The sequence below is a fragment of the Eulemur rufifrons genome, chromosome 5 (assembly GCF_041146395.1).
Source record: "Eulemur rufifrons isolate Redbay chromosome 5, OSU_ERuf_1, whole genome shotgun sequence".
NCBI classification, from domain to species: domain Eukaryota; kingdom Metazoa; phylum Chordata; class Mammalia; order Primates; family Lemuridae; genus Eulemur; species Eulemur rufifrons.
In genome coordinates, this window is record NC_090987.1 from 14,357,941 (window position 1) to 14,502,119 (window position 144,179).

Below are 144,179 nucleotides of genomic sequence, written 5' to 3' on the forward strand. Positions count from 1 at the left end.
GTTTATTTAACATTAATTGCAGAATTTACAGCACTACCATTTAATGATAGGAATAAAAATAGAAAGAATCCAGTGTAAGCAATGTTGCAGACAAAACATCAGGGTGGGAAATGAGCAAAATTGAAAATGCAATTAACATTCAAAGAAATATTCCAAAGGACTGGGAGCTCATCAAGGGGTGAGCATCCCCTCAATAATGACGTGTGATCCTCATCCCCACCGGGATTTCAGGGCAGCCACTGACACATATACCCTGTTGACCATCCCTGGAAAATCTTTCAGCACAGTCTGACTCAACATGTCTGAGACGGGGCAAAATTTGGATTAGAATATGCTTTGGAAAGATAGCTCAGGGTGAAAAGACAATAAGAACATACATTAGTGTGTGGGGTTTCTTTTTCAAAACAGAAAGGAGTGCAAATTTTAGGGGTGTGTTTTCCTGATTTTTAAACATAAGAGATGATGTCAAAGGGATTGACTAGAAAGAACAGTTTAAAGTTTTCCCCTATCATTTTCTTGGAGATAATATCTGTAAAAGCAAGGAAATAGAACAAGAGGTGAGCATGTGACTCTCTGATCTCTTGTCCTCTTGGAATCTGGAAAGAATCCTATGAAAGGTAGTTGGGTCTCTACTAAAGAGCTGGGTTTCTGGAACAGCTACCTAGAAGGTAGGTGGCAGAGCATGGTTTTTGACAGGGAGGCTCACCCTCTATAGCCATTTCCCCATGATATAATGGGTCTCTTTTCCATTTTAAAACTTTAAACAGTGCTGGGGCAAATTCTTCTCTCTTTACCTCGTTGTAGTCACCTTTAAATGCCATGAAGCAACCAACAGATGAGAAGAAAGGATCCAAACCCCACAGGCCAGCATGTGAAATCAAAAGGTATTTTTCATACCAAAATAAATACGTCTGGGGCCAGGGACTAAAGTGAGAGAAGAACCAGGGCTGATTTGGATCCTGAGAACAAAAGAGAATGGAAGAAAATACACTGGAGCTTGTTTTCATTCACTTTGATAGGAAGATGTTAATAGCTTCTCTTGTAAGAATTCATTGAGAATTCTGTGCCAATAAATTATTGGCAGTACCTGTGCCAATAAATTATTATTTGGGTGGAAATATTTGAATATGAAGGATGAAAAAAATTGACCAGGCTCTTTCTCTCCGGTCTAGGAAAACACCTTTGAGAAAAGTAAAGGATGAAGAAGAGAACTAATAGAAATGTTGGTCAATCCCTAATTACATTTGCCTATGAAATTCTTCAGCATCCTAGACCTGGAGAGAAAAGATTGAACTGCTCTAGGATTGAAGTTAAAAAATAAGGTTTGATGATTGAAAATATGGATTAAAATAGAAACCAACACCAAGATCATGCCTTTGTCATCTCAGATCTGCCTCCAAACTTCAGTGGTTTGTTATCAATTTGTCAGTGTGAAGTTTGTGTTCTTGTTTCAGAAATTTCAGTATGCCAGGTGTTTTATAACCTTTAATGGTAAGAAGTTTGTAGGCACCATTTGGGCTTCTGTGACACAAAACAACATATAAAGAAAGGAAATAATATTCTATTTTTGTTGAAGTATCTGTTAATGATATGACTACCCATCCAATAGCTAGATAGTCTTTGGATACTTAACCTTTCTTTCCAGGTGGCAGGTTCCCTGTCATAATCTGAAAAAAACTTTCCTGGACAGTAAGCTGACTCTTAAGCTAAATGTCAAATTGATCTAAAGCAAGGGATATGGGGGAAAATCCCCAAGTTCTACAACTCTTTGCATAGGACTTGCAAGTGGCCATTGATGGCCATGTTCTTGGTTGGTTCAACAGCTGTGGGTCCAGGCTGTCTCCAAAGAAAAATCACCAGCATGTGCACGGCCCTGACATGGGAGCAAGGCACAGAGGCACAGTGGGGTCTCCTTTTCCTCTTGTATTTTTCCAGATCAAAGAATTGGGAATAGTTAAAATATAACTTAGAAACAAAACAATAGAAAACCCCATTCTATACCTTCCTTTTTTTTTCCTTCTAAATAATCATCTCCCAAAGTTATAGATGAGATAGCTCCACAGGATGCAGTGCACAGGTAGGAAGGGAGCGTCTGATGTGGAAGAGCCCCACTAGATTGCAGGGACCTGGGCCCTTTGGGAGTCAGGATGGAAGAAGGTGCCTTCATTGATGTCCCAGGTAAAGCCAACCAGATGGGCCACTACAGCCTTGGCCAGGTGGAGCCTGACTTGGGGAAAGGTGAGTGTCTGGTGGGTCACACAAGATTTGAAATTGCTTGTTTTCTTTTTCTTATCTTTCCCGTATGAATTGGGGTCTGCCTTCATGCTGGCATGTGCTCAAGGCCAAGGGATCTCAGAGAAGTGTTGGGGTCCAGAGAGAGTTTTGTCCCAGTTCTCTTTAAAGCTGACAGATATGGAGATCTCTTCCTAGTGCTGAAACCTACCTTCTAGTCCATGACCTGCTATTTCCCAGGTGAGGCCCACGTTCTCCCATGAGGACAGGAGAGAAAACCAGGCCAACCTAAGATAATTCCATAGTTCTGTGTCTCCAAGGAAAAGGACATCCACTGGCACAAAGCATTGAGTAAAAACCCTTTAATAACAAAATAACATTCACGATGTAGCTACTTCAATTGTCTGGAAAACTCAGCTTACACTTGATTCAACATATCACTTTCCACAATGTTAAAAAAAAAAAAAAAAGGACATAAAATGGCATAACAAAATATACCTCGAATTTCATAAGACAAGTCTTCTTGGCAAATCCTAGAGAACCAGACTCATGGTTGCCTGTGATAAAAAGGGCTGGGCACGCTCACGTCTCAAACACCCCTCTGTTTTCTTTGGATCAAAAATGCATTCGAACTTTGTAGATACTACAATATCTGCATCAAGAGAAACAGTTTGTGGGTTTGTAAGTGGGAGGAGAACTTTGCTGAAACAAATATCCATTTTACTGTGGAAGAACATATAAAGCTTTCTGGAAGATTAAACACTATTACAATAATCAACTGCCTTACAAAAGCCAATTTAAAACTTTTTGTATCCATTCCCATGTTTGGCAGATTAATAAGGGGAAAAATAAAAAGACTACATTACAGAGCTTTCAGGATCATAATCTACTTGATAAGGCCAAATAAAAATGTTTCTTTATATTATTAATGAGAGGACATTCCCAATATATTCTCACTGACAGATAATATGAATGCTCTACTATCAGTGATTTCCAATATTTTGCATAGCAGACGGCTGCTTTTCTATCATTATTTCCTAAGCTGCACTCTCCTATGCAAAATAAAGTGTGCTTGGCAGTTGATCTGGCTTTGTGTCAAGCATATTGGTTTGGGAAATAGGTATGGAACTTGACAATGGGTCTCAGAACCCAAATATAAGAAAGAACAAGTTTGCCCAATCCACTGCCACTGAAAAATACTTTTTGAGATACAGAGAGCTCAGATAATTGGGGGATTTAAAGAAGATGGTTTTCCTAAACTCGTTTCAAAACTCCTTCTTATACTCCCCTTTAAAAAGTAGACGTAACATAGTGGGGCAGATAAAAAGTAAGTTAGAGTCACCTCTGACTCTAGGGAGGACAAACCATACTATAGCTGCACGGGTGAGGTTTGGGGGAATGGCCACACATTTTTGCCCAAATCACCAGAACAGTTGGTGGGGATGTCCATGAGAGTGGACAAAAAAGTCAGAGAAGAATTATTGATATTGATGCCATTTGAGTTTCTACTGGGAACTGACCTAATAACAAAAATACTAGAAGAAACCACACATAGTCAAAAATAGCCATTCCCAAGCAGAGACCCAAGAGGGCAAGAGCTGGATGAATTACCATCTCCATATACATGGCCAGTTAGGTCTAAGGTCATGAACATAACTCCTTTTAGTGGAAATTAAAAATGCAGTGGTGAATTGTGTTTCAATACTTCTTTTCAAACCCCTCTAGGATATAGTGATATATCTGGGTTATGAGGGTCCCAATTTGTGGAATGCAGGTTGGCTAACTCAAACTTAGAATGGCCTTTCTCATTATAAAATTTGAACCCAATTCAATCTGACTCATTTTGAGATCCCAACAGATGTAAAGGTATTTTTGAGGTGAGACATCTCCCAATAAAACCAATATTACCACTGTCTGAGGCTGAACTGTGTACATTTTCACAGTTTAATGTATACACAACTGTTCCACAACTGCTAACAAACAATAGGCGCCCATGCATAAATAAAGTCCATTGAACCAAAGGGGAAGATCTAGTTCAAAATGAAAAATGTTGCTATTAAGACCACAATGCATCACACTGCTAAATTTTTAGCCTCATGCATAAAATTATAGCACTGATTGGCAGTTGCTAATTATAATACTACACTGTTAACACAGAACAATTAATTGTTCAGACCAAGTAGCACAAATGTAGAAAATAATTATTTTTTTTTCAACAGAGCAAATGAACACAGATTGTTTCTTCAGCAAAATATGAAACTGTAAACTTTGGGCTCATTCTGCAACTTTCCCCAATCCAGAATAAATCAAATCCAAAGGGGAAAAAAAAGAACATACATTTTTTTTTAAGCGCACCTTTTCGTCTATTACAAAAGCACAACCTAAAACGTATAAAGCTTTTTTTTCTTTTTTCTTTTTTTAAATCACAGTTACCAAAAGAAACAGTGAATAATTTATTACATACGCTATAATAACATTACTCTAAACACTATTATCTATGAGGTATATCTGAGAAAATTCGGTAAGGAATTGCGCGGTCTGCATTGCCAACATGCCCAGGTTCATAGTAAAGCTTTGGAACCGTGAAGAACTAGAAAAAAGGGAAGAACGGGGGAGGCAGAGGAGGAGATATAGAGAAAGAACCTTTGGTATTAGTACAAATCTTGTTCTTTGCAGGGTTGCATTGCAAAGCACCACAGTACAATAAGCCCACCCATTGAGAGTATGGAGGCCCAGTTGAAGCTGAGGTATTCACAGGAAGGATTAAAAAAAGCAGAGAGGTCCAGACTGGCTAAATCGTTGCTTTGGTTCAAGCAAGGCACTCGTCCCGTGGTTATGTCACACTTTGCAAGTGAAGCATGAGGCTGGGGGGGGGGGTTGCTGAGGAGGGGTCTGCCAACAGGGGATGTTTTCTGTGTTCAGGCTGCCATCGCTCTTTCTAGATCCTCTCTCGTAGGGGTGTGGTGGCAGGAAAGCTGGGGAAGGTGACGTTTGCTTATGGGGAGCACTCTGCTGCTCAGTGAATTAGGTCATCTTTGCGGTGTCTCCCAGGGATTCTGAGAATTCCATTTCCAATAGGAATTTGGGAAGAAAACCAAAGCAATTTGCTGTTTGGAAGAAAGGCCTTCCAGGTTTGCCTTATATAGGGAGAAGATGGGGCTCTGAGCTTGTTAGGACAGGAGAGAACGTTCACCATAGGTTAGGATGGTGCTTGGAAACTTCAGAAAGAGTATAACTGAGTGTTTCCTGCAGTGTGTTAGTCTGTCTTCTATATTCCTCTACTCGCTATGCTGTGTTGCTGCACGGCCCTGATGAATTGATTGGTCTTTTCCTTTCTTAGCTTCTTTGTCTAAATGGACCCTTAAAAAGCTCAAAGACAACACATTACATGAAATGCAAAATACTAGTGCTCAATCCAGAGCTATGTGGACTAGTGGTGGACCTTTTTATGTGTCTAAAACCCATGTGGTCAAATGCTGAGAAAGACTTGTGGGTGAACATACAAATCACTTTGATGAATGGATATTAATCATGATTTAATCATTTAGTGGAATCAAAAGAAACTTAAAGAAGACCAATTAATTTCATGAGTAAGATGGAAAGAGAGAAGTAACTTTCTAAGTCACCATTTCTTAAACTGGCATATCCATTCCTCTGAAATTTTGGGGTCATTTTTCATTTACAATAAATAACCCTTTACCATCAAATGATGTAAGGCTTCAACTTCTCCATAAAACCAGAGTTGGGTTAGAAATGAAATATAAACACGCACAAATGAAAAGGAAAAAGCTGAAGAGCTTAAATGTCACATGTGTAAATGGTGATCAAATTCCCTTTCTTGATAAATACTGACTTAAAATCATCCGTAATCATCAAAGTCAACAGGCCAAGAATGGGCTTTCTCCTCCCACTGAATCAAAAGCTTATTTACACAACACTTTGTAATGAGGAGGTTCAAAAGCCATCACATTTTTTGGATCAATACGTACTTCCCAGGGTAAAAACCCCTGTATGAGCCCTGATATTTCAAAGCAGGTCACCTTTATTAAGCAACTGATCATATGTGACTATGTTGAGGTACTAACATGATACTGAAAATGTTTGTGACTGTTTTTACAGGATGAAAATGTTCAGTGATAACCCTCAGTCCCTGCTCATTGCTAAAGGATTGCCACCTTCCTATTTGCCAATGTGTGACCTGTCTCATGCAGAAGTCCCACCACAGAATGCACAGAACACCGGGCAGGGGCCAGGAGGCGTAGGTGGGCTTTGCCTCTAGATAGTTACTTCCTTGACTTGGATAACTATTTCACTCCTCCAGGCCCCAGGGGCTGGGACTAAATGATTTCTAAGGTCCCTTCCAGCTCAACTATTCCATGGTTAGAGTTTCTACAATTCAATAATTGGAAATCTCTACTGTGGTAGCTCCAAAGCAGAGACAGAAGCCATGGCTAAGACTGAAGGCCATTTCCAATCAGCTTTCTTCACCAATTTGGAATCAGAATTTAAGGAATCCAATTACAGCAGCACCTGAACATGCATCCTGAACAGGTAGAGGGGACAGCGAACAAATGAGAAAACCACAGAAAATATCCCTTTCCGAATTAGCAGCCGCCGTCGCATAGATAATTATTTCTTTGGGGTATCTGAGCTGTGGCTGTACATACCATATGTCAGAGAGAATAGTTCAAATTATAAAAGAGCACAAGCAAAATGCAGACCGCACAGAGAAAGAAATCTTTGGTATCTTTGGTGTCATCAACACGATTAAAATTACAAATGGAAAAAGTCAGTGAGGTAGCCTTCTTTGGTTCTCACTAGGAATAGAAAGTTTTTCCTTTTTCTGCTTTTTTTTTTTTTTCCTTTTTTGTTTTGTTGCTTTACACACACACAGAGTTCATTCTTGGAAGCAGCTAATGTAAGGGTTTCTCTCTTTTTGTTTATGATTTTTTTTTAAAAATTTATGTTTCCAGTTTCTGTATAGAAGCCCCGAAATCCAGGCTGGTGACGCAGGGTCTCGGCTTATGTTTTCTGAGTGCACAGGTTCAGGTTGAACAGTCATTGCTCGTCCACAAAATTTGCTCTGTTGTTCTGACAGCAAACAAACTGTAGTGCTCTCTGTTGTTTTAAATAAAAAATATAAACTATACAGTGCACCTTTCACAGATGCTGAATAAATTAAATAAATAAGTTACAATATGAAGCCTCTGAGGGCCACAATATAATTAAGAGATGAAGTTCGCCTGGTACCAGGTGGGGCTGCGAACTTAAATTAAATAAGTTAATAATTGTTACTTAAACTACTTTAAGAGTTCATTCAAGAAGGAAAAATACCCCAAATTATTTTGTTGTAACCTGTATTTCTTCCCTGTCTGTAACAGAATGTCACTGCTTTATAAAGCAAACTAAACTTCAAGAGAATTCTAAATAGGATTTTGCATCTCTGATGCACCATTGGTCTAGGTTTTGATAAATAAGTACAAGGGGTAAAATCAAACTAAGAAAGGACAATTAAATACTTGCCAAATGCTATACATTTGTGTCCTAGAAACTAATTTAAATAAATTAATTACATTAATGATACTCAGCATGTTGGGTCATAACCCAAAGAGATAAGATAAAAAGAATATTTTGGTGGAGGGGTGTCTTCATTTTTTAACTGACAAAATGTATAACCTCTTTCCACAGTTTAAATGAAAATAATGCAGGAAATTATAATCTCTAAAGCTTACTCATGTTAAAGACCATTTAGATGTGACAAGAATGAAAAACAAAAAAAACCACCCCTCCCCCAGCTAGCTAGCGCAGCCTCCCCAAGACCACAGCACCATTGTCTCAACCCTGGAAACCAGAGCCCACTTTCTCCCCATTGCTTTGTGTTTTACTTTGCTATTTTTTTTGTTTTTCTTTCTTTTTTCTTTTTTTCTTTCTTTCTTTCTTTTTTTTTTTTTTTTTGTCCTTTTTCAGGTCTTTGGATTTAGCTTTAGTTATGAGAGATCCAGAATAAAGCTATTTAACCGAAGTCATCAAGCATAGATGTCATTCTAACACAGATGATTAAATAATATACAAGGTTTCTTGAAAGTTGAGTTTATCTTGGATGTGCCCAAATGAAAGTCATTCCAAGTGTACACAATGAAGATGCTGGGATACTTTTTCCCCCCTGCACTTTGGTTTTCAATGTTACAATAAATAATGAAAACAATATACATTCTAGAAGTACCATATACATGTTAAATGATGACCTAAAATGTATTTATTGTAACAAATTACAGTATATACGTACTAAGCATGTCTGTATACACTTGCATGTACACAGTCTAGACACCAACAGGTAATGTGTGTTGCTGTGAAGACATCTATGAAAATACATGTTGAAATATGTATCTAAACCTGTATACATCCAAGCTGACAGACTGTCTAAGCTTTAGGCAAACTTATCTACCAAAGTGTATGCTGTGTGCAATGCCTGCTGAGAAGAATGGAGCAGAGTGGAAGACTTCCATGAAGTGAACATACCTGTAGCAATGTGTTTTATCTTACACAACTTTTCTCCACTAGAACGGTATTAGCTAGTTAATTCCACCAACCTAACTCAAAAACCTCTAAGGAAAGCTTGGGCTCTGGCTGTGTGACTGTCAGTCATTCTGGTATCCAAGAACAATGAGCCTTTAAGGTCCTGTGGGATTCACACGATAGCCTGTCACCGTCAATGATAAGTTTTGTAATTTACCTGTGTGAGGTCCTATATATTTTAAGTATTTTCGTATTTTATAAGTATTCTGGGACTTTCTAAAACAAACAAACAAACAAACAAACAAACCCTCCCTTCTCCCCTTCCCCACCTTGGAAAGAAACAAATTATTGATAGAAAATAGGCATTAAGATATTCATGTTTAAAGCCAATGTCATTATCTTATGAGATTTATACAACCAACTGGTGTACCATTCTTCCTTTAGTAAGGATTTCTGTAGCCTTGTTTTAAAACTAGAATCTCCTGTTGTTTCAGAGGTGACTTGGTCTTAGCTAAAAGTACAAAATTATTAATCTATCCAGTTTTGTAGATAAATATCAGAAAGTTATAGGTCCACCAGTTCTATCCCTTCTTTGCCTACCATTTCTACTCACTCTTTCTGCTTAGGCTAGTTAAGTTTGAATCACACAGCATCAGCAACAACAACAAAAAGTCAGCTCTAATCTGTAATGAATCTAGAGTTATCATCAAAGTACTTGTGTCTGGGCCTTGTGGTCAACCTTGACCACATGTATTATCTCTTTTTCTTCACTTTTTAATAGAGTCCATTATTTTTAAACAACATTGGAAACCATCTTGTTCTTAGATTTAAAAAAATCCAACTATACAACCTTCTAAAAATTTGAGTTTACTACAAAGGGATACTGTCATGACACTTTGGTAATGAAAATCAAACAGACACTCCTGTAATTCTATTATGCCAACATTTTCAAAAGTGGGAAAGTTTCCCCCATACCCATTTAAAAAAAAAAAATCTGTTCAACTTTAATTTATTGGCACTAATAGGTGGGTGTCCAGCATAGATGTGGTTGATTATCTAAAAGGTATTTATATTTGGCTTTGAAATACATTGACTTAGAAAATGTGTGTGCGCCTGTGTGTGTGTGTGTGTGTGTGTGTGTGTGTGTGTATCAGATTTACCTTCCTAATTTTGATTTTATTTTAGCTTGAAATAAAAATTAGCTCTCATCGCCTAAACCCACAATTGCCAAGAGCCTGCAGGGGAAAAAAAAGAAGCTATAGAGGCAACTTTTCCCAGATATCTCCAGAGAAAGCGCCAGGCTTCCTGGATCAGGCTAGCCTGCACCTCTTCGCATGTCACAACCTCAACACTCTTTAACGTTTTGGAAAAGCTTTTAAATATTGGTGTTGAGTTTTTATTGTTGTTGGTGTTTTCCTTTTAAAAAGGAATGCATTGGCTCTGTATTTATTTATTTATTTTTTATTATTCCTGAAATGAAAGAATTATGTCCCCAGTACCAAAATCACATAGAAATAAAAATAAAGCAAGCCTCTTTTATCTAAAGGAATAAAGAATAACATCTTTTCACTTAATAACAGTGAGTGTTTGGATTTCTGTTGCCGCAAGAATGTGAAATTTGGTTGAGAACTGTTCCTTCACACTGTCCCTTTTGTTGCTGGTGGCTGAGGAATGCCTGGAATTTTTCTTGGATTGAGGCAATGGATCCTAAACTATAACCAAGACCAAAGGGTTATTTTCTCTGAAATTATTAACTTAAAATAAAATTTAAAAATCCTTCAGGAAACTCACTGGGTTAAACTTCATTACCTTTCAATATAGCAAATTTATCTTTCAGATTTCTAATGAACTGAAATTCTGCAGGGTTTAAAATTTCGATATATAAATGTATAGATACACATATATGTTTATATATGCATATAAATACTTTTTTTTAAAAGCAAGCACTTCTTTCTGATATGACATTATCAGGGTGTGAGACATTTATCAAAAGTCCTTGGAGGAAAATTCTTGCGTTCTTTTACATTATGACACCTTCCTCTGATCACCAGAGGACTGGTTTGACCAGTGTTGAAATGTCAGGCCACAATGGCAGACTCTTGTGGTCCTAGCCATCTTCAGAGGATGCCAGAGACACCCAAATACTGAGATTAGTATGTCAAAGAATCACTGACCAAATCAAGCAGGCTCTGTTCCTCAATCCAAACTTGAGAAGAACAACTATCTCCATTGGCCACAAGTTACAACGACTCACTTAGAAATACCCAAGTTAAAATCAATCCAGATGGGAACATTCCTCTGCTGAAATATGCTCTTTTCTAGGTCCTTTGACAAAGGACACATGGAGTATGAGCAAGGGAACAAGGGACACAAGGGAAGAGTCAAGGAACAATCCCCCAAGCAGGATGAATTACAAAAATCATGGAGAGCCTCATTCTGTCACAGCTCCACAGCTGCTGCCCCTGCCAAGGGAGACCCACACGGTGGGAATGAGGAATTGGCACAAAGAATGACAATGGGGCTCTCCAGGAGCAGGACTCTGGGTGTCTCCCCAAAACCTGCTTTATATTTTCCCTCCAGGATTGAGACCCCCTCCCCCCCAGCAACACTACTGCCCGGCCCCAGTGCCAGCTGTGGTTGCTCACAGGCTTGTCAATACCAATTGGTAATTACCACCCTGAGGAAGCCTGATCAACCCATTGCAACAGGAGCTGGACTTCCCCTATGAGAAGTCCCTTCGGTGGATCTACTCACTGAGGGGGATCTGCGACACCCAGATGGGACAGGGCAGCTCCTGGATTTCCGGTCTGGCCTCATATCCCATAACTGGTGGAAACGGACCACTGATCTTTCCCAGTAGTTAAGAAGATGAACACCCCACTCTCAGGGCCCAGTTCTGGGCCGGGTCTTTTGGATGTGCCTCACTCACCACCTTGATCAAGGCTGAGGCATAGAATAGAGATGACTCCAAATGCAAACAAATCTCACTGATACCTTGGATCCACTTATTAACAGGTTAAATGTTGGAATGCTTGACCTTGACTTTAAACCTTTCCCAGAAACTGTCATAGAGAGCTGAATACTCCAAATCATCCACAAAGGCAAATTAACTCTGGAATGGCATGGGAAATGAGAACAATTCTGAACTGAATCCTTAATGAATGAAGCACTTGACAAAAACAAGACATGAATTTGGACAGCAATACTTTTGGGTTATCACCAATGTCAAGTTGATCTATATATGTATTCATATATTATATATATCTTTCATTAGAAATGCAACTTTACAGCTGATTTTTAAAAAGCGAATAGAAAAGTAGAAACTGGCAATTATTTTTACATGTTTCCCCCCACCCCCAAATGAAGCCCTGTTAGGATGTAGTGATCACGTGAAGATGAGGCTGCAAATACCTCTATAAACTCTTTGGTTCTGTGGCTTGGGAGAGGTTGCATCGCCAAGACCCTTACCCCTGACCCTTGCTCCCTTCCCTCCCCTGATGATAAGACTCTGAACACAGAAGAAACCAAGTCTAAGGGTTAAGCAAAGGACATTCAAACAACAGTATCATTCCCCACCCTCTGCTGAGCAGAGGGAAGAGAATTGTTCAATATCCCAACATCTTAAACTTGGAGTCCATGGAAGCTTTTGAGAGATTCCATGTTGGGGTAAAAAGCCATAAAACAAAACTAAAAGGAAACCATAAAATCAAATAAATGACCCTTTTCTTTTGTTGCTCAGAGAAACATAATTGATTACCTTTATACAGATCAATGGCGCTATTAGTATTTTAGCCAGGCAAGAGGAGATAATGAACTGAAACAAAAGGTATGAGAAATCCTCATCTTTGGTATTGTAGCTGTTGAGGTTTCTGTTGCTCTGTTCCATGTTCTTTTGAAAAACTGCATAGGCACAAATTAAAGACAATCTTCAACTTTAAGATTACCACGTGAGTTGTCAAATGAAGCAGCAGCCACTGAGGCTCTTCCTTATTTCTATCCTTTTCTCAACCCTTTCTTTAAAAATCTGCTTCCAAAAAATGTCCCAAGAGGTCCGTTTGAACACAGTGTGTCTAGCTGTTTTTGGTTCTGTTTTTCTGGCGTGCTTCCTTCTTGTTGGTGGTGATTTCCATTGATTCACGGATTTATTTAATCTTTTTAATGGGACAGTTTTGTTTGTTGCAGAAGTAGGTGCAGAAAAAGTTTCTTTGGTTTCGATTAAGTAATTCATAAAAAAGTCAGTCTCAAGTGTCTGTAAAGAATCATTGCAGCGTTTGGCTTGCTTTGAACACCCCCATGGTGCCCACCTGGGGCCATTCACTGGTAAATATGCACGTCGTGACCTTTGCAATCTCCCAGAGTTCTGTGGGCACTCTAGGCTCTCCCGCTTGCTATGGGAAGGTGAAAGCCAGGAACCAGAGCTGGCATGGCAAAGCCACTCCCTGGGTGGCTTGGGTAACGTCCTTGGCGCGGCTGGTCCGCTCAGCCCGATGGTGTGCCAAATGCAAGAGCTGAATGCCATTCGGAGTTGCAGAGGTTTTTCTGATTTCTAAAAGTAATCACAGTATTTTTAGGCTAGAAAATGGCAAGTAATAAATGTCTTTGGTTTGCAGTATTCTGCTTCTTTGGTGTGCTGTGTTTTCTCCAGATGTGTTAAGCTGTTTTGTAAGGATGATTCAACAATGGAAGAGATTTAGGACTGGATGAGTCATGAGTAACATGTATGGAGGTTTGATTGATTTTTTTTTTGTTGTTGTTAGAAAACACTGAAAGCGTCCCTACTAATAGGATGATGAGGGAACAACCCAAATCAGAAAGAGTGAGAATGAATTACATGGTGGTCACAATGCACAACAGGAGGAACCAGATGACTGATACACAAAGAAGGATACATTAATGATCTAAAAAAATCTAGATCTTTTAAAATGCTGCATTTGCTCCATGTACCGTAACAGTTAAATTGGCCTCCTGAGTGTGCGTCTGCATTATGTACAAACAGGATTTGTAGCAAACTGCAAAATGTGCTTGAAGCCATATTCCCAATGATTCCCTAATGACTTCACAATAGGTGTCTTGAAAATCCCGATGTGGTGAATTCAGAACCTTCTTTACTTCTGTTTATCTTCGTTGTGCTTGATACTTTGAGCGCAAGTGAACTGATTTGTTTTTTGACAGATCCCAGACCATGTGAGATTTCCAGGAGGTAAAAAAAAAAAAAAAAAAAAAAGAAACTTGCAAACTGGATCAACTTAAAGCTTTCCAAACCATTCAATGAAAAGATGCCTGAGTTGGAAAAACAAGTCCTCAGATTTTTTTTTTTTTAACTTCCACATTTAAAACTTGTGCTCAGTAATTACCATTCTGATGTTTTTTTTTTTATGTTATGGCTGTGGATTTTGGTGTACTGTGGTATGATGAGGCTAAGCACTTGGAAAGCAAATGAGGTCATTCTTGTTGCCACAGTCTTTTCTCATTGTAGCATCTTGGAAGCCTAAACTCAGGAGTCCTTACATAGGCCAAATCCCCATTGTTACTCATGGGAACTCTGACTGCAAGAGGTTGACCGGATCCGAAGTGGGCCTGATGACATTTTAAGCAATCCTGAGCTTGGTTGACACCATATTGGAATTAACTTGCTCCAGGAAGGCCCCATTTGGGTTTCTGGGATGCTTAGCATGCTCAGAGGACAGTGTCTGGTTCAAAAAGATTAATTTTCAGCTTGCACTTGGACTACATAGCCATTAAACAAAACAAAACAAAACAAAAGAACACCTGGCCTATGATTACAGCTAGAATAGAAGTTTCTTTTCAAGAGAATTGTGCTTTCAAATCACCAGTGAAGGGCCCCAGCTAAGAATTCGGTGTCTTTTTCCTTTGTGTTTTCTTTTGGTATCTGTTGTCCTCGTTTGGAGGTGACTTGTGCCCAAGTGAGAGTCCTTCCATCATGCTTTGGTACAAGTGCTGGAGGTGGATGAGGAGCCCCCCGTGCTCAGGTCATCTTGCCACTTCTCCAGGCTGCGGCGCCGGGCATTCATGAAGAAGTTGCTGACCGTCGTGAGCTCCAGGCCCAGCTGCTGGGAAATGGTGATCTGCATCTCCTTCGACGGGCGTTTGTTCTCCTTGAAGATGGCGAAGAGTGTTCGGCGTTGGAGGTCAGTGAACACCAGGCGGGATTTCTTCTGGGAATTGTTCCTGTCTTTGTTTGGTTCTTGCTCTTTGCGTTTGCACGCTTGAAAGGAAAGAGAAGAAGGAGAGGAGTCAGTGGGATCACCCGAGAAGGTGATGCGTGGAAAACATTGACAGAGTTGTACAAGGGGATGTAAACCGTTAAACTTTATTGTGCAAATTGCCCAGCTGTCAATAACCAGCCTCCCCAGTTCATCTCTGGGTGATGGAAGGCGTCAGTCAGTGGTGGGTGGGAGAAAGGAGACGGCAGCAGGGCTGTCTTACATAGTCTGGTTTTGAGCCAACCACAGTTGGTTTTCTCTTTTAACCCCTACACCCCACCCCCAGCATACTCTTAAAATTCTTTATCAGGCTCTATCAGGCTCTGCGAAGGGAGGAGAGACTCCAGGTCCCCAAGGGGAAGCCTGGCCAGGCAGCTCTTCTTTCTAGTCACCTTCTAGAATTGTTTACAGCTGAGTTGAAACTACCTTCTGGAGTCAAAACTTAAAAGCACACAGTTTCTCAAAATCAAGGCTTCTACCCATGGGACTCTAAAAATTGGTAACAGAATGAAATTAGAAGGGACAGAGTGATGATAGCATCCCAACCCAAATCCCCTTCGTTCAGAATTTTGAAAAATTAAAACAAAACAAAAAAGCCAGGAAGGGAAAGACTATGAAAAATTTTGTTTAGCCAAGTCTGCTGTAGCAGTGCTGCTAACCTGTAAAGTACACAGGAATGGTCTGCAAGGCTCATCAAAATGCAGATTCTGACGCAGTTAGCCTGTGGGGGGGCCTTAGATTCTGCTTTTCTCATGAGCTACCAGGTAGGCCCCCACTGCTGGCCCATATGCCTCAGTTTGAGTAGCCAGGGTCTGCCCGATTTCCAAAATCTCAGAGGAGCATGTTATGCAATGGAGAGCTCTGGATCCAAACCTGGGCTCCTCAACCTCCAAGACTGAGATGCTGCTGGATATTTAACCTCTCAGCATCTGTCTTCCTCATCTGAACAAGGAAATAAAAATGCCCACCTCTGGAGAGGCTTAAGTGAGATAACATAGGCAAATCTTCACTCTCATTGTATTGCTCCAGTAGTTCTGAGCTAGGCAAATCAGGCAGAATTAGTTTCATTTTTAAAGGAAATACATGGAGACCTAGGAGTGGAAGTGATGGATGGCGGCCACATTCCAGACCTGCTATAGACCCAGGGTGAGAATCCACCCTCCTCCTGTACGGAGCGGCCCCACACCTGACTGCACATTAGAGGGACCTCCACCCCAGAGGTTCTGATTTTCACCATGTGGCACTACATTCTGTAATCTGTGCTTCTATTTAATACAACCCCCTGCAGACCCTTCTGAGATGTGGGAACCAGTATGCTTGTCCCCACTGCCACTTCATGTCCCTGGACTACTGTCCTTGTCCCAGCCTCCTGGGAAACCTGGTGCCGAGCCTTCATCCAGAGATTTCTGAACAAATAGTGATGCATGATAATCTCCTGGCAACAAAATCCAGGCAAATATCTTCTGCAAACATTGGCTGCGGTCCTGTCAATTCACGTTCCTTTGGATTAACCAGACAGCTCTTAATTTTCATCCCAATATTGATTATTCTTCAGATAATGCTGTATTTGTGCTTTTAATAGGGTGATTAGGCAGTGTTGGGATAGGTCCACATTGCCTTGCCAGGTTGGGAGAAAGATACGTATTTAAAATTTTATATACATATATTTAAGAGAAAAATGTTAAAGACTTAACGTTCAGCAAACTGCAGAGAAAGAACAGATCAATACATCCTGCCTATGCCTTTCTAAGCCACCTGATTCCACAGCAGCAAATGCAAAGCTGTAGCCTACAGTCTGCAAGTGTATGGCAAGCCCCAAAGCCCAAAATAGTGAGGCAGCAGGTCCACGAGTTGCCCAGAGTTTTTACAGCTCGCACTCACCAGCTGATAATTCTTATAAGCACAGTTGGTCAGGAGCTGACAGAAAATAAAAACAACAGGAAGAACACCTACTCTGAAAGTCTAAGAAAAAGCAGACAGATGCAATGAAATCTGGACGCCAACGTGAGGTTGTGAACATCAGAATTCTCAGAACCATGCGGTGAAGCCAGCCTTCCCCGTAGGCACAAGCAGAGGGTAAGCGGGTTTGGAGTGGTTAAATTACCACACTCTATAGTCAATATGCACCCATTTCTGAACAGCTAGGAAAGTGCCAAGTAGCTCCCTACAACCTAGGGATGTGTTAGAAACTCAAAACAGGTGTCGAAGGATCGAGTCTCGCCACAGTCTTATGCTTGTCAGTGGGTTCCACTGACCAGCTACTCAGATTAAATTCTGCGACAAAAGGTTCAAGGTTAGCCCAGCCTCCTGTAGATAATTGGATCTGTTTCTTCTCCTACCTCTTCTGGGAGAAAACTGGGAGTGGGGGGACATGCCAGGGGTGATGTCCGTTGCCTGATGGGGTCCCGAAAGCCCTCAGCCATTCCTGACCTGCCCTCCTCTCAGGGCAAGCAGTTCCTATGTGGGACCACGCAGAGGGCCAAGAGATTATTCCTATTTCAAAGACTGGTGGAAATCATGCGTTTACCTACAGTGAGGATACCTACCCAGGCCGTGCCTTTCCCCCCAGCTTTTGAAAGGAGTAACATCGACTCAGATTGGTCGTGCTGGCTGTGTCCTATAGCCAGCACCCAGGACCAGCAGATATTCATAGATCCACATATAATCTGAGATTAACAACAAAGGCGACAGGCAGCTGCTGTCTAAAAATGCAGGTTCCTTGGTAGACTAAGTTTTCAAACCACTGATTCCCAGGGTGAAATAATAAGAGGGGAGGCTCTGGTCTTGGGCACAAGTGCTCTGAGATCTTGAGACACCAATGTGTCTTTTCCCTGGTGGCCCCTGTAGCTTTCTCCCTCGGAGGATCAGAAACAGGACAAAGGAAGTGCATCGCCCAAGGATGTGCTACTTCCCGGGAGCTGATCTTTGCTAACTGGGGGAGAGAGAGAGAATGTCTCTCTACAGTTGAGTCCTTCACACCCCCCACCCCAAGTCCCTGTGGGGCCAGGGCTGATCTGCCGTGAGAGTGGGGCTGACCGGCCCTTGGCTCTGCCCACCGCCCAGTCCCCGGGCAGAGGAAGGGAAAGTGGCTAATACAAAAGGATGACAATCCTAAAACTTGAAAACTAGAATCCCTGTCTATAGTTTTATTGGTTTTTTTGACACAACTGGTGCAGGGAGAAGACTAAAATGGATAAGCGAGAGGCAGTTCCCCATCAGACCTAAGCCCAGAGCCTGGCTTTGCCATTCACTAGCTATGTGACCTGGGTAGGGTCACTTGGCCTCCCTGTGCCTCAGTTTCCCTAGTGGCGACTGGACCAGAAGTGATAGCACAGTCCTTTTCACCTTTGTGCTGGATTTGCCTCCCATGGTCTTCCCCTCTATGTAGTACAATTTTACTTATTCTCTCGAGCCAAAGGCAAAGGCTGTTTTCTCGGTGACATTGTTCTCGTCTCTCCTTCAGTGGTCAGAAGAACTGTGGCAACTGCAGGCTGCTGTGTGGGAGCTGCGACTGTACACGGGCCCTCCTGTCTCTGCAGGCCCACCCTGGGCGGGCACCTCTCTCGGGACACCCACCCCGGCCAGCTCCTCGAGAATGGAGCCAGGACATAGCTTCTCTTCCCTTCCAGACTAGAAGCCCCAGGAGTGTCATTAACCTCTGGGACCTTCTAGTAGCGGCCCTAGTGAGTGCTCATGAATTATTTGCTTGGGGACAAGGCCTGAGCAAGCCTCGAGTGCGAGTTAGCAGCAGGGCGAGCTGTGATCTGCTTGGGTCCCCAGTGTCTGGAAACGTGGGCTTGTCTTCTCATCTCCGATCTTTCACATTTGATTTACAAACTCCTGTCTCTCCTGTTTCCTCTCAACTCTCACTTATTTCTTGTTCATGAGCTTTCTGCCCCATCCCTGTCCTCCTGGAACCCAGCGCTCCCTCCAGGGCGCCTCCCCCTGCGGCCAGCATCCTTTCCTGCACGGACCAGTTAACACCAGGAGGCTGCGGAAATGACTTTTCCTTCCCACCCTCCTCCCTGAAACCACAAGCAAGTGGGCCAAAGAGAGGTTGCTGCAGAGAGCTGTGGGAAGGCTGAAGGGGCCCCTGGCTCCACGAGCAAAACAATGTCAGATGAAGGAGCTGGGCAAGGGAAGCCACTCCTGAAGGGGGACATCGGGATGCAGCCGCTTCACTGCAGGCTGGTGCTGTCACTCTGCTTCAGCCAAGTCAGGTTGGTGGAAGGCCAGACTGAAGCACTGCCCCCTTGCCCTTGGGAAAAGGGTCACTTTAACCTCTCCCCATGGCAACCTCCCCGAAGCCATTCTGCCCTTAGTGTGAATGGAAAGGAGGCTCCTAGAACAGGTGTTAAGAGGAAGGAGCTGAAAGAACTGAGGCTTAAGAGAAGCAGGTGCCACCAACAGGGCACAGCAGCCCCCGCAGAGGGACCCAAGGGAGACTGACGCAAAGGCAGCCCCAGTTCTTCCCCTGCAAAGACCTGCATCCCCTGCAATGTGACTGCAGCTCCTCCAGCAAGAGGGGCAATTTATCCGTCTTCCTCATGAATCTGGGCTGGCCTAATAACTTATTTTGGCCAACAGAACATGGCAGAAGTGACCGTGTGGAGGTTCTGAGACCAGGCCTCAAGAAGCCGTGTGCTTAGTTCATGCTCTCAGAACCGTGCCCAGCTGCAGAGCCCAGGCCCGCCTGCGGGAGGAGAGGGGCTGTCCTGGCCCAGGCCATCCTGGATCGGTCGGCCCCCGCTGACCCAGCAGCTGATGGCAGGTGCACGAGTGATCCCAGCTGAGACCAGCCAGGCACGGCTTCGATCAGCAGAACCCCCCAGCCAACCCATAGACTCCTGAGCAGAGATCGATGTTTATTGTTTTATGCCACCCATTTTGTGGTTCTGTGTTCTGCAGCATTATCGTGGCAATAGGTAACTGATACAGAAGTCAAGAACAACCTCTGCCTTCCCGCCCAGGGCCTGAGCCAAATGGACAGTGAGAAACCTCAGCCTGAGGTTTCTCCTATTCCTGGTCTCCTATTCCATGCTGGCCGCTTATCATCTGCATGACCTTGAGCCTCGGTTTCCCTGTCTATCTAAAGTGGGGATCCTAATGCCCACCACTCTAGGACAGCAAGTAGGCGCTTGGCGATCGTGATGAACATTTCTTTCTTCCTTCATAGAGAAAGAAGAAAGAAGGTATGTAAGAAGGTGAAGTTAAGAATTCATGATTCTAGGTGTGACTCAACAGTAGATAAACTGCCCAGAGGGCTAATGGCAAATAAAAGGTTAAAGATTTTTGTTTTCCTTGTGAAGGTATCTCAGAGCCAATTCCCAGCCTCGTACAAGAGGTAAGACTACGACGTGTTTTTACATATGTGTCAGAGATTCTAATAGGTTTTGGACCACCGGTGTTTCCTAACATCACTAATTTATGTCCAAATACATTCTGCATATGATGGGTATTGTTAGCCCGTAATAAATAATGCAGAAGTGCTCTAGTCTCCTTGCATTCAGTAAATACTTTCCCTGAATAGTTCAATATGGTCTTGCCAGGGCACAGGGTGCGGGTGGGGAAGGAAACAGAGCAGGGCCTGCATTTGTCAGCGGACACTTAACCTCCAAGTGCCCAGGTTTGAAAAGTGTGCCTACAGAAGAATCCTTCTCATCTGTCAGCTGGAGAGCTCGGAAGCTGCCCCTCCTACAAGGGCTTGTGCAAAGAGGGGAGAGTGACCCTCTCCAGTAAGGAGGGCACACTCCAGGGAGAACACAGGGGCTGCAGCTATGTTGGAAAGATCAACCAAGGCAATCAACTGGGGTTACCGTGGAAAAATCAATTACCAGAGTGAGTTCACATTTATACCCCTGGTTTCCCTGAGAAACTTACAGGTTTCTGAGGTAAGAAGAAGGGAAATAACTCCCTTTACCTCCATTTTCTGGATGGGTAGCCCTTTGGTGCTGACAGAACAGCAAGCCTATGGGAGAGGTGCTGGTGTGCAAGACAGCACCCTTCCTCTGGAACTCATTTGCATGTCCAAGAGCCTTTGAAATATTAAAAATACTAGGATCCCTTGCATTCAAACAAGGAAGCAAGAAAATAGAAGAATTACTCACTCTGATAATACCTATTTAGTATTCAGTAAGCCATCAATGCTTGTAAATCTCAGTAACGCATGCTTTTTGGGGCCAGCAAAGGGTTGGGTGCCAGCACCTTGCCACAGGGACCTGGGCGGAGGGAGAGGCCCAGCACACAAGACTTGGGGCTCAGGCTCTAAGCAGTTCCACGGGCCACCCAGGGCCGGCTGGTGCCAAAGGCACTGATCACCCACCAGGGAGGCAGAAGGCGTGGTGGAGGGGAAAGGGCTTCTTTAAAAAAATCATCACTTGAGGCTGGCCCCGGTGGCTCACGCCTGTAATCCTAGCACTCTGGGAGGCTGAGGCAGGAGGATCGCTCGAGGTCAGGAGTTTGAGACCAGCCTGAACAAGAGTGAGACCCTGTCTCTACTAAAAATAGAAATTAGCTGGACAACTAAAAATCTATATAGAAAAATTAGCCAGGCATGGTGGCGCATGCCTGTAGTCCCAGCTACTTGGGAGGCTGAGGCAGGAGGATCGCTTGAGCCCAGGAGTTTGAGGTTGCTGTGAGCTGGGCTGACACCATGGCACTCTAGCCCAGGCAATAGAGCAAGACTCTGTCTCAAACAAACAAACAAACAAAAATCATCACTTGATCATTTTGTGCTCCCTAAATTTTGGAAACTCTAAATAGTTCCCAGTTAGATGCCGTGCCGTTTTCTCTGCTTCCTTGTGACTCATGCCTTACCACCAAAGGCCACACTGGTCCAGATTATGGCAGAGCCAATACGGTGAACGTGGCCTCCGAGAGCTAAACTCTAACTTCACCCTCGTTTCTCCAAACATCTCTGGCCTGAGTCAGATGAGAAACTTAATGGCTTTGTCTCAAGGCTGAGAGCTTGAGACACGCCGTCTTCACAACCAGATGCCAGTCCGCTTGGGCAGTGGACCAACATCCATTTGGGAGGCCGAGAGCAGAGACAGGGAGGACGTGCAGTGTAAATGGACTTGGAACCATTCTTGGTTGTTGGGTTTCCCTCTCCTCCCCTCATTTCCTTCTAACTGTGGGTGTAGGCAAAGCCCTGGCCGGAAAAACCTCTAACCCATTTGGCAGGAGGAAAAGGAGAGAAAGAAGGACAGAGCAGGGAGAAGGGAGAGTGGAGGGCAGTGCACGCACACTCGCCCCTCATCAGGAGACTGCAGAGCCGGGGGGGGGGGGGGGGGTCATGTCCCCAAGGTCAGAGATGCCCGAAGTCCCAGGAGGCTCAGCGTTGCCCTTGACTATCTGTCTGAGCCATGCCTCAGGCTTCACCTCTGACATGGGGCAAAATTCCGACCATATGGGTATTTCCTGCAGTCATTTCTTCCTCTCACTTGGACAATGTGGAGGATAACTGATAAATCCCTGCACTTTCTCCACACCACCGCCTCTGCTTTCACTCGGGTGTTGGGAGGTTTATGAGCAAGTGGGTCTTGACAAAGGTTATAGCAACTCTCCAATGTCCGCTTCCTGACAAAGGGAGAGCACAGTGCAGCGACCATCCTGAGCTCCCGAGCCTCAAAGACATTCACTAGAGAACACGTTTTACATCCTGTACCTATTTTTACTTCCGATGCAAAGTCACTGAAGGGGACTCAGGAAATGAGGGCTCTTGGATGTCTAACAACTTGCTTATGTGGAGGCCTGGCCCCCCCCCGGGGCAGATCTCCCAGGAAGGTGCAGGCCTCAGCAACTGCCCTGGCACCCTTCCAGCTGGCCCTACCCGCAGGTGCTGCCTGCAGGAAACAGGCTGGAGCTTGCACCCGGTGGGGGTGGGGGTGAGATGTACCTCCTGCCGCGGTGTCCCTTCAGCAGAGGCTCTGAGGGCAAAAGAAAGAAGCCCTGAAGAAGAATAGGTTTGTAATAGCAAATGGTCCAGGCCAGCTGGTAAAACCACAGAGTCCGAGAACAGCAGGACTTCAGAGATCATTTGGTCCAATCCCCTATTTTAGAGATAAGGAGATTGGAACTCCTAGAGCTGACATCATTTGCCCAACACTGATCACAGTTACACTCTAAGGACCCAGAGACCCCATCTAGCCCAATGGGGCTCTTATTTCCCACCCACCTATTAGAAGAAATCTTTTGGGGCACACAGCCTTTGAAATCACAATTCCGTGCCACGTATTCTGCCTATTCAGGAGCCTGGAAAAGAGGGCTGTTTAGCTCTGCTGCCTAGCGGCATTCCTCCAAGCCATCCGGGAAGTCCTGTGTTGCTAAAACAAATATTTAATTAGGGATGGAAACATCTGGCTTCAAATGGCTAGCTGCCTACTAAAATCATCTCAAGGACATAGAGTAAAAGATAAAACTTATCACACTGAACACTAGGACTTCAGTCAACCTGTTTTGGGCTTTGCTGAGGAATTTTCACCTACATGTGAGGCCAATGGGGCTAGATTGAAGAATATCATCTGGATTGAAAAAATAACATCTGAGTCCTTCAACTGTTCAGAAATTTAAATTTGGTAGCCATCAATCAGCTTGGCGGGGGCTGCCTTTTGAAAGAGCCAGAGCGCTGTCCACTCCCCTCCACCTACCAACTGAGAACTGTAAGTCTCAGAACACAATTGGGAAAAAAACTCGGCAGGGGTGGGGGGGAGAGGGACACCGGGGGTGGTACATCACTCCCTGAAAGATGTAGTGTCCAGAGTGCTCTGGGTGCGGGTGGGACAAGAGAAGCCCTTGACGTGCAGTGTGCTGGGGACCTCCGCACATACTCCATTTGGTCAGCTTGTCAGCAACCCAGGGGTGGATGCAGGAGATGAATTCACGTCAGCCCCGCAGAGCCGAATGACAAGACAGCTGGTTAGACGGTAGACACTCCATTAGGTGTATCATCTAACAACTTAGAACAGGTCTTAGGGAATGAGAGCACCAACATCCAGAAAGGAGGTTGTGTACAGAACACACACTTTCTATTGCCCACACTAAACCTGAATGACTCTTTTCTCATTTCAGAATGAACAAACACTACAAAAGAGATGAAAAAAATAGTGGAAAACAGAAAAAGGCACCGTTATCTGAAAATCAGAGAAAATTCATGTGCTTATATCTTCTAGAAACTTTAAGAACATTTTAGAGAATCACCTGATATCACAGTATGATACCAAAAGAGATGGCTTTTATAAAACAGGAACAGAAAATGATTAAGAAGAAAACAGACAGAAATCTGTAAGTAATAGAATGTAATGAAAAAGCAGAAGAAAAAAGATGAGTAACATAAAAAAATTTGCAAGAAAATGAAAAATACAGTAGCACTGCAGGAAATTCAAAGCAAAACTGACACTGTGGTTGTAATCCTGGAATTTTATGGAGTTCAGGTGGTCTTTTCTGTAGGAAGACATTCTGAGGTGTTTAATGACTCAAAAACTATATCTATATACTTTTTAAGAAAAAGAACTTAAAGGCCAGGAGTGGTGGCTTACACTTGTAATTCCAGCACTTTGGGAGGCAGAGGTAGGAGGATCACTAGAGGCCAGGAGTTTGAGGCCAGCCTGGGCAACATAGTGAGACCCTGTCTCAAAAATAAATAAATAAATAAAAAACTAGCCGGGCATGGTAGTGTACACCTGTAGTCCAAGCTACTCAGGAGGCTGAAGTACAGTTAAAGACGATTTCAAGGGCGGGCAAGGTGGCTCACACCTATAAATCCTCGCACTCTGGGAGGCTGAGGCAGGAGCATCGCTTGAGCCCAGGAGTGTGAGGTTGCAGTGAGCTACGATAACATCACTGAACTCTAGCTAGGGTGACAGAGTGAGACTCAGACCCCCCAAAAAGATGATTTCAGATATGTCAAACATGAAAAGCAAAACAAAACAACATGCCTATAGAAAAAAACTAGAAAGAAATGTTTCAAAGTGTTAAACATTCAGATGAGGCATGCAAGCACTACTATTCAATATTATGTTGGAAAAGTAGCCAATACAATAAAATAAGAAAAAATAAGTAAGAAGTGAAAATTTAGAAAGGAATGAAATGAATTGATGAAATGCCAAAAGCTTACATACGCTGAGTGCTCATTATTTGAGAGGCACAATTCTAAATGGATAAACTCACTTAATTTTTACAACCATCCTATGATGTGGTTTATGATGAATGATATTGAGATACAGAGAATTAGGTAAACTACTTAAGGTTACATAGTAAGCAATGGAGCTGAGATTCAAATTTAGGTCATCTGACTCCAGAGTCCTTGTACCTAACAGCTACCTTAAAATGCTTCTCTAGGCAGAAACAGAACTCTCACACTTATAAGTTAATGTGATTTTTTTACCTAGAAAACCCAAGAACCTTAAAGACAAATTACTAGAATTAATAAGAAAGTTAAGGAAGGTGGTCACGATGAACATAGAAAATCAATATTGATTGTGTGTACATAAAAATCCAAGAGAATACAAAGATAAACTGTTAGAATTAATATGAGAATTTAGCAAGCTTCCTAGACTCAAATCAGTAGATAAAAATCAATTTTATTTCTATGTAACACAACAAACAAAATGAAAAAGCATTTATAATAGAATCAAAACATCAAGTATGTACATAGAATAAATCTAACAATAGGTATGCAAGACTTTGACAGAGAACACTATAAAACTTTGAGAAATTAAAGAATACCTAAATAAATGGATTGGAAGACTCAATTTAATAGAGTTGAATTCTTTCCATATTGACCGATAGATACAGTGCAATCTGCAATAAAAATCTCAGCAGATTTCTCTCCCTCTCTTTTTTCTTTCTTTCCTTTGAGTCTTTAGAATTGACAAGCTGATTCTGAAACTTACCTGGCAATGCAAAGCTAATAGAGTAGTCAAGTTATTCCTGACAAAGAAGAATAGGATGGGAGGACTCACTGTATCAACTATCAAGACCTTTAAGAAGGCTGCAGTGGTGTAGCACTGGGACGAGGATATACAACTCTAGACCAGTGGAACAGAACCAAAAGCATGGAAATAGATCCATACACATACGGACACTTGATTTAATGACAAGATGGGATATGCAGAACATCAGGAAAGTATGTTCTTTCCAATAATGGAGCTGGGATAACTGGATAAGCATTGTAGCAGGGCATGACATGAAGTAGGGGTCAAGAATATAATAAAATAAAGCAACTATATATTTTTTCAATCCATAAACTATGCAAAAACAAAAGCAAAATGGATAATATATTAACTTTTGGCAAGCATGGGGAATTTAGGGGCTCTCTCCCATGTTGCCGATCGGCAGTCAACTTGGAAGACAGTGTAGTCATGTCTGTCAAAATCAATGTGAATCTCCATGTCCTAGCACTTTGCTTCTCAGTGTCTGCCCCAGGAAGCATTCCCATGGGTACACGGGGAGGTGTATAGGAGGATGTTCACTCAACATTGCTCAGCAAAGAAGGCAAATAGCCAAAACACGGTAAACAGCCTAATGGCCCATCAGTACAGGAATGGCTAAATACAAATCCCCATACAATGATACTATGTAACAAATTCAGGTTGGGGGGAAGCTCAGTTATATGCATACTACTGAATGAAAGAAGGGAGCTTCAGAACGAGACATGCTGTGTGATGCCACTTACATTAAAACCATGCACAAACCTATGCTATCTGTCTATGTTACTATCTAAGTATCTATAGAATTTCTATGAGTACCTATGTAGATAAATAAATACATTGGTAGTGCCTGGATAGACAGACACCTATGTAGCCATAAGAGTAGTTACTGCTGGGAAGTAGTGATGGAGATTGAGATTAAAGGAGATGGGCAAATCATTAATGTTTGGATTTTTAAAAGTAGAATGCTTTAATGCATGACTTAAATAACTAAAAATAATTTTAATAAAATGAAAATACTAATCTCATTGTCTTTGAGTGGTAGAACTGAAAAAAAAATTTTTTTTTAAAGAGATGGTGTCTTGCTGTGTTGCCCAGGCTGGAGTGCAGTGGCTATTCATAGGTTTGATCCCACTACTAATCAGCACGGGAGTTTTGACCTGCTCTGTTTCTGATTCGGCCAGTTCATTCCTCCTTGGGCAAACTGGTGATCCCCTGCTCCTAGGAGACCACCATAGTGATGCTAGACACTGATGGGCACAGATCCTTTTGCTTCAGCCTCCCAAGTAGCTGGGACTACCGGCACATACTGCTGCACCTGGTTCTTTTTCTATTTTTTCTATTTTCCAATATTTTCAATTGAGCAATCATCACAATAGAAATGACAATATTTTTTCAATATTGTAGTAAGATACATATAACATAAAATTTACCATCTTAACCATTTTTAAGGGTACAGCTACATGGTGTTAAGTACATTCACATTGCATCAATCTCCAGAACTTTTTCTTCTTGTAAAACTGAAACTCCTACCCATTAAACACCAACCCCCCATTTCCCCCTCTCCTTGGCCCCTGGCAACTACCGTTGTACTTTCTGATTCTATGAGTTTGACTACTCCAGACACCTCATACAAGTGAGATCATACAGTTTTCGTCTTTTGGGGACTCGATTATTTCACTTAGCATAATGTCAAGATCCATCCACGTTGTAGCATGTGTCAGAATTTCCTTCCTTTTTAAGGCTGAATAATATTCCAGCACACACACCCACCCAACCCCCCCCCCATATATATATATATATACACACCACATTTTGCTTATCCATTCATCCATCCCTGGACAGTTGGCTTCTACCTTTTGGCTACTGTGAACAAGGCTGCACTGAACACAGGTATACAAATGCCTCTCCAAGACCCTGCTTTCAGTGCTTGTGGAGTATATACCCAGAAGTGGTGTTTCTGGGTCATATGGTAATTTGATTTTTAAATTCTCGAGGAACTGCTGTACCATTTTCATAGTGGCTGCACCATTTCACATTCCTAACAACAGTGTACAAGTTTCCAATTTCTCCACATCCTCACCAACACTTCCTAGTTCCTGTTTTTGACAGCAACTCCTAAAGGGTGTGAGGCCAAATCAACTTTTAATTGGAAGAACTGGATGCCAGAGCTCTGAGAGGGAATCAGGCTTCCAAGGTCTAGTTCAGTGCCTGGCCAAACTGAAACATCTGCTGAAATGGAAGAGAATTCGCCTTCCTTACTCTCTCTTGTGTACAAGTTCCCAGGGCAGATTTCACTCCATCCTGTCCTTACCTCCATCCCAGAAGATGTTAAAATGATGTTCACATCCCCCAGTTCCCTCCCCCCTTCCTGACTTCCTCTTCTTTGTGATGTCCTGCTCCTCTGCTCCCATGGACCCCTTCCCCAGGGCCAGTCCTCTCTGCTGGCTTCCCTCCTTCCCAGCCTCCAAAGGGCAGGGACGAGAGTGCAGCTGTAACCAGACCCCATCAGAGCTGCCCGAGATGCGCCTGTGGATCAGAACTAATGGCATTAGGCGATCACTCAGGGAATAGAGCTGCAATTACCCCTTGGATGCTTTCTCCAGGATGACCACATGCAGAACACCGAGAGGGGAGAGAGTAATGAATCACCAAGTGAATTAACTGGAAGCTGCTCTAATTAGTGTTATAATTTTTCATGAAAACACTAATGAATATGAAATAATGTGGCCATGAAACCACTAGGACAATTAATGCTTGAGAGTAAGTTGGGGTCAGGAAAGGATACTAGAGACTGTTTAAACAGACTAGCATGTTGAGAATTCAGAGGCCCATGGCTTCAAAATCTTATATTAGCAAGCAAGTTACTACTTCCGGAAAAGCAACAGCTGGGTGCCCACGGGTTTTCTTTCTTTTCCCTTTTCTTTTGAAGGTTCCTGGATTTGGGAATAAAGATGATGGTGGGAACCAAAACGGGGGCCCTTCAGGGAGTGTGATGAGCACCAAATGAATGGATTTGGGGAACATGATGAAGAAGCCCCGCCCAGACTTATTGAAACCGGAAAAGATGTTAAAGGGGAAACCATTCTCCTCAGCGCTTTTAACCTGACAGCCACCTGAGTGTCTATGAAAATAAGTTTCTGATAAGACCCCTCAAACCTGTGATCATTATGGAGATGGATGATTTGAGCCTTGTTGGCTCAGCTGCAATTTTTTTTTTAGAGATAGGGTCTCGCTCTGTCGCCCAGGCTAGAGTGCAGTGGTGTGAGCACAGCTCACTGTAACCTTGAACTCCTGGGCTCAAGCAATCCTTCCACCTCAGCCTCCTGAGGAGCTGGGACGACAGGCATGAGCCACCGTGCCTGGCTAATTTTTTTTTTTTTTTTTTTTTTTTTTTTTCCGTACAGACAATCTCTCTATGTTGCCCAGGCTGGTCTCAAACCCCTGGCCTCCAGAGGTCCTCAGCTTTTTGAGTTGCTGGGATTGCAGGCATGAGCCACCACACCTGGCTCCTCAGCTGCAATTTTCATATGTAAATTTCCAGGAAATGTAAACTGTTTGCTCAACACATACCACACGTGGAAAATGGACTTTATCCCAACATAAGTCTGTAAGGATTCAGTCAGAACCTACTGTATGCACAGTCAACTTCTGGGTTCTAAGCACAAGCGTAGCAAAATGACCACAGTTGTTAAGAGAGTCTTAAAAGGACACTACTGGTAGGGTGTAACAAATCCTGCAGTGTGTTTGACCAGTTTGCAAAGAGTGTGCCCAGCGATGGGTGTAGAGTCTAGCAATTTTGCTCATTATAAATACCACCAGTGAAAATGACACACAAATTATGCTGAGGAACAGATGCGTCTACGTGTAATAAGGTGTTAGCTGTAGTATATGCCAGGTGCTTTGTGGTATCTCATGTAATCTGCACATGGACTGGATGATGTCAGTACCCTTGTCCTCCTCCTACTGAGAAGGGAACTGAAGCTCTCCAAAGTTAGTCCCTTCCCTGAGGTCATGGAGGTAGTAAATGGTGGTTTGGACACAAACTGGATCTGTCTGACTCCAAAACTCATGCTCTCTATGACAATGCCAAGCAATACTCTAAATATATAAAGGCTATATGAAAGTTGGTGACTCAGACCAAATCTCCTGGTGATATACAGAGAAGTTACAAAGGTAATATTAATCAATTAATAATAATAGCAGCTAAATTAGCAAGTGTCCATGAGATAACCAATTGTTCTAAGCATCTATACGTATTAGCTCATTTAAGGCTCATAATAACCTTATGATGTGCCTCTTTTTTTTGAGGCACAGATATAAACAAGATAAACCTTGAAGACTTTGACAGACCTTGAAGATTCTAATGGATTCTGAAATGTTCAATGGCTAATTAACAATGCAACAAAAGGCAGTTCTTTGGTACTATTTTTAAAAATACTTAAGCAGGGCTTATGGAATGCCAGTTGTCCAATTACAGCTCTGTCACCACAGGCTCCCTTGCCATAGAACTGAATGGAATGTCTTAAGGAGGGCCAGGATAAAAGATGACGAGGCCCTGATGTGCTGTCCTCAGTGGCAAGGTGGGTGGAGTTGAGGATAAGGCTTTGCTCCTATGCTGTGTTTCCAAAGATGCAATGGGAATAAATCTGACAATTTACCCCATTTGCTTTCAAACCCAAGTTGGAATTCTACCCCTTTGGCTACCCAAATAAGACTTCTGTATGCGCCAAAGGAAGCTGCTACCCTGAGCTGAACTGTGAGTTTGTAAATAGGAGTCCCAGAACTCTAGCTAATACAGGAAAGAAGTTACAGATTTTGATCACAATGCTCAGCATCTGAATAAATCAGCATGCCAAACCACAGGCACAAAAACACAAGCCCTTTTTGGAATTACAGGGTAAACATGGTCCATATCTAGGGACAGCTTGTTATGAAAAACAGAGACTACATCTGCCTACTAAGGGTGCCATTTCTTCACATCCAGCGCCAGTGTAAGCATTGGATATTGATTCATAACATGCCATTTCATATATATGCAGAACAAATCCAGCTAAACAAAGTTATCTGCCCAATGGAACTCAAAAATATTTCTCAATTTAATTTTAAACAGACCTCGACGTGAAGGAAATTTAATTAGGTTAGTAATATAGAACACAATGAAATGTCCATCAAAATTGCTTCCAAAGGTTTAAAATGTTTTCCTTTTCAGACAATGTAGTTACAGCAGCTAAGATATCTATGTTAGTACAATGACTTAAAAAGTAGGGTCTGGAAATGAATGTGTTCACCCCTCTGAATTAAGTATGCACAAATGAGAGCTACTAAGATCCATATAAATCAGCTCAAGTAGCCCAATGTGTACCAGATACTTAGGGGACAGGCAGAAAAGAAGGAAGATGCAATAAACACATGATCGGGGACATATTCAGTGATGGAAGGGATCCCTTAACACACATGTTAAGAATCAAGACAAAACTGTCAAGTATTTTTTTAATAATGCTTATGATTTAAAAAAAAAAAAGCATGCTACAGATGTAGAACCTGAGGTTAAAAAAAAACAAACCCAAAACTTAGACATTGTTAAAGTCACAAATGAACAAATCTTTTTATCTTTATGGTTTCACCTCAACTTGCTTCTATATTCATTGGCAAACCCTAAGCAGGGTTCACATTGTTTAGATTTTGTCGATACAGAGTAACCCAAACCTGAACTGGATGCCTTAGCTTCTGCAGGCAACACACTTGGTCCTCTAATGTTTGGTGATTATTTCAGTGGAAAAAAAGGTAAAGGTTTAAAATGAAACTTTATTCTAAAATACCTGCAATCTCCTGGTGGGGCTAGAGGAGACCTCCCATTAGGACACTAAAGCTGTGTGACCCTGGGGATCATTTAGCCTTGCACATTTACTGAGTGCCAACTATGTGTCAGGCACTGTGGGCGGGCTAAAAGGAAGACTCAGGAGAACAAAGCTCAGGGTCCCCACTTGCTACCCTCTATTAGAGAAAATCAAACATACTATAAATCATCACACCACAAAGAGACCTGGTTCCTGTCAAGGTGGGCATAGGATTGTTACTCCGGAATGTGAAATACTCTCACATTTGTCTTCTATTTGTGGCCAAAATTAGTCCTGCTTTATTAGACATCTCTTTTTTTTTTTTTTTTTTTTTTTGTTGAGATAGAGTCTCACTTTGTTGTCCAGGCTAGAGTGAGTGCCGTGGCGTCAGCTTAGCTCACAGCAACCTCAGACTCCTGGGCTTAAGCGATCCTACTGCCTCAGCCTCCCGAGTAGCTGGGACTACAGGCATGCGCCACTATGCCCGGCTAATTTTTTCTATATAGATTTTTAGTTGTCCATATAATTTCTTTCTATTTTTAGTAGAGACGGGGTCTCGCTCTTGCTCAGGCTGGTCTCGAACTCCGGACCTCAAGCGATCCACCCGCCTCGGCCTCCCAGAGTGCTAGGATTACAGGCGTGAGCCACCGCGCCCGGCCAGACATCTCTTGATGTCTATATATCACCATGGGAGTGGCTTCCTCCAATCCAATCATTTACGTACTCCCAACCCCAACCTTTTAATTGACCTTCCGGAATCTGTCTATGGAAGCCTGAATCTAAAGCTTTCGATGGAGAACTGGTCTGGGAGTGGCGAGGGCAGCAATACTGACTCTTCCTGGTCCCACCTGCTTCCTTTGGGAGGGTGGCAGGAGAGGAGGCTGAGAGCCTTCAGTACCAGCCATGTCTAGGCTATGGTGCACCACAGAAGAGGGTGGCCTCTGAAACCACCCTGCCTACCACCACCGCCGTCCCCCTCCTCCGCCCCAGCAAAGTGGGAGTCTAAGGCCCTTCAGAGAGGCCTCCGAGCTGCTTCCTGTTCAGCTCAACCCTGCCTGTCTCTGTCTCAGTGTCAAAGGAAACTTGGTTTGGCTATGCAAGGCACACACATGACAGTCACTTAAGTCAATTGCTCACCGTGCATACCTAAGTATCACATAGCACAGCAATGAATTCAATTAAAGGCATCAAAAAATCAAAGTCTGGAATATTTTAATTTTAACTCTAAACTTTGTTCATAAATGCTTGGTCTTCATATCTCGTTATTTATGTAATATGAATGTCAAAACATAATGTAAAAAAGATAAAATATCACAAAGGAATATGTAATTTCCATATAAGATATATAGCAAATAAATTATCTTAGTTGTAGTTTCTCACTAAAGTTAGGATAATAAAATCTGCTCTCACTCAATCCCATATGGATACTGTGAAGGTAAGTGACCATTTATCCACTCAAATCTTAAAGATCCAGTAAAATCAAACAGGATGAGGGCTAGTTAATGTTTTTCCTCTCTTAACTACTTAGTTCAGTACTGTGTAGGCACAACTGTATTCATCAAAGGAAGAGAAAAAACTTATAAGTATAAAAATGTTAACCTCTGGCTTTTTTCTTTAGGGGTAAATTTAAGTTAATAACAATCTAAGAATTTGTATGGTAATGGCCATTTACATGCAATTTTAGTTTACTAATAATTAAAATGACTTAAAAGAGGAAACTACTTCCTCTGATTTGCTGGCTGATAGGATTGCTGGTTTAATTGCTCTGAAGCAGGTAAAATTTTTGGCTTTGTATGGAAGCAGAACAACTTTTGCTTTTTTTTAAGACAGGGTTTTGCTCTGCCACCCAGATGCTGGAGTGCAGTGGCACAATCACAGCTCAAACTCCCAGTGTCAAGTGATCTTTCTGCCTCAGCCTCCTATACAGCTAGGACTACAGGCACACACCATCATGCCAAGCTAATTTTTTAATTTTTTGGTAGAGAAAGGGTCTTGCTATGTTGCCCAGGCTGGTCTCAAACTTCTGGCCTCAGGCAATCCTCCTGCTTTGGCCTCCCAAAGTTCTGGGAATTACAGATGTGAGCAACTGTGGCCAGCCAACCTTGGCTATTAATCAAGCCTTCATGAGCACTGTTTTCTCCACCTTAAGCTTATGTCTCATTGCAGGTTAATCACGTGGCTAATAGGGTTGACTGATGGGGAAAAAGGAAAGGGAAAGAGTCAGAGCTGACTTTCTGGTTTCTGGCTTGAGATTCCACATATGTGGTGATGTTATTCTGAGAGGGAATAAAAGAAGAGATTCATATTTGGTGGTGATGGTGAGCGGGGCTGGAGGGTAAGGAAATGAGTTCACTTTGAGACAGGCTGAGTTTGAAGGCACGCAGACAAGGATGTCCAGATGCAGAAGGACATAGGGACCTGGAGCTCAGGAGAGAGATATCAGGATGGGAGAGAGATGGAGAAGTCCTCCACATAGAGAGATGGGAACCAAATGGATGAGATCATCTAGGGTGAGTATGTTGAGTGAAAAAATTAAAAAGCCCAGGCCAGAACACTGGGCTAGGTGGACAGAGCAAGAAGAGGTCAGAAAAGAGACTAAGAAGGAATGGCCAGAATGTTAAACTGAAAAGCAAGAGAGTATAGTAATTCAGAAATCAGATGAAGAAAGAGTTTAGAGGAAAGAATGGTCAGCAACGTGTCAAGTGCTGTACAGAGGCCAAGTGAAGATAAAAACTGAGAAGTGTCCGTTGGACTTAGCTACAGAGACCTCAAGAGTGACATTGTCAGGAGCAGGTTTGGTACATAGGAGTGGCTGCAACCAGCCTGAAAAGGGCAGAGGCTGAGGGGAAAGTAAGAAACAGACACTGAGTGATGACGGCTCCTCCCAGAAATGAAGGGAGGGAAGAGATAAAGCCAGAACAGGTATTGGGGGAGCAGTTTTAAAAAGATAGAAGAGACTAGAACACAAAAATTCTGATGGGAAAAAGCCAATGAGAGGAAGAGATTATAAGTACAGGAAAGGATGGGACCCCGATAAGGCAAGAGAAGCCAGGGCCCCGGACAAGGTAGAGGATTTGGCCTTCAACAGGAAGACCACCTCTTTGTGTTCAGAAGAAAGGATGAGAAGGCGTAGACATTGAAAGTGAATAAAGAACTCACTCTTGTCCCTTGAACATGAATTGAGCTGAACATTGCTATACAATAGGAGGCAACTGCATCCAAGAGGATTTTTGTTCCTGAATCGTTTAGATTTGGGGATCTGTGGCACTGATTCAGAAAAGAATAAAGTTATCGTACTCCACACATTTTTCAGCATTTGGAGTCAAAAAAGACTACAGAAAAGGTCATGTTTACATGGTAGTCCTGTTGAAATATTTTTTTTTTTTTTTTTTGAGACAGAGTCTCACTCTGTTGCCCAGGCTAGAGTGAGTGCCGTGGCGTCAGCCTAGCTCACAGCAACCTCAAACTCCTGGGCTCAAGCGATCCTCCTGTCTCAGCCTCCCGAGTAGCTGGGACTACAGGCATGCACCACCATGCCCGGCTAATTTTTTCTATATATATATTTTTAGCTGTCCATATAATTTCTTTCTATTTTTAGTAGAGATGGGGTCTCGCTCTTGCTCAGGCTGTGAAATATTTTTTAAAAACCATATTGAGTTCACTACAAAGGAAATGCATTCAGTACCAGTCCTTGCAAAATAAAATGCCTTATTTTAATAAGATGTAGTGATACATATAAAATTGACTTTTAAAAAAGGCTATGCTTACTGTCAAATCCATGTTTTCCTGGAAAAGGTTTTGATCGTGTAACCCAACGCATATCTGTACATTCGAAGATTGCACGGCTTTAAGAAACTCCTTTAGTCGAAGCTTATGAAATAGATTTAAAACCAGGTTTAAGATCTGATTCAGGTATGTTTCTGCTTATTTTTACAGCACAATTTTAGGTATTTAGACACACAGAAAATTTTTTTCAACACTGAATTTGAATGGTCTACCAGATTTGTTTTATTTTGGGTTAGATTTTTCTTCCTTTCACACTAGAGCCACTGGAATTTAAAAATGAATTGTCACATTTATCATCTCATTTACCATACCCTAGGCTTTCTTTTAAAGGGGACACGGGGGTATGCCTGCACAATGAGGGCATTGCGCACCGTTTGGGGAGCGGTAACACTTGAAGGTGCTGACTCGGGGAGGGGGCGCGGAGAAGGGAGGGACATATACCTCATGATGGGTGCAATGTGCACGACCTGGGGAACAGACACGCCTGGAGCTCTGACTTGGGGGGAAAGGCGGTACAGGAGCAACGTATGCAACCTGCAATTCTGTATCCCCCATAACAAGATGAAATAAAAAAAAAAAAAAAAAGGGGACACACTCATCTGTTCCTATGCTCCACCTCTGAGAAGCACTTTGGCAATAAATTAGTCCTGAACTAAAGTTCCTTGGAAAAAAGTAAAAGTTTTACATTTTAATTAGCTTTGGGGAGTCAAGGGCCATTTTACTAGAAACTCAAGGGGATGCGAGTTGTGCCCTATCATTAACCAAGAGGACCCACCTGTCTCTTTTCTCTGGAATAAAAACACAAATGAAGCAGAGCTACCAACTGAAAAAGGCCAGAGTCAGGGGTCAGTACCTAACGTCAGCTCTCACTCTGGCCAGAGCTATGGGGCTCCATTGTGTGGCCCGCAGGAAGTGACTCAACATCTCTGGCCATTGTTATGGGGGAGCAGACGTGGTGCCAACGTTCTTCTTAAAGAGAGCCTCATCACCAGAATCTCAGGAAATCAAACACAGTTTCTAGATTTATCCGAGGTAGTGACATCCCATAGTTGGCTCTCCCTGCGACATTACTGCTGATATCATGTGAGAATACTGTTTACTATAATGCAAATCATGTTTTCAAAAATCAGGAGCAAGCAGGTGGGGAAGGAAAAGCATTCATGTGTGCATACCTGTGTGTGGGGCAGCCAGACAATAAACCTAGAAAGGAAATCTTAAATCTGAAATACCCCGTTGAGAGCGGCAATCACGCCTGCAGAAGGCAGCAACACGGAGAAAACGGTTCAATCGCCCCGCCCCCAACAGAGGTAATGCTCCTCTTTTTCCGAAGGAAAAGGTCGTTTGGAATCTTTTGTCTTCTCAGCCCGACGCAGCCTCCTCTCCCTTTATTATCGCTGACCTCACACACAGAACCGAAGGAGCCATGGGGAGCGAGAGGAAGATCTGAGGCCCTGCTCTGTCGCGGGCGCCGAGATCTACAGAGCTGGAGCTACTACTGGTCAGGGTCCTGCCCGCATTTAACCCGGGTAGAGGGTCCATCTCCTTTCTGTGGGTTGAGATGCAAACTCGCTCAAACTGCGTCCCCGGCGCGCTGGCGCTCGGGACGCTCCATGGCGCTGTTCGTGGTGCTGAAGCCCACGCCCGGGCGAGGAGGCAGCGACCCACCCACAGGCGCCCTGCTGCCAGGGGCTCCCGGCGGTCATCCAGGTGAGGCGAGTCTGGCAACAGCTGCCGCTCATAGAGCTACAGCCAGTTTGGCTCCATGTCTAGCTCGTTGGTTCACTTCTTTGCAACTGCAAAATGGCTGGTTCACTTTTTCTCTTCCCGGGGGATTTCACAGAGCCCACCTCCAGCTTGCTATCTGCAACTACTCCTTTTCCATCCTCTCTCCTTTATGCAATATTTTACCTTTGCAGAGCACCTTACAGTTGGCACAGCCCTCACTGGCACCACCAACTCAGCCACGTCTCTTCCATATAGTCCTCTTCTCTCCCATAGATACTTTTTTGCTTTCTCTGCCTCTCCTCCCCCAAGCACTTTCCAACTAAGCGGGAGACGATTACCTCAGTGTGCAGGATGGGCAAATCTCACCTATGGCAGAGCTGTTGATTTCTCCTTGACAATGAATTAGAAGAGGCAGAGATTAGAGTTCAGAAGGACCAGGAAAAACTCCCTTAAGCAACTTCCAGGAAGGTAATGTTTGCATGGGTGGTGATCTGGAGGGGAATGAGAACACAGACGCTAGAAACAGAGTGAAGAAAGGGTGGACTTTGCGGGAGGTGCAAGGCGTTAGAAGACTCCCAGCAGGTGGCACTCTAGTTCAAGTGCTGGCGGAGGAAGCCTTGACTGCTCCCCTGATCCACTTCAAACCTCCCTATAGCCAACCCCCCCTCCCCTCATGTTTGGAGCTCTGTCTTCCTCTTGATCCAAGCACTTATCCAGACTGTATTCCCGCTAAAAGCACCATTTGCACAATTCTATTTACTGTAATACCAGTAATGAAGGGAATATAAATAGAAAATAGAGGGACAGTGGGAGGATTTTTTCAGTGTGCATGATTGATAGGTTCAGATGAAAACTGTTTAATCATCAAAACATGATTCAGCAGTTGGGAAATGTAAACAAGTTGTGCAACTGCTTGCTTTGGTCAAAGCCCTGGAGGGGGCCCATAGGGCCAGCGAGGGAGGGCAGTGCCAGCAGGATGTGCACCTCGCCCCTCCTACCAGGGCAGAGCTGGCTGCGCCTACAGCCTGACTGGCTGACTGGCGTGACCTTTGGCTTTTGCAGCACACAAGCGGTTGGGCCGGGGTTAATGGCACTTTGCAGGGAGCTCCAATTGAGTAAACAAAAAATGCCTTGCCCTGTTCTAATGGAGCACATTATTCTGAGGCCTAAGCCTTCATCCAGGCCCCTGCAGCTGCTCTGCAGGTCAGTGCTACCAATAAAGCAATTAGCCAATGAGAAAACTCTTCTTCCCCGAGGGGGACTCCAGGGTTTGTAGTTGCTGTGCTTTGCTTTGGGTTTTTAAACAGGCAGTCCAAGTTGATCTGAGCCTCTTACATCAGACTCCAGGATGAGGCCAGTGAAATTGTGTGTTTGCTGAGTGTGATATTTTAAGGGACTGGTCCCTTGTTCAACACAGTCTGGAGAGCTCACTGCTTCCTGTTCAATTAACCTGAACCATAGCTGAACTCTGCCCTTTGAACTCGCTCAGCAGATAAATACGTTAGCTCACCTAAGGAATCATTAATATTTTTCAATCACATAAAACAAACATGAATGTCTAAAAACAACCCAAGAGATAGCCAATTAGGAATAGCTCATGTACCATGGTGAAAAAAAATCTCAGATGGATGTTATTTAGAGAGCAAAAAAGGGTCAGGGAAGAAATGAAACGATCGTGCCAACATCTCTGGAGACAAAGGGGACTTTCATTTTCATATCTGCAAGCAAGAGGGATATAGAATAGTATTTGGCAATTCCTATTCCATCTACACTGCTCTACAACAGAAGTTGTACCCTGCTCTTAGATAGCTTCTTCTACTTCCATCAGAACACACAACTCCAAGCTCCCCCCACTCCCTTAAGTGACTTCAGTGTTTATGCTCATCTGGAGTCCGAAATATTGCATTTCTGGGGAAAATCCTATTCCTGATTCACTACAAATGAACCAAAATAATTTTTGTGGCAGTATTACTGCTTTTACGCAAACTAGCTAAATGAGCCAAGCTAGCAGCTTGAATGAAATAATTTTACAGTAGAAAATGACGTTCCTGAGACATTTTTACTCTATGCATATAAACAGATTTTCTTTTGTGGGGAAAAAAAAGAGAGATGTTAAATGCATCTATTTTGTCTTTATCCCTGCATGTCATCTTAGAAGAATGAGAAAAACATCCCCAACTGGGTCATTACACATTTCAGTTTGATTTAATTTCACTTCCCACAATTCTGCCTCCTGACCCCTTCTCCTCCCACCCCCTTTTCATTTTTGTTTGGTTTGGAGTGTGGGCTTAATGCCCAGCTATCCTAGATGAGAACACTTAAAGGAATATCACAAGCATGAAGGGTAAATCTATTGAACGAGGGTCTTTAACTATGTGGTTTCCTTAAAGGGAAAGGTTGGATCAATAAGATCAATATGAAAGGTTTCCCTGGCCCTGCATAAAAGGGTAAGGGCTTCTCTTTCACTGGTTTAACTTTACTCTCTGACAAATGCAAATCAATGGATCTGTGTTTACAACAGATTTCCTAACAGACTCAACTTGGGCAAAGCCTAGAGCCTTGCCATGGGGGTGGGGACTCCAAGCTTGCTCCAAGGGGACACTCTAGGGCAGAGCTTTGTGTTCAAAGCCCCAGAGTAGGGCAGAGAGCAAGCTGGTGATGACTACCAATCACCCTTAAAAGAAGGGTCTTGCAGCCCACCCAGATCCTACTGGCACTCAGGGAGCTGCTGCTGCCTGTGATCTCTCCAAATAGGGTAGAAAAATGGAACACCAGTTTCCTTCAAGGATGTCAATGCACACACAGATATAAGACCCACATTCTAGGATCTGGTGAGTCAGTCAGTCTAATTGCCTATCAATATAGATCTCGGAGGCTGACTACACAGAGGGAGCTGTAGTGAGATATCTACAATTGGAGCAGCCTGGGCATATGAGCTCTAGGAATGCTCTTTCTGCCCTTTCTTAAGTGGTAACTGGCTCTTCCTAGTAAGGACAAGGTAAACCACTAACTAAGACTGTGGGTTCTTTCCCCCTTAATTTTACCTTTCCCTTTAAAAATGTGATGCTTTCCAGAGATTACATGACTTCAAGTCAATACCAGTTACTGAGAAATTATTTTTCTTCCTGCAAGAGAAAGTATATGTATATTTGATTACACGAGCCAAAGTCCAATGCTGATTAAATTATGTTGGAGGTGTGCTTCCAACCCAAACAAAGTCTGCTTTCTACGGAAGAGTAATGGATCCTCAAATGGTGAGAGAGGCGCCAAGGTGGAATGCAGAGCCTCCCTTCCCTCTGGGACAATGTGTGTGGGACAGTTTTTCATAATAAATGTCCACAGCTTCTAGGAGTCCTGCTCCCCAAGTGAGACCATGTCTATCTGCACAGCCCACAGCCTGCCTCCATGCCTTGCCCATCTGTACCATGTCAGGCAGCAGGTGGGCTGGGTTATCCAATCAATTTCCCTAACTTCTTCCTACCAACCCCTACAAAAATCCATGCACATTTTTCAATCATCACCTTGCCTGAGACTTGGAAATCAAAAAGCCTTTCCTCCAAAGGCACTGAAGCTGGGTAGGGGGAAAAACTGGCCAATGAGGGGTAACACTAGGCCCCCCAGGACTAGCCAGCCCTGTCAGGCTCTGCACTAACACGATAAATGACCCCGTGGGGCTCCCTCATAAAGGACTCTCCCCTCCAAGAAGAGTTATCTTCCTGGAGGAAGCAACTTTCCCCAGGTCAGAAAAAATAAGGGTCCCTAAAAGAATCAGGGGTAAGCACAGTCCAGAGAGTCCACAGATGAAGTTCAAGGCCCAGGCTGTCTCCATCTTCACCCTCTTCCCCAGGGCCCTTTATCGAGGCAATTATTTCTATTTATTCCCTCCTCATTTCCCTTCTTTTGGCAAGAACCCAGAAACTAAATCTCTCTGCTTCTCCTTTGAGGTTTGCGGTCCCCTAGGGAATCCCCCTACATGATACCACTTTTCACAAAGACAGTTTCTGCAGACTTCAGCCACCAGGCCTGGTGTGGTGGGGCCCAGGACTTTCTCCCAGAGAACTCTTCAACCCTGTTCCTCTGGTCTTGCTTTAGAAGCAGGTTTCTAAAGGCCAGAAAACCTGAGGAGATCCCTCCCACATCATTAGGTGACCCTAAAATGAAGTCTTGGTTTGGAGACAGCAGGAGAGGTTGGCTCTCCTTCCCTCAGGTCTCAGGTCTGGAGCTTGGGAAGGTAAAACTCCACCTGGGGTGCTGTTGCCTCAGGGAAGACCTGGCTCAAGGGAAGAGTGGAGCAGTTGCTGGTGCCTTGTAGGGGGATAGAGGCCAGGGGTAATCAGTTTATCCTCTGTCCTGTCCCCATTGACTACCATTCACCAGGAATCCTGCCCTGTCTTGGGATCCTAAGATGAGGGTGTGGGAGAATCTAAGACCCCACCCTCCAAAGGCCACCCCCCCCAGCCTAAGAGTCCTTCATTGGGAGCAATGGGGAGGGGCCCAGTTGTCCTCCAGGCCAAAAGGAAACCATCCACCCTCCTTAAGTTTCTGTATATGATGGCCTGACCCACTCTCATTATAGTTTTTAGGAGGTGAGTAGGGCACTTTATGACCAGGAACCAAGAGAGTGTATCAAAGCTCCCTTCTTTAAGGAAGAAGAATGAAATGCCTACTCACCCTCTACCTCATCTGAAAGCAGAACACACAAGATTCATTTTTCTCTCTCCCCTTTCCTTTCTCTTTTTCCTTATTGTTCTTGGCAAAGGAGGGAAAACAGTTTTTCCTCCTCTAGATTGAGACCTTCTCTTGAAGGGAAAGTTTACCTTTCCCTAACTGAAGGATTTATAATTTCAAACAAACAAACAAACAAATACCTAGAACAATTTAGGTCTCATCTCCCCCCCCCCCTTTGGTCCCTGCTCTTTCATTCTTTCCTTAAAATTCACCTTACTGTTCCTTCTGGAAGAACAAGTCACCATTTGGCCATGGGAGCCGTGGGCAGGGTGTTGCAGTGTCCCACACAGGCTGGAAGGAAGAACTTGAAAGTTCTTTCTTTTCCAGTCAATGCAGGTGTCTCAGAGAAAACCACCCTACCCAGGATGGGCCTGTGACCTGGCCTCAGGGCGCAGGTGGTTCTCTCCTGCTGCCGGGAAGGAGTGTCGAGGAGGTTTTTCAGTTTGCCTTTCCTATCTATCTGCCCCAGCAAAGGTATGAAAAAGATTCTTCTCTGGTTGACCCAGCAGGCTCACAGCAGAGCTGACTGTTCTCAGGTGTGAAGCCCAGATTTTTGTTACTGAGGCCCCGTTTAGTCGTCCAACTAATGCACTTGCGTAAAAAGTCTGCGAGAGTGACTTTTAGTAACAGAATGTATAGGATCGGAGAGGATTTGCGAATCATTGAGCTCCGCGGTTAGCAAGGCCGCTTTAGCCACGTCATTTCCAAACTCGGGCTTGGTCGTTCATGCATATCAAGACCGAATTTCGAAATCATCGGGGCTTTCCTGGATGGTTTCGATAGCAAAAAGAAGTTGCTTCCGGCCCTGTTGAACCAGGTGCGGGCCACACAGGCCCAGGACAGGAGAGCTGGGAGGACTGGCGCCCTTTGGCGCAGGGCCTTCCCGGTCCGTGGCACGTGCAGAGTCCTCTGGGAGGGTAGGGAGCGACGAGTGCGCGCCGGGGCTGGGGGGAAAGGACAGGGAGCCCCACGAAAGCAGGAGAAAACCTCGGGGAATTAGGGGCGGTTTGGGACCACGCCGGGGACGAGCTGCGGTCAGACTGGAGATCTCCGCCCGAGCTAGGGAAGCGGCGCAGCGGGAGCGCCGGCCTGGGCGCTGGCGAGCGCTCTGCTGGGAAGAGCGCGCCGACGGGCTTACTGGAAACGCGCCGGATCAGGTTCCAGATCAATGAAATCTGGGTCCACACGTTTACGTTATTGTTGCCAGCATTAATGCTCTTTTAATCTTCTAAACATTATCAGCATCGATCTCCTTCCATATACACATTTGTTTGAGAAAGTGACATAACCACACGGTGGAAAGCCTGGAATAAAAATAAATGCCCGGCCTCTTGCATCCAGGGCGCCTGGCGGCCTGGAATACTTATCGCGCTCGAGTTCACTCCCCTCCCTCGCGTCCTGCCTCCTTCGCCTGCCCCCGCCCACCCTAATGCGTGTTAGGAAGGTGTTCTCCCGGCACCCGGGACTTCACGAAGCAAGGACTGTAGCGAGCTTTTCAATTATTAATCCAACCAGCCAGCATGCGAACATATCGTCTGTTCCGTACTGGCGTGGGTTGCGTTTGGCCTCTCGGGCTCAGATCCCTAATTAAGCCGCCAGGAGAGGTGAGCTGAGCCGGGAGCCGCAGCAACGAGAGAGGGGGTGGGGATGGGGAAGATGCTGCGAAGGAAGTCCCCTTCTTGCTCCTCGGCTTGGAGATGCCTGGCGGTCTCGTTACCCAAACACGTCTCAGCTCAGCAAGAGACACGCACGCACGTGGTGCCTGCCCCTAGCAGGAGCCGCGGTGAGCTGCCCTAGCCGTGTCCCGCCGCTGCGGACGTCAGATGGCCCAGGAGACATCTTGGCGGGTTGGCTAAGGGCCCTCAGCCGCCAGAACAGAGTTGGCTCCAGACTGGCCGCTGGGGAGCTGCAGGGAGAGGGCCGTGCGTCGGTCCGCGGCGTGGACTGGAGGCAGGCTCCGGGCAGGCGGCGGGGGAAGCCGGGCTCACAGAGAATGTAGTCGGAGGGGGGGCTCTGGAGGGGTTCCGCTCTGTTTTCCCAGCTTTAGAAGAGATCACCACGCCCGCCACGGGGGCTTCGCTTTTCTTCTGCGGGACGCCGGTTCAGATGCTTGCCTGGGTTCTCTCAGTTCCTCCTTATTCCTGTTAGTGCTTGGTTCAGAGGCATCTTGGGCTCAAAGCCGGAGAGTGTGTGTGCTCGAACCCGCGGGAATTTGTCCTCGCAGCCTCTTGCTAGGTTAATAAAAACCGCCCTTGCGAGGGCTGTCCTTGGCAACCGCCGACGAGGCCCAACAGGGCAGGGGTGCAACCACTTGCTGCCCTAGCCGCCCTTTCCAAACGAAACCATGCATTTGGAGTCCATTTTTCTGAAATCTAAGGTTGCGGCAATCTGAGTTTCCGCGACATTTTCTCCCTTCCCTTTTAAGTGCCACTCTCGACTGCGACTAAGCGAAAGTGGCAGGAAGGAGAGGACGGACCTGCCTCTGTAGTGACAAGAGGTACTTAGCCTAAGGGTGAGGTTTGCGGGCATTGGCCACATCAGACAACTTAATTCTGAGGCCCCAAACCCCTGCGTGCTTGGCCCTCTGGCAGGACCCGGGGTGGGGGCAAAATGAGAAAAAGAAAGGGAAGCTAAAAGGAGACAGAAAGAGAAAAGAGGCCGGGTCTGGCGGGATGGGGGTCGGTGTCCTCGAGGCTCTAGGCTGGGAGTCTGGCCCGGACGCCCAGCGGAGCCATGGACTAGTTAAGCCCTCGGGGCCCAACGGCGAGGGCCCTCAGCGGCGTCCCGCCAGGGATTCGGATCGATACTCCGGGCGGAGCAGACCTCCGCTTTTCTCTTCCATTTGCTCCTGTCCCCTAGCGCTCCTGAGCACATAATACCTACTTACCCGGCCCAGCTTCTGCGTCAGTGTCTGAAGAGACTGATCTACTGACCCCAAACTGAAAAGCCTCCTATGTAATAATAACCACTCAACACACTTGTAGTTGCTGATAAAATGGGCAGATAAAAAGGCTAAAGCTCTTGTCCCTTTTCAACCCAAGGTAATAAAACAGACACATTTGAATGCTTGAGCAAAGCGGGGTCCTCAGCAGGCATTTCCATTCGCTCGAGGAGGCGTTCAGTCTCCCACGGCTTCAGCGCTGCTCCCCTGAAAAGCCAGCGGCTTGGGCCATGCTCTCCAGGGACAGCTCCTGGTGAGTCGCACCCTGGGCAAATGGGGCTGAGGAACCTCCGGGATGATGCCACACTTCCCCATCCCAGCAATGCTTGGGGTCACTGTAAAAGCAGGAATGCGCTAATAGGTGAAGCATTTCTTTCCATGTCACTTTCGGACCCATACAGGCCGAAAGCACGTGTTTTTTTTTTTTATCTGTGTTCTTTGCGCGACAGGCATGAGGGGGCGGCAGCGCTCTGAGATGGGCCAGAGTAGAATAGCTGTCATCCTGCCTTTAACTGTATTCCCCAAGACCAGCTGCCAAGTTCCTTCTGGCCCCCTGTGCCCAGGAAGCCAGCTGGTGCTGGAGCCCTCAGGAGAGGGCCTGGGGCATTTGGGGGGATCTAAGACAAAGGGGTACTACAATGTTAAGAATTGTCAGTATGCCTTCAGTTTATTTCTTATCGCTACTCTCTGCTCACTGCTTTATCTTTCCCAGGAAACAAGAGCAAATGGGAGAAAATTATAGGAGAGGATTAAGAGTAAACTAAAGGAGAAAGAAAAATTACATAGATTTCTAAATCCACTCAAAAGTATTCGGAGTCCACCGATTTGGGGGAAGCTCTTTAAGAGAAAGCTGGTTTTCTTTACCATCTTAAATCAACGCTGCGGAGCAATTACCGACTGGAGGTCGGAATTTTCTCTCCGCGAGCGAAAAAAGATACTGTCAGAGAGGAAATGTTCCGTCCCCGAGCGGGGTTTGAATACGCTGCCTGTCACATCCCCATGTTCTGCGGGGCATTTGCCGAGTGCGCCCCACAAGCTGGGCTCAGCGGTGCGAGCAAAGCCCTAGGGAGCGGGAGTGGGAGCCTGAGCTCGCAGCTGTGGAAGCGCGCTGTGCGCGGCCGGCTCAGATCCGCGCGAATCCCAATATCCACGCTATGCAAATCAATGCCACCACGAATTGTTCCCCCAGATCTTCCCACAATCCCGAGAGATTCCTCCCGCCCCCAGTCCAAGAGAAGCCTCCCATTCCAGCTTGCAATAGCGCATTGTGTCCTCCCCAGTGGGGGGCCTGGACATTTTGCCCCTCCGGGTCCGTGGCTCGTTCCTGGGGGCAGCGCAGTCGCCACGCACGGGGCGCGGCGTCTGTGCGCACAAAAGCGCGCAACTGCGTGCCAGTCGCAGCCACTACTGTGTGTTTCCCTCCAGCTACAGCACCCGCCGCCCACACAGGAGGTTTCCGTATTCCTAGAACAATAGAGGGCTGTACCTCGCGGCTCGGCCGCTAGAGGAGGCACAAAGAGCCGAGCCGGCTCCAGAACAATGTAACCGGCGCGTCTATCCGTCCCCTCCCGCCCGCCGCCAACCCTCCCCGCCGCCGCGCTCCGCGCACAATCAGCGCCCGCTTAATGCAAAGGCGGAGCCTGCAGCCCGCGGCCCGCCGAGATGCATTAACTAACCTGAATCTTTAATTTCTCAGCACTTCTTCCCGCGAGCGGCTAAGCATCTCCCAGAGCCCCGGCAAACCTCGGCAAATCCCAGCAAACTCTAGGAGCTGGGCGAGGGCAGGCGGCGAGTGAGGCAGGGCGCTTTCCACCCTCAGTCTCTCCCACGTCCTCCCAGATTGGTGAATGTAACAGTCCAACCTTCGTCCGTGCACTCTCCCCTTGCTGTAGGCAGTGACACTGGCCCGAGCCTGCTCTTTCAGTCAAGCCCGGTCAGAAAGTCTCTGCGCCAACGCCAAGGCCAGAGATGGGCTCCGGGAGCGCTGTTGTATCCTGGCCTTCCGTTCCGCGCGCGGGCAAGGCTGTGCCTCCTGCCAATGACCAAAGAAGTTTCCCTGATATAGTAGTGGGTAGCAGAGCGGAGAGCTCTTTTTCCCTTCTGAAGAGCAAAGCCCTCAACTGCCTCCATATAGGGACACTAGGCAGCCTGAAAAACTGTCTGAAAAAAACAGAGTTGAAGTGCACAAGATTTTGCATAAGGGCAGTTCCCATTTTCTGTGAGTTTTGGAAAGCGAGTGCTCTTAGCCGACACCACGCACCCCCATCCCACCTCCTTAGTGGGTAAGGTCGGAAAGAGAGGGCAAAGGTCGGCACATTGAGAAGAGGGCAAAGGAAAGGGGGGGTCCATAAGTGAAAGCTCAGGGACAAGAAGGAAGGAAGGAAGAGAAGAGAAAAAGGAAAGGGAGAAGAGAAAGAAGAGAAAGAGAAGAGAGAGAAGAAACTAAAAACGAGGAAAAAAAGAAGTTTGTAGGGGAGAGGAGGAGAGAATCAAGAGAAGTGACTGGGCACGCAGACCTGGGCCACAAGTACCGGGAGCTCCCCCGGCAGCCTGGCCCCTGGCTAGCCCCTGGCCTTACCTGCCAGGCGTAAGGCGGACATGCGCTGGAACTCCGGCTCCTGCAGCCACTTCCACATCCTGCGGAAGGTCTCCCTGCCAGATTTGAGTTTACTCCACGGTTTTGGATTCCGGAGCAGGTCGGAGAGAGTCCCCTGAGACCGGCACAGCACCCTCTGCGCGAAGATCGCTTGTGGGATGCTGTAGCGCTTCAGCTCGGCGGTAATGCGCTGGGCTACCTCTTTGGTGTTGATCTCCTCCAGCTGGCCCGACGTGGCCACCTGCGAGCCCGATGAGGACGAGGGTGGTCGCTCGCGACTGGGCGCCAGAACTGGCCCGTGGGATTGAGTGTGGCCCGGGTGGTGCAGGCCGTTGAGGTGGGACATCATGGCCGCGGGCGGGGTGCCCAGCCCTCGGGACAGGTGTTGCTCACCGCGGGTCAGCATGGCAGTGTGGTGCGCGTCGAAGTTGGGGCTGAGCATTTTGTCATGGCCCGGCGGACCGTAGTTGGGCAGACTCTGCTGCGCGTTGTGGAGGCCGCCCAGCCCGTTGCCCAGCGGCGTGGCGGCCAGCGGGGACAGGCTCTGGCTCATGCCGGGCATCTCCTTGTAGGGACTGTAGAGGTTGTTCATGGTCGGGAGCCCGCGCTCGTCGCGCATGAGAGTGAAGCTGCCGCTGACGTTGCCCGACAGGCGCTGGTGGTGGTGATGGTGGTGGTGGTGCGGATGGTGGTGCGGGTGCGGATGGTGGAACTTGTCGGACACAGTAGAGATGGGTGGCAGCGGCTGGAGCGGCGTCAGCGTGGTGTAGGTGTTGCTCATGCCCATGCCGGGCGGGGACGAGTCGCAGGACATACTCATGGCGTGGTGCAGCGGGATGGAGAGCTCGGGCCGGTAGTCGCCGCCGTCCAGGATCGAGGCCATGCTGGTGACCATGGCCGAGCGCGACGCCGCCGCCGCCGCCGCTGCCGCCGTGCCCAGCTCCTGGTGCGCGGTTGGCGGCGGCGGCGGGCCCCGCAGAGAGCCGGCGGCGCCGCGGCCCGCGTGGTGGGGGCTGGGGCTGGCCAGCAGCTCCTGCTCATGGCCCGGGCCCCCGCCGCCGCCCCCGCCGCCCCCGCCTCCGCCCCCGCCGCTGCCGCCGCCGGCCGGCCCGTGCAAAGTGCCCAGACTTTCCATTGTCAGCTCCGGGTTCATGGCGCAGCCTTCTAGGTCTTTGGTGAGGCATCGATAGGCGGTGTAGGCAGCCTTCATTCAGTCCATCGGGGCCCGGGGGCGGCGGGGGCGGCGGGGGCGGCCGGCGGGCTGTCAAAGCGCGCGTGGCGGGGCTCCGCGGCCGGAGTGGGGGCGGGCGCGGGAGTGCGCGAGTGTGTGCAGGGGGAGCGAGCGTGCGGGTGTGCGCCCCGGGCTGCGGGCTCGCCCGGGGTGGGGGCGGGGTGGGGGCGGACGGGGAGTGCGTGCGGGAGAGGGGAGGGACGGGGAGGGAGGGAGGGATCACCGGGCCCCGCCGCTCGGGCCGGCACGCTGCCTCGCCATGTCCGAGCCCGCTCCGGCGCCGACGTCTTCTGTTTGGGTGCGCGGGAGCTGTCCAGAAGGGCTCTGCCGCTCGCCGGGGCAGCCAACCTACCCTCCCGGAGCTGGGGCGGGGCCGCGCCCGACGGGCGTCGCGACCAGCCACTCCACGGCAGCGGCTGCCCAGGGGGGCGGGCCTTTTGTGCGAAGCTGCCAATGGTCTTGGAGGGGGCGGGGCCGCGCGTTTCATGTTTGGCTGACGGCTCGGTGCCTTTTTTTCCTCCTTTGCTACTGGAATCAAACGTCAAGGAGAGAGAGGGAGGGAGGGGAAGAGGGTGGTGGGGAGAGGGAGAGAGGCTGGAGTGCGAGCGAGGAAGAGAGATTATGTGAAAGATGCTGCGCTGTATCCTTCCCGGGTAGCTGCGATCTGGGGAAAGGGGCATTGCTTCAGCCCCCTCCGCCTCACCTCAAAGCTTTTCTTCAGGCGAGTGAGTCGGAAGGAAAAGACTCCGCTACGTGCTGGTGTAAAAACAAACACGCGTCGCCTAGCAAGCCACTTCCCCGGAGTCCCTAGCTGGGAGCCAGTAGTTCAGCCTTTTAAAAGGCAGGCCCCTAATGTATTCTAATGCACGGTAAATTCCCGAGGCTGGGGCGAGAGGAACTCCAGCGCCTTCGCCGCCTGCGAGCTGCAGCCAGCCAGCTGCCCCCGCGCGTCGCGGGCAGAGGTACTGCATGCAAAGTTAACACAATAACATCATTTAATTACCGGGCGAGCCCATAAATCTCCCAGTTATGAGGCTTCAGAAGGACCCTGCTAGATTGCAAAACAAAACTAGAATTCCAGGAGCTGCGGTTTCAAGGTGATCAAGTGCCTACTCCATCAGGGACTTGGAAAGAAAGGGGACAGTGTAGAACTCGTGGGGTGGGGGTGAGGAATGTTGCTGGTGCCCGTAGTAAGCAAACTTCTCCTGGGGGCAGAAAGTATGCAAACCAGCTGGGATGACACCCGCGGATATTCCCCCTGACACACACACACACACACACACACACACACAGCTTCTCTCAAATCCCGGGAGAGGAAAGCCCCAGGTTGCAGGGGTGGGTAGTTGACCACGAGCCTCCGCTGACATCTGTATATTCAAACCGTGTTTCTGAAAAGACCAGGGCCCCGGCCAGCTCCAGAACGCTTGCCAGCCATAGCTTTAAAAAGTGCACCTTCGTCTTCCTAGAATTTCTGTCATTTGGCAATCCCAGGTCGGGAGGTGGGAGTGGAACTGGGGGAGAGAGGAGGTGGAGATTTCCGCGGCCTGGGTGGGGGTCGAGGGGCGGTGGAAAACAGCCACAGAGGCCAACACCCAGCATAAAGCCAGAAAAGTAACAGATTCTTCCAAAGCAGGTTGCGCTTGTTTGCCTCCGAAGATTCAAGCTAGCTGAGGTTGCGCAGATGTTGCCTTTGTTTAAAGAGACAGTAATTAAGGACAGGGTGGACATAAGTTTGAGAAGCGTGACCTATTTTCTTTTGATCAGCTGTCAAAAGAAGAGCAGGGGGTCTTCTTAAGACAGCCCCCTCCACCACTTCCAGCTGTTAGAGAAAACTTGATAAGAAAACAAGGACACAGCCTAGAATGCTGTATGTGCCTTCTTGGCTCTAGAGAAAGGTTTAATTCATTTGGAAAACAGTTCTTTTCTCAGTGACCTTTTTTGCTGCCCTCCTCTCTCTTCTAGCTTCAGAGCAAACCACCCGCATCCTGTCACATGAATGTTCAGTGACGTTATTCATAGATCAACTTTATTGAGCTCTGGCCAATACGTTGCCAATTATTCTTTCAAATAGCATCTTCTCTGTGGTATCAAAGCCTGGGTAAGAAAGCACCAGCAGATACCCTGCTTTGCCAGGCATACTTTTGTGGCTGCTCACATCTTTAGTGTCACAACAAGAGACAGGTAAAATAACTAAGTTTTTTGTTTCTTTGGTTTTCCTCTCCCCCTCGCCCTCTGTCCCTCTTCCCACTCCCTACCTTGTATATGGTGGTAGGACACTTGGGATAATTTGAATCAGTTAATGTTTGAAATACACACTGAGTTGAACAAAAGTTCACAAGAGTGCAACCTGGTCTTGGTCCATGAGTGCTCAGTGACTGAAATGCGGCAGGAGAGGAGCAGGACTGGGAAATAGTCAGTCTGATGTGCCCGGGTGCTAAAGGTAGCCTCGCTGCCCTGGCTTCAGGCTCAAGAGTGGCCAGTGACCCTAAGCTGGCACTGCCTCCATACAGAAACCTAAGTATATAAATTGACATTTAAATAATTTTTCAAAATGATAAACTCATTTGCCAGGCCACCAAGAGAAATCTGCTCCTGGGAACTGCATTTCAGTGTGCCTGGGAGCAGAAAGGTGAGTTGCTTTTTCTCGCTGCCTCGCTTCCTTCCTTCCTCCCTCCCTCCTCCCTCTCTTCCACCACCCCTCCCTCCTTCCCTCGATCAATATTGGCGATCTCAGGGAAATCATGAAATCGTATTGGCTTCTTTGTGTATAATTTCATTGGGCTAGATTAAAGCAGATTTTTCATGTTGTTTTTCTAATGGTGGTTTGAGGTTTTACGTTTCAACCCAAAATCCATTTAAAAGGAAAATGAATGTGCTTGTTCAGTGAGCACCCCAGTTTTCACTGATCAGGTTTGGAAGCCCTTTTCTTTCTAAAAAGGAAAAATATTTATTTTCTACTTCAAGGTAATATTAAGAATAGCAATACTAAAATATTTTCAAATATGTTTTTAAATGTTTTCGACACTTCTTTCTCTCTATTTCTTTAAGAAAATAAAAAGGAAGAGTTTCTTTTTTAACTGCCGCTTGTTTAGTATCCATACTCTAACCTTCAGAAGTTCTGCAACTCAGATTTTTTAAAATTTGAAGTTACACCCCCATTTTCTGCCCACCCCCCAGCATTTGATTTACAAATAGACTGTATAGAAATGTATCATAAGTGCTAGTTCATGACTATTAGAAAGTGGACAGTGTACCAAGCATTGTATCAGTACCAGCATGTACACTTCTTAGCATAGCACATCTGCAAGTCCACTTTTCTTTAAGACCAGAAACTTAAATAGGTCCAAAAAAACAAAGCATGAAAATAAAATGCAGCTTTGACAGCAAACGAAGGCTACTGCAATGTAAAAGAAAAAATACTGAACTTGAGTTAGCAATTTCAGGAAAAGACTGAAAATATTTATTGTCAGAATTTTTCATAAGTGTTTATCACATTGAAATTGTTTTTAAGCAGAGAGAGAGAGGATTATTCAATTAAAACAGAGACTTTATAAATTATTCACTAAAAAATAAACAGACCACAAGTAAACCCAATCTGGATAAGGGGCCCAACAGCTTTGTTTTTACTAAACAACAGTAATCAAAACCCAAATCTAGGGAAGAGGGGACCTGCTTATTTCTATCCCAGTGCTCAAAATCTCTCCAGGTTTTGTGTTGGGCAGAACACATTTGTGCTATGACCAGGTTTATCAGAGCAATACAAAAAGACATAATGGTGGGTTGATTTGGACTATTTTATTTTTGTCCTTCCCCAAACCATCTGGCGTGTGAGTGTAGGGGTATTGATCAGGATCTGTGAGCTGCAGACCCCATGCCAATCCATAGCGTTTCTGGCAATCAGCGTCGCCCATGAATTGCAGCTGTCTGTACAGCTCCCGAACAGAAATCTTCAAAAAAATTCCCCCCCTTATCAAACACATCATCCGTTCAGAGGTAAGTCAATATCATTTCTTTGTCATTCTGCGAGCGAGGATTATGTGGGAGAAAGTTTTTGTTGTCTGTTGTAGCTGCTGCTGCGCCGGCCTTTTTTTTTTTTTTTTTTTTAAAGGAAGGAGAGCAATTTTCTAGCCATTGAATGGTAATGGTTTTCCAGAAAGGCCTCAAGCGTTTGCATGAATCGGACAACAAATGCCGTTTCAATATTGTGGGGGAATTTTAAGAGGAGAAAGAAATTCTTATGTTGCTATACACAAATAATAGTAGTGATTATATGGGTTTTTTTTTTTTCACAAGAATTTTCTCCCCTTTCCTCGGAGTCCCTGGTGATGAAGACGCCGCAAATCTCTGTGATTACACGTGCAGATGGACGGTGGGTGCTTGTGGCAGAAAAGGAGCCTTCGAAATTGTGGCTCTGTTTGATATCTCCATTAGCTTTAATTTTCTTCTGTCTGAAAGCTCGGGCTGATTGAGCACAGGGAGAAGAAAACTAAAAACCGAAACCCAGTTCCACTAACTGCCATCGGCCTCTCAGCTCAGAAATTCGCCGACACTTGTCAGGTTCCCACTTAGATCTAGAAAAGTTTTTTGAAAAAAGTTTTCTGGGTGATGAGGCTGAACGAGCCCTTTTTCCTCTCTCAGTTGATCTTGTTAAAACACCAAACACCAGGTTAGCAGAGCTTGCAGGAACTGCCCCTAACTTTTTGGTTGACAAAATTTACTTTGCGTGCAGGTGGAGAGAGATATGGGGTTGTTAGTCTTGTTCTCACCCTCATCTGGCCTCTTAGGAAAAGGAAAATGAAGCTCCAGGAGCCCTGCGAGCTGGGTTCTTGCAGAGCCCAAAGCCCAGCGCCTGCATTAGAAGGTGGGGAGCAAGGCTGTGGGAAGCAAACCCCACAATTTCCTCAGTACTCCGGACGCAGGGAGTAGTCAAGGCTTGAGGGAGGGGTAAGGAAAGGCGATCCCACCTCAAAGAGCGTTGGCACCTGCTCCAGGGGCCGTCGGTCTGAAGGGGCAGCCGCAGCCGGAATCCCAAGCGCCTAGAGCGTCCACTTGCCTAGTTTTAAAGAACGTGAGGAACAAGGGCTGCCAACCTTGATCGCCCTCCTTTGCCCCCGTAGGTAGGGGACTGATGGAGTTTTGTGTCCTCGGAGACCGATTGCATCTCCAACACATACATACACACACATACATTTTTTTTGGTTCGCCCCCTCTCTGCCCTCTCTAGGTTCCCCGGCCCCCTCGCGTGAGGGGCTTGGGTGGGGGTGGGTGCCTGGGGCCTCTGATCCCGACAGGCGGTGGCGGTCCTCCGGACTGGGTGCTGGGACTTCGGTTCCTGCCAGCGCACTTTCCTTTCCCCCGAATTTGGGGCCCACCGCAGACGCTTTCGACAACTTCCCCACCCATCCGTTTTGTTTTCGTGGCTGCTAACACTGGAGAAGCTAGTGGGGGAAACAATTTTCCTCTTTGGGGAAAATGTAATTTTAAAAAGGGAAAGGGAAGTTGGGGATTCGAACCTGCGAATACTCCAGAGCTTTTTTTGGAGAGGAGGAGGAAGGAGCACGGCTCTTACAAGAACCGAGATTTTTTTTCTCAAAGATCGTTGCATTTTAAATAAGCAACTTGTTAGCCTGAAAATGAAGAAAAATTTTCCGCCCCGCCGACTTTCAGTTCCCTTCTCACTATTTGTCCCCTGTTTCCCAAAGCCTCATAGATAGTCTCGATTTTTGAGTCTAGAGGATCTGTCTCAGATTTTCTCTTTCAAGGGGGTTTCCAAAAGTACAACTCAAGTGTGCTTAAAATAAAGTTTTCTTCTCCTCCAGTTGTCACCTCACAAAAGAAAAACTGGCGTGATGTCGCTTTTGTTCAGGTCAAGTTGTGCGTGAAATCTTTTTGTTGTCCTTTCCAAAAGAAGGCAAAAGTTGCAGTTGATTGTAAAAAGGACAAATTTAACTCCCTGAAAGTGGAGCTGTTTTCAAGTTGCCCCGAGACACTAAGCACGGGCTTACTTTTTATTTATTACTCTCTTAAAAATATAATTTATTTTCTCTGGAAATCATAATTTTTGATTGAGGATTCAATATTGTTTAGACGTTACTACAAATACCTACTATGTCCCCTCCCAATGAAAAAGGGACAGTTTAAAAATCTTTGCGTTTAATTTCAATTGTCTAGCTACTATGGAAAACAATTTAAGACAGAGTATTAAAAAAATAGTTGTCCAGATTTTAAACTTGAGAGATATTATTTCCGATTACAAAGGAAATATTTCTATTTGAAAGCTAACAAAGCCAACAGGGGTCGGGTTTAAAATATTTATGCCAATCAGATTTAAAAAAAAACGCGTATGATACCTTTTTTAGATTCCTCGAGTATCAGCTCCCGCTAAAATTAAAGAACCAAGTGAATCTGAGCTGATCTTTCAGGATAACACGATCAAAAGTAACAGAGCACATTCAGATTATTTTCGGAGCATTTTATTTTTTGGAAAATCGCTTCGATGTCACTATAGGGATTTTGAATTGTTTTGTCTGCCAACGTGTACGAGGAAGCCACTCTGGCGGACCGCGGGGTTCGGAGGCTGCCGCTTCGTAGCCGTAGCCGTGGGGGCCGTGGTCACTGCCCGAGCGGGACTCACCCCCGCGGCCCGCGCGAACCAGTGCCCCAGCGGGGCGCAGTTGGTTTGGCGGCCCCTGAAGAACCCGAGCTCGGAGGGCGACCTGCTGCCCAGGTTGGGAGAGCGACACCGAGGGCCGTGGGCGACCTGTTGGCCTCGAGGCGTCGTGTCTGCGCGGTCCGGCGCGGCGCGAGGCCTGCGGGGCGGGCGGGGTCGGCGTCGAGGCCGCTGCGCAGAAGGCTGCGGGCCGCTCCCCTCTCCCGCTCCCCGGAACCCGGAGGCCCCGGGGCCCGCGCCGAGCCGCTTCCCGGGGAGGGGGGTGCGGCCCCGCGTCTCCGGAGGCGGAGGGAGCCGGCCAGGATTGATGTCTAAATCAATGCGGTTTCTAGGCGCTTCTCTCTGCTCTTCTCCATCTTTCTCAAAGGCAAATCGCCTCCGAGGGTGGGGTTCTCCCTTTGCAAAGTGTGCGAGAGGAGGGCGAACCTCGGCCCCACGCGAGGCTCTCGGGCGCGGGAGGGCGGGATAGGGCTCTGCACCGGCACGGAGGGCCGTGCTGGCCGGGAGCAGGCGCCCTGCCCGGCCCCCTGCATGCCCGGCCGACACCCCACACCTGGCTGCCGGCCGCACGCCCCCGCGGCGGGAAACCGCGCCAGGTCCAGGCCGCTCTCCCAGCTTCTGCGCAGGGCGAGGCCTGTCCCCTCTCCGCCCTCCCCGCTCCCCGCTGGCCCCCAATTTGGTGGAATCTGAGATGGGGGACCCTAGTCTCCGACACCAGGCAGGCCTGGCTGCCTCTGATTTAATTATTCACTGATGAATTAGACAGCTGCAATTGTCGTGAAAAATCAGCGGCCACTATTGATTCCGGGGCCGAGTGGGGGCTGGGAGGCCGCAGGCGCCGGGAAGGGAGGGGAGTCGGCCCCGGCCCTCGGGTGCCCTCGGCCGGGCGCGGGGCAGGCTCCGGCCGCCGAGGCCCGGGCGCCTCTTCCACTAGGCCCGGCGGGCCGGCCTTGGAACCGGGGTGGGAGCTCGTGGGGCCGCGGGCCGAGCTTCCGCCTCGGGCCTGCTCTGCCGCGCAGGGCCGGAGACGGAGGGGCACCGAGGACCGAGCGCGGGAGGGTGGAAAGACGCTCCCTCGAGGCCTGCAGGGAAGGGGCGGCCCCCGGAGCGCCCCCGGCACCGCGCAGGCGGAAGGGCGGGCTACGGCCGCTTCCGGTCCCAGCTGAACCCGGCGCCTGGCTTGGGGAGGCCGCGGCCGCGCTCCAGGCCAGGCGGGCGAAGGTCAGCGGCTCGTGGGGCCGCGCTCCCCGCCGCAACGCGGACGCTCGCCGCGCTCCTCGTGGGCAGGGCGTGCCCCAGTCGGCCGATCGCGCGAGTTCCCGCCCGAGCAACAAGTCCTGGAGTGGGGAGAGCCCCGAGGGCGGTGGGCGGCCGCGTCCCCCTCCTCAGCCCCAGCCCCGAGTCAGGAAGGTTTGTTCTGAGGAGGAGCATCCGTGTGTCCTCAGAACAAGGAGATGGCCCAGTCGTGAGGCCAATACGTGCTAAAGAAGCCACTTCAGTTAATGCCTCACAATTGACACAAAAAAGAGGAAGTAAGTGATGTATTCAGACAGCATACCGAAACCTCCTTTTTTTCTTTTTTTCTTTTTTAGTGTCTATATCAGAAAAGCACTGGGTAGTCTTTTGGTGTCCTTTTGGTGTCATTTGGTGCCCTCTTCGTTGGTCGTCTTAAAGCCATACGGCTTTTCATTACAATTTGAAAATTTTATACTAATAATACATTTTAAAGGAATCACAAATTATACAGGAAATACATAGACTGTGTGGAGCAAAAACGTCAAAGGTTTAAACACTTAATCCTCAGTGTTTCGTATTTTTTCTTTCTCTTTAAAACTACTCTTAAGTACGTACTATCTTCTTTTGTTGGTGAAATGTGTTCTTCAGACTTTTCCTGGAAAGAGTTGTGCACTGGCTCCTTGAAGATCAGATACAGAGAGTCATAAAGGGACCTTAGCACTACTGCCTCGCCTGCTACATAATCCACGGCGCTAAGTATACATAGGTCACTGAGCAAAAAATGTCCTTACCTCTCTTGCTGACTGAGATGGTTTAATGGATTTTGTGACGATTTTCCAACTATCAGACTGGGGAAAGTTGTCTGTGTTCACATAAACCAAATAAGACGTGCTATGTCAAATTACCTTATCAACATAAATTGGTAGCGAGATCATAGAATTCTTAGGGCAATTCTGAAACATCAAGTTTTGAAACAGTATTTGTAATTATAAATGTAAAAGTTCATAAAATTTTGCATTTGATTTTTGAATTATGGTTGACTTCAATTTCTAGTAAAGTAGAGGTAGGGCGGATGGAGGGAATTTTTAAGAATTCACAAACCGCATAACCCCCGCCCCCTTGGTTAGATAGAGTCATATGATTAAAGCAAAGATTTTTATATTTTGAAAGGACGTAATTTTTGCCTTTGCAGATGCTGTTCCCTCAGTGCATGAACCATTTCCACCTTCAGTGCACCTGGTGAATGCCAGCTACTATCTGAAGTTTCAGTTCTCCTTTTCTAGACCTCTTCAGTGCATATCACATTTCCTTTGAAGAATTTTTAACTTTCATGTCTCATACTTGCCAGCTCTTGCTCCCTATCTCATATTCTAAATTTCTTTTTTAGGGTTTCCATATTACTCAAATGAAGCCCTTCGTACTGGTGAGTAAAACAGTGAGATCTCATAGCATATTTTGGAAAAATAATGTTTAAGCCTAGTTTAGATTTAATTTTTTTTTTTTACTTGACACTTGCATCAAGAAAGACCTGCCTTTGTTAAATATTGTAACTCAACTGGAACATAAATGAGTCAGTAACCAGCTGCAATGATTAGGATACGGGGGAGTGCTTGAAAATTGTAAAGTTATGCAAAAAATTATGATGACAGTCAATTAATTCATTAATTTATTTTTTCATTTAAGAAATATTTGAGTGCCTACTATGTGCCTATTAGAGATTTTGGTTGCAAGCTGCCTTAGACTAACTTAAGTGGAAAAGAATGTCTATGGAAGAAACTGAATAGCTCACAGAAGTGATAGGAAGGCAGGAAAGTTAAGCAGGAACCAAGGGAGGGTAGGAGCAGGAAGAGAACTAAAGTCATGCCATGCAATAGACTGGTTAGGAAGCTTTTGCTAACACTGTTGTCTCTGTTGCTGTTGCCAATTGTAACTTCTATGCTATGCCTATGTTTCTGAGTCACCAAATAAGAGCCAATTGGGGGGTGGCCTCTCCCAGGAAATATACTAGGTTTCTAACCACCAAGGAGTGAGAAAGAGGGTGCTGCATTCTACCTCTACAGCACACTTTAAGGACTAACCTCAAAATCGGAAAGGTATTTGAATAGTGGGCAGCAAAAAACCAAACCAAACCAAACCAAACCAAAGGAAACAAAACAAGAAGCACACCCAAATTTATCACCACTTAAGTGCTCGCAATAGAACAGAGAATAAGTTAGCTGTGGTCCCTGTTCTCATGGATCTTGAGTTTTAGTGAGGTGATGATGATGTGTTCACTTTTTTGTATACAGAGAAAAAAATAACAAACACAACAAAGACAATAATAAAACAACAAATTCAGAACCTATCTCAAAGCAACGGATTAAGTTCCCTGGTTTTTAAAAAATTTTTTTCCTTGTTCTTTTTCGGTATGGGTGGATGTTGGTCATGGGAGTTAGAAATGACTAGGTGTTGCTGTGTCTATCTAGTCCATCACCCTATATATCAAGGTCAAGGGCATAGTGGAAACAAGTTCTGGGTCTAGAGGCAGGGACATTCATTCTAGCCCCAGTCCTATCATTGTATAGCTGTGTGGTAAAGAGCCTCCGTTTCCTTCTGTAGATAGATGCTTTTAAAGTTCCCTTCCATGCTTAAAGTCTGATTTGATATGGACTCCTTTTTATCAAATTGGGGTCTTCATGATGATTGGATTAACTTCCTTTGGGCTCTTTAGATATCCTAAATCTGAATCCAAGTAGTTTTGGGGCTTATACCTTAAAAAGCTATTTCTGATGGACTAAATTTATAAAGATTGACTTCATATTACAAAGCACTTTCAGAATTCTCTTTTTCAAAAATGAATTTTATTTCTAATTTCAAATGATCTACTTCGGTAAATGGGCTTGTTGCTTTCAATTTTGAATTATGTTCTGAGTTTTTGGCTCCTCTCTGTCATTAATTTTCAGATCAAGAAAGGCAGAAGGAACAGAGGACAGAGAATGAGAGAAAAACAAAAACTTATCATGATATAAAGTGATTGCTGAGACCATAATTGCTTTAGAGTTGTATCACTTCTTGGAGTTTTCTACAGATTTTTGAGTGGGTATTTCTTTTGAAGAGGATTTTAAGTTCTATGTGAAAAAAATATTTGATGGGGCCAAATCCATATTTAAACCCTTTTTCTTCATAGTGGTACTATAGTGATATTTACTATATCATCAAAGTATCTGACTGGGAAAGATGTGAGGACAGTTTCAAGGGTCATGTTTAACATTGGGTTTGTTACACAATATAAGCAAACAGCAGCAACTCTAGATATTTTGGGTTCTTGGTGTTCTGAAAAAAATTGGGTGTCAATAAAATGAACACATATTAAACCAAAGTTACCCCTAGGCTCAATCAGGAAGAAATAAAATTCCTGAGTAGACCAATATCAAGTACTGAAATTGAAGGAGCATTAAAAAACCTTCCTAAAAAGAATAATCCCGGATCAGATGGTTTCACACCCAAATTTTACCAGACCTACAAAGAAGAACTGGTACCTATCCTGCAGAAATTATTCCACAACATCGAGAAGGAAGGAATCCTCCCCAACACATTTTATGAAGCCAGCATCACCCTGATACCAAAACCCGGGAAGGACACAACAAAAAAAGAAAATTACAGACCAATATCCCTTATGAATATAGATGCAAAAATTCTCAACAAAATCCTAGCAAACCGAATTGAAGTGCTTATCAAAAAATAATCCATCATGACCAAATGGACTTTATCCTAGAGGTGCTGAGATGGTTCAACATATGCAAATCTATAAATGTAATTCACCACATAAAGAGAAGCAAAACAAAGACCATATAATCCTCTCAATAGATGCAGAAAAAGCATTCAATGAAATTCAGCACCGTTTTATGATAAGAATGCTTAACAAAATAGGCATAGATGGGACTTACCTAAATAAGATAAAAGCCATATATGACAAACCCACAGCCAACATCATACTGAATGGGGAAAAATTGAAAGCATTCCACTTAGAACTGGAACCAGACAAGGTTGCCTTCTATCATTGCTTCTACTCTACTTAGTGCTGGAAGTCCTAGCCAGAGCAATCAGACAAGAGAAGGAAATCAAGGGCATCCAAATGGGGGTGGAAGAGGTCAAACTGTTGCTCTTTGCTGACAATATGATCTTACATCTAGCAAACCCCAAAGATTCTGCCAAAGGACTACTGGAATTGATAAACAAATTCAGCAAAGTCTCACATTACAAAATCAATGTACACAAATCAGTAGCATTCCTATATGCCAACAATAGTCAAACTGAGAACCAAATCAAAGACTCAATACCCTTCACAATAGCAACGAAGAAAATAAAATACCTGGGAATATTTTTAACTAAGGAGGTAAAAGACCTCTACAGGGAGAACTATGAAATAGCAGAGAACATAAACAGGTGGAAAACTGTACCATGCTCATGGATCAGTAGAATAAATATTGTTAAAATTGTTAAAATGTCTGTATTATCCAAAGTCATCTACAGATTCAATGCAATCCCTATTAAAATACCAACATCATTTTTCATAGGTCTAGAAAAAATAATTCTATGCTTTGTATGGAACCAGGGAAGACCCCATATAGCAAAAGCAGTCTTAAGCAAAAAGAACAAATTGGGAGGCATCAATTTACCAGACTTCAAGCTATACTACAAGGCTATAGGAACTAAAACAGCATGGTACTGGCACAAGAACAGGGACATAGACCAATGGAACAGAACTGAGAACCCAGATATAAAATCATCCTCATATAGCCATCTAATCTTTGACAAAGCAGACAAAAACATACACTGGGGGAAAGAATACTTATTCAATAAATGGTGCTGGGAAAATTGGATAGCCACATGTAGAAGACTGAAACAGGGTCCGCACCTTTCACCTCTCACAAAAATCAACTCACAGTGGATAACAGACTTAAACTTAAGGCATGAAACCAGAAGAATTCTAGAAGAAAATGTTGGAAAAAACTCTTATAGACATTGGCCTAGGCAAAGAATTTATGAAGAAGACCCCAGAGGCAATCACAGTAACAAAAAATAAATAAATAAATGGGACCTGATGAAATTAAAAAGCTTCTGCACAGCCAAGGAAACTATCACAAGAGCAAACAGACAACCTACAGAATGGGAGAAAATATTCACATGCTACACATCTGATAAAAGGCTGATAACTAGATCTATACAGAACGCAGGAAACTCAGCAAGAAAAAATGAAACAACCCTATCAAAAAGTGGGCAAAGGACAGGAACAGAAAGTTTTCAAAAGCAGATAGACTGATGGCCAAGAAACATGAAAAAAAGCTCAACATCTCTAATCATCAGGGAAATACAAATCAAAACCACAATGAGATATCGCTATCTCCAGTGAGAATGGCCTTTATCAAAAAGTCCCAAAACAATAAATGTTGGCATGGATGCAGAGAGTTAGGAACACTCATACACTGCTGGTGGGACTGCAAACTAGTACAACCTCTGTGGAAAGTAATATGGAGTTACCTCAAAGAGCTACAAGTAGAACTACCATTTGATCCAGCAATCCCATTACTGGGCATCTACCCAAAGGAAAAAAAAGACATTCTATAAAAAAGACATGTGCACTCGAATGTTTATAGCAGCACAATTGACAATTGCAAAGATGTGGAAACAACCCAAGTGTCCATCAATACATGAGTGGATTAATAAAATGTGGCATATGTATAACATGGAGTTCTACTCAGCCACAAAAAATAATGGTGATCTAGCACCTCTTGTATTATCCTGGATAGAGCTGAAGCCCATTATACTAAGTGAAGTATCACAAGAATGGAAAAACAAGCACCATATGTACTCACCATCAAATTGGTATTAACTGATCAACATTTATGTACACATATAGTAGTAACATTCATTGGGTGTCAGGCAGATGGGAGGGGGGAGGAGGGGATCGGTATATACATATCTAATGGGTGCAGTGCGCACCATCTGGGGGATGGACATGCTTGAAGCTCTGACTCAAGCGGGGCAAAGGCAATATATGTAACCTAAACATTTGTACCCCTGTAATATGCTGAAATAAAAAATAACAAAACAAAACAACAACAACAAAATAAACCAAAGTTACTTGCCTTGAAGTGAGCCCTCTGTATGATCAATTTTAAAAGTAAATAATCTCTTAAACTGCCAAACAACAATTTACAAATATATATTTATTTAAAGTATTGATTTGTGCATGTTGAAGTTGCTTACAGTGGTGAGTGTTTGGGGTGGGGTGAGCAGAGTGAAGTGGGCAGTGGAGGAGATACATTTTATAGGAGTTTATTGATCCTTAATAGGGTAAGATTTTTCCTTGGTTTATCCTCCCCTTCTCTATGTTACTTTAAACACTACTCATCAATTAACACTGCATTTGAGATCCATAATAGGAAATGGATTTTATGGTGTGGTCCTAATATATATATTTGAACATTTCAGGAAGGACAGACTCTTTTTTTCTAATTTATTTTTTAAATTGACAAATAAAAAATGTATTTATGGTATATGACATGATGTTTTGAAATTTGTATTTGAAATTTATATTGTGGAATGGCTGAATTGAGCTAATTCACATATGTGTTACCTCATATCTTTATTTTTTTGTGGCAAGAACATTTAAACCATGTCACAGAAGGAATTTACTCTATGAACCAAATTTATACTATATAATGATAGAATAAGTTGCTCTGCCATTTCCATATTTATTTTATAAAGAGGTCAGTGGCAAAAATTATCAGTGTTAAGGGTCTCCTCCCAAAGCATATTTGATATTACTTAAGGCTGGCTCTAGGTGACAATATCACACTTTTTCTGACCTAGATGGAGGATTTAGTAGCATCAATTAATTAATGGATTTCATTATATAAATCCTTTCTATAACTATTACTCATTCTGTAGACATTTATGGAACACCTACTCCAGGCTGGCCTTAATTGAGGCAACCATGTTACAAAGATGAATGAGACTAAAGTATTCACACATTCATTTGATCCTCAAAACAACATGTAAGATAAACAGGGCAGATATTATTGTTCCCATCTTAAAGATGTAAAACTGAATCTCAGGGAATTTAAGTGACTTGTTAACATCCACTTGTTCAGTAAGTGGTAGAACAGGACTTGAATCAAGGCTTTAATTCATAGTTATATTTCCAACATATTAACATCTTTTGAGAACCTTTTGTTTGCTGTAGAAAATGTTTCATTTTCTCCTCACCCAATCCTCCTCATGGACATTTACTTTTAGTTGGCTGCTCAGAATTTATTCCCACTTTTTTGCTTAGAGAATGAACTGTGAAATGAGTTTTGATGGGAGAGAGGACTCTATTTCTTACTATGAAACCCCAAAAGCCCAAACCCTCCTTTTTACCATCCTCTGGTAGCTGTGACTCAGAAACATTACTTAGCTCCACCGGTAAGGTAAGCTTCTTTGAAGGCAGAAGCCAAAGAGACCAAAACGTGGAGACAGCCTAGAGCTCGTGCTGGAAAGGTTGTGCATTCTGTCATCAGCCATGCTGGTTCTTTGGCTGTGTTTCTTTGTGCCTAAACTTTATTGATTTCACATGGTTTTCTGAACTTGGTTCTCCTCCTTTCAGTCTATTCTGTGAACCATCTGATTTTTTTTCCACTAATTTTTTTTTTTTTTTTTTGTCTGTGATAAAGCCTGAGTTGGTTTCCATTGTTTCCCACAAAGAACTTTGCCAAGGAAAGTTCCATTTTTATAGATGAAGTATTGGTCAGAATTGGTCAGATAAGTGAGAACTGCTCAGATTTTGGGCATATTTTGAAGAGACAGCTGACAAGATTTGCTAATGGATTGGCTATGGCATGGGAGAGAAAGAAAGGGGTTGAGCATGTCTTTAGACTTTTTCGTCTGAATAATTAAAAGAGTAAACCTGCTATCAGTTCCCATTTTCTAGTACTATGAGCCATCCCAGAAGTAGTGGACTTAAACAACCCTTTTTACTATCTCCGTTAACATGAGCTTCTCATGGCACGATGACTGGGTGTTAATAGGGAAGATTCCATTAGGAAATGTCCACAGAACACTCCAAGAGAACCAGGAAAAAACTGCATGGCCTTTCATGACCTAGCCTCAGAAGTCACATAGTGTCACTTCCACCATATTCTATATTTAGAATTATTCACAGCCCCATCCAGATTCAAGGAAAGGAGGGACATTGGAGCATCACAGAGTTTGGGCCCATGTTTTAAAACTATTATACCATTGATTAGGGAACTCCAGGAAAGCTGGGGAAGACAGGGAAAGGAACAGTTTGGGAGAGGGTAGAAATCAGATGTTTGTCCATGTTCAGTATAGACGTCTACTAGTCATTCTAGAGGAGACATGGGTCAGGCAATTGGATATGAGTCAGGGGTTGAGAAGAGAAGTTGGGGTTAAAGATATAAATTTAACAATTGTCTGTGTATAGGTGGTATGTGAAGACATAGGACTGGTTGAGATCATCTAGAAAGTGGATGTAAATAGGGAAAATGTAAGAAACAGGAATTGTTTTGTTGGAAACATGAGAAAAAAGTACCAAAAGAGGCTGAGAAGGAAAAGCCAACGAGGAGTGTGTTCTGCATGTTTGAGCACAGTGAGCAGAGTGGGAGGAGATAAAGAAGGTAGGATAATAGTGGAAGCTGAGTCAAGAAATGAGCATAAAGGAGAGTGACTGTAAGCACCAATTTTTCTAGGAAAAGTAGAATGTTCTTGTTAGGTAGTTGCTTCAGCAGTGGTGATGAAACATCATATGTAATTGGTACCCAAAAGGGCCTGTGATTTCCCTCCTTTCCTTATGTCCAGAAAAAAATTAGAAAAGTGATAAGACTGCAAATATTTTTGGACTGTGGTCAATTGTAGGTAACTGAAAGTACAGAAAGCCAAACTATGGATAAGGTGGAGACTATTGTGTATACATGCACACATACACACACATGGTGAAATAATACTCAGCCTTAAAAAGGGGGGAAATCTTGTCATTTGTGACAACATGGATAAATTTGGAGGACATTATGCTAAGTGGAATAAGCCAGGCACAGAAAGACAAATTCTGCATGATCTCAATTATATGCAGAACCTAAAAAAATTGATCTTATTTTAAAGTTTTATTTAATTTTTAAAGTTTTTTTGTAGAGACAGAGTCTTGCTATATTGCTCAGGCTGGTCTCAAACTCCAGGCCTCAAGTGATCCTCCTTCCTCAGCCTCTTAAAGTGTTAGGATTACAGGGAGGGGCCCCACCATGCCCCAAAAGGAATTGATGTTAATTCTTGGAAAATTAGGTAGAATTCTCTGGTAAAATTACCTGGGCGTGAAGATTTCTTTTTTGGGAGTTTTTAAGTTGCAAATTCAATCTCCTTAATAGTTAAAGCACTATTCAATCTATTTCATATTGAATACTAATTTGTGCTTTTTGAAGCATTGGTACATTTCACCAAAGTTTTTAAATTTATGTGTGTAGAATTATTCATATTATATCCTTATTGTCCTTTTGATGTCTACAGGATCTGAAGGGATATCCTCTGTCGCATTCCTGATATTGCTAATTTGTGTCTTCTCTCATCTTTATTTGTTAGTCAGTTAGAGGTTTGTCAACTTTATTGATCTGTTTTCAAAAACTACCTTTTTGTTTCATTGATTTTCTCTGTTCCATTCTGTTTTCAATTAATTGATTTCTGCTCTTTATTTCCTTCCTTCTACTTGCTTTGGATTTATTTTGCTCTTCTTTTTCTAGGTTCCTGGAGGTGAGAGTTTAGATTATTGATTGGAAACTTTCCCTCTTATCTAATGTTAGCATTTTAGTGCTATGAATTTCCCTTTAATTACTGCTTTAGCTGCATCCTACATCTTTTGATATATTGGATTTTCATTCAATTCTAGTATTTTTAAATTTATATTGAGACCTCTTAATGAATTATTTAGGAGTGTGTTGTTTAGTTTCAAAATGTTTGGAAATTTCCTGTTAACTCTTCTGTTATTGATTTCTAGTTCGGTTTTTTTATGGACAAAGAACACACTCTATCATTTCAATTGTTTTAAATTTATTGAGATTTGCTCTATGGCCATGATATGGTCTATGTTTCATGAATGTGTAAAAATAATGGATATCCTTCTGTTTTTGAGTGGTGTGTTCTATAGATGCCAATTAGTTCCTGTTGGTTGATGATATTGAATTTTGTAACCTTAATTATTTTTTTAGTTGTTCTGTCAATTATTAAGAGAGGGGTGTTGAAGTTTCCATGTATAATTGTGGATTTTTTTATTTATCCTTTCAGTGCTATCTGTTTTTGCTTAATATATTTTGCACCTCTGATTTTGGTGAAAACTCATTTAGGATTGGTGTATCTTCTTATTAAATTGACCTTATCGTTATGTAATGTCCCTTTTGCTGGTAATTTTCTTTTCTCTGAAGTTTACTTTTTTTTTTTTATATTAACATACCCACATTTGCTTTCTTTGATTAATGTTTACATGGTATATCCTTTTCTATCCTTTTATTTTAAACCTATCTATTAATATATTATTATATTTGAATTGAGTTTTTTGTAGATAGTATATAGTTAGGTCATGGTTTTTTAATCCACTCTGCCAATCTCTGTCTGTTAATGGCTTACTTAGACTATTTACATTTTGTATAATTATTGATATATTAGGGGTTAATTTTTTGTTTTCTGTTTGTTCTCTCTGTTTTTCTCTTTTTTCTGCCTTCCTGTGTGTCACTTGAAAATTTACTAACATTTCATTTTGATTTATCTGTTATGTTTTTGAATTTATGTATTTGTAAAACATTTTTAGTGGTTGCCAGAGGTATTATATTACATATACATAACTTATCACAGTTTGCTAGTGTTGACATTTTGCCAGTTCAAGTGAAGTGTAGAAATCTTACTTCCTTTTTCATATCTTAACCTCCCCCATTTATAATATATTTGTTTTAAATATTTCCTTTACATTTACTTAACACTTCGTCACATAGTGTTATAGTTTTTGCTTACAATTGTCAACTATGATTTTGAGAAATCAATAAGAGAAGGAAAATGTAATGTATCTACTAATATTTTTGCTTTTTTAAATATTTTTATTCCTCCCTAATGTTTCAAGATTTTTTCTTTTACAATATTATTTCTGCGTAAGGGATTCCTTTAGTCATTCTTTTAGGGTAGATCTGCTGGCAAAAAAATTCTCCTAGATCTTTTTCATCTGAGAATGCCTTGATTTATCATATATTCCTGAAGAATATTTTATCTAGATGAGGAATTCTGGGTCGACAGTTCTTTTCTTTCAGCACTTGAAGAACATTGTGCCACATTTTTTCTGGCTTCCATGGTTTCTGATGAGAAATTCACTGCCATTTGAGTGGTTTTTCCTCTACAGGCAAAATATCATTTCTCTATCTCTCTGCTTTCAAGATTTTTTTCTTTGTCTTTAGTTTTCTTTGGCTATGATTTATCTTGGTGTGGACATCTTTGGGTTTACTGTTGGGGTTTACTATGTTTTTTGAATCTGTAGGTGTATTTTTTGTGCGTGTGAAATTTTTTGCCATTCTTTCTTCAAGTACATTTTCAGCACTTCCTGGGACTCTAATTACATGAATCTTAGCTCTATTGTTGTAGTCTCACAAGTTCTGAGGCTCTATTCATTTTTCTCAAGTCTATTTTCCTTCTGTTGTTCAGATTGGGTAATTACTATTGTTCTATCTTCTGCTCCACTGATTCTTTCCTCTACTCACTACATTTTTCTGTGTAACTCATCATTTGAGTTTAAAAAAATGTTGATTATTTTATTGTTCAAATCTATAATTTCCATTTGCTTCTTCATATCTTGCATTTATTTCCTGAGATGGTTTTTTTCATTTGTTTCAAGTGTGTTTATAATTGCTCAGTGAAGCGTAGTTATAATGAATGCTTCAAAATCTTTGTCATAAAATCTAACATCTCTGTCATCTCAGTGTTGGTGACTATTGCTTTTCCATTTTAAATTAATGTTGAGATTTTCTTGGTTATTTGTGTAAGTGATTTTCCACTGAAACATGGATGTTTTGTATATTGTGTTATGAGACCTTGGATCTTATTTGAACATTCTGTTTTAGCTAGCTTCTTCTGACATTTCCCTGGGAAGGGTAGGAGAACTGCCTTGTTATTGGCAGCTGGTAGTAGAAGGTCAGGTTGCTTTCCTGGGGAACTGGAATACTGGTAAGTAGAAAACATACAGGCTAAAACATGGAAGGGAAAAAGATGTAAATACAGGAAAGCATATAAGAAATTTATATAATTCAATGAAAAGGTCTAACATATGTGTAATTGGAGCTTAAGAATAGCAAGAGGGGAAAAATGGGATAGAAGCAATATTTGAAGAGATAATGTCCAAAAATCCTTCAAAACAGATGAAATGCATCAAGTAACAGTTTTAAAAGCTCTATGAACTTCAAAAAAGATGAATACAAAGAAAAAAAATCTCATAATAAAGTTGCTAAAAAAATCTTAAAGAAAGCCTGAGAAAAAAGACAATGCATAAAAAGAATCCAAAAAATACGATTGGCAGAACAATAACATAGAAGCTGAGGCAATGGAATGACATCTTTAAGGTGCTGAGGGGAGAAGCAAATCTAGAATCTTATACCCAGTGAAAAATCCTTCAAATGTGAGGGCAAAATAAAGACATTTAGAGATAAACAAAATTGAGAGTTTTTTTTTTCTATTAGACCTCTAGAGTTCTTCAGGCAGAAGGAAAATGATTACATACGGAAGTACAGAAATGCAGGAAGGAGTGAAGGGCATTGGAAATAACAAGAACATAGGAAAATATAAAGAACATTGATTACATAAAACAATAATGTGTTGTGGGATGTAACATATACAGAGTTAAAATGGCATGGTCAAATAAAAGATAGGAGATAGGTAAATTGAGTTAAGTTGTTGTACGTTCATAGCATGTCATAGCAGTTTTGCAGCTGGCATATTTTGGTGGTGGCTAGATTTCTGAGTAGCCAAATGTTGGCTAAAACAATGCATTGATAGAACCATTACTGTGTGTTGTACTATGTAATGGCTTCACCTGTTTGATAGCATTTAATCCTTACAACAAACCTATGAGACAGGAACTGCTATTATCCCCGTTTTACAGAAGGGAAAACTGAGGATTAGGTTAAGTAATTTGATCTGACTGATAGTAAGTTGTAAAGGTGGGATTTGAATGGAGGTCTGCCTGACCATGCCTTTAACTACTACTCTGTATGGTCAATCTATTCCAAGTTCTGTTATTTAAGAGCATTAGGGTCAGATGTGAAATTCATCTGAAGCTTAGTAAAAGGAGGAGAAGGCAGGAGTGAATACTTTGGACAGTAGTATTGTGGCTGATGCGAAGAGTGTTTCTTCTTAGCCCTGAAAATTTCAAGTCTCACAAGCCACTGTGTGTTCACACAACTGGGTCATTTGTACACTGGGAAAAACATCTAAGAACATTGTGGAATCTCCTTGACATAAAAGTGACCATTTACATGGTATGACTTGATAGAGTTTCAGAACTTTATGCCCCAAAACGACTCTTTCTTGGGCTTTCCAGGGCATCTGAAATTTCTATTCCTTCTCATTTCATTAAGGTCAGCCAGTGAAGACCTTGCAAAAAAACAGGTGCCATGAAAAGGCATGCATTAACATAGTTAGCTATCGAGACCTCAGCACTCATGCTTCTGGCATAGAACAGTAACTCAGGGAGTGGAACCCGGCAAGGATATGTTTTCAGGTGCTGTGCCACAGTTGGCTTGAGACGTAGCTGCTGGAATTTATGGCAATCACTGTCCCATGCTAATCAAGTATGAGTGACTCTGACAGGTCTTCCAGGGCATTATCAACGTAGATTGGTAATATGAAGAAACAACATTTTATAATAGGAATGAATAAAAAATGCTGTAGTTGTGTTTCCTCTGTGAAATGGAGAGCTGTCATTCAAATACCAAATGCTACTCAGTGTTTTAGGTAATTATTAGGTAATGATTAAAACTTTTTCCAAGATAGCCGGCAGCTGCTCCTGCCTTGGATGCAGTCCAGTGGAGAGGAACCAAGGCTGAACAAAGTCTCTGGCTTGGCACTCTGCAGTGATCATTTACATGGGGGAAATCCCAAGTTTCACACGTGAGATGAATTCTAGAAATTGCTGTGTATTAAGAAGGCACAAATAGAAAGTCAAATTTGAGGAAAGATTGAAGATTCTGGAAAAAGAAGCTATTTGGCTGATGCAGAGATTGTGGGTACCAACACAGATAAAGAGAAGGAGATGAGTAGATGAAGGATGGAGGACAAAGTGAGCCTCACACAGCTTGGGGCTGCCTAACCATCCTTATGTAGAGACACACTGCCATTTATCTGAGTGTTTTTTGAATTTCCTCATAATATATATGCCAACATTGGCGTGGATCATTGATACAGAAATCCAAAGTCATGGAATCACTTTAAGAAGACAGATAGATGTGTTTCTAACCATGCAGCTATTTGGCTAAATTCAGGTCCCACTTAAAAATATTACCCAGCTTTAAGATAATCCTTAGAGGATTTTGATTCCATTAAAAAGTTTGAGCATAGGATAGATGTAATCCTTGATTTCTCATTTAATAAAATGTAAAGGAAAATGAGTGGAACATACACCAGCACCCTGAAATATCAAATATCAGATGGTTAGAAATAACTCTTGAATAGAGTACATTCAGACAAAATAAGAATGCATTTGAAATCATTGGGTGATGTTCTGGGTGGTTTGGGGAAATGTAGCTCTTCCTCCCCTTTTTCGGCCTAATGAAAAAAAATCTCTCTTCCACAGAGCACTACAGAAGCATTTGCACTTCTAGTAGTCACAGGGTGCCCAGGCACGGTATTCCTCACTGATTCCTGCCTTGCAAGTCAGGAACAAGGTTTTAAGCATTTACCAAGTGGCAAACACTGCACTGGTTGCTTTGAACTTAAATGAAATGGAAAAGAAGGATCCTGTTCTTGTTAAAGAGGGATCCTGTTCTTGTTTAGGTGACAAAGTTAATCCTCTGAAAATATGTAAAATATTACATATTAAATATATTGTGTTGCAATCATAATTGCTGGAATTTTTATAGCATGTTAGAATTTCCAGAGTCATTTTGCAAGTATCTTTTCATTTGATACTGACCGCATATGGTGTGTTTACTATGTGCCAGATATTGTAGTATATTATCTCATTTAGTCTTTCTAAGAACCCCAGGTGGTAAGTGCTGTTATCGTTATAGAGAAGAGTCTCAGAAAAGTTCTGGGGGTAGTCAGAACAAGCGTTTTAAATAGATCAGGAAACAGGCTCACAGAGGTTAAATGACTTCCATAGTCATTTGACCTTAACGACCTAGTCTTTCTAACCCTTTCTCATGGACCAGTCTATCGTGATACCATGATACCCTCACGTGAACTTCCTGACATTAAAATGCCCTTACCTCACCATCTTTATTGGTCACTTGTGTTGGAACAGGCAATGTGCTTTGCAAAGGGTTTACTTAATTATTTGTGTAGCCTCATAGATTCAGAATGAGGCATGGATGGAGGATTACTCACCTAGATTCTGAGAGGGCGGGTAGATCTGATTAAACAGAGAACTTGAGGAAATGGAGCCAAAATGAGGAACCCCCCCTGCTCTCTCTTCCAGCGCAGTCTGCTTGGGCTGTGGGGTGCTGTGTGTGAGCAGGGCTGTCTGAGATTGTGTACTAGGAAATAGACTTCGAGACAGAGTTTCACATAGAAAGTTTAGTGTGAGTGTTTTCAGGAGATATGTCTGAAAGGTAGTGGAGAAACTGACCTGTATTTCTGCAGTGAAGGAGGTCTCAGCCAATTCTACAGGGAGTTTTGGAGCTGGGTGGCCCTTCAGAGCTGTTCTGCATTGATGCATGTGGACCAGACCTTCACATCCATCCCTTTATTCGCCGGCCGTTGGCCGTAGGCTGTCCCCTAAGAGGGGCCATCACCCCTGACAAGGCAGCTCCTGTGGCTGAGGCAGCTCCTGTGGCTCCCAGTGAGTCCCGGGAGCTCAGTATTCTTAGCAGCGGGCGTGGAGGGGCTGCGGTGTGCACCAGTCCTGAAGGGGGATCTGGGTGGAGCACCTTAGTGAGCACCACAGTCCGTTTCCTGTGTCACTCAAATCCACCTACTTCTTATGATAAATTCACCCTATTTGGGAACATCTCTTGTTGAATTTTGGCTGGTCTTATTTCCTGGGAGCTTATGAGTGAAGATTTAGTAGGAAATACCACAGTTCTTGCTGCTGCACTTGATCTCAAGCCTCATTCTGCTCTTCTTCACCGCTTGTTCTGTATTCCCCTCAACTCTGGCTGGCCCCTGTGCTGGTCTGGGTGGCTTACCTGCTGGAGGTAACCAGTCCCTCATCTCAGAGGGTCCTGAGCCCCTGGTTACAGTGCCCTTCTCAGTCTGTGGCTGCTGTTCTCACCCATTCACCATTAAGTGATGAGCACAGCAGAATCAAGAGACTCCCCAGTAGACACCTGATTGCCAAGTACGATCTTCCCTACTTCCGTCATGTGGCAGAAGCAAAACCCCTCCTGTTGACCAGGGTCAATTACCCTTGCCAGGTGCTTGATTCCTTTACTTGCTTGCTGGTCTCTTGGCATGAGGACCCCAAAATAATTGGGTGGCAGCTGTAGCTTAAAGTTCAAAGGGACTCTTAACTGTGCCCCCAGGTAGTAGGGGTCCTTCTTTGGGAATTAGAAAGTTTAGACCCACAGAGCCAAAACTTGAGTGGATAGAAAGCATCAAAGTCTCTGACTTTTTCTCTATACCATGCAGTGCTCAGAACAGTACCTGGTACATAGAGCCACTCAGGAAGCGTTTGATGAATGAATGAACGAATATTGGCCAGGTTTGGTTTTACTTCTTTGCTATTTCTATTTTGATACCCTCTTTTCCACTCTACTGCAGGCCCGTTGGCTACTCGCCTCCCTTCTCCAACTTTGGAACTTCTCATGGGCTTCCTATTCTCTTAACTCTACGATCCATTTTTCACCTTGCATAGTCAGCCTCACGCCATCATCTCACCACCCATTTAGACCTTCTGGTCTTGCTCCTACTCTTTTCAGGACCCTGTCTTTGCTAGGAAGTTGGTAAAATAATATGTGCTCCATGTGTGTGGGGCTCTTCATGTACTTACCACAATCCTTTTGGAAGAACTTCTTTAACCTAAAGCTATCTGTCTGATAGCAGTAGTTTCAGGGATAGTTACAATTAGGTAGAGGAACTAGACTTTGGGTGAGAGGGAATTTGACTGTCTTTTGCATAATTCCAAGCTATCTGCTGCTGAGTCTACTCATTCTGAATGAAGTAGAATTGAGAGAGAAACCTAGGTGCAAAGAGAGTGTGTGTTTGGGAAATAGAACGGGGAATTTAAGGACATTCCAGCTGTGAGGAAGGAACCCTCAGGTGAGAGACCAACACGTTTGAGATTCTAATGCTGAAGAAGATCAGCAACATCTCTTCTCCAGACTTCTTCTTTCCTTACTGAGACGCTTCAATGAATAGACTGATGTGACTCTGTATGATAATCTGCTCTCGTGTGAACCTACCCATCATGAACAGAGAGGTGTGGCAGCAGAGCTTTGAAGCCTTAATTGCTCCAGAATCACTGCATCAGTGGTGCTTACTTCATCTCCAGCTCCCAGCCTTTCTGTGGCACCTGCTTGCTGAGTCTGAGTAGGTGAAGGAGCCCCAGGGGCCAGCCACTTCTGTTTCCTCCCAATGCAAGAATCTCTCCAGTTGTTCCTGTGGTTATCATTTTGAAAATTGCATTATCTCCCAAGGCAGCCCATTCAATTGCTTTCAGGATAGCAAGGTTGGGAAATTCTCTTCTTACTTGCAATTCCACATGTTCTCCATAGGATGCATTGTGTTGGCCTCTGTTTGGACCTCGGAAGGACAGGCTCAATCTTCTGCTTCTACTGGATAGCTCCAGCAATCCTGTGCTTCAATTACTCAGCCTGCAAAGGGTTAATCAGGCATGCAGCTCTGGTCTGCAGAGGAAAAGCACAGTGTGGAATTAAAATCACAAAAACAGTCCTTTCTAGATGATGGCTCTCTGCCTCTCATTGCCAGAAATATAAATGTTGGCAAAAGGTACAAATGTGGGTCATGATTTTGGGTTGAGCATATTATGAAGTCCAGCAGCGTTTGGCTCTGGGCCTCTGTATCTTAATTTGGAGTTTCTGGCTCTATGTTTAGTGACCCTAAGGACCACTGAAACAATCTTGGCTGTGTTTGTGTGTGTGCGTGCCCACGTGTACCTGTCACGGGGACTAGGGTGTAGGGTGTTAGGAGAGAAGAATGCTGGAGATCTAGATTTTTCTATAATTGATAAAAAAGAAAGACTGGTCTGAAAATTTTGCAGAGTTATGAAGTAAAGTCACTGCACACACCACAGCCATAATCACTAAGGTTGAGTAATCATTGAAAATGGAGCCCAACTTTGAAATGTTCTCCGGCTGGATGTAGCGTCATTCATACATTCAGTTTGTATTTACTGACTGTCCACTGAATGGATAGCCCAATTGCTGGTTATGCATAGGATGCATTATCTAAACCACTTGTGAGTTTGAGATTGACTAGAAAAGTCAGTGACATCAATAAGATAATAATAATTGTAGCTACCATTGACTGAGTACCCTCATTAGATAGATATTGTGGAATTCATATGGTCCCTCCTCCTACACTCCCCACCACCGTAACATCCTTGCAAAGTGAATATTATCAGAGGTTCTGGGACTAGGTATGTGCCAGAGCTGGGACTGGAGTACAGGCTTTTCTGACTGCACAGTCCTGGTTCTCTCCATGAAGCCACACTGCCTCCCCACAGGGACGGGGGCGGAAATCAGTCACAAATCATCAATGGCAACATTGTGCTGAAAACACCGTGAGTCCAGTCCACTTGGCCTCTTTGAGCATGCAGAGATCTAGAGAGGCAAATTTAGTCTAGGCAGACATCCTGGAGGAGGTGTCTCCTTGGCTAAATCTTACAAGGAATGGAGAATTCAAATTTGTGGGAAAATTGACTTGGCCTTGACTTGGATTTTGTTTTCTCAGAGATCAAACAAAATTGACAAATGGCAAAACTATTCACCTTCCACTCCCCTCCCTTTTCCCTTTAGTAAGAAGAAAGTCTCACTTAAAGGAAGTGGGAGGGGTCCTCTGCATCGAATCTCTGTTTTTGCCTGTGCTGAGGTAGGAAAACTAACCTCCCTACTCATCTTCTTCCTCCCTTTCCCCTCAGACTGGAGTCTCATCCTGCACTTTGTGGTTTTCACTTAACGAATGTTAATGAGATGGCATTGTAATCACCGGATTTTATAAATATCTCATCCACAAATTGGACCACAAAACCCAAATGAGCCAGCTGAGCATCTATATTCCATGAGCCTGTGTTTTCCCCACAGTCTTAACCAAAGGATGTAAAACGTGTTCTTGCTTTGAAGCCGTTCAGGCCCATGGGTGTTAGATGCTGGGGACGACTGCCGTCTGCCTGGCCCTAACTCAAGTGGCTTGCTGGGTATGAGCCCTTCACACAGTCCTGGGCGATGTAAGGGATTTAGGCTTGATCAATTATACCCTTTTCAAGTTAACGCTAGAAAAATGAGAAATTGATTTTTTTGACGAAACAATATTTTAGAAATTCAGGATATAAAAATGGGATTTGACCTCTCTTATCAAGTCAGCTATCATCGTGATGATTACAGTCTACAATTATGCCATATTTTGTATGTCACGGCCTAATGCGATCAGCTTGTCAGATTTGTTCTGGGAGAGGGTAGAGCAGTGATGAAGCTCCCAGCTGTGTCTGCTTTGTGGGGCGAGGGGGGAAGACTGGAGGATCCATCTTGTTCAGCAAATCTGCTAGAGTGAACGTCCTCAGACACAGGCATCAGATTCTAATGATCCTGCTTAATCTCTGCAGAGATCTAATAAGCAAAAGCTGTATTGAATACTTTCTCTGGAATTTTAGATTTTTACCTGGTATTTCATATTTTTACCCAATGTGCTGTTATTATTATAACAAAATTATAACCAAACAATATGATTTCACAATAAGCAAAGAGGTGACATATATTGCAGACAGTCCATCACCTCAAATGATGGGTTAAAATAGCATTTTGAAGGTAGGACCGAGCCTTATGCATTTCTTTATCTTCTTTCTTTATCTTCAAAACAAGCCCATAGAATGGGCTTAATTCATTGAATATTTGTAAATAATATTTTAGCCTTGGAAATATCTAAAGAATATTCCTTAGCTTTTTCATTGGAGCCAGTAATATGAAAGAAATCCCAATTCTTAAAAATCTGCCATTAAAAAATGTTGCTTACTTTGGGTAAGTGACAGTTTGCAAGGTGGTTAGTTATCCAAACATTTGAGTAACCTGGTAAAAATTTCCTGGTAAATGAAACAAAAATAAGTATAATGGAAGGAGAACATGAGAGATTGTGCTAAAAACAAAAGTACCATGACAACAGCAACAACAAACCTCTCTTTAGATACAGGAACCTGAGTGATTATAACTTTAACTTTCTTATTATTCATTTCTAGGTGCTTAGCCATTTTCCTCAATATCATTTGTTTAATCACTGATTTAAGATGTCTTTATAATCATGTACTGAATTCTTGGATCTGCTTTCAGAATTTCTGTTCAAGAATAGAATATATTGATTTTTATGTCGACTCATTCACTTGTAATATACTTTTAATTATAGTAACTTTCAAAATATGTTTTAATATCTTCCAAGGCTAGTCATTCATTACTAATTGTTTTTTTTTTTTAACAATTTTTGGATGATTTTCTCATAGTTTATTCTTCAGGCTGAGCTTAATAGTCGTTTTGCCAAATTAAGTTGGTTTTTGCCTTGATCTCTGCCTTCTATTTCCAAAATCTGGTTGGAATTTTGGTTGTACTTGTGTTACATTTGTGTATTAATTTGTGAAAAAAATCACTAATTTATGATGTCCGATTTCTCAATCTAATGTGATATCTCCCACTAATACTATGGAGAAAATACAACGTAGCAAGAAAACAACTAGACTGAGAATCAAAGCGTGTGAGTTCTAGTACCTGCTCAGTTGTAACTGCATTTCTGTTGGCTGTTTGTGCTGTGGTTCTCTCATCTCAGATGTTGAAAAGCACAAACATCTTTATAAATCTGAGGCTTTAGTATTTATGTTTTTTCATAATTCGTAACCTTCTTTGATAGAATATGGATATCCTTTCTTCAATTCTAGGATTTTGTGTCAAATAAAAAATGAGATTATAAGTCAATATATAGAAGACTTCTAATTCTTGTTAGGGAGTAGAAGGTTGCAAAATACCACTGCTGGGTGGGGCATGGTGGCTCACGCCTGTAATCCTAGCACTCTGGAAGGCTGAGGAGAGAGGATTGATTGCTTGAGTTCAGGAGTTTAACACCAGCCTGAGCAAGAGCTAGACCCCATCTCTACTAAAATAGAAAAATTAGCCAGGCATGGTGACGTGCACCTATAGTCCCAGCTACTTGGGAGGCTGAGGCAAGACAATCGCTTGAGCCCAGGAGTTTGAAGTTGCTGTGAGCTATGATGACACCACTGCACTTTACCCAGGGTAAAGTCCAGGAACATGCAAGATCATCTGTGGGGATAGAAACCAGAATGTATTTTTCTCTGAGATGGAAGAATTGATTGAATGGGTCCCAATGGAAATTTCAGGACTGACTGAAATGTTTTATATGTTGTCTTGGGAGTTAAAATTCATGAAATTAAGTACTTAAAATCTGTGTACTTTATTACATGTAAATAATACTTCAGTAGGAAAAAGGAAAATCTAGCTTATAGGTATGGAAAAGTCCAGTAATGCCAGCAGAGTGTTGTAGTCATGAAGATACCGATGTGTAGAGAGGCTGGTACAGCTGGGTGGCTGGGGAGGGGTCAGCCAGTGCATCACCGTCCTTTGGGAGCTGGCATCAGCCTACCCTGGGGTTTAGTTTCCTCCTCTATGAAGTGGCCAGACCCTATGATCAATAAGTAGGGTGATCGTGTTATTATCTATTGTCCAAATCATGACGTTCTTGAGAGTGAAATGAAGCTCTATTGGTAATTATGCCAGGACAAGTGTTGTAAACTGCTCCTGTCCTGGGCAAGGAGAGGCGAACAGTCGCCGCTTAACTAAGCATCTCTAAAATGTCTCAGACCATATGAAGCGACAGCGGTGTATCAGCAACAGTCTGCATCTAGGAGTCAGATCTTATGAGTGATCTCACGGGCTCTGTTTAATCTGATGCCGTGTCAGGCTCTGTCAGCACAGCTGCTTACAGCGCAGCGAGAGGGGTTCTGGAAAGGCCTCCAGCCCTTCCAGTCTATAGATTGCTGTTTTCCATGCCTGTGGAATAATAAAGACTTTCTGATAGGAAGACATTGATATTTCTAGGTTAAAAACTATTGTTAAAATGGGCTGGGTGTGGTGGCTCAAGCCTGTAATCCTAGCATTCTGGGAGGGCGAGGAGGGAGGATCACTTCAGTTCGGGAGTTTGGGATCAGCCTGAACAAGAACGAGACCCTGAGACCCCATCTCTACTAAAAATAGAAAAAAATAGCCAGGCACAGTGGAGCCTCACCTGTAGTCCCAGCTACTCAGGAGGCTGAGGCAGGAGAATTGCTTGAGCCCAGGAGTTTGAGGTTGCTGTGAGCTGTGGTGGCACCACTGCACTCTAGCCTGGGTGACAGAGCGAGACTCTGTCTCCAAAAACAAAAACAAAAAACTTATTGTTAAAATGAAGTTAATTTCTCAGTGGGATGAAAAATGGATCCTGCTTTCCTGTACTGAGATAATATGAGAGTTCATTTCTCTTTTTTCATCACAAGGCCACCTCCTATTTTATCCCTTGGGCTTCTTTGTGTCCCCAAACTGGCAGCAGATGAAGCTGGTGTCCTAGGTCCCAGTTTCTGGGGTTACTGAGATGATAGTCTGATCGCCCTTCCTAGACGGACTTGGTCTTGGCTGCTGTGGGCTTGCTCGGTCATTCCCAAGGGCCTGGGCTATGCTGGGGGCACCATCATAAGCCTGAGATTATGGCTTGTGTACTTCAAGAGTGATCTCTGGTTACAGAACAAGATGAGGTCTGGAGTTGGACGTACTTAATCCATACAGGGCAGGCAAGAAGGTGGTGCCAAGCTGGGAGCTGAGCGGGAGGGAGACTATAGCATCAAAATGTGAGGCAGGTTAGCCGTAGGCTGAAAGGAAGCAAATGGAATTCCCCGAAGCAGCATGCTGAGACCCTGTCTTAGTCCGTTTGGGCAGCCATAACAAAGTACCATAGACTGGGCAGCTTATAAACAACACAGATTTATTTCTTACCCCTCATTCTGGATGCTGGGAAGTTCAAGATCAAGGTGCTAGCATATTTGGTGTCTGGTGAGGGCCTGCTTCCTGGTTCACAGATGGCACTGTCTCTCTGTGTCCTCACTTAGGGAAGGGTACAAGACAGCTCTCTGGGGTCCCTTTTACAAGGACACTAATCCCATTTGTGAGAGCTCCACCCTCATGATCTAGTTACCCCGAAAGACCCACCTCCCCATACCATCCTATCAGTGGGGTTAGGATTTCAACATATGAATCGGGGCAGGGGGGCAGGAGGAGGGGGGAGCAAACATTCAGACCAAAGCAGATCACTTAAAGGCGTTGTCAGGGAGTAAACTCTGCCCACAACATGGAAACAGTCTAGGTATTCAGCAGTGAGGAACATGGTGAATGATCTCTTGTCCCCGGTTGTAGTTCGTGATTCTCTTCTTTAGATAATATCCAGATCCACCTGACCTTCCACTTTTATACCAAAGACTCACTGCACTCACCTCTTCCGTACCTCACCTCTTCTCCCTCCTCTGGCTTTTGCTGGATCCATCTCATGGAAAATACTTTCTCTTAGGGCCAGATCAAATAATGAGAACAAATGAGCCACACAGTGGTCCCTGGCACAAGAGGATTATGTGCTGGTCTAGACACCCAGGTTGGGGGGGTGTGATGTGATATGCCTTCCAACTGAATGCCCCAGGCTACTTGCAGGAAGGACCAGTTGGGCTGTTTCCTTGTGGAGGCCTTCACATTACATGTAATTTTGTCTCCCAGGAAGGAAGTCTCCAAGCAGTCATTCCGGTATTGACAAACTTGAAGGCAGGAAACTTTCTTGTACACCTTCCATTTTGAAGGACATAGCACTTCCAACAGGAGGAAGCAAGTCTTGTGGCCATTTTAGTTTCTGGTTTTCTATTGAACTCTGACTTTTCTCTCCTTTGAGTCACTTAATCAGCCTCCGTTACTATCATCAACACGTTGTTAAAGACAGTTTCAATATGTCCCATTTCTGAGAAAAATATCTCCTACTAAATTTCCACCTTAGTTCCCAATAGGTTTTCTTTGCTGATTAGGTCACAGAGGTTCCTGGAAGCTAAATCAGACATATTATAGTGTTAGTGACTAAAGTTGTTTAGATCTATATCTATATATCTGTGATATCTGCTGCAAAGATGAGAATGAGTTTTAAATTGATCCTTAAGGTGTAGAACAACTGTGTCTACTGAAACATCTCAGACGTTTCTTTTGAACTTACCCCTTCATGTCATAGGTTGATCAACTTTCATATTTTCTCTGTCCATGTTCTTTTTCTTCAATGTGGTGCATGCAACCCAGCCAGAAAACTCACTTACACAAGATCAATCTCCTTGGCACCAAACACCTCTTGAGTGTGGGAAATGATTTCCTGTGTATTAGGAATGTCTTTAGAATTTGTTGATTTTGGAGGTGATATTTGATTTGTTTCTGAATCTGTTTGTTGGAAGCATCCATTTATGGTCTAGGATAGTGGAAAGCTTTGCAAAATATAATTTGAGGATATAATGTCTGTCACCCAATCATGCTGTTGGACTTTTGCAGGATGAATTTGTTACCTTTGAAGGAAACAGATCACACCTGGAGTATATCTGAGTCTGTGTATCACTGAATTGTGTTCCATGGACCATACTTTATAAATCCATGGAATTTTTTTGTTGTTGCAAATCCAGGTTTATTTAAGAAAAGGACAGTGGTAGATAGGGGATTCTGTGGTGATTGCTTTGGCCACCCTTAATAATATCTGCTTTGAACATCTATATGTTCATATTTTGAATTTGCTTAAAGTTATATCTCTCCTACAGAAGTGGAGATATTGATTAAAAGAGGTCTAACAAAAACAAGTGATCTATAGGATTTGTGTAGCCCCAAGGTAGAGTGTTTAGTTCAACCTCCTCATTTTGACTTCTTGGACTTAATGTGAATTGGAAGCATTATTAGGTCAGTAGGATTGAGTAAGCAATAAACATACTCTCGGAATAAGGAAAAGAGCTATCTATCATTGTATTGAAGGCTCGTCTCTCCCAGATGGTCCTAGGTGCTTCTCATTTGATTAGTAATGAGAATGCAATTGGCTGGGCTTTCTCTCTTGAGTGTGTGAAGTTCTCCCAGCTCCTACACAAGAGATGCGGTAACTGAATCTAAGTAGCACACAACAATAGCTTATTTATTTACCATATTTAGTACACAAAAAGGCATTATTCTTCTGTTGAGAAAGTCAGCGTCAATGATGATGCATGTTTTTCTCCTAACCTTTTTGTAAGTTTTCTAAGGAAAGAAAGATTTAGAAATTTGGTCATTGAGCTTCTACTTGAATATTTCTGAGCAGCTTTGAAAAAGACTCCTCTTATAAAAATTATTCATACCTCTTGGAAATCCACTTTAAGAGATTTATCCAAGGAAATAATCAAATATTTAATTAGGAAGCTGTTCATCAGAGCACTGTTTATAGCAATGAAAAATTGCTAGGAATGTAAATTTGAAACAACAATCAGTTATAGTGCTTTTATATTATGTTTATGATAGACTATGATGTGGAAAGATGCTGTTGATATAATTTTAAGTGGGGAAAAAAGAAAACACAATAGTAGTTTGATGTAAAACAAACACACACTCAGAAAAACAGGTGAAACGTTTAGGCATTTTTTTAATTTTAATATTCTTTTGCTTATCTTTATTTTCTATTTTTTCGATGAATAGTTTGATAACAATAAGAAAAGTTAATTGAAGTAAAATGAGCAGACTGTCAGTTTAAATACTTTCATTTAGAGTTGGGAATTTTTAGTTGATTTAAAAATAACTTTCTGGTTTTTTTCTGTAAAAACTGATCATGTATTTAAATTGTTGCTCACTAGGAGAGTACATTTGGATAAGTCACTTTCTCTCCCCAAGCCTCAGTTTCTTCTTCTGGAAATGAGAGCCTTGGGTTTATTGAATCTTTAAGTTTCTGATTACCTATGACGTGCTGAGTGGTATGAGCTAGTGTTCAGAGCAGCCTAGTCTGCGAGCTAACCCCACGTACCAAGTGTTGCACGCTCAAAATGGGGGAACACTTTGGGGCTGAGGCTGGTGCCAAGCGCTTGCAGACCCTCGGGCCGTGTGGAAATGCAGTTGCAGAAGGAGCTCACGTTCTTGCCTGGACTGAAGCAGGCCAAGCTTCTTTCCTGGCTTGGCAGCCTTGGGTCAGGTCGGCCCTCTTATGTGGGGGGATTTCTTTCCTTTTTTTTTTTTTATTCTCTTTGTTTTGATCAAGCTGTGGTAACGAATTTCTCAGGAAAAAAATTCTACTTTTAAAATTTAATTTGTACTAATCCGCCCCAGGCAGAGAGCCTGCAATAAACTTGGTGTCAATTTCATGTTTTGCTGAAGTTTGTGAAGTGTTTTGTTTTGTTTTAGAGCAAGTTACCATTTCTGTGTGTACATGTGTGGTGGGGGAGGAGCATCAGCCTGGGTAATAGTTTTCAGGAAACAGAGGCCCTGAGCATTACATTCAGCCTCAGAAATTTTTATTGTCTTCTCTTGAATTTAATGGGGTTCCCCTTTTCTCCCTCCACTGCTGTTTTTCTCCCTGTGCCTCACCTTCATTCCCAATATCCCCTGGAGCTTGCCAGGATAAAAGATATTCACTTGTAATGTATTGAACCATTTCCCCAATAAGATTTTTAAGTTCCTTCAGGATAAACCTTGTGATTTTGCAAATTTTTTATCGTGTTCATATCTTGCCCAGTGTTATATGTAGTGAAAAATAAAGACTTTGGATTTGAATTAAAGAGCCACAGGCCCTCTCAGGTGCAACCGTAGCTGCTGAAGGTGGGGTCTTTTCAATAATGCTGTGTATTTTACTCTGCTCGAGTTCCTCCTTTTGCTGGGAAATTGCAATCAGCCAGGAACAATAATAGGAGGCGCTTTGATGCATTAATATGCTGGGACATTTTTTGATGTTAGAGCACAAACATTCAGAAAAATATCTCCTAGGACTGTTCATTCATTCATTCAGTCAGCAAATGCTTATTGAGTTTTGTTCATGGTGCTGTCTGAGGCAGCACAGTCAGAAAAGAGCCAAGACTTTTGGTGTCTGCAGTGTGGGTACAAAGACGAGGAGGGAAGTAACGAAAAAGAGTTGAAATGATACACAGACTCTATGTGCATCTGCCCATCCATTTACCCATCTGTCCATCCTACAAACATCAACAGAGAGCCTACTAAGCTCCTGGCACTGTTCTAGGCACTGGGGGCATGGTGTGAATAAGACAGGCAGTTCCCTGCTTTGTTGAAGGGAGAGCTTATAATACAGCGGGAGACACAGGTAAACAATGACTAAACAAACAGTATTGTTTCAAGTCATGAGCGAAAATGCCATAAGGAAAATTAGCACAGAGAAAGGGATAGAGGCTGACAGTGGCAGTCAGGAAAGCCTCCAGGAGGAGGTGACCCAGAAAGACTGGGTTGGAGTGAAGGTGCAGGGGAAGGGGCGCGGATGGGGGGTCAGCCGATCTACCATTTTGACTGGTCACTAACTGCTCAGCATGGACCAAGTCCCTCAGAACCTCTCCCTCACCCGATGTGTGTAATTGTAGCATTCACGCATTCTGTATTATTATTAATAATGTTAAGGCCTGGTGCATGATTAGTGAGCATTTAAAGGACCTATGGAAAAATTGTGCATGGGGATGCTTTGGGTGTTTGCTATTAGTTCGTGGCTGTAGACAGCCATCCCCAACCTTTCTAGAGTCCTACAACTCTCCTAGGAGAAGACCTCGGAACACTGAGAATGATTAAAAGGAAGATGTTCTTAATCTCTTTGATGGCTAAAGTGTGCATGGCGGGGGCGGGGTTCCGAATAGGAGAGAGACAACCAGCAGGGTTTTCCAATGCACGAGAAAACAGTTTATTTAAAAACAACGCATTCAGTACTGTTTGGCATGTGAGGCAATGGGGCAGGCACATTCATACTTAACAGATACATTTAGGGGGCTGTTGGAGCAAACCGTTGTGTTTTCTTCACAAACCACAGTCACAATAGACACTCTATTGCCTCTGTGAAAGGTGATTGTCCCTGTTCAACCAGAAGGCAGGAGATATTTACAAGTTTCTCAGTCTAGCAGTGCTGGCTTCTCTCAGGTCTCTGCAGCCCTTGTAGTCTGGCAGCTTACTTCCAAGGGCAGGCGAGGCTGCCTCTCACAAGACAAGTGAGTCTGCTTTGTAAGCGCTGCGGCTTCTTCCGAAGAGCAAGAGAACTTCTGATGTAGTTGGGAAAAATTGAGAAGTCTTCAGTACTAGTCTCTCAGCAGAAAATGATATTTTCCAAAAAAATGCATCATATGTGTGTGTGTGTGTAGGGGCAGGCATTGTGGTAATAACAATCTAAGCAGCGTGTATTTTCCCTGACACTTGCTCGTTTCTTTAATTACTTACATTCATCCTTATCCCACCTTTCAACCTTTTGGTTCCATCAGTCCTCTATTAAGAGCTTTGTTCTTCATTCTACACAGATATGCCATTCTTTAAAATGATGCTAAAGTGAAATGGTGAAACCAAAGTGGGTTAAGTGAGAGAGAAGATATCACAAACATTATTTTGTCTTGACTTCTAATTTATACTTTCACAATGGATTGTCGGCTTCCCACCTAACACATGGAGGCAGCATGGGGTGGGATTGCAGAGTCAGTGGTTGAGAGACCCAGTTAGCTAGCTGGGTAGATAAGCCACTTCAACTTTCTGAACCTCAGCTGTCTCATCTCCACATGGAAGATGTTGATCTGGATTCTTGACCTGAGATAACATCCAGGTCCGTGAAATTCTGCTATGGACTTAGGTGATTGTCCCATGTGAGTAAATGATGTTCCAATATGTTTGTTCTGTGTCCTGGGTGAATTTCATTGCTAATTACTGATGCTTAGTGATTCAATCTCAGTCTGTCAATAACCCCCTCCCAGGCTGTTGGTTGTAAGGACGCTTTTCTGCATACTATGGGCTCAGATCTGGATCTTGAAATGTGGTTAAAGAGCATTTCTAACATGAGGTCCAGTTATTCTCAGTCTTGAAAAATGATCTAGATTCCAAATTTCGGAGTGAAGCCTCCCCTTCCTTTCCGCAAGGGCTTTAATGACTTTGTTCCACCTATACATGTTTACCAAACCTCTCTCCCACTGTCTACCAATTTTTCTTCCCCACCTCCCCAGCCAAAAATGTTATGGGAGTGGCTGGTTCCTCAAGGCTGTTTTTGTGTGAATTTGTTCACAATAAAATGGGGCCAACCTGTCAAGTTACTTGTGCTTGTAGCAATGGATTTCTCTCTTCGGTGTCAGGAAAAGAGCCAGAGGATGAAGGCGTACTTTGTGCCCAGGCTAACAACATGCAATTTATTTGGGACGACAGAAAAACATATGAATGTATATCTGACTCATTTAAAACAAAATATAACTTGCTCAGTACAGAGAAACAACCTCATTTCAATGACTGTTAAGAATAACAGAAAACAGGTATAACCTGGTCTTTTAAACAGAGTGTAGAAAATGTCCAACTTGAGTTTCAAATATTTGAAGTCTAGAAATGCCTTAAAGAACTTGTAGGATATTTTCTTGTAGTAAGGAAAGCAGATTTGATCCTTTGCGCTCTAATTTTGTTTTATTGCATGCAGAATAAAAACTTATGGCCACTCATTATGTCCCAGGAATTAAATACATGTTTTTTTTTCCAGCATTACCTTCCAAAGGATTTAATTAAACCTACCTAAAACTTCCATCAGAAAAACTTTCAATTTGCAAACAAAGCTTGTTCAGTGGATTACCAGGGCATCTGATTTCTAAACACTCAGTAGGATGGGCCCTCACAGCCAGTGGTGAGGAAAGGCAGTTTCTCTACTGCTCAATGCCAGAGGCCTGCAGTAGCCAAATGTTTGCTGGTAGATTTTTTTCCCCCCAGGGTCCAGCCTCAGCCTAGCTTAGCTAAGGATAAGCACCACATGACGCCTTGCTCCAAAAAATTTGCCCAGTCAGCCACTGACGTTGCCGGAAGAAGTTCCTATTCAGTGGTGTTTCTTGACCATTAGGGACTTTTCTGAGGGCAAATGAGCCCCAGCGGAGTACACACTCAAGCGCTGGGCATGATGCTTAGCTCAGTGTCCCCTGGTGGGGTAAAGACCTTTGAACCACAGAGCATCTCCAGATGTGTGGGGCCAGGTATGTGGAATGGGTGTCTTGTTCTCCCCTCCTCCTTCGCAGACACTGTTTTCATGGATGCCTGTGAATTTTTTGCCATCTCAGCAGAATGAGGAGCAAGTGGACAGGGAAAACTACAGAATTGGGGAAACAAATGATCAACTATAGGATACAAAAAAAAAAAAAAAAGATCAGCCAAACATGGTTTTAACTGGCAGTTAAATAAAAAGGATGTTTACCTGAAAAGTCACCCTTAGAAATTAGAAAAGCTAGTAATTACCTAAGGTACTGAGGAGTCTGTTGAAAGGAGGAGTCTGTTCCTAAGAGTCACATGGATAGGAAGTATTTTGAACACCTTAGGGCCTTAGCCTAAAAGAGCCAATAATATGCTCTTTTACTAAAAATTAGTAAAACTCACCAAGGAGGGGACTTAGGAGTCCCTCCCAGGCTCTTGCTAGTCTCTCCTGTTTGGTACACAGTGACTCAGAAACTTTTCAGGCAGTGCTGTGCTGGAGCCAGCTGCTGTTGTACAGAAGCACACTCGTACTGGCTCTTGGAAACATATTGTTATATTTCCACCTGGCTGACATTAAGTTAGTAGCTTGAAATTGGCTAGGATGAGAATATTGACACCATGGAAATTGGTAGGTGCTTCACATTGGGGTCCCACTGTCTTCCAGAGCCAGTTGTGAAATATTTAGCAGCATACTGAAGAGCTGAAACTGCCTCTGAATCACACAGGAGGGAAATCAAAGGAGCCCTTCAGTGTCTCTGATGATTAAAGGCTTTACACGTGCACAGTTATAGAAATAAGCCTGGTCAAACCTTCACTAGGATGGTGGCACCTTGTTCAACAGAGGCCGGTACAAGGCAGCTAGTAATAACTGATCACCTCTCTTATACTGTGTTGGTCTTAGAATTTTAACCTCTTAAATTTCCTTTTTTGATTTCTTTCATTTTAGCTTGAAGACTTTTGCATTTTGGGCATTACCCAGAGGTTGAGAAATCAGACCCCTTGAGAGGTATTTTAGGCTCTGGAAATGACTTCCAAATTGAATTTGAATGAATCACTTAACTTCCCCGTTTCTCAATCCATCCATTTATAAAGATGAGTGACCTGAGATCCGACTCCTAGTTTGAAATATAAAGAGCGAAATATAAAGAGCTGGCCTTGGGGTAAAGCACATTAAAGCTGTGCTCCTCACTTCTCTCCAGGCTCGCATCCATTCTGGCTAAATTGACCAGTTATTATTCACTTACAAACCAGCGACTGGTCCATTCAGCCAACACCGTTGTGTGGCTGCGTCACTACGACTGTGCCTATGTTGCCACGTATCACGATAACTTCAAGGCACATCTGATACTAACTGCATGGGGAGGGATAAGCATTTAGCTGCTTTGTTCAGAACGGTATACATGACTCTGCTACATGTTATTATTGGGTTCCAAATGCTGACCACATCAGAATCATCTGGGAATTTTTGTAAACTGGACGTATCCCAGGACATTGTGAGTCAAAGGTCTGGAGCGAGGAGCAAGAACTGTGTTTTGAAGAGTTCTTAATTTCATACAGCTTTGTTTAGAGGGTCAGCAGTGTATTCCAGGTCCTAACCCCAGAACCCCGCTGTAATCTTAAATCCGAGTCAGTTAATCTGCAACAGCCTCTTCACTGTGACTCCAGTGTCATCAACAACAAGAGAATGAGCTTCATTGAGGATAGAAACATCTATTCAAACACACACGTCTTCAATAATAAGTCATCACAATAAAAATAAATGTTCAGAAATACTGCATCATACAATAATGACATTCTAAAAGGTTTCCCATTTCAAATGTTCTATCTATGTGGCAAAGCAATCAGAGTGTGAGAGAGGCATAATTAGTCATTTTAGTGCTTGGTATCCACTCATCTGTGGCCTTGATTAATTGGGCCACAGAGACCAGACAGGTCAGTCAGCTGGCGAAGGTGCCCTCAATCCCCAGCGCCCGTGGTGCTCCATCTGGGCTCCTGGGACACAGACACACAGCCCCAACTCTCTCTGTACGCAAAAGGACAGTTCTACACATTCAGGGAGAAGTAGAGGTTTAAACAGAAACTTTTGCCTAGTGCATTAGAACAATTATGGAAAAAAACGGATTTAAGGGTCCAGAATTATACAGAAAATTGCTCAGTTTGTCATTTTGCACATAAAGATGCACCAAAGTTATTCATATAGATTTGTCTATCTTCTTAGCATATTGAACTAAACATAATAATTTAAAGTCTGCTGTTGAAATTACTTATAATATATGGAAGACATTTCTTAACTCAAGGGACCACTGGTGAAAATTATACATATGCAGAAGTACATAACCATTTTCAGCTTTCAACTTCTAAATTATGCATACATATTACTAAAACAAAGTTTTATTAAGACGAATACATTATTGGATAAGATTCCAGCTGTCAACTGTGAACCATCAGTACTGAATTGTTATTTACCAAAGGGGTTTTCTTTCATCTCAGGGGAGAATGTAGGTGCTTACCAGGGGACTGTTGTATACCGATGCAAGCATCTTCTTTATTGTTTTGCATTGAAAAATAATTCTGGTGTGGGAAGGGGAGACTCTTTTTCCCTCCTTTACAGCCTTTCTAACTTATTTTATGTTCCCTGAAGATCCCAAACGAAATCACTTTCCCTGTGAGCCCATCTTTATTTGATGCTGATAAAGCTAAGAAGTATTAGGGAAGGAGGCATAATTTCTCCACTAATTACCTATGCAGTCTTGGGCAAATCACTTAGCCTCTCTCTTTCCCCATTTTCTCATTTGTCAAGTTAAGAATCAGGACTGGAGAAGCTCAAAGGCTCTTCCATTTCCAGTGGCCTGGCATTCTACAATGTGTCCCTGCTTTCTTTGACCTCAGGTCGACACCACTCTGTTATCTGACAGTATCTAATAATTACTGCCTTGCCCCAAGTCAGAAGAAATGTTCTTCTGTTCCTTGGCTTCCCTACCAAATTAGGCTTGTCTTGGCACTCACAATCTTGGACAACTGGTAGCCCAGGCACAAGGATACTGGGGACGGGAGCCTTCCTTTGCACATCCTTGCTGGTAACCCCACAGTCTGGTGCCTGACATCAAGGTCACAGACAGATGGCACAGCAATCCCAGTCTGCACTGCTAGGCACACAACACTACTAAACGTACATCAGTTTTATAATAGTCAAGGACACTTAAGACACAGACACAAGGGCAGAGGAACTATAGAGATTTTAATAATCAAATATGGGAAAGATTTTTTTGGTGGGGGTGGGAGGAATTCTTGATACTACCTTTTAGTCTTATCTCCCTTGAATCTACACGCCTGCATATGACACTCAGAACAGCTGATGAAAACCGAGGGTCTAGCATTAAGCAGGTTACCAAATGTCTGTGGGGTTTTCTTCCTCCTCTGTAACTTAATTGGTCATTTGTATTGGCGTCAAGTGTAGACAGCCTTGGGGGCTTTATGGTGAAATTTATTCCAATAGCTGAAGGTGGACTCTGCTGTGAGTATCCCGAAAAGGGGAAAGGTTCTGACAAAAGGATATAATTAGTCTAGAAATCAACAAAGCGAGGTCAATGCAAAAGCCAGGGGCATGTATCCGTAGCTGAATCAGGAGGGACGACCCAAAGGTCCCGTCTGCCCAGTTCACTGCACTTGACTACACAAGCCTGGGAGCCGTAGGAGAGCCTTTCTAATCAGGACACTTGGGACCCACCATCTCTTTTGGTCGTGAAAGTGATTACATAGGTTTAATCTTTGAAACAGTCTTTAAAAACAAAAAGAGATTCTTTTTGTGATCAGCTAGAAGCTGCTTTTCTTAAAAGGGGAAGTGTGGTTTTGGGGATCATCTCTGGGAAGTCCTGCCTATAAGCAGGGATGAGCCTGATCTCTAACCCCTTCTAGTTCCAGAGACAAGTCCATTTCCTCACTATTGTGAGTTCTTGTTAAAGTGACAGATGACATGGTGATGGGGTGGGAAAGTCCTCCCACTCTAAGGTTGAGATGGAGCCAAGAGTGCAGTGAGATTTTACAAATCTCCTTGAACTTAAAAAACAAACCAGAAACCTTGGCATTATGATGAGATAAAATTTAAATAGTCTCCCATGGAACAATTATCTGTTTGTAGCGATTGTGGTCTTTTGCTCTGTTAACCTTCCTAGGTTAAAAGTGTCTATGCATTTCTATTTAGTGAAAACAAACGGGCACATTGGGATTAAAACTCCAGAGTCAGAAACTGGCCTGTGTAATCCTGGCATTAATATCACTTAGCTGTAACCAAATGAACTAAGTGCTTAAGAACAGCCAACTAAACACTTCCTTCAGTTATCAATCTCACAGTGATCCGAACGGAGCACAGCATGAGAATGGTGGCACTGTCCTCTTTAAAGTGACAGGGAACAGACCTGGTGTGGTTTTGATGCCCATCAAATTATACCATTGAATTTAAAAATGTTTTGAATATCTCCCCTTATAATTATTTCAAGTATAGAGCTGTTTTAGTGTTGCCCATTTCAAAACATTCATGCCTGTTTCTTCCCGTCTGTTTGCACGACTGCCATTCATTTGACATAAGGTGTGACACAATAGGTGACACGTCTGAAGCGGAGTGTTTTTTCTTTCACTAGTTAATATCTGGATCTTTGTAAGCTGCTCTAATTACACAGCATTCTGAAAAAAAATAAGACAGCTTTAGGACCAGGCAGAACATGAGCAGAAGGCCTGTGTCTTTCCTTATTGTATTTGGTGTAATTTTCAGCATGATTATACCTTCCCAAAGAGGGGCAGTGAGCTGATTATTGAACTACAGCAATTTTTTTAAAACAATATTTGTCACATTGCAAAGAATCTAGATGAGATTTCTGGAAAAGAACAAGCTACTCCACTCAAATGTATAACAAATGTGCTTGACTGGCATTTGGAAAGAAGAAAGAAACTCTTATTAAAATTTAACATCGACTTGGCCAGACTTTGGGCTGAACTGGAAGAACAAAGTGCTGCTCAGTAAAAAGCCAGGGATGGGGATGATGTGATTTCTACTCCTGAGGCTGAAATAATGAAAAAGAGAATGGGCAACTAATTTCCTCATGGCAGGTCTACATAATCTCAAATTCCAAGGGCTATTTAGTACCAAATCTTGCTACTGCACAATGATTTTTTTCCTTTTGAAATGCTTAGTCTGTAGGCATGTAGATCTGACTTCAGTGGAAAGAGGGACTATCCAGTGTCTACACTTGTCTTGAAGTGAACAAATGGTTCCAGATTGGTGGTGGTGGACCAATGACCTCACCTCAGCACTGTTCATAGGGGGGCTTGGCCTGGCCAGCCTCGAAGTTTCTCCTCTACTCTAACCCTGCTGGTTCGCAAAGGCTCTGAATGGGTAACATGGTTACAACATTTCAGGGTAACAGGATTCCATGACAACTTCTAAACATCCTTCTTGTCTGCCCTTTATGTACCCCAGGATCTTAAGCTAACCCTTGCCTCTATATTCTGAGAAAATGCCCAGCCCAGTGCTTGGGTTGGGATGGTGGGAGACACCGAACCTAGGCTGGAATGCCCTTGCAGATGTGGCCACAGTGCTATTAATTGCCACAACAGCACCTAAGTCAAGACGTGCAATGCCACTCGTGACCTGGGCTTTCTTTGTGATCAAGAAAAATGCACTGCATTACATGTCTCTCACCACAGAGGGACTGCCCTGCTGGAGAATGACTGTGTGGACTAGGAAGGACTTCCTACGAGGCATTTCTTACAAAAGTAATCATGAGAGGACCCGTCATGATTTGCTCGGTTGGTCATGAAACATCAAAGTTACCCAGAGCCTTAAACACATCAAGTACAAATGCAATACATACAAGCAAGCTAATTCAATAGGATTCCTAGCAAATAATTAAACTCCACGGTAATAGGGCAGGGAATGAGTGTAGGGAGAGGGAGAGAGATGATGAGATAGAGAGATAGAAAGATGAGTTATGCAAACCAGTTTTTTATGTTTCCATTTTGAAGAGTCTGATCCCACTGGCAAAACTGAGATCCTGCCCCAATTGGCCAGAGGCCTCTGATTACAAGGACTGTATCTGAGCAGAGCTGTAGAAACTATAGCTCTAGTCCTCATAAAAATGGGAGGCAGTTTATTATCAAAATACAAACATGAAAATACTTCAAACCATTTTGTTAGCAGCATAATTCCAAATGCAACATTCCCTTTATCAATCAAGTTTCAATCCTGTGGCTTCAATGCATCTGTCCTGCTAAAAATCTGCTAAAACTCTTAAAAGAGCAGTGCAAAAGAGAGAAAAGACATCTTTCCTTTTAAATGGCAGACAATCCTTATAAGACATTCTCTAGGGCTCTATTCTGAAGACTATTCAATTTGATTTGGGGCACTTTTTAAACAGCCATTTGGCACTTTCCATTCAGAGTTCTTAGGCACAGTGTGACAGAGTCAGCTTGGTGAGCCCTTCCCCATGCATTCGGTACAGCAGCTGAAACTCGGCAGGCAGCTGGTGGGACTCCTGCCACTTGGTGGTAAATTTGGTTCCTTTTTTGTCATAGTAATGGTATGGAAGATCTTCCCTGGTGTTGGGGTCAAATCCAAAAGGCCAAAATCCATACAAGTGGATCTCTTCACATATAGCTGACGCAAGGGTGTACATAAGAATACCTGTGCTCAGTCGTTTGGGTGACAAATGTTTGTTTTTCCAGTACCTGTAGAACAATAAGTACATGTGGATTCAGAGGTCAGTGTCGAAGGTTTCAATCAGCTGGGTCAATATGACTGGCTGGGGAGGTGGATTTGTCCATGGTAACTTAAACAGTGCTTGCTTTGAATTTATCTTTTAGACCACAAAATAAATAAATAAATAAAACCCTTTGGGCATGACTTGGCTACATAATTTGTCAGACCCAGTGCAAAATAAAAATGTGGACTCTCTGTTCAAAAATTATTGAAAATTTCAAGAGTGTGAGAGCAAAGTATTAAACCAAGCGTCAGGCCCTTCTGAGCACGGGATCTCCTGCAGCCATACTGCTGGCACACCTTGGAAGCTCACCCTTCCTCTGGGTCTTCCTAAAAGAGTGGTGGCTCTGCCTCAATGGTGACACAACAGATGGCCACTGATGAGAATGGCGCTGCTTCTCCTACATAAAGGGCCCTGGATATGGTGGAGGAGGTTGTTTAACCTAGGGGGACCTCCTCTGTTACTTCCCTTCCCAAACCTAGAAATTAATCCTTCTTTCTGGTTTTGAGAAGACTGCAGGGACTTATTTTTCAGCACCCTCTTATAAAAAATTGTATTCCCTGATTCCCCGTCTTCTATCTAGGGGTTCTCAAGCCTGTCTTCAGCATGCCAGGACCTAGGAAATGTATTTACACATTTTCTGAATTTAAAAAAATGCTAAATTATGGTGATTGTTCCTTTCATATTTAGATAGTATTCTGAAGCCTTCTTACCCACAACCTGAAATATTTGAGACTTCTGTGGGGGGTTGGGGAGGTGTATTTATCATTGTGTGTGGACAGAACTAAACTATTCATGAATCAGGTTTCTGTGGACTGTATTTCCTTCCAGTTTTCACTGAACCAATGTATTTGGTTCAAGCCTGAGTGGCTGTGAAACATTATGGTTAACTCCACTGGCCTTTGGTGGCAGGTAGGCCACACAGGCCAGTTTCCAGAAGTTTCTAGGCACATACAGTTCCTTTTTCACTACTTGAAGGCTTCGAAGGTGAACCTTTCCCTTTCCAGATGAAATTGAAAAGTTCAGCCTTGGTTTTAATGTTCTTATCTAAGGAGTTAGAATGATTCTGACTGTCCTTTTGGCACAGCTGAACTTAAATTGAGCAAAAGGGGAGCAAAATGATGAGGTCAAAAGACCACTGGACTGGCTGGCAGAAGGTCTGCCTTCTAATTAATTCTGGGTCTGCCCATTCCGGGCAATGACTTTGGGCAAATAAATTGCTGCTTTAAACTTAGGAGTTGGGCTACATTACCTCTTAAAAGGGTGACCATGAATCCTGGGAAACTGGGACAGCCCCAGTTGATGTCTGTTACCCCTGCTGTAATTATTCCTATCACCTCCTTTCTCTCAAAGAAAAAGTTCCAGTTTGGACTGTAAATTATGGTATTACCCCACCACTGAGGTATATACCAGTACATTAGACTACAATTCCTCTTCCTATGTGGCATCAGCTACACAGATCTTAAATTTGGAGGACTTTAGGAGACTACAGGATGGGAATAATCTATTATGGAATAAAAATCTTTAGCATTCCCTGTTTACCAGATCTCCCAGAACCCACTCCAACTCAAAATAATATTTGTGGCTACATTGAGACAGTGGGGCTATTTATACAGAGGAATCTGGAGTTGAGGCAATTTTTCTCAGATGATTTAAAGGAAAAAAATATCTTATAATTAATCTTGCTTTATAAAATACTCTGGATTAGTGGCTCCCAATTCTGACTGCATATTGGAATGATCTGGGGAGTTATTAAAAAATTCTGAGTACCTGGTTCCCACTTCCCTCCCCACCAGAAAAACTGCATTAGGTTCTCTTGAGGTAGAGTCTAGGAAAAGGTGTTTTTTAAACCTCTTCAAGTGGTTCTAAAGTACAGCCAGAGTTGAAAGTCACCAGCCTAGGACTAAAATATTGCATCTCTGGTCAATCTGTCTATCAAATTACAAGGGATAACAACAAGCTCATAAAACACTTTTCATATGTTTTTGCATTCAAATATCAAATTATAAAGGCAGGTTGTACAACTTATTATTTATCTAGGTGGTTTGCTAATCTTGGATATCTACGCAACACCTAAATATCAAATAAAAGAGAAAAATTTAAGCCAAATGCATCTTTAAAAAAAACCACTTGACTTGTCTAATTTAATCGTTGGCATTATTGGAACACATCTATCCATTTAAAGAAAATTCTTGATTTGTGGTGATTTCCATGACTGCTCGGTTAGGCTTACTACCCAGGGAGGGGATGGACAATAGAGAAGGGAGACTGATGAAACACCAATCCTGCCATTTGGCACTTGCTTACCAGCTGGGGGTAGACTGAACGTCTTACCTAGAATGATTCATTACAAAAGATAAGAGTTTGCCCTAAAGTACTAAACTAACCACAGCAACTAACTAATTGGATCACTCCCTCCCCCAAGAGATTACAATATTGATTTGCCATCTGGTGGGGTATGAGTAAAATACAATAAAATATACACACCTGTTGACATGTTGCATTATATTTCCAGGCCAAGCCAACTGGACCTTTAACTGACCTCTGTGTTCAACAAAAAAGTCAACTAATGTTCTGGTAACAGTTGCTGAAGTGTGGAAGAAAAATGCAGGGATCCAAAGAATGGCCCCATCAAGCTTTTTTAAACTGAGGAAAAAGTTGTTACGGTCCTGAATGGTCAAAAGATTGTTGTAATATTTTTCCAGGATGCTGGGGTTGAAGGTGGTAAGGTTGGTTTTCCTTCCAACATCTCTTTGGAAAGCCTCCGTAGGGGCAAAATTGCAACGGAAAACAAAATCTGATTTATCTATTTCTTGTCCACACTGGCTCCCTGTCAGGATCCCACTATTTCCAACCACAGCACAAATATTATAATGCTTATTCACAATGGGTGACACATCTGGAAGGAGTGATCGGAAGTTATTGCTAATAGAGAAAACATATTTATGGCTGGAATAATCATAGTGCATCAGTTGTCCAATCCGAACACTATTCTTGGTCAAAGAAAAATTTTTTATTACATCGACATGCTGAAGAATTTCTTGCCTAAAATAAAAAGAAATTCATTAAATGCATTCCATTCAAAAGAATTGATTTTCCATCTTATGTCTTATGCTGCCATTTCATTCAGACAAAAATCTCAGGCACACTGAATCCAAGAAAAATTACACATTCATAATTGTGGTCTTTGAAGAGAGAATTGCTTCAGAATCTGCAGACATGTTTTAATCTTTCAGTCAAGTTCTGAACATAATCCTTTGAGGCTTGTAAGTGCAACTTACAGTTTTAGCTGCCATTCCTTGGTTTTCTGCTCTACGTGAAGAGTGTATTTGATCAGGCAGGAGGCATAGGCCAAACTGTGTCAGACACAGTTTACAATTTACGAAATTGAAAGAGCTCACATTCATGCACAAACATTAGTGACTTAGAGTTTGTAACTAGGGTCTACTTTGCTATTGGACTGCAGTGTTCAAAGAATATCAAATATCACTGGTGTCCAAACAAGAACCAAATAGATATGAGTCAGTACAGCACCATCTATTATTAAAATATGAAGATGGTAATAGCAGTGGATGTAGTTGAATATTTAATAGAAATGAGATGATAATCTCATTAAGGTCCTTTGAATAATGGAACAAGGATATTTTTCTACTTTATTATACAGAAACACAATTTAGTTGAAGAAATCTAGTCCTTGGAAAATGAGGCTATTGTGAATCCTCAAAATGGATATATATTTTAACAATTCAGAGCATAAACAAAGCAAGAGTGATACTTGGAACTAATTTCAGGTTGCTTTCATATTGAGCTTTAAGTACAATTAAGTTTCTCCTTTTAAAGTCTCAGCTAGTTAAAATATTCAAGAGAGACCAGTAACATGTTACTTTGCTGCTAGACTCTCCAGTGCTAAGCAATCACATTGAATCTCTTGCTTCTTTTGCCTAAAAAACAGCAGGAAGGAAATGAAATGCTTTGCAGATCACAACTTTGCTTGGAATTTTATGTTAAAAAACTACTCCATTCTTCAAAGTACAGAGCAACATAAACTGAAATCTTCAATCCAGAAGTTCCAAAGTTACCAGTACTGTTCTTACAAGCTGTTAAAAAGGTAAGGAAAATTTAAAATGATACTGGTAAAAATTAATTACAGATTACCTAATGAATGGATTGAAATGAGGGGAGTTTTGAGAAGGAAATATATTCTTCTGACTGGTCATTTGGGTCACATGGTCTAGTGTGGGAAGAACATTTTTACTGAGTTGGAAACGTGTTTTGGGGAAAGATACAAGATGTTCTACCCATGAAAATCTTCTGGGTTGTTTATAAAATTAATATTGACTTAAAATCCCTCCCAAAATTTTAAAACGTACTAGGGTTTTAGAACAGATCGATTTTCATAAACTAATTTCTAATTAAACATAAGTGTTTTAAAAACTTTAGTCATAATCATATGACTGTATGTCAACTTTTCAAGTAAACAATATTTTCTCAATACCATGGATACCCACTGAATTTGTTTTAATTCTACCAGTAGATTAAAATTAAAAGAGAGAGAGAGAGAGAGAGAGAGAACGCGCAATAACTAGAAATGCTATGACCAAAGCACAACTCCCTAAATAGAGTGGTTTGTAAAATAAGTATTCACACCTCTAATGAATACACTAGATGGCTCACATCCCATTTAGCAGCATAATAATCCCACTAAGAGGGAAGGAGTAATGATTTAACTGGGTTTGCTAAGAGTAGACCAGAATAACTGAGTAGAATAAATCAATCTGAACAAAATCTTATCCTTCTTCCCCCACCTAAAAAACAAAACAAAACAAAAATACCCTCCTTCATGTATAAAATAAAGCTGCTACAACTAGTAAGAATGAAGTTAGATAGCTTTGCAGTAAGTAAGTTAAAAGCTGTAAAGGCTTAATGAAAACAAACAGGCCAAACCAAAACAAAATCACACTTCAATACTTACATATATTTGGGCCAACATTTTCACTAGTAATTTGATTGAGATGGATTATGGTATTTTGTGTGTGTTTCAGTGAAACAACACCATTTCATTTTATTTTTCAAATTTTTCCAGTGGAGGAATGAAAATGCATTGGGTGGTCTTTTTGCAACTAGCTTTTTTTTTTTCTTTTTTTTCTTTTTTTTAAATAGATGGTTTTGGTAGTATTAGCCAGACTTGTTAATTGTAAATCATGGTGCTCAATCAAGCCCAAGTTAGGGAGGATATTGAAACTATCTTTTTCTCCTATTCAAATTGGTCCTCTTGATGTTTCCTTATTAGAAGAGGGCACTACATACATATGAAAGGGTTCCTGATCTTGCTTTGCGCAGTCAAGTCAAGAAAACAATGCAAATACACCTGGTGGTGAGGGTAGGAAGTATAAATTTTTGTTGTTGGGGATTTTTTGTGTTTTGTTTTGTTTTGTTTTGTTTGAGCTCCATAATTCAAAAGCACCTTTTGGACCTTTTCCTCCTATCCTACCTTTGATGCAAAAACGCTGTCCGATTAAATGTCCACTTAGAAGGTTTCTCTTGGAGTTCCTGGGTGAGAGAATTCGTAATGGGCACAAAGGACGGGTCTAGAAACTTCAGCGCAAATTGTGACCTGGAGAGGAGCATGGGTACAGACAAACGTGCTGGCCTCAGCTCGGGAGCCGAGGTAGCCATTAAAGTCCAGCGGGGACGCGGGGAGGGCTGACGCGCGCTGGCTCGGTTCCGTCCCGCAGCCCCTTCTCCTTTGATCCGCCCTCTGCCCCCACGCACACCCGGGAGAAAGAAGGAAAACAGGGAAGCCCGTCTCCATTGTCCGGCCCTCCGGGTGCGGGAGAGACCATAAAATGGCCGTCCTGCGGAGAGCAGGGTGGGAGCCGCGCGCCGAGCTGCCGCGCGGGAGGACCCGAGTCAGCACCGCGGACAGCGGCCGCGTCTCCTCGCGACCGCCCCGCGCCGCCCGCGCCGCCCCCGCCGCCCAGAGAATTGATTTTTGGAAAAAGGGCTGAGGAAGCTGGAGACCCAGGGGAAGGCGGTAGCTGCTGCCTTAACCTCTTCCTTCCCGAGCCTAAGCCCGACTTCACTCCCTGTCTATTCCTAGGGACCCCCGGCCAGCTCCCCTCCTCCGCCCAGGCGGGGCTTCTCTAGGTCCCACATCCTGGCCCGGCTTGGACCACAGGTTGCAGCTTGTAGTTGCCACCTGCCCATCAGGAGGCCCTGCTGGGAGAGCTCCCTGGGTCACAGGTAGGGCGGGGGCTCTCGGTAAGCTGTGCCGGGCTGCGCCCGGCTGAGCCGGCGGTGCCTTCGACCTGGGCGAGGGTAGGCGGCCCCTAGGAGGCTCGCTTCCCGCAGGGGGCGGGGGAATTGCAGAAATCCCGGAAAGGGGGAGGGCGGCGGGGGAAAGGGTCCAGGGAGAACGCCCCAGGGGCTTCATGCGAAGAAACCCGCGCATCATTTGATGGAGGGTGGGGGCGGAGAGGAGGCAGGTGCGAGGGGAGCCCGGCGCCTCCGCCATTAAACTGCCCCGCACGCAGCCTGGCCCGCGGGGTCTGCGGACAGGGCACGGGGAGGGCGCCCACCTCGCGCCTGTCCACCTCTCGATTCACCGCCCCCTCCCCAGTGCACACGCTGCCCTTCCCTCCACCATCCTCCTCCTTAACCGGCCTCCCCCCCCCCTCATTTTTGACATGGGGGAAGGGATGCCGAGGAAGAATACGAGCAAAGCAATCTCATCGATTAGGATAACGGCTGGTACGGCCTTTGGGTTAAAAATTAAAGGGGAGGAGGAAGGGAGAGGCAGAGAGAGTGATGGAAGGACCACGCAGTGATCTCGCCCTAAGTGTCTCGGAGAAGCCAAAACACCCTCCGCCCCCTCCCCAAACACACCATAAACCAGATTCCTGAGGGCGCTCGGAGGCCCGCACTCACCGGAATCCCGCGTGGAACATGTACATTCGGGGCGCCCCCGGGCTGGCGTACTTGGGAGTGGTGAAGATGTTCTCCTTTTTCAGGGACACGTAGCTGATGAGCGATAAAATCAGCAGGGCGACGCTGAGCATGACCAGCCCCAGCACACTGGCGACCCGGGCCATTTTGCAATTTCTCATCCCGGGCTGGGCTGGGATCAGGGAAAGCGGGGAAATCGATCCATCGAGCGGCCAGCAGCTCGCTGGCGCGTGAGTGTGTTCGCGCGCGCGTGAGCGTGTGTGGCGGAGGAGGGGACCCGGGCAGGGCAGCCGCGGAGGGCTGCGGGTGGGGGCGGGCAGGAGCCTGGCAGGGGACCCCCGAGGCAGGGGCGAGCGGGGCAGGAGGCTGAGCAGGAAGATGGAGGGGCTGTGCGCGGCGTGGCTGGCGAGGGAGCGCGCCGTGTCGTGCGTCTCCGGCGGCCGCCTCAGGCTCCCCCGCGCGTTTCCAACGAGGCTGCCATCTCCGCCGCCGCCTGCAAGATAAATGTGATTGGAATAATGTTACAGTTCGATCTAAGCACAGGATTTAATTAATGAACTCTAATCTCCAAAAAAACCGGGGGGGGGGGGTGCGGGAGAAGGAGGGAAGAGGGGAAGGGGCGGAGGGAAAGGACAGACCCTGGGAGGCTGCAGCCCACGCCCACGGCCTCCCCGGAGGAGGGTGCCAGCCAGGAGGCGGCTGTCGGGAGACAGACGCCCAAACTTAGTTTAATGGACCATTCTTTACTTTATAACATCACGGAATAGGGAGATAAATAACCGGATTTGCTGCCCCCGGAGGAGGATAAACAACAGCTGGGTGCTTCTCAGAGATGCAAGAAGAGTGGTTTTAGGAAGGCAGGTGTTTACAAGCTTCTCCGCTCATCACTGAGGCCCCGCCTGTGCCCCCCACCCCCGTCCCCTTCACAGGAAGCCCCAAACAGTGGCTGGGCCTTCTTGCCTTGGGAATGCTTAAGCTCTCCTTGGCATTTGCAAGAATGTCTCCCCTGTCTGCCCCCTATGCCCACCACGTATTTCGTTTATCCCTCAAAGGTGAGTAGTGCCTAGCAAAGTTTGGAAGTGTCCTGTGAGTGGAGAGGGCCTGACTTCCTCTCCCCTGTCCTCCCAGCGCCTGGTTCCAGGGGTACAGCTGGTGGACAGTGTACTTGCCCCTCACTTGCCCAGGCCTGGAGCAGTTAGCCCTGTTTTAACTCTCCATTGCCTGGTTTCTGGATCCATCCTTGGGGCCAGGCCTTCTGGATGGACTAGCTGGCTGAGCCACCCAGAAGCTGAGGGCATTATAAACACACCAAAGTCTCTCTTGAAAGAACCCAAGAACCAGGTAAGAGAGGCAGCCTCTGAGGGTGCACCGGGAAAACGCATGTGTTTCTTTAGTTCTATCCCTTGCAATTACCTTATGGCCTTTTCCACCCTAGCTTTGCTCTTGGCTTGGTCCTCCCAATACTGGTCAATAAGCACTAATGAAAGAAGCTGGAGGGTAGAAATTGAACTTTGAAAGCCTTTTCCAATAAAGCAAGTTGAGATTTTTTTCCATGGTGGTAATGATTTCTTTCTCTTCTGGACTTCTTGCCTTATGGGCTTTTGTGGACCTAATGTTATAGTCTGTCTGGGAGCTGGAAATTCCTCAAAGGGATGAGCCCCTGGGCTATAAGCTTCTTCAGAAGGAGAACCATGTCTTCTTTTTTCCAACACTGTCTCATACAGATGGCATGAGGACCAGATGCATTCCCTTGTGAAACACATCTGTGTGGTTGTGGACAGCAGTACACAGAATGCTCCTGTTTCCAATGACAAAGGGGTCACTTTGCACCCACTAAAGACATTTACACCAAAATCTAAGAATGGGGTCAAGAGGACACAAATAATCTTCCTTCCCCCATGTGTCTTTTTCTTTTATTTAAAAAAAATTCAGAAAAGACTTGCATGCCTGAATATGGTGAATACTTAAACCATGTTTTTTTTGAAAATTACTATGTTTTTTTTTTTAAAAAAGAAAAGATTATATGATTATGGTGCAAATGCCAAAGGGAGTAAGATCTTATGAGAGCTATCTAGAAATTACACCTGTTGAAAAAGTCTTCTTGAACAAGAAGTCAGGGAAACATGCCATGGGGAAATCATCCCAGGGTAATGGTTACACATTCAGGTTCTGGAGCCAGGCAGACTTGATTTCAAAAGCTTACTCTGGCTATTATCAAAAAGAAAAAAAAAAAAATGATGGCGAGGAGGTGGGGAAAAATGAAATTTTATACACTGTTGGTGGGAATGTTAACTAGTACAGGCACTGTGGAAAACAGTATGGAGATTCCTCAAAACCTGCAAATAGAACTACCCTATGATCTTTTGGACATTTATTCAAAGGAAAGGAAATCAGTATATTGAAGAGATATCTACATCCTCATGTTTATTGCGACGCTATTCAAAATAGCCAGAATATGAAATCAACCCAAGTATCCAACAACAGATGAATGCATAAAGAAAATATTATATATATACATATTTATACACACACACACACACACACACACACAATGGGATACCATTCAGCTATAAAAAAGAATGAAATCCTGTCATTCTCAGCAACATGAATGGAACTAGAGGACATTATATTAAGTGAAATAAGCCAGTAACAGAAAGTTAAACATGCATGCTCTCACTCATATGCAAAAGCTAGAAAGTTGGTCTCATGGAAGTAAAAAGTAGAACAGAGGTTAGTGGAGGCTAGAAATGGAAGGATGAAGGGGGGATAAAGAGAGATTTGTCAAAGGGTACCAAAGTACAGCTAGATAGGAGGAATAAGTTCTAATGCTTGCTCTATGACACTAGCTAACTGGATGACTTTAGCTAACAATAATATATTATACATTTTCAAAATGCTAGAAGAGAGGATATTGAATGTTCCCAATGTAAAGAAATGATAAATGTTTGAGATGATGGATATGCTAATTACCCTGATCTGATTACTATACATTGTATTATATCAAAACATATTTATGCATCCATAAATATGTACAGTTATTGTGCCAATTAAGAAAAAGCTTACTCTGGCATCTATGAGCCACGTGACCTTGAGTAAGTTATCAACTTCTCTGTGTTTCAGGCTTCTCATTTGTAGAACCAGGATAAAAACCTATCAGGATTTGGGGGAAGATTAAACAAAGCATGTAAAGGCCTTTGGACTCTGGCCTGTATTAAGCAGTTAGTAAATATGAGCTAAACAGCTTGGGCAGATTTTTAGTGTCTTTCTCTGACCCCATAAATGTCCTTCTACAGAATACACAGGAAAGGATGCACTTGTGTGAGGCATTTTCTTACAGAGAATGGCAAATATCAGGAAGCTCTTCAGTTCGTTTTATCAAACAGTATTATAGGCTTTCCTGGCATGTATAATATGGATGCACTCTGCCTGGATTTAAACATTGATATATTGCTTATGCTTAGCACACCTCTGTGAATTTTCTAAAGAAAGTCCTAGTCGGATGATTTCTAATGCTTTATGGCACTGTAGGATGACTACATTGCATATGGGTCACTGCAGGTCACGTGATGTAAAGGGACCAAATTACCCAGAAATAAACAGGCAGGCAGGCATCCTTACTACATGTGCCATACCTATAGGTGAATAATTACCAGGGGAATAATTTTGGTGGCAGTGCTTCCAAGAGCAACTACTGCTACAGGATGGGGATTTTTCAGGCTTGGGATTATAGCTATTTAATAAATTAAAAAATAATTAGAACTTTTTTAGAAAATATCATTTATCAAATTTCATTGGAAATCAGCCCTGCACAAGAATATAGAAGGGTGAAAACCAGAAGTACGGAAGGGAAATATCCCTCAGATTTAATGTTTTCTGGGAGAGTATTACTTTGGACACAGGAACTTACTTCCTTTCTTCCATCCCCATGAGTGGCCACCATTTGCAAAGATGACTCTGTTACCCTGTGTAGCCCCTCACTAAACCATACCCACCAAGACTAATTTCCAGGCACCACTTGGATGGGAAGGTGTGGATAGATGTTGTCCTTTGTCAGAAACAGCATTGTTCATTCATTCATTTATTCATTTATTTTTGTTATCTTTCATCAGTTCATTAAATAAAATGTGTTAGTTATCAGAAAACATGCTGGGCAGCCCCAGGGGTTATAAAATCCCCCTTGACCCGATCGTGCTTATAGTCTTGTGGGGAGAAGGATATAAACATAATGGAAGTACTGTGTGAAAGGCTCGACATAGGAGGACCGATGAGAAAACTAGGCAACAAATTCTTTCTGGGAGCTCAGCAGACTCTATCTCATTCAATCTCTATTCCTGGAAGAGGTTCGCAGAGTTCTTCACCTGGACATTTGAGCTGAACTTTAAAGTATGAGTAGGATTCACTAGGTAAAGACATTAAAAAAGCACATTCCACCGAGGCAAGAGGATCACTTGAGTCCGGGAGTTCAAGACCAGCTTGAGCAAAAGTGAGACCTGTCTCTACAAAAAAATAGAAAAATTAGCCAGGCATGGTGGCACACACTTATAGTCCTGGCTACTTGGAAGGCTGAGGCAGGAGGATCACTGGAGCCCAGGAGTTTGAGGTTGCAGTGAGCTATGGTGATGCCACTGCACTCTAGCCCAGGTGACAGAGCAAGATCCTGTCTCAAAAGAAAAAAAAAAAAAAAAAAAAAAAAAAGCACATTCCAGGTAGAGGAAGACTAGAAGCAGGCAAGATTATGGTGAGCTTGGGGAACAGTAAGAGGCATGAAGGGACTGCCGCAAAAGAATAGCCTACAAAGGGAGTTGAGGTCAGATTGTGATGGGCCTATAGGACATGAGAAGGAGTTTCCCAGTATCCCCTATGAGCACTGCTGAGAACCAGAGTGGAATGACTCCATCTGATTTGCACTGAATGGATGTAGACGCACCTGGAGCCAGGCCCATGGGGAGATTAAATACTGGCTGATTGTATGAATATAGGCTGATGTGTCCAATGGTCCTCCAGCCTGTCCACATGCTAGAAGCCCCAGCGTGTCTTAATTTATCAATGAACCAATTGGCCACCTTATGTTATGAGACACTCCTGAATAAGGCATCAGGCAGTTGACTTTCGGGAGGGCAAGTGACCCTTCCCACCAGACAACACAGAGATCATGGTGCAGGGAGTTCAGGGAGTGTCCACTGGGAAACTACTCTTTGGTCACATGTGACTGAAGTTCTTTCTGCATGTTATTGCCATCATCTTGGTTTCTAATGAGTCTAACTGTGGCCACAGAGGAAGGATCTTGGGTTCCTCTGGGTTTCCACCTCCCATTTCCCTACGGAAGATAAACACTGTGAGTTCAGTGGTGGGAAAAGTCACTGTGGTCAGAGAAGGTGTCCCAAAAGCTCTCAGATGGAAAAGAGGCTAGAAAGACACATGGAAGCTTCCAGAGATAGAGATGGTGAGAGAGGGTAGGGCAGGCAGGGGCAACTGGATTGAACCAAGATGTGGAGGCAGAAGAGGGAAAGGCTTGCAGGGTCCAGTGAGTAGATTAGAGAAGCCCGCATGGAATAAACTAAAATAGCCACAAATATAGAGCACTTATTATGTGCCAGGTGCTTCTATACATTATCTGTAATCTTTGCCCTGCTCCTATGAGGAAGGTGTAATTATCCTCACTTATAGTTGAAGAAAAAGGCGTTAAAAGAGGTTAAGGGCTTGCTCAAGGTAAAGCCCTTCTGGCTATAAAGCCCACCCTCCCCATGCATCCACACTCCTCCTAAGCCAGTCCTGGGACAGAGAGCTGGAAATGTGTGCAGGCCTGGGGAATTTGAAAGCATCGCCCTTTAGTAGGGAGAACCAGTTAATACTACTCCTACTGCTACTGATGATGATGATGATAATGACATCATCTAACACTTATTGCTCATCCACTATGTGTTGAGTATTATACTAGGCATTTTGCATAACTGATCTCATTCAGTCTCTATTCCATTCCCCTGAGGACTGAATGACTATCACTATTTCACAGTTTAGAAACTGAGGCTCAGGGAGGTTCAGTAACATGCCAAGGTCACATAGCTAGTGTGTTCCAGAAGAGGATTTGGCCCTGATGCTGTTCCCCTGGTATTCCAGGGCTCAGAAAGAAAGGGGGGTGCGCTTTAGCCGTCTCCTTTTGTCATTGTGTCTCGAGGTTTCTAAGGAAGTGAGTGCACATGAGCAAGGGTGGAAGGGTGGAAGCATCAAGACAAAGACCAGAGTGGTACATCTGAAATGCGTGGCCTGTCTCCGGGCTGGGAGAGGGCTGAGTAGGGCTGGAGTCTAGGAAGGCAGAACTAGCCATCCTGTGGGGACAGCTTTGAGACAGCATCTTATTTTTTATTGCATCCTGTTAGTGCCAGCGCAGCACCCAGAACAGATGGTGCTCAGTGTGAAAAGAAGGCAGTGAACTTCCCTGCATGGCGGCATGTCGGAGGTCCAGGCCAGGGAGGAGGCCAGGCTCCGGTACTGACTGTGGAGAAAGATCTTCTGCTCCACTGGGGTGGATAAACTGGCTTGCATATTGAAGAGGCCATATTTAATTAAATTAAGTAGTTAGATTAAGTTAGCTTAATATTAATACATACACATAGTATAAAATATAAAACATAGGAAGGATGCACTCTGAGCAGTAAAACCCCCTCTTGCCCTTATCTCTCAGTTACCTTTCCTAGAGGCAGCTGTGGTTGCTGTCCAGGTAACGTGTGCATTCCATACTAAGCATATGTTAATAAGTATGTATTCATTTTTTAAACATAAATACTGAGACCAGTTTGAAATTATATTTGCCTCGAGGTTTTTAACTGTATCTCTACAAAAGACATTTTGCATAGCACTTGAACATTTCAGATGTTTGCAATGATCACATTTTCTAGGAGCTGAGGAATTACTCATTTTGCACCTACAGACTCATGCTTCTCTTAAAGCTCAGTGAAGTGTCTCCATGTGAAAGGAATACAGGAACTTCAAATAGTCTTTTTCTTTGTTGAATAAATAAAACATATTTGGAAAGCCATCTTAAGGCTTAAGGCTTTTTACAGTCTAGTCCCTGGGAAATGGTTTGGAAGGAGCTATTATGTTCAATTGTGTTAATCTCTCAGGCCCTTGCATAGAATTTTGACTTTTCAAATGGTTGCAGCAATTACTTTTTCTGGAAGCTAAGATATTACACTTGGAGAAGCTACTTGAAAAATAATCTTATGGTTAAGTTTTAGGCTATTCTTACATCTATTGTGTCTTTTTATTGTACTGACTGTGGGGATAGGAAATCACCCACGGTTAGAGCAGCCACAGTAACATTACCAGGTACTGTCAGGAGAGGTGTTTGAAAAAGAAATCTAATTTTAGCCTTCATCTTGAGATTTTGGGCAGTTTTTGTGCCCTGTGCCTTTGAAACTATAATTGTCAACAACATATCTTTGAAAGCAGGGGAAAAAACCCACTCTTTTGTTTGTGTATTATTATAACAGTATAAAACGGTCACATTTCCATGTAATTTTGGAAAATGCACTGCTGCTTGCTGATTTATTGATGAGTACTGTTTCCACAGAGTAAATGATAGAAATTGTTGAAGAATGAACTGCTAAAAATCCCCTTCCCTGTTCTCTGGACTCCCTGCCCCAATTATAAGCACATACCTCTAGCTGAGATTTCTTGTCTTCCGTTCAAGGGACTATGCAGAGGTAAGAGGTCACTGGACTTCCTAATATCAAAAAACTCAAGTCTCAACAGGAGCAAAAAAAAAAAAAAAAAAGATTGAGCTACACCATGTTTCGTATTTTATCTCAAGTCATGCTCACAATAATACTATATGATAATATTTTTATTCCTTACCATTGATATGGGAATTGATAATCAGGGAGGTTAAATAACTTGGCCAAGATCACAGTGGCTTTTTAAAATATGGAATTTTAATATAAGAGTGAATGACTACAAAATTATTCTTCTTCCACCAAACCTTGTTACCTGCCAAGCCAAAAGCTTAGGCTCTATCCACTGGGGCATGAGAGATGCTTCTTCAAAGTGGGTGTTTGTCATTAAGAAAGGAGCTAAGGATATAGTACTTATGCTGGCTTCTGTACCCCTTTCTCCCCATCCTTGAAGCTTTGTTCAGGGATGTTTGAGCACAACGACAGTGACCTCTCAAAGGATCAGAACGTTGATGTAAACTTATGAAGCCTCCTTTATCTTTTCATTTCCAAATCCCATTTTGTCCTGTGGTTTTACAGTTTTACATGCCAAAATCTCTAAGTCCTGCAGGAGGTAGTGTTAGATGAGGGAGTGGCTGGCTTTGAGTGTCTGTACTTCTGTTTTGAGGAGGGCAGTTTTGAAGCAAGCTTTTCTGCAGGTGGGAAAGGTTGGGTAAAGAGTAGCAGAGGGGTTGCAGGCAGACCCAGAGTGTAATTAGCACCTTCTCCCTACGAGCAAGCAGAGAAGAAGGAACCAGGGCAGGCTCCGAGGAGAGAGAGAGGTAACTGATCTTCCCCCCATATCTCTGATGCTTATACCGGTTATCTGACACCTGGCTTGACTCCTAGTGAGGAGTTGATCCATCTTTTTATTTTTGCTCTGAATTCAAGCTGCATATTGGAAAAAAGAAACTCAACTATTAAGTATGCTATTGTCTTGACAATGAATTGTATTTCTTGTATTTTCACCTAAGAAAAATATCAACCCCACAGTGTGTAGAAAGCATGTTGTAATACTACTCTTCACAGCTATGATCATCTATGATTAAAGAAAGCCTCTCTACAGGACCTTAGTCACCACAAACAGGTATCGCTGCTCACCTGGGGACAGGTGTTACCTTGAAAGCAGTCAGAGTTTGTGGAATATTGAGGGAAGTATTGCTTCATTTCTCAGAGACCTGGCATGATATCTCTTATGTAGGTGGGTATATCCAGGTACCCAAGTCGACCTGGAGGTGGTCACTGAATTCTACTGCTGGTTTTGGCTCAGATCTTTGCCAATCCTCCCCCAACTGCCTGGGAAATCAGGCTTTTCTGATCCTGCAGCATTGTCCGCTCACAGATGTCTCTCTGTCTGTCCTCTGCCTTCCCTTTTCTCTATAGTCATAGGATTGACAGTCTAACAGGGACCTCAAAACATTAAACTTACATTTTAATGTTTACAGCAGCATCCTTCAACTCTTTAGTTTTATGCTGGTTGGCTGTGGTGTTTAGCAATTTTAGACAGGATTTGCAAGACTATGGAAACTGCATCTCTTATAGATCCAGTACAAGGCTTGCTGTGAAAAAGCAAGAGTTGCAAACAGCATTAGACCTTCAGATAGTAGCTGTGAACACTTATCAAAGGGCTCCGTCTTTGTGAGCTCAGTGTGGAAAGGGATGCGGGTTCCACGTAGGTCTTTACAGTTGATAATCACTATCTTTAGGGCCATCTTTGGGGGAAAAAACTTGACAACCATATAAATCTTACATTTTTATAGCACTTCAATCTTTTTTCAAAGTACTCTCACATCTATTATCCCATCTTGACCTCCCAAGGAAACTGTGAGTTGGGCACAGCAAGTATTTCTATCCTGATTTCACAGATAAGACACAAAGAGGTTAAATCACACAGTAAGGCAGGAGACTGAGGCTACACATCCGTGTCTGATGTTAAGACTCCTAGTCTCTCTACTGAAAAAACACACCCCTCTTTTTATTCTCTGCAATCTAGCTTCTGTTACCACTCTACAGAAATCACTTTCTTATTCTTCTCAATTGTCAAACTTCCTTTAAATAATTATCTAAATTGACAAATAAAAATTGTACATATGTATAGGATACAACATGATGTTTTGAAATATGTATACATTATGGAATGGGTAAATGGAGCTAATGAACACATGCTAGAATCACTTTCTTTAAAGCAGTGTTTCTTGAGTCTACCTGCATATTAGAATCATCTGAGCCACTGAAAAGTAATATCAATGCCCAGGCCCCACCTAAGACCAATACAGTCAGGATCTTGGGGAGAGCTCCCAGGCACCTGTGTGCTTTAAAGCTCCTCAGGTAATTGTGATGCACAGTGAGGATCAAAAAACACTGCTAGAAGCTTACCACTGGCAACCCTTGCTGTCAAATTCAATGACTTTTTCTTTGCTACTAGCCTGGGGCCATTTGACACTAATTCCTTCTTTAAACTCACTCTTCTTTTGGCTTCCATAAAATGACGCTCTCTCAGTTCCCTGTTCTTCTCTGGTGGCACCTTCCTGTCTTATTTTCTTGTTCACCATCTTTGCTTTGTCTTCCCAAACAGCCCCACTCTTTCCTCTGCACAGTCCTCTGCACGCAGGACACAGGGGACGGTTTGTGGTGGGGTGTGTGTGCAAAGAGTCATTTATTTTTGAGGGCTTGGACATTGGAATGTACACCGCGCAAGGGCAGAGGCTTTATTCTGATCACTGCTGCGGCTCTAGAAGCTAGGACAGTGCCAGCCACGTGCTCAATACCTGGATGGTCACATCAGCATGACTGAATCTCATCCCTCTGTCTACAGTGCTGACCTGCAGTCTAGTTCTGCCCCTGTAATGCCATCTCTTGGATGTGCCACCAGCTTCTCACAACCAACCCTTTCAAAACTGAACTCATCACCTTCCTTCCTCCTATACAATAGTTCTTCTAAATGTTCTCCATCCACTTCGCTGCTTTCAGTAGCCTTATCCTTCCAGTTCTTTGGGTCAGCTCTGACTCTCCCTTCTCTGTCATCCTGCCTTGCATCATGGTCTCTTCTTTTAGCTGACGCTGCCCTGCCCGTGGTCCCTGGTGGAGAAGCAGTGCCAGGCTGTGCTGTGGGCACTGACTGGCCAAGCGACCCGTCCACTGGCCAATTGCCCATATGGTGACCAGGAAGAAAGGCTCCTAGTCCCCTCTGGAACAGGGAGGGAGAACACAGAGAACATTGAATGGCATATATAGAGGAACTATGAGTGTGACCTTGTGAGCCAATTCACTTGGACATCAAATGGCTTTCTAGATTCCGTTCCAGGTCCATGAATCCTTTATAGAAATCTGATTTTTCTTAAGGTCACTGACATGAGACTCTGTTCTGGCAACATCCACCCATCATCAATTATATTAATGTTAGTACTAATATGTCTTCCTTTGAAAGTAATGTTAATATATTTTTTTCAATTTTCCTCTTCTTTTATTTTTGTAGCATCTAACTAAGGTCCTAACCACCTCCTACCTGAACGAGCTAAAGTTTCTAGCAGGTGTATTTCATCCTTACCTCCTCCAACCCATATAATTAGCTATCCCTTCTGCCTGGACTTCCTGACTTTTTATCTCTAGCTTAATCATCGGGGGAACTCATATTTGTCCTTGTGGGAAGCTTTTTTGTTTTTGTTGTTTGTTTGTTTTTTTGAGATGAGGGAGGACGAATGGTCCAGTGATTAAGTATTAATAACAGAATGGGTCTGGAGTCAGCCTGCCTGGGCTCAACTCCAAGGACCAGTGAACTAACTTGGTGACATAAGAAAAGCTCCTTAACCTCTCTGTGTCTCAGTTTCGTCACCGTAAAATGGGAACTAGTAGTAACTGTGTCAGAGGACGATTGCGGGGTGCACTGAGTTAACGTATGTAATGCACTTAGCCCTGTGCCGGGCATTTACTAACTGTTCCAGATATGTTTGCTTTCTTATCGTCATATCCTCTAAGCAAGCTCCTCATTCCCTGCTCTCCAACAAAGAGTTAAAATTAAGCACTTCTTTTGTCTCCTCCCATCGATTATGTGTTCACCCATTATTTTACATCTTCGGGCTATACAATCTTTTGTGTACTAAATCTCACAGTTGGATTATTTCATTGAAACTTGGCTAATCCAAAAGCTTTGTACCTTCTACCTATTACCTCAGAACAGAGTGAGACTCCTGATGGGTGCCTGTTATAGGAACTGTTGGCAGACACCCCAACACCCATCTCCTCCTCAAGAGCAATTCATGATGAGTCTAATCCCATTAGGATAACTCCATAGTCTTGCCACATTCTGCTTTGTGGGGGGAGCATGAGTCCCTTCTGCCCAATGATATATGGAGGGAGGTGTCTGGGAGGATTTCTAAGAAAGATTATCTTGTTTTTAAAATAAGACCCGAGAGAGAGCAGTCCCTCTTCTTCCCCCAGACATTGTATTTGTTGTGAGGTCTGGAATGGTGGCAGCCATTTTGTGACCATGAGGGCAGACAGCTGAAGACAAAACTGACACTGAGGATGACACAGTGGAAAGGCAGAAGGAACTAGGTTGTTGAGGATGTTGTGAACTATTGAGCTAAGTGATCCTGCAGCTTCCCTTTGCCTGGACCTCTAGTCACGTGAAAAAAGTAAATCTTTCTTATTGTCCAAACCAGTCGAGTCTGGATTTAACTTGGCCAAAGGCATCCTGACATAGCACTTGTGTCACATTGTTTAAGCTCTGAGGTTTATTTTTAAAAAACCTGGTCCCTGGTCAATGCCCCTGGGGCCTGCAGAGAGGCTTTTCCAATAGTAATGGCTGAGGGTGGCATTTCCTCACCTCACCACCCTGCACCCCTCCTCTGCCCCTGCTCCCTCCTTCAAGCTCAATAGGCTAAAGATCTCCTGCCCATCTGGGAAAGGAGGAGGGAAATGAGAGTCCCTGCCCAGGGAGCAGGGGCAGCAGAGTGAGGAGGAAAGAGGGTGCAAAGGTGGTGTGAGAGGGTTAATTTCAAACAAGCTACAATAGCATTCTTGGAACTGAAACTCTCTTCTTAACCATTTTAAAGATCTGTATCTTTTTGTTTCTCTGTGGTATATGACAAGTGAATTATTCTGTTCTATTTTCCAATTTTATAATTCTCTTTTTGACCATATCAAGTTTAGAGTTATCTATTGTGCTTTTGTTGTCCCCAGGATTTCTACAGTTATTTTTATAATCAACTGCTCTTATTAATTCTGCTTTTTATTTTATAATCTCTTATTATTTTTAATAGGTATTGTTTCTCTCATTGTTTATTATCACAGAGGTATTAATAGTTTACAGACTTGTTTTGAGTGAGGTGGAGGATTTTTGTCTAACTCTATCTAGTACTTTTGTGGGTATCTGTACTGCCTCCTGGGGTATCTCAAGCAGAACTAAGTGTTGGAGTATTGCCTTGGGGATCCCGACCTATGATAATATTTCTATCTCAAACTGCTCACCAAGTTATCAGGCAAAAAAATATATCCCACTCCACATGCTTTTTTAAGAATCTGACTAAAGGTTCTCACATCAAGAGATGGGGTCTATGTTCACTTGCCTTGATCCTAAACAGCCCTTTGTGACTGCCTCAACCAGTAGATTATGATGGAGGTGACACTATATGACTTCTGAGTCTAGACTATAAAAATACCATGCATTTCCACGTTGCTCTCTTGGGACTCTGACTCTCGCTTTTGGAAGACAGCTGCCATGCTATAAGAAACACAATATAGTCCACATGGAGAGAGCACACGTCCAGATAGGCTGATAGCTCAGCTGAGGTCCCACACTACGGCCAGCATGAACCTCCAGACATGTGAACAAAGGTGCCTCCATTTGATGCCAGCCATCGAGTCACCTCCAGCTGAGGCCCTAGACATCCTTGCTCTGCCCTGTCTGAATCTCTAAGCTATAGAATTGATGAGCAAAGTGAAATGACTTGTTTTACCCTACAGGATTTTTGCGTGGTTTGTTATGCAATAATAATGACCACAATGACTGTTCTATCTAGGAGTTTGCCCTTGGAACACCCTATCAGAACTAAGTGATTGTTGGCCCTCTGCAGTACTGCTGACGTGTCAGAACTGGTCACCCAGCCAGTGGTGGCTTGGCCTAGGTCCTGCTGTGAGGCTGTGCCTACTTCTCCCGGCCTCCCTTGGTGCACAGCCTTATTTCAGCATCAGCCCCTGGCCGGGGTGCGTGGAAAGCTTGCCCATCCTCCTTCCACAAGCAGGCAACCCCCAGCCCACCCCTGGTTTCCATGTCAATCTGGCTTCATGGCATTTGGGTTCCTTTAACTCCATAGGGACCCAGCCCTCAGGTGACTGAGTACATCCTTTTGGACTCCAGGCCCAGCAAGCCTGGTGCTTCAGCCCTGGTCTAGGGGGATTTTTTTTATGCTTTTTTCTGTTTCTGGTCTAGGGGGATGTTTGCCTTGTTTTGTGTCTTTTTACTTTTCTCTGTTAGATTTCACTTTTCTGTCATCACTGTGTTGGGATGGAGGTGGGTGGGAGAGAAAGCAAAGCATGAATTTACAGCATGATTTTAGCAGAAAATCCTTTTACACTCCTCATAAAATCAGGAAAAAAGTCATTAAAACTAGGCTGGGTGTGGTGGCTAATGCCTTTAATCCTAGAACTTTGGGAGGCTGAGGCAGGAGAATCACTTGTGTCCAGGAGTCTGAGATTGCAGTGAGCTGAGATCATATCACTGCACTCTAGCCCGGAAACAGAGCGAGACCATGTCTAAAACAACAACAACAACAAAAACCACTATGTCACCTCTACCTCTCAATTCTATATTCCTTACCCCTTTCTAGGATCCTCTGTTCCCTCTTACCCAGATCCCCTGTCTCCTCACCTATCTCCCCTGTCCAAGTAATTGGATGGTATCATTCATACTAAAAAGTTGGGGAATGCGGCAGACAGAATAATGCCTCCTCCAAACGTCCGTGTCTTAATTCCTAGAACCTGTGAATCTGTCGCCTTACGTGCAAAAAGGACTTTGCAGGTGTGGTTCATCTGAGACGTTTGGGATAGGGATATTAGCCCAGATTCTCTGGGTAGGCCAGAGGTAATCACACAGTTCCTCACAAAAGGCTCAATGGCAGAGAAGGAGATGTGGCCAGGGAGACAGGGTCAGAAAGGGTGATGTGATGACAGAGAGAGACAGAGGTGTTGGAAACTGCCCTCCCAAATGGAGAAAGGAAGCCATGAGCCAGGAATGCAGGCAACCTCTAGAAGCTAGAAAGAGCAAGGGAACGAATCCTGTCCTGGAGCCTCCAGGAAGAATGCAGCCCTGCTCACCCACCTTAGACTTCCGACATCTAGAACCTGAGAGTAAGTTTGTGTTGTTTTGAGTTTCTGGTAATTTATTAGAACAGCAATAAGAAACTAGCACAGGGACTGAAGAGCTAACCTCAGTTAACCTCAGAAATGTTTGGAATCTACAACGGGACCAAAAGGGAAGGGCGTTACTTAACTCAGATGAACGGCTCTGGGATGGCGGAGTTGCAGCCTGGCAGGCAGCTACATCCTCACCTACCAAGCCTGCTCCAGGGATGTTCTTCTGTGTCATGGTGCTGGGATGTCCTTCATCAATGCTTTTGCTTTGGAATAGGTTTTATGTCTCTAGAAGGTTCCTTCTACAATGCGACTGAGCTAGGAGGGTACTCGTACTGGAGCAGGAATCAGAGTTTGAGTCAGGACAGACACTTCAGAGTCAGGAACAGGGTTTGAAAATTTGTGAGGTCCTCAGCCCAGAGGCTGGAGGCTTATGGGGCCCTGGGCACCCCGGGCAGATGCCAGGGTGGTGGAGGGAGGCACTGAAGCCCGTGGCTGGCCCAGCGGAAGTCCCGCCCTTCAGTCCTATGGGCCTAGAGAGGTCATGTGGAGGCTCCTCTACCAAACTGTCCGAAGGAACAAGTTGCAGTAAGAAACAAAGGTGATTTTGCTTCAGATTCTTCAAAGATAGCAATATGTCAGCGGCCCCCAGAGAGGCTGAAAGTAAATGAATCAGTGCTAGAAAGTGAAGGATACCATCCGCACTGCATGGTGAAAAGGACTCCTGAACAGTATCTTCATTGATTTTTTCTGTAATTGACACAGCATCTTGGTTTGCCTTCGGGCTTCAGAGGAGAAAACGGGGAGCCCGTGTACGTGGAGCTTCCTGGTGTTGGAATTTAGTAAAAACAAAAATTCCCCAGAATAAGCTTCCTTTCCTTTCCCTTCACCATTCTCCTTTCCCTCTCTGCTATCTCCCTCTTTCTGCTTCTCTCATTTCTTCCTTCCTTCCTTCTCTCTCTCTCTCTCTCTCTCTCACACACACACACACACATTTCCTTTTTGTTCAAAATAAGAGCTTAGACAATAGCTGACTATGACATTGAGGACCTTAGGAAAGAAAAAAATAGTACATTTCATCTTTCATGTTGGCTTAAATCTCATTTGGACAGAAGCTCGGTATTTTTCGGGAAAAATCTATCACTCCCAGTTGCCAGATCTGAGAACTGCCTTCTGGAATAGGATGCAGAGAGAAGACCTGGGCTTCCCCAGGGGCTCGCAGGGCCCAGCTCACAGGAGGGGGAAGAAGTGCTCCTCGCCTGCAGGGCAGCATCCCCCGGCCCCCGGCCTCAGCGGGCAGAGCCTGGTCCCTGCCACGCAATGCTGCTGGTTATGGATTTTGCAGCGGGGGAAAGCAGAGGTCAGTCAGATAACTTTCAGGAGAGCACCCTGCAACGAGTCCCTCTGCAGGGCAAGCCCGATAGCCGAGGTGGAGCGCTGTTCCCAGCTTGAGGCTGCCTTGATAAGGCCTGGGAGAAAGAAATCAGAGGGGAGGGCTATCTGCAGATTTATCAGTAGCTGCTGGGTCGTGCCCAGGGAAAACAGGATTTGGAGCTGGGGAAGGCAGATCGTCTGATAATGTCTCTTTGTACCAGACATGCTTGCCTAAGTGCGCTCAGAGGAATCAGAAAGCATTTCAGACATTCTAGCATAAAGAATATTCCATTAGGACAAAAGCTAGTCTTGGCACAGAAGAGGTTCATAAATTAAAGTGAACCTAAGGTTTTTTTTTTGTTTTTGTTTGTTTGTTGGTTTAGAGTTGGCTCCAAATTTGCCTTTGGGAAGCCTATTCACTCATTCAACACATATTTATAAAGTTCTTGCTATGCACCAGGCACTGTGTGTCATGTTGTGAGTACAATGGCCAGCAACAAATCTGATGGAATGTCCTCTTTAGTGAGGGACATGAACTTTGACCCACGACTCTTATAAGTAAATGTCAACTACCACTGTGGGAGGTGCTTTGGGGCCACAGGATGAATAACAGAGGGGACTGGCTTGTCAAGAAGGTCAGAAAATAGTTTTCTGAGAAGAGAGTGACTCAGTGCTGGGAGCTGAAATCTGAGGGAAGAGTAGGAGTTAATAGGAATGAATCAAGTTTAATCAGGGGAAGCAAATGGGAGCGGTCTAAGAATAAGGCAGGCAAAGGCCCAGTGGCATGATGGTTTCAAGGAACTAAAAGAAGACACAGCTGGTTGGCTAGCACCGGGAGTAGGGAGAATAGTAAGAAATGAAGTTGGAGAGTCAGGCCAGGGATGAGGCTGGGTTAGGAATTTTGGTCTTTATCACAAAAGCATTTGACTGCTTAGTCCAGTGATCCAATAGAACAGTGGTTTGAGTCATGTAGTCCATGGGAATGGTTAGATTTCTCACTTTCCCAGTAGCTGTGTGGTGTGGCCCTACAGGGTCCAGGCCTCTCCTTGGACAAGGGGTGGTGGGCAGAATCCAGGCATAGTGGGGCATGGAATGGCCCATCGTGTGAACTCCTTGGCAAGTGTCTCTTGTTAGGAGATAGAAAGAATCCCCTTGCCAGAAACATGGATAGGGGACACCAGAATCCCATTAGGCACTGCAAAGAGCCAGCCACTCCTTGCAGTTGCCACACTGAGGGTTGTTCTTCTCTCCTGATTCTCTCTGAGCCTGTTTATTGTTTCCAGATGCATCTCAGCACAGCCCTGTGGGGGGAAACACCACTGTTGGGTCAAGACTCCCTCCCTCCCTGTCCTGACCCCATCCCCCCAGGGGCTTTTACATCCTACTCTGTTGCCGGTCCCTTAGCACTAAGTAGAGGTGGGCAGAGAAGTGTGTTGAGACAGGAGTGAACTGCTTCCCCTGTGCTAGTGACAAATCTTCATTTTAGCCTAGTTGAGCCTTTGGTTAGTATTTCAGTGATATTTTCTTTCCTTCACACCCCAACCTTGCCTCACAACTGAGAAAACTGGTGTCAGAAGAGAGGGATGAAGAGAGTGAGTTGGGGGCGCAGTGGCCAGGTCCTGACGTTCTGCCCGTCCCTCTGAGAAGCTCCACAGCCGAGACTCATGGTTAAGTGTAGTCACCGTGATATCTTTAATACCTTAAGCAAATCAGCAAGAAAAAAACAAACAACGCTATTAAAAAGTGGGGAAAAGATATGAATAGAAGCTTCTCAAAGCAAGAAAAATGGCCAACAAACATATGTAAACATGCTCAACAACACTAATCATCAGAGAAATGCAAATTAAAACCACAATGAGATATCACCTTATCCCAGTTAGAATTGGTTTTATTAAAAAGTCCAAGAACAATAGATGCTGGTGGGGATACAGAGAGGAAAGAATGCTTATTCACTCTTGGTAGGACTGCAAATTAGTACGACCTCTAAGAAAAAGTATGGAGATTCCTCAAAGAACTAAAAGTAGACCTACCATTTGATCCAGCAATCCCACTATTGTGTATCTACCCAAAGGAAAAGAAGACTTTTTATCAAAAAGACACCTGCACTCAAATGTTTATTGCAGCACAATTCACAATTGCAAAGATGTGGAATCAACCCAAGTCCCCATCAATTCATGAGTGGATTAATAAAATGTGCTATGTGTATACCATGGAGTACTATTCAGCCATACAAAAAGATGAAATAATACCTTTTACAACAATCTGGATGGAACTGAAGACCATTCTCCTGAGTAAAGTATCTCCAGAATGGAAAAACAAACACCACATGTACCCACTATTAAATTGGAACTAACCAAAGAGCACACATCTGCCCAGAGGGAAGTAAAACTCATCAGAAATGACCCAGGGGAAGTGGGGTGGAAGAGAGGGGAATAAACCAACCTAATATATAATATGAAAAAACCACGTGGGTGACAGGCATGCCTATAGCCAGGACTCAAACATTACAAAAAAGATCTGTGTAACCTAAAATATTTGTACCCCCTTAATATTTTGAAATAATAATAATAATAATAAAAGAAAATGAACAAATAAAATCAAAACCAAGAGCAGAAACCAGCTCCTAGGCCAGGCAGCCATAAAAGTTCCCACTCCGGGACATATTCATAATGATTCTGACTGCAATTCCAAAAAAGACCAGGAAAAGGCTTTTCCTGATATTGCTCGGGTTCCTTATTGAAGCTTTGAGGCTGGAAGCCATATCGTATTTGTCTAGCATGATGCCCAGTCTACAGTGGGTGCGGAAACCTGTAAGCAATGCATGAATTATCCAGTGCTGTGTCAGTATTAGGAAGCTAGAGACAGTGGGTGCCCTTGGTGCTCATTTCAGGGCAGTGTTGGGATGCAGAGGTCTTGTCTCTGTGAAGTCAGTTTTGGGGAGGGTGGTTACAGATCCTATTTAGCCAGAGCCTGTTTGTGTGCTGGGGTGTGAAACTCTATGAATGTATTATCAGCAGTGCCTTAGATGGGTTTGTGTGATTTGCTTTGGCCAGAAAAAGGCTCCTTCTTCACGCATTCCCTGGGGGCAGAGAGACCAACAGGCCCACCTGCTACTCTACTGATCCACCCTCACACCCGCAATTAATGCTGGAGATATTTTGGTCCTTAAAGGAACAGTGTCATTTTGTCCTAAAGAGGCCATGTCCAAAATGGCATCCCCTACCCACGTGAGGCTATTAGTACTGGCAATATGGCTAGTCCGAATTCAGATGTGCTGTTGGTGTAAAATAGCCATCAGATATTGAAGACTTATATGCACAAAAGAACATGATATGACTCATTAGTAATTTTTATATTGATTACATGTTGAAATAATATTTTGGAAGTATTAGGTTAAATAAACATTTTGAGCGATAATTTTTTTAATGTGGCTATCATAAAATTTTAAATTACATATGTGGCTCATGTTATATTTCTACTTGAGAGTGCTACTCTAAAAGATGCTCTGTTTTGGAGTCCATTCCTAGAATGCTTATAACTCATTTAGATCTCAAGAAGAAATGATAAGATCTGAATAAATGGGAGAATGGGATAGCCCATGAGAAAAACACACATATCTGAAACCACAAGATGTAGTTAGCAAAAGAAGGTAGACCAGTTGGCCACAAGCCCACCCCTAGCTTTCCTTTTATTTGATCTTATTCTTTGAAGACTTGGGTGTCACTTTTACTGTTATTTCAACGTGCTGGTAAAGAAAATACAATGATGACAGCTAACATTTGCTGAGAACTTGCTATGTGCCACGCGCTGTGTTAACTGCTATATATACATTATTGCATTAATGAAGCAGGCACCTGACTGTCCCCGTTTTACAAATAAGCAAGGTAGACAGGTGGCACTCAGAAGGATAAATGGGGTGGAAGTAACAGGAGGTGGAGAGTGAGAAATAGGGAGTAGTCACAGGCATTGTCCTCGTTCCTGGCTTGGCAAGTGGGTGAATGCCGGGCCTGGTTGGGGGTGGCAGGAGAGACTGGTTTACTTGGTGTCCTCACAGCAGATGCCTTGCAGAATGCCCATGTGTACCACATGCTCTTTAAACCTTTGTGGATTCCCTCAACACCTGAGCCTTCTCTCTTTCCCATTACTTTAATCCTGTTCCCTTCCTTCTTCCCATCACCTCTTCCCAGGAAAGTGCCTCCATTCCATTGCTGTGTAATAGACAAAGAATGGTCGTTAGCATCAGATGGACTCAGGTGTGGGGCCGAGTCCCACCACCTACTGGCTTAGTAACTTATATAATGCGGGGAAATAACCCTTACCTCACAGGGTTGTAATGGGATTTAAGGACATTTTCGTGTAATGACTCTCCAGGCATACAAAAGGTGCTTAATAAATATTAGCTAGTGTCACTATTAGTTCTTTCTTGTGGCACACCTCTGGTGGCTCTCTATTTTCCAGATCTCAGTTGCAGAGGTATGATGGTGACAAGAGGAGAGTGATTTCCGTGCTGTGGTCCCCCCTGACCCCCAGGCCAGGACAATTCTCTCCTTATTCCATATGTAAGCTCCTTGGGATCTGAAAAGAGCCAGTCTTTTTCAGTCTAGAAAAAGATTTTTCTGTGTGTAATTAACAAGCCTAAGTAGCTGCCCTTTGGAAGCTGGTGATCTATTGTGCATGTGCATATTGCAAACAAAAAGCAGAAGCTATAGCCAGCGTAGTTTTCAAATATGACTTTCCTTTGGATGCCTGTTGTCATGGCCCTCTGGCCAGCCATGCACCATATGCACAGGGAAGCTACCTTCCATGAGACCTGGCTCTCAGGTCCAGCTGAGGTACTTAGTGTGAGGTGGCTTTGGGCAAGCCCTTTTTCCTCTCTGGGTCTCAGTATCCTCATCCATCTAACTAGGGAGTGGGATCTTATGATCTCCCACCTTTGATGGGAACTCTAAAATCAGGGACCGTATTCTTCTTCTTTGTAGCTGGGCCCCTAGTGTTTAGCAGGGTCTGGCATATAGTAAGTACTCAATAAACATAACCGACTTATCCTGGGCTGTTTGAGCTGTGATCACCTGGGCTGTTTGAGCTGTGATCACCAATAGATGCTGCCAATTCTAACACAGGTCTTGGGAGAGATGAGTAATGAGTGGACTTAACAGATATGTAGAGTTGCACTGGGCACCGTGAGAGGGTCTTGACAGTTTTTCATCTTTCTGATCCATGTATGGATTCTCCCTGAATCTACATATAGCATAAAATAATAAAAGGAAAGATAATAGTAAAACTACTTAATTCAGTTAGAAACTCCTGGGTATACTGAAAACAATTAATAGAACATACATATTCAGTATTTTTTTGTTTAGTAAAAAAAAATAAAATCTACTTTACTTGGATTCAAGAGAAGGATCCTAGCAAATGCTTAGTTAATTGTGTCAGTTTGTACCTATGATGCAGCCACTATTAATACAAAGGATGCTGGTGGTTGTGAGCTGTGATTATTGGTTGGCAGACTTGAGAGAGAGATTTCCTTCTCAGCAGCCTGAAGGCCCCCCTTGTGTGTGTGCCAAGGAGACCTCACAGACTTTATTTGTGACGTCCATTAACTCTAATCCTCTAACTGAGCCAATGTCTGCAGACCGTTCCTGCGGCCGTGCGGTAGACAGTGAGCCCGTGGAGTCTTCCGCCTCCAGGAGGAAATGATGCACACTGGAGCGCTGGTCCAGGGAGCTGCTCAGCGGACTCAGCACCTGATAAATTGTCAATAGTAACAATAACCTGGGACTGAAGGTGTATCATACCCAGAGTGCAGGAAGAAGGATGCTGCACCTGGACTTACGAGCTCTCTCATGGGCAGTCAGGATGGAAAAGGGACAGCAGGCCGGGTGTTGCTAGCAGAACTTTGAAGCAGAAGGCAGGTGCAACTAAACAATTGGGAGCAGATGGAACAATGGCTTGGCCAGGGGAAGAACCACAGATGCTCCAAGGTCTCTCTCCTGCTCGCCCTTGCATTCTCCTTCTTGCTTCCTCACCCTTGCTTCTCTCTCTCTCTCTCTCTCTCTCTCTCTTTCTTTCTCCCCCCCGCCCCGCCCCCCACACACATGCACACACTCCTGGTGTACAAACCAGAGTAGCAAGATGCACAGAGCATCACAAAGAAATCATACAAATTGGAGGGACATCATCCTAATAGGCTGATTTTTATCCCAACTCCTGTCTAGTAATACCTTCAATTTATGGTCTTTGTCACATTTAATCCTTTCTATTTTCTAAAATGCTTCCCTCCAAGATCCCAGGAGATGATTTTCCTCTTTCTCCCTTTCCCCACCTTTTGATGGGGTGAGCGGACCCAGCTCCCAGGGCGTGCTCTGGGCAGTGCGAGGACAGAGGTGGCTGCCCCAGCTGCTGCTGGCTGCAAGTGCCCCGCGCTCCTAGCGGACAGTATCATTTTGCCTAAGGCAGCTCAAAGGCTGGAGCAGGGAGGCTGTCAGAGAGACGGTCCTCTGGGGAGGCAGCAGCCACTGCAGAAGACTTCGTTCCATGTCTCTTTTGTTCTCAGTAAAATCAAGTCCCTGCATTGGGGATTAGATGGACACTTAAATGGAAAAAGTAAAGCTAGTGCTGTGTGATTTTCTGTCTAGTTACAATTCTGTAACTAGATTAGTAGAAAATGTCTGGACCTGCTGGAGGGAAAAGTGGCCTTGTGGAGCTAACACTGGCTGGAGTCTGGGGAGCAGACTTCTAGCTTGGGTGGCTCTCACACTAGCCGCCGTGTGGCCCTGAGCCAGGCCTCCTGCCTCTGCTTCCTCATCGCTGAGTGAGAGGGTTGGTCCTTGCCTGCTTCCCCCATTTGCTGGCTGGATCTGAGGCCCTGAGTAGCCTTGGTAGACATGTGTTGAAGACAGCAGAAGCCCTGGCAGCCTGGGGCCCTGAATGGCTGTGTGGAGAGGAGTTCTGTCCCCCAGCCCTACTGCCAAATGGCCTTTATGTGAGCCAAAAATGAACTTCTATTGTGTTAAGGTGCCAATTTGTCAGGGTATTTTGTTACTATAGCCAGCATTCCCCTAATACATATTGTATTTCCTTGACCAGTAATCTTCCCTGTCCCCCAAACCCAGCTCAAGTCCTGCGTCTTGTCTGAAGTCCTCCTGGCCTCACTGATCTCAGTGTGCCCTGTCACCCTCATTTCTGTCGCATTGTCACACTCAGCCAGTTCCCACTTTGCTACGCATGGGCTTGTGGCACTAATTGGAGAGGACAGAGACCTCGTTCTATACTTATTCTGCATCTCCCAAAATGCCTAGCGTCAAGCCCGGCAAACAGTAGGCACTCAATCAATACTTGTTGATCGATTTGAGAGTGGCTGGAATGATCCATATCAAACTGCAAGCATCATCTGGGAGCTCGCTGATTAAACAGATGAATCTTGCAACCTTTCTCGAACGCCACCAAGCCAGCCTTTGCTCCGAAGCCTGGAGACTCAGGCTTGGGGAGCCCTCCTTGCCTGCCAGGTCCTGGGGGGCTTCCCAGGATCCAAGGTGCTCCGGGGCACTCTGAAATGGACAGGGCATCCATCAAATGACCTGCTTACCAAAGGTTATTCTTTGTTCTCTCTGCTCCTTCTCCTTTAAACAAAAAATAGAAAACAAACAAAAAAATCGCACTGTAGACCCCTCTCTCTAGGGCTCCTGTTTTCCTCTCTGCCTTTCTATGGAAGAGTGGAATAGAAGTATCTTCCAATTACTGTACCTGCATTTTCACATACATATTTATGTTTTAAAGCCTCATAGAAGTGTTGTGACAAGGGGCCCTGGAATCCTAGACTAAGGACTAGGGGCCTTGAGCATCGGTTAGCAGCGTGCCTTGAACTAAGCCTTTCTACCCAGGCAACGCCGCTCCCACACTGCAGCTACTGACAGGTTAGTGACAAATTCAGCCGTACCAGGTAACTGGCATCATGGTGATCAAAGGTATCTTGGAGCCACTATACTTAGTTTTATTCATTTATTTTAATTGTTTTATTACTTCTTGTAGTGAAAGTAATATTTGTTTAATGAAAAGTTCTTTTTCATTAAACAAATATTACTTATGGATAACAAATAAATATCACATATGGATAAGCGAAGAAAATGAAGCAAAGAAAAATGAACATCATATGAATTTCCAGGAATGAAAGATAACCCACTGTGAATATTTTGGTGTATATCCTTCTAGGCTTTTCTCAATGCCAACATAGGCATTTCTGGTCTAATACATAGTTTACATGTATTGTTTTGTAAGCTTTTTTTCCTGGAGATGGGGACTTGCTCTTCGCCCAGGCTGGAGTGCAGTGATGGGATCACAGTTCACTGCAACCTCGAACTCCTGGGCTCAAGTCATCCTCCTGCCTCAGCCCCCTGAGTAGCTGGGACTACAGTCACATGCATCCATGCCCAGCCAGTTTTTAAATTTTTTGCTAGAGATGGGGTCTTGCTGCCCAGGCTAGTCTCAAACTTCTGGCCTCAAGTAACCCTCCTGCCTAAGCCTCCCAAAGTGCTGAGATTATAAACCTGTCACCATGCCCAGCCTGTAAATTAGCTTTTACTTGACATTTTTATATGTTAAATATAAACATTATCATTTTTAATGACTGCATGTTGTTCCATTTTATGGAAAGGTACCATAGTCCAGAAAACTATTATTGCCTATCGTTGGCTATTTAAGTGCTTTTCTGTTTGTTTTGTTTTGCTGTTATATTTTAAAGTTGTATGATACCTATGACCAGAGAGGGGACATCAATTTATACCCCACCAGCATTCCAGCTGTTTTAAAGTTTATTTGGTGAAATCGGGGTATGCCTGTGTGCGTGTGTGTGTGTGTGTGTGTGTGTGTGTATGCAGACGGGGAGAGGTGGGCTGAGGAGAAAGACTTTAAATAGTTAATGTAATTTTAAAGCTGTGTGTCTTAATTCAATCTGCTCTGGTTGAAATTCTGCTGCTCTTTAAAACAGACTTGTGGGTTTAGATCCAGTTTTTATCTGATCACGAGGCTGCAGAACCTCTTACCTTGTACACTTGCATGAGTGGAAAGGAACTGGGTTTGTTTTCAGCATAATTCAAATGGGCAAAAGCAGTGTATTCTGGCAAACTGTGTGTGTTGTGGTGTGTAGTGGTGTGCATGTGTGTGTACATATTCATCCTGTGGTTTCTGGCCCCTTGAGCCAAGGCCTCGTTGTTTCAAAAGGGAAAAAAAGAAGAAGAATTCTGCTTTTGAGAGGCTCAGGGGAAAGAAAAAGCAAGGTGAGGTGCGGGGGACATTTATCTTGCTAGGGAGGATATTGGAGCAGGGAAGGGCCGCATTAGGGAAACTGGCTTTTTGGTGTGTGCAGATGTATTAAAATTCTTCTACTTAATGTGTCAAAAATCTTTTTTCATAGTAAAAAATAGAAACCATTAATCTCTCCCCCCACCCCTCACCATGCTCCATTTTCTTGTCTGCCTTCTGACTCCCACGCTGCCTGGCTTGCTGTGGGACGCTGCGAGGGTTAGGCCACACCTGTGGTGGGCACGGGCGTTTCCCTGCAGGGAGCAACTTCTGCCTGCAAACCAGACCCTTGGTGCCACCTAAGGTCACATGTCCTGCTTTGCTTGGCCCCTGAGGAAGGAAAAGAGTTGGCTTATTCATGAGTCTCTGAGCAAGATTGCTCCTGGAAGCAGGGCACTGGCTGTCTGGGGGAGAAGCACAGAGGTTGCAGCTCCTGTCAAACCCTGTCCTGGCCAGTCCCATAAGCTCTTCAGATTATGGGTTTGGGACAGTGTCATGCAGGGGAAAGGGAGCTGGAATTGATTCAGGTATTCTGGCTCTGCCAATGACCAGCGGGATGACTTTGCCCAAGTCATTTATCCTCTCCAAACTTCAGAATCCTAATATGCTAAATGGTGATGACAGGGTCGTTTGTGAAGATCTGGTGGGCTAATCCTTCCAGACCCACTGACGCTGTGATATGTATTGCCTAAATTGTCAGGTAGAAGTTGTCTCTCCCATGTTCCTTCCTTGATACTCTCACAGCACAGCATCTACACAGCTCTCATGACACTGGGTGATGACAGTTCACGTGGTTTGTATTCTCTGTGGGACTATTGCTCCAGTTAGGGTAATGTTAGTGGCCATGACCCTTAAAATCCCCAAGTTTTAGAGGCTTAACTCAATAGAAGTATATTTATTAATCACTTGGTCGATGGGCACCTCCAGGTAGGAATTCAGAGACCCAGGTTCTTTCTATCTTGTGTGTCTGTCCTGCCCTAGGTGCTTGGAGTTGTGTATATCCAGCCAAAACTATGGATGAATGTGCATAGGCGACACTAATGCTTCTGAACTATCTTTGCTTACCAGTTACTTCACATTTCGCTGGTGACAACAGTTATGTAATTGCACCTAAATGCAAAGGAGGCCACATATGAATACTAGTCCTTGGACAAAAGGAGAACTATGAACAGTTGGTGGACAGTTTGCTGTCTCTTCCACAGCTAAGATCCCTGGGAGGGCGAGGCATTGTGCTCCCTCTGTCTCAGCACTCTATGTAGTTCCTGACACAGATGTTGAGCACAGGAGACTTGCATCCTCGGTGTATTTCGTTTCTGTAAATTTAGCCACACAAAGAAAGCGAGAGAAAGAAAACAATCTCAATAGCGCCTGCAATTCTGCCTGCCAATCCCAGGCCGTGGGTGTATATCTAGAACAGTGGTCTGCAAACAACAGCCCCTGGGCCAAACCCTGCCCACTGCCCCTCTTTGTAAATGAAGTTTCATTGGGACATGGCCATGTCCATTTGTTGACTTACTGTCCATGGGTGCTTTCGTGTTACAATGGCAGAGCTGAGCACTTGTGACAAAGACCAGAAAGCCTAAAATGTTTGCTTTCTGGCCCTCTTCAGAAAAAGCTGGCTGACCCCTGCTCTAGCAAGACAGCATGAGATGGGAGACTTGACTTGTTGTTCTTTTGTCAGTCTGTTTGCTCGCCCGCTGAGAGCGTGCATCTTGTCCTGACTGTGATTATCAGCCTAGTGTTTAAAGATACGTGTTTATAATACTACATGGTGTCCAGACGCAAGCCAACCACTTTGTGAATGATCAGACCATGTACACCATACAATTATTTAAGGAATTTGTAAGGGCAATGTTTATCTTACACACTTTCTTCACAGTCTATTGCTCCTTATAAAATGTGACTCCGCTGTAATGGTGTATTGAATAAATGCAGTAAGCGGCTATGCCAACCCTTTGAAAAGTTAAAGGGATCTTACAAAGCACAATATTACTATTACTTTTGTTTCTAACTTATATTTCAAGAGACAGATAACTCCATCTGAATCCAAGGAGGATAACTTCTCACCTTGTAGATTACTTGTATACAAGGGCTTTCTCTGCCACTACTGTGAATAGTTCAAGAGCAAATCTCCCTCACCTCCAACCCAGGCCAAATGGACTTGGTGGTTAAGCTTCTTCCCTCTTTGAGCAGGACAATTCTGGAATGTGTTCTACACACAGTCCCAGAGGTCCTTGAAGGCATTGAGCCCCAATTTCCCACAGTAGCAACCTGGGCATCAGTGCACCTTATTGACACTGTTTCCTTCCTTTGCTCCATTTCCCACCCACCCAACCTTCCAAATAAACTCCAGTTACAAAAATCCTTGTCTCAGGGACTGCTTCTAGGGGAACTAAAACTAAAACAGCCTTTTTTAATTTTTGAGTGTTGTAATTTATTTTGTTGCCCAAACTAACCATTGAATATAGACTCTTATTCATAAGACATAAAAAAGGAAAATGAAAGAAAAAGTTGAAAATTTTTCCAGTGTCGGACTTTCTCAGCCTTGAAATATGCATGGGAAGAAACCAGAAAAAGAAATATGTAGGGAGAAAAAGATTATAGAATCAGAAATCCCCAAGTTTGGGGACATCTATGAAGCATATCTGTGTTAACAATATAGTCTAGAGAATTACAAAAACAATTCTTCTGATGAGACAATTAGACTTCCCATAAAAATAGTCAATCTACATAAATTTTAAAAATTATCACAGGTAGTTCTGATGCAAACCCAGGACTAAGATCTGCTGCTCTATTTTTTTAAGTTTATGACATTAAAATGACATTATGATAGCAACTATTTCTGTGAGGCAGGCATTGTGCTAAGTTCTTTGCATATGCTGTCTCCTCTAATTCTGACACCAACTTGTGAGGCAGGATTTTTTTTGTTGTTGTTGTTGTTATTTGCAATTTGTAGTTGATGGGTTTGTGCTGAGAGAAGTTAAGAAACTTGCCTGAGACTATAGTCTCTTGCTTTGTAACTGAAATTCAGCCTCTTGCCTTTCTCAGGTACCATGTGTTTGTGTGCTTTCTCTCTTTCTTGGTCAAATTTGCCAAAGGTTGGTCTCATCACAGGACCAGTTTCATTTTTATTGATTAATTTATAATTTCTTTTTTTTTTTTTTTTGAGACAGAGTCTCACTTTGTTGCCCAGGCTAGAGTGAGTGCCGTGGCGTCAGCTTAGCTCACAGCAACCTCAGACTCCTCGGCTTAAGCGATCCTACTGCCTCAGCCTCCCGAGTAGCTGGGACTACAGGCATGCACCACTATGCCCGGCTAATTTTTCTATATATATTTTTAGTTGTCCATATAATTGTTTTCTATTTTTAGTAGAGACGGAGTCTCGCTCTTGCTCAGGCTGGTCTCGAACTCCTGACTTTGAGCGATCCACCCGCCTTGGCCTCCCAGAGTGCTAGGATTACAGGCGTGAGCCACCGCACCCGGCCTTATAATTTCTTTGTAAATTATTTTTCTTCTACTTTCCTTGGATTATTATTGATTTTTTGCACTTTCTGGTTTAAAAGTTGAGTTCATTTAACTTCAGTCTTTCTTTCATGCCAATAAATTTGTTTATTGCTATTCATTGGCTTCTGAGTACCACTTTGGCTGCATCCAGTAAGTTTTGCCATATAATGCTCTTGTTAAGTTATAAACAGTTTATAATTTGCTAGTGTTTCTTCTTGAACTTGGGAGCTATTTGAAAATCTGCTTGATTTCAGATGTAGATTTTTTTGTGTGGTTATATTTTTGTTGTAAATTTCCAGCTGTATTACACTGTGGTTAGTGAATACTCTACATAATAACAACTTTTCCTTTTTGGTCTATTAACAGAACAAGACAGGTTCTAGAATTTCCATCTGGTTGGAAGGGAATACTGCACTTCTATTGGCTTGATAGCTAATTTCTTTCACCTAAAATTAGAAGAAATGTCAAGTATCCATGTTAAAGAATGGAAGGGGTAGCTGAGGGGATTATGAGAAAACCAAAATCCTTCTCCTTACTCCCAAGCTTGCCACTGATACAGACCTTTAAAAATAATCTTTCTATCCCCTCTCCACATTTTGTATTTTCTAGCTTAGTGACTTGGTCAAAACCAATCTTCAACATATGTTGACTTGAGTAGTTACACCCATCATAAAATAATTAGCATTATGTACTGATATAAGCAGCATCAGCAGTGAGAGCAAGAAGAATTAGAGATGAAATCAGGGTGACCAAGTGTTAACCGAGTGCCATGAGGGAGGCAGTGAGGATTGAATAGGGTCCTGCAGGCTGAATAAGATGAGGCAGAGTGGCATGGAGGGGCAGGGTGTTTCCAACACAGAGAGAAGCACCATCCTCAACCTGCTGGGAGGGAGCAAATCGTGTTCATCTGCATGAGTACAGAAATGTACCAAGTGGAGTTTGAATGCAGCAAAGAATTCATGCTATAGAATGATGGGAAATCTAAGTGATTGAGCAGGATAGGGCCAGCATGTTTAGGGATTTTAAGTTTAGACTTAAGTTTATTTCTTATGGGAAGTGGGAGTGGCAGAGGCTGGATGAGTGTATTAGGAGGTTAATCCGTTGGTGATGGGCAAGGTAGGTTAGAAAGGAGAGGACAGTGTGGTAACGAAGATGGTGGCCTAAGTCTGGGGGGACATTCTGAAGGAAGCATTGCTAGGAGAGGAGGACTCATTGCATGTGGGGTTGAGAATAGGAGAAGGCAAAGATGACTCCCTGGTGCCCAGTCTGGCAGGCGGAGAGGTGGTAATGGCATTCAAGACACAGGGGAGTAGGTTTGAAGGAAAGAGCACGGGTTTGGTTTTAGGTATGTGGAGGTTGAGAATATCTGAGAGGAAAGGTTTGAAAGTCATCAGACTGTAGGAGAGAGGTGTTAAAAAGGTTGCAGAGAAAGCCACAGAAACCAGGGAGAGAAATTTCAAGGAAGCATGTGTGCATATATGTGTGCACATGCATACATGTATATATGCCTATGTGTGTGCACCTGTATGTCTGTGTAGAGGGAGGGGTTGGGGGTGTTGTCAACTGTGTCAAATGCTGCACAGAAATGAGAGCAGGGTGGTTATACAAAGCACTTGAGATCTGACCTTAAGGAATACAGTTTCAGTTAATGTGATGGTGACAGACAATCAGATTGATCAGGTTGCAAAGATTTAGGGGAGAAGGGGCAGCAAATCAGGCGAGGTGATGGGCCCAAAGGGCACAAGGCACATTATTATGTCTGAACACCCCCTCCTTTACTTTCTCCAGCAGCTTTAGACAAAGATCTTAGGCGTGGAAGTGCCCTTGGAGAGTGAGGTGCTGGGGGAGGCTGTGCCTGCCACAGAAAGCAGGGGAGCTTCAGGACGTTGACATGGAGCTCACTGGATCCATGGCAGGGAACAGAGGGCTCTAGGCCATTGAGAAATTGGGATTAGAGGAGAAACGGAAGCCACTGAAGTCTTCCAGGATGGTGAAAAATGCATCTCAGCAGCAGTGAAAGCCATGAAGGAGCCCAGTAGGGGTGGATGTGCAGGGTGTGGACTTTGCCGAGCAGTTGGTAAAAGCTGTGGGCTCAGGACATCTCCTTGGAGAAGGTGGTGGGTGTGAAGATGAGGCTTCCCTTCCCCGGGGCAATAAGGGGTGTGGGGGTTTGGGGGTTTCTGTGGTGATCAGAAGTGACCGAGCATGCCTCCGTAGTTTCCACTTGTGCAGTTTTCCTTCTTGGGAGGCCTTGTTGGGGCAAGAAAAAGCCCCTCATTTTGATGGGCCTGGAAGTCCACACTCTTTTCTTTCAGGTCAAACTCAGCACAGGCATGAGACCTATTAGCTGTACCTCAGCTCAGAGAGGAAACCTCACAGGACTCAATATTTATAGCTCAGGAAACCTAGGGCTCTTCTAGAGGGAATAAGTTGCATAATGTCAAGTCTCTGGCGGGTTTTGAGGTTTCTAAGAAAAGTAGGTCTTCACTCCTTTCTGCAGAGCTGCTGAGATGCACCCAGGCCTGTCTGTTATACATGTCGGTGCGTGTGGCAGACAAAAGCACGCTGTCTGCAGGTGGCAGGTCTTGGCTTCAGATCTAGCTAGGTGCACTTAGGTAAACTATTTACCCTCTCTGGGCCTCAGTTTTCCTCATCTGTATAATAATGGGTGTAGCAGCCATGTGGAAAAGTACCTATCAGACAGAGCCTTTCAAGTTCAAGTTCTCTGTGAGTCACGAATGAAGCCAGCATCACCAAGCGAGGAGGGGATGAAGCAGCCCATCCTTTCTAGGGGAGCACCTGGCCTGCCTTGAGGGATGTGGGGTCCAGGCCCAATTCTGCCATTGTCAGTGGCAAGTCACAACCACCTGGCCCCCACCCAGGCCTCTCTGTGTGACTTAAAAATAGATAGAGCAAACTACTGCTTAAAAATGCACAGGGAGTGCCGTGGGGTCTTTCTCTAAGAGACAAAAAGCACAGGGTTTAGGAGTCTGGCAGAATCAGCCCTCCAAGATTCCATCGGACGAGAGCCATATAAATGCTGGGAATCCTTGCATTGGGGGATTGGGCCCATCATTCCCTATGGCAAGAGGCCCCTGTGCTTCTTAGGGGAGGCATTTTGAATGTCATTGGTACCCCAACCACAATAGATGGGTGGGATATTGATGCCAAAGCAATAGCTTTGGATTTTACTCTTTCATCTGGAGATTTTTTCTGCTGGAAAATTCCACCAAGTACTGGTGTGCTACATAGCTTGCGTGTCTAAGTGGGGGTGGCAGTGGGGAGTGTGCATGTTGAAAGAGGATGCTCTCTCTAACCACATCTCTCGAACCCTTCCCTCTCTACCATGGGATCATGCTAAACATGGGAGAGAAACCTCCCCAGGTCCTGGTCCCTTTCATCTACCACCCTTGTTCATTCCTCCCCTGTGTTGACAAACTGCTTGAGAGCCTTGCTCATGGTCTCTAGTTCTCTACCTCGCTTTCACGCCTCACCTGCTCCTGGTTTCCACCTGTGTCACTGCACAGAAACGTTTCTCCCTGAAGTCTCCGTGTAGCTAAGTGCAACACACACCTCTCCTCCTCTCACTTAACTCCTCAGCAGCACTGAACGCAGCGGGCCTGCGTTGAATCACACCTTCCCCATCACAATAGGCTGTTGTCTTCTGTCCCCTTGTCTCAGTCATCCTCCTCTATCCAGCCACCCAATAGTATTGCTCAGAAGGACCCCAGACTCTCCTTCCTGGCTCACCTTATACCCCCTCCCTGGACAATGTCATTTCTACCCTGGCTCTGCTAACCCTCTGACTGCTGATGACGCCTAGATTTGAACCCCAGCATGGCCACCTCTTGGGGTCAGAATGGCTTTTTATTTCTCATGCCAGTCCCCCATGAAGGCCAGGAAACATACGCAGTTCTTTATAAAATTAACGACTCTTTTTTCTGTTCCAGCTAGCAGAATTGAGAGGGTACTTTTAATCAAGATAATCTAATCTCTTATGTTAGGAAAAAGCTTGCCTCTATTCTGAAGACTATAATCTGGTTGGAAAGGCAAAATATATGTATGTGAAAGGAATACATCCCAAGGCAACCTGTTAGGAGTGGCTGTGAGCAACATTGTGGCAAAAATAACTGAATCTGACTAAATGAGGTATTGGAGTCCTTCCCTTTGCTCAAAGACATCTATTAGAAAGAGAACCCGGCATTCTGTAGGAGTCTATCAGGAATTAACACCATCATCGGCTCTCATCAAAATAGCACACGAACAGCACATTTAAAGGCTATTTAGCAGAAACATTCAATATTGAATGCGAGGTTTAAAGATGCCCACTTTGAAATTGTTCCTTTTAATCACAGACTGGAAGCAGGAAGATGTAGGAAAAATTATTTTTGCCTCAAATTAATTAGGATTCTCTCTGGTTGAAAGCTTTTTCAATGAAAGAAAATGAAAAATAATTAATGCCGCATAAAAGATGGTGATGGAAGAGGGTTACATGTCAATGCAATGATGATTTAAACCACTCGAAGCTTGCAAAGCGTCTGAGGCTTTCTTTGGTGACGTTGGTCATGGTGACCCATTCAGGAAGAGGATTCCTTTTACTCCTGAATTAGTGATATGGGGCCTGTTAGAAGGAGCAGAAGCAACGAGATAGTCACAGATTCCAATTTGTTTAAAGGTGGATTCTGGGAACAAAAGCTGACCCAGGACAAACCTGAACCAATGGAAGTTTCTTGCATCTGTTCCTTCCCAGGTTGTCCCCCTACTATGCACTGTTTTCAAATACCTGAGGGGTCCTTGTCCCATTGAGGAATCTTATTTATACCTGGCTAAGCCCCTACACCTTCCCTCAACCCTCTTTCCTCCATCACAGAACATCTGACCAACATCCCATCACCTCAAGGCCTTCCTCGTCCCCAGTTGTCTCTGTTATGTGTTACCTCTAGGGAAACTGGTTTTTGTTTGAACAGTGACCTTCTGCAGGTAACAATGCAACCCAGAGGAGTAGCCTACAGGGAGAAGTTTCAGGCACTGTCCCCCATAATGATGGCACATGTGTGATGTTAGGGAAGGAGTGTTGGCTTTGAAGTAGAACAATCTTGATTCAACGTGAGAAGTCCTGCTACCTCCTAGCTGGGAGTCCTTGGGTGTATTGCTGAACCCTCTGAGCTTTGGTTTCTTCACCTATGAAGGACCGATCGTGTTATCTATTTCTCAGGATTGAAAGGATAAGCCACAGTGGATGTCATGAGCTCAGCCTGGTGCCTGGAACAAAGTAGATTCTTTTTTAAAAAAATTTAATTTAAAAGTCGGTCAAATTTAGCAGTGCAAAGTAGATTTTCTATTCTGTTTGCTCATGGCTGTTTTCAGGATCTAGCCAGCACCTGGCACAGAGTGAGTGTTCAATAAATATTTATTAAATGTAAAAATGACTATTGAGGTGAAGAGCCATGAGGTTTTATTCATGCTTTAGAATAGCGACTCTGTGCAAAGGGGTGAAAGAAAAGCAGTGACATCTCCACGGTGGTGGACATTAGCTGTTAGTTGCCAGAACACTCCTTCTCACCTGACCACAGAAGTCCTTCTTCTTGAGCAGAACCTGCTCCTTTTTGCCCAGATACTCATGTCTCTGGCCAGTGATTGGTACAGAGTTGGGTGTGTCCCTCAAGCTAAGCCAATGAGAACCTTCCCTGGGACTTTTCTGCCAGAGATATGGCAGCTGCTGTCTATTTCCACTGGCATCGTTCAGCAAGGGGGATGTGAGTTTGGAGTTTACCAGCCATTACCTTGCACAGCACAGCAGGCAGACCGAAGTCAAACAGCCACACGCAGAGCTGAGAGAGGGAGAAATTGAGCCCTGACAACATCACTTGTGGCCCCAGATCTAGCTATGCCTGCAACCTCCTCAAGTCTCCATTATGCAAGTTGTTAAGTTCCTCTCTTTAGCTGAAGTCACTTGGAGGTAGAGATTTGCCCCATGTAACCATGGCAGTCCGGACTAGTACAATCAATTAGGGGATAATTTCAAAAGTCTCCGCAACTGCTACAACTTGACAGCAAGATAAGAGAGACTTTGAAATGTACTGCAGAGGCACTTGACTGGATATTTAACTAAGGAGCTCTGTCTTAATCAAAAGTCATAGTAAACCTAAAAGTGTCTTCACCCATACTGTGTGTATATTTTCATTTTGCACTATAAACATAGTGCCAGGGACTCAGTGTACGTGTGGTGTGATGAGATGGCAGGGGTTATCTCTTGTGGGTGGTTGTTGTTATTCCTGCCATTCCTTTACTTACCCCTCACTGGTTTCCATCTCCATCTTCCTTAGATTTAAGTTTCCAAGGGCTCAGGTTCTGATATGAGCCATGTATCTCCCCCATGTATCTCCTCCTCCAAAGGTGGAAACTTTTAGGGTGGAGGAGGGGAAAATGTACCAGTGAGGAAGAAGAGACGGGCAGTTAGGTTCAGGGAAGGGAGCCTGGCCCATCCTTATTCTTGGAACTCCTTTTAAAATTTAGAAATCTGGGAGTGGAGAGGACTCGTGTGACTAACTTCCATGGTGAAGCCCGGGGATCCAGTATGGCTCAGAGACAAGTCCCCTAAACCATCAGGGCAGGTGGTGGTAGAGTGGAAATTACATGGGATGAGGTGTGTGGAGAGGAGTGGACTGGCTCAGTCTCTGGGTTCCCAGCAGGAGGATGACAGCTGGCAGCCTGCAGGGGTCCTTTCATGGCTAGAGCCAGGGAGAATGAGTGGACCACCCGTGATGGCTGCAAAGGCTGACAGCACCTCTGCCCGCTTGCCCCCCACCAGGGCCATAACAACACTGCACAAGCCCTGCTTCTCCTCCCCTGGGCTTTAGGGTCAGCTCCAGGGAGGCACTAGGAAGGGTGGGAAATCCTGACTGAGACTGGGTTTTAAACCTGAAGTGGTTGAGACATTACCAAATTTGACAGTGTTTTCCTGGAATTAATAAGATCGCATTTTTGACCATCATGAAGAAATGGTGTATTGAGAGAGAAATTAAATCCTGTTAGAGGGGGAAAAAGTTACACTTTCTTACCCTTGACTTTGTGACTTAGGAAATTTGTACCCACTATGTATTCTTTTGGGTACTAATCTTTAGTGTCAAGGTAAACTCTTTGGTTAAAGGAAATGGAGAAAGAGGTTGGCCAGTAACTCAATTCACTAACAAGCTTTCCCCTTCTGTGCGTGGGGTCCATAGCCAAGCACCACATGTGTGACTGTGGCTTCTACCTAGTGGGATGCCATCCTTCCCTGGCAAGAGGGTGACCAGCCTCCCGTCTCTGATTTTAAAATGCAGATTTGCCCAGGATTGATTAATTTGTCCGAATAAAACCACTTAGGTTCTTTCAGGCAGTAGTGCTCAAACTTCAGCATGTACCAAAATTACCTGATGAAAAGGGAGTCATGATGATTGGCAAAATGCAGATTCCCAGTCCTAATCCCTGAATTTTAATTTTGATATACGTGATCCTTGGTACACCCTTTGAGAAAGAGTGTTAAGGGTATTGTATACCATTTGGGTTTCCTGAGAGGCTCCCAGAATGGAAAAATAAGTCATTCAAATTCTCTCCTGCAGATTAGTTCTAAAGGCAAACCAAAGTTTTTAAGGGGGCAAAAAACAAATCATGTGAAAGGTAATTTCTCTAGAAAGTTGACAGCAACTGGGAGAATAAACGTGCCTGGAATAGACATGACATCTTAATCATTGGTACTGAGGAGCTATAATGCCAGACTATAGAAAGCTTAAATAAAACTGTAGCTCTTTTTCTTTTATTAAAGAAAGAAAGCCCAGGAGTACAATACCAGAACAAGAACTAATTCAGGAAGCTTGCTGGTATGACATTGTCAGTCACACCAGTGATGTGGATAAAAGCTTTTAGCACATGAATAATTTCAGTGAAAAGGCTTTATCGCTTTTTATTTTCTGGGCATTTACAGGAGAATAAACATGCTGGTATATATTATATATGGAGTGAAAGTCAGCAGCAAAATGAAAGCAAAGACCCCCAGACGCAGTTACCAGAACAGACATGGTTGCTTAGCAACCAGGCAACTAGAGAATTCTCTCTCCCTTTCTTTCTTTTGTTTTTAGATTGCAGTAACCTTTGATCAATTTTGGCTCTACAACAAAAGCCTTGGATATTTTGAGCGAAAGGTACCTGCTAATTTGTAGTAACAAGGACATAGACCGTGACACCAATTTCTCTCTCGGATTTCATGTTAAACAGCAAAACAGCCTAAAATTCCTTTTTTAAAGTCTTATTGCTGGTGGGCTGGATCCCTGATGAATAAGAAGGTACATGATAATTGCTTCAAATTGCTCTAAAAGATGTTTGCTGCCTGTCAGTTCGCTTCGATTCCTTGGCTCCTTGGCCAGCTTCGGAAGCCCAGGTCTTGGTTCTAAATCCCATTCCCAAGAAGCAGCATCTGAATCCCCAAGTTCTAAACCCTCAGGAGACTTGAAATGGTCATTCCTTTCCAAAGCATCATGGAATTAGGAAATGCTAAACGGGAAAGGGCTCTATAAATCATCTCTTCTGATTCTTTGCTTGTTTACAGGCTCTTTCCATTCAAGTTCTTACAAGGCGGCTTGCCAATGTCCCCAGGTTCTGCTACCAACCAAGAAAGCTCACAGATCCTTCTTCTCCTCAGGGAGCTTTAAAGGTGTGAAGAGCAAGGAAGGGTGGGGATAATGATTTGATTCGATTCGCACGACCAACATGGAAGGAGAATATCTGACAGTGCCTGCAGCATGCCACTGGGAGTCCATGGGGTGGAGCTGTTACTGGCTCCCAAGGATCGAGCTGCTCACAGTTTGGGTTCCAGAGGTTGAGCTTTTTTCAATGAAATTAGCTTTCCTCAATCAATCAGTCAAGGACTTCTAATAGGTTAATAGCGCCATTTCCTTCGTTTGAAAGAGATGAATGCATGGGATTGCGACAGGAGGGAGGTAGACAGGTAGCACAAGCTAGGCAAGGTGGGGGGCACAGGTTTCCGAACTCTGTGGTTCTTCCTCTTTGAGGTCTTCTATCCGCCCCAGATGAGTGCGGTTCGCATGAGCAGCTCATCTCCCTCTCTCTTTGAAAATGATGGGAAAGAGTCACTTTGCAGCCCCAGCTTCCTCTTGGTCTTGAATCAGCTTTGGGGTGTACGTTGCCTGTATGAGCACAGGCTAGTGTCAGGGTCTCCCCACAGCTCAGTTTAAACATGGCGAGTAATTCCCAGTCCAGCTGGGTTATAGATATAAAAGGAATGGCCTTGGTGTTACTCTCCCAACCTCTTCTAAACGCCCATGTAAGGCCATATCCTTTGATGTCTGAGGACACTGGGCACAGAGTAAGGGAAATCGTCTTTCTAAATAAGCCTATCGAGTGTTGTTGGGGATCCGAGAGGGGTTGGAGGAGGGAGACCTGTCTGGCCCACATCCAGGTTTCTGTGCGGAAGCCGCACGTCCAGGTGTGCCATCGGTTCGCTTTACATGGCGAGCACGCAGCAGCTCCTCGCACTCGGCTGAAAGGAGCATGAGCAACGCTCTCCTCCCTGCCGATCCTCAGAGTCCGAGCCTGTTCTTGTTAGGCTGGTGTCTAGCACCTGTCACTTTTCTCCCTGTCCTCAATTACTCCCACCTGAGCAATTGCCTGGGTGGGGAAGCACTTTGAACTTAAACTATCTCTGTGTTTGCACCTTAAGTTGAGCTTTAATTGTGGTTCTCCACCTGCTTCTGCACTCCAGGAAACCTCTGGGGAGCACGATGTGGCTCATTTAGAACCTGGGGAATCCCAGCGAGGCAGGTCAAAAACTCAGGGGCAGAGGAAAGAAGAATCGCAGTTCATTTCTTTGTGGGTTGCCACTAACTCCCCAGTGAGCTTATCCCTGTGTCCATGAATAGATTAACATTAATGAGATTGCATTTTAATTATTATTGCTTTCCTTTTAGGAAGGATTTGGGATTTTGAGGCCACTGTTGCTAAAATACCTTCTTCCTTCTCTTGCTGCAAAAGGAGCTGAAAACCAGAAATAAATAGGTCAGTGGAACAGTTGAGCTGTCAAAAAGCTCATATGCTCAAAGCAGTCACAGAGGGCCATGGTTTTGAGTGGTTGGGGGTAAACATTTTATGGCTGGGACTGTTCCATTCTAAGGCCTGACAATTTACAGTGAACCTAACCTAGTTACTGACAAGAACTACTCCTAATACACTGTTCATGCCCTGGTTGGTGCTAGAGCTGTTCAATTCAGCGTGAAAAGAATTTAATTTAGTAAATAGTATCAACCAAATTGGTAATTCCATGGCGTATGGGCAAATCAGAGGCCTAGCTGACTCAATTCTTTGCTTTTCCCCAAGTTGAGTTAGAATCATGCAGGGGTCACCTGTGAGCCTTTGTATATTTATCCTTGGTTATTAATTGTATAGTCGGGGAGAAAGAGGTCAGAGAAATGGCATAATGGGGAAAATAGACTACAGAGAAGATAACAACAGACATGTGTGTTATCTGCCCTTCAGAGATCTAGGAATCTCTATTGAAAAAACCTTTGAATGGAGTGTGTCACCCAAGATAAATACTCTCTGTAATTTTAGTTCCAACAGGTGTTGGAAATAACATTTTCCTAAGGAACCCCCCTGGAATTAACCATCTGGGTAGAGTACGCCCATCTTTAATGTATTTATTGTCTTTTGGTTTTAACCATTTGTGCAGATTTACAATTTGGGAAATTGACATTTAACTAAAATGTCAGCTCCGAAAGCTTAGCTCGATGATCACAATTCGAATTGAGGAAAGTAGGTAACAAGGGGACGGCAGCACAGGCAAGTGGTCATCGCTGTTTTCCTGCAGAGTCGTCCCCAAAGCACTTGAATGGGAAGGTAGTGTGTGGGGGCCTGAAAAGGAGCCCAGGCCTGGGGCGGTGCTCCGGGGCAGCACTCCCCTCCACTCTCAGACTTGTAGGCAGGAAGGATGTGGCCAATGCTGAGTGCACCAGAGCAGCCTGGACAGATTCCACAGGGCCTGAAACAGCAGGAGTTGGCGCACAACGCACGTAGGAGGAAGAGGCATTTTGGAGGACATTGGGTGACCTGGGGACATCTCAAGTTGGCTCTGTGAGGGGTGTGTTTCTGGTCTCCAATGAATTTGAGCCAGAACTCTGAAATCGTTTAATATGCCTATGGAATCATAAGAACTTCAGGAGAGCAAGACTGTTTCTGAGATGTGTCTTCCACGTCTGTATCCTGGGACCTGAAGGGCTTTTTCTGGTCCCCAAATGTCCTGGCTTCAGATACAAGCAGTAGGGTGAGAGGACACTATCCTCAGCCCTCAGCGGACACACACACAGAGAACACAGGGGCTTTCCCCAGACCAGGGGTGCTCCAGGAATCTGTGTCGGTGACGAAGTGGGATGCCAGTGGGCCCCAGGGACTGCTGAGAAGACTTGAAGCAGGCGTCATCAGAGGGCCATGCTCTGCCCCCAGCTGTTAGCAGCTCCTTCTTCTCAGCTTCCTTCACTTCTCCCAGAAGAGGCTGGCCCCACGTTTTTGTAACTGGACATTCCAGCCTTATCAGAGAGGTGGCCACGTGTTTGTCTTTTATGGACTTCACATTTACAGGGTACTTACTGTCTCAGTCTGTTTGGGCTGCTGAACAAAGAACCACAGACTGGGTAATGTATACACAACAGAAATTTATTTCTCACAGTTCTGGAGGCTGGAAGTCTAAGATCAAGGTGCCAGCATGGTAGGGTTTTGGAGAGGGCCCGCTTCAGGCTTGCAGACTGCCATCGTCTCATTGCATTCTCGCTCGGTAGAAAAGAGAGTGGGGAAGCTCTCTGAGGTCACTTTCATAAGGGCACTAATCCCATTCATGAAGGTGCCACCTTCATGACCTAATTACCTCTCAACGGCCCCATCTTCCAATCCCATCGTATTGGGGATTAGGATTTCAATATATGAATTTGGGGAGACACAAACATTCAGTCCATTGCACTTAATGGTATGAGAGTGACTAACTGAAGCATGGCAGTCTCTCAATTCATCAAATCTATATTCATTTATTAAGCACTTAATTTCATCTAAGGCTCTGGATTCAGGCTGCCTGAGACGGAATCCTCCATTAGCTACTATCTGTAGATGAGTTACTTAACAATTCTGTGCCTCAGTTTCTCTATCTGTAAAGTGGGGTAATAGAATCTGTTCATATGCCTGGCACAGGATAAGTACTTTGCAAATGTTTGCTATTATAATTATTAAAAATTTTTATTCAGGCCGGGTGCAGTGGCTCATGCCTGTAATCCTAGCACTCTGGGAGGCCGAGGCAGGTGGATCACTCAAGGTCAGGAGTTCGAGACCAGCCTGAGCAAGAGTGAGACCCCCATCTCTACTAAAAATAGAAAGAAATTATCTGGCTAACTAAAATATATATAGAAAAAATTAGCCGGGCATGGTGGCGCATGCCGGTAGTCCCAGCTACCCGGGAGGCTGAGGCAGGAGGATTGCTTGAGCCCAGGAGTTTGAGGTTGCTGTGAGCTAGGCTGATACCACGGCACTCACTCTAGCCCGGGCAACAAAGCAAGACTCTGTCTCAAAAAAAAAAAAAAAATTTTTATTCAAAGGGGGAACTATCCAGTTAACCAAGGATTCTAATTAGAGGAGTTCTGGGTAATTGAGAAGCCTCAGTAAACAGACAAGTCTTGAAAAATAAGTCATTTCTAACCGTGAGAGAAAGAGAACGCACTACACAGTTGGGTTTGGAAGCATCAGGCGTTTCAAAGGCTTCATCTGGGTGACACGCTGCTTCCCAGAAGAGTGTTGTCTCTATGCAGACACGCCCTAAGTGCCAACTGGTTGTGAAGGGTGTATCTTGTCTGCAGCTGTTATCTGATGCTCCCAGGCGTGGGGGCCAGGGCAGGTTGCACCGTGACTTGGGAAGTTTCTCTCTCCCTTTGCTGGCTTCTGTAAAGAACAGCTCTTTTGCCATCACAGCAGGTCCCTGAAGATTGTTTCACTTGCTATAGCTCCGCCCAGATCGGTCCAAGGTCAAGGGCCTCTAGGGAAAAGATAGTTTATCCCAGTGGGAAAAGACTGTGACCTCAGGCACCTGCATTAAATAAAGTTAGTCCCTAGAGGCAAGCCCATAGCAGCTCAGGGAGCATCAATTCCTGGGCACTGGTGGCCTCCGTTTTATACAGTGCCCAGAGTCAATATGGCTGCCTTCCAGCTTCATTAATTGCTATTAGGGGACACAAAAAGGTGAGCAATCAATGCATGCTTATTTATGATACCCTTGTTCTTGTCATGCTTATTACTACTGCGAAGTGTAATGTATTCTGGTCTGCTCATAATTATACCAAATGTCATCCTTCATATATTTAATTGTTAGGAAATAAAATTTTAATTAAAAATTGGAACATTTTTAAAGGGAACTAATGTAGAGAAAATGCTCCAGGGAAATAAGGTTGATCAAGACATTCATGGATTTTCAACTCTGGGGTAGATTGCAATGAATTAAGTGATGGGAGGATTTAGAGAGTCTCTTTTCCTACCTGTCACTGTCTTCTGCTTTACGGCAAAGAAGGTCAAAGTATATTTGTGTCCTGATGGGAACCGCAGTTTCGTGATTAAATATGCCATAGAATGCTGTAGTGTTGGGAAGCAAGGGAAATTTAAACACGAGCTACAGCATGTAAACAACTGTCTATTCCTTGATGTGTGCACATGCTATTTATTGGTTGGTACTATAGACAATTTTCACTGTTCTTCTGCTTCATTTCTCTTCAAAGAGTTAAGGAAGGAACCTATGTAGGAAGCAAAATCTTGACTAATTAGCAAGACATGGCCTTCTGCCTCCCCCCCATAAACTCATTTATCAGATACGCTCCTATTTTAATCAGTTACCTTAAAAAGCAAATACACTTTATCAGACATGTCTCTATTTTAACCAATTACTTTATTGCATTTTTATTACAAG

General features: G+C 43.9%; 2 protein-coding genes and 1 long non-coding RNA gene across 4 annotated transcripts; 1 reads left to right on the plus strand and 2 right to left on the minus strand.

The window, feature by feature from the left end:
* Window positions 1–11,969: 11,969 nt before the first annotated feature.
* On the minus strand, window positions 11,970–48,726 carry ONECUT2 (one cut homeobox 2). The gene is made up of 2 exons (XM_069468365.1): window positions 47,499–48,726; window positions 11,970–14,974 (listed from the first exon to the last, which is right to left on the minus strand). Exons 1-2 carry the CDS (start codon window positions 48,724–48,726, stop codon window positions 14,688–14,690), a joined length of 1,515 nt encoding a protein of 504 aa, XP_069324466.1. The 3' UTR covers window positions 11,970–14,687.
* Window positions 48,727–51,158: 2,432 nt separating this feature from the next.
* Window positions 51,159–96,599, plus strand: LOC138383270 (uncharacterized). 2 transcript variants are annotated; one of them, XR_011233573.1, is made up of 3 exons: window positions 51,159–51,376; window positions 58,041–58,076; window positions 96,535–96,599. It is a non-coding gene; the product is annotated as an uncharacterized lncRNA (long non-coding RNA). The 2 variants fall into 2 exon arrangements; XR_011233574.1 differs by lacking the exon at window positions 51,159–51,376 and adding an exon at window positions 56,674–56,949.
* On the minus strand, window positions 93,705–101,125 carry ST8SIA3 (ST8 alpha-N-acetyl-neuraminide alpha-2,8-sialyltransferase 3). Its single transcript, XM_069467968.1, has 4 exons — window positions 100,947–101,125; window positions 99,511–99,633; window positions 96,507–97,064; window positions 93,705–93,987 (listed from the first exon to the last, which is right to left on the minus strand). The coding sequence occupies exons 1-4, from the start codon at window positions 101,123–101,125 to the stop codon at window positions 93,705–93,707; spliced, it is 1,143 nt and encodes a 380-aa protein (XP_069324069.1).
* Between the last annotated feature and the right edge of the window lie 43,054 nt (window positions 101,126–144,179).

Bases quoted from the DNA above. Each gene is read 5' to 3' on its own strand.
- ST8SIA3 (XM_069467968.1), bottom strand. From the start codon at position 101,125: ATGAGAAATTGCAAAATGGCCCGGGTCGCCAGTGTGCTGGGGCTGGTC. The intron at 99,634-100,946 runs GTGAGTGCGGGC...GCTCCTCTCCAG, and splicing joins ATGTTCCACGCGGGATTCCG to GTCACAATTTGCGCTGAAGT. The intron at 93,988-96,506 runs GTGTGTATATTT...ATTGTTCTACAG, and splicing joins ATAATGCAACATGTCAACAG to GTACTGGAAAAACAAACATT.
- ONECUT2 (XM_069468365.1), bottom strand. From the start codon at position 48,726: ATGAAGGCTGCCTACACCGCCTATCGATGCCTCACCAAAGACCTAGAA. The intron at 14,975-47,498 runs GTAAGGCCAGGG...TTTCCTTTCAAG, and splicing joins GTCCGCCTTACGCCTGGCAG to CGTGCAAACGCAAAGAGCAA.